The 107147-nt window shown below is 40.3% G+C and overlaps 1 protein-coding gene across 1 annotated transcript; it reads left to right on the top strand.

Moving 5' to 3' along the window:
* Positions 1 to 29627: 29627 nt before the first annotated feature.
* On the top strand, positions 29628 to 88290 carry LOC116826651 (gamma-aminobutyric acid receptor subunit pi-like). The gene is made up of 9 exons (XM_032783526.1): positions 29628 to 29680; positions 36225 to 36328; positions 57287 to 57354; positions 58834 to 59051; positions 61445 to 61527; positions 66021 to 66158; positions 81288 to 81440; positions 82458 to 82651; positions 87979 to 88290. The coding sequence occupies exons 1-9, from the start codon at positions 29628 to 29630 to the stop codon at positions 88288 to 88290; spliced, it is 1323 nt and encodes a 440-aa protein (XP_032639417.1).
* Positions 88291 to 107147: the final 18857 nt, after the last annotated feature.

The raw sequence follows: 107147 nt of genomic DNA, 5'->3' as shown, positions 1-107147 counted from the left end.
ATTTCCGTCCACACTAACCGTAATCCGATATGTTAATATCGAATTTAGCGCTACTCCTCTCGTCGGGGTGGAGTACAGAAATCGATTTAAAGAGCCCTTTATATCAACATAAAGGGCATTGTAGTGTGGACGGGTACAGCGTTAAATCGATTTAACGCTCTTTAAATCGATTTAAACGCGTAATGTAGACCAGGCCTTAGTTAAATTAGAAGTGCTATTGTAGACTAATTTTAATTGGCATCTGAAGTTTTAGGGTAACGGTGGAAGGAAAATGTCCAGCCTCTGGGATTTTGATCTATGTCCAAAAGCCTGAAAAAGATGAATTCAAGACCAACAGACACTGCAATCATCTCTGATATTTGCTAAATAAAGTACTGCTCTTGGAAGAACTGCAGAGTTTTAAGGTAATATTCTTGCATTATAGGCTGTTCACAATTTATATATTTTAAAAGTCAGGCATTTATAAATAAAATTTAACATTTAAAATTCATATTTTAAATGACTTTTAAATGCTCAATAATCTCAAGTAATGACTCTCCATGCCTAATTACAAGTGGAAGCATAACAAATGCTCATTAGAAGCAGAGGTTTTTTCCATTTTTCATAAGTGACTTTTAAAAATTAAACACCGCGAATCACAGCACCTCAGATTTACACAGCTGTGAGACAGACATTGTAAATATAATAAATAAGTTGTCTTCCATGTATATATTGTTTCATTTTAAACAACTTTAAAATGTCCTTTATGCATGAATAATAAACAATAATGAGCCGTATGTAAACGGTAAAGCTTTAATTTAATAATAAATATGAAAATAGAAAATGCTACATAATGTGTGTGGTACCCTGGCCAAATATGTGAGTCATATTTACTTTTATAATCTCTTTAATATATTTTACAAACACTTAGGACTGCACTAATACTAGATTTTCTTTGTAGCTGTTTGTTTTGTGTTTTCCATGGTTTTGTTTAAAATTTGGTGTTGTTTTATTGAGTAGAACTAAAAAGAAAGAAAAAGAAACACTTTGGGTTGAGGAGATTACAAAGGTTCTCGAAACCAAAACTTGTATAAAGGCTCAGCGTACAATTGGGACACAAAGCTGCCTCTACATGGAAGAATGGATGGAAGCAGAACTTTCTAGCCAAGTTTGTCCAAGCTTGCCTCATATACATTATTGTGGCAGATCTGGAGCTATCAAATCTACAAATTTGACCATACAATACCAGAAAAGGGAGCTGATATACCAATTCTTCATTCAATCTGAAACTCAGGTGGGGTCTGTGGGGTCATATCTAACAGCCATAAAAATGTCTGGTTTAACAAAAAGGCGATATGTAAATTTTCCACATTGGAAAAATTAAATCCACAGATATGAGGGTACCTATAATTTGTTCAGAGCCAGTCTAAGTTGCTTATCTGCTCTCCAAACGAATGTTCTGAAAATAACTTTGATGAATTGAAATAGGGTGATCCCTCTTCAGCTAAATATAGTTTTTAATAAAACTTGAGAAATTATTAATAGCTGTGGTATATATATAATTTACTGCTATTATCGTGAGTAGCAGCAATCTTATTTGTTAGCCTTTGCTTAAGTCTATAGGCCAGCAGGTTGCCAGCTCTCTCACCAGATTCCCAGTAGTTTTGTTTCAAACAGAATAAAGCAAACTCAGCTTTTTGGAGCAGAAGTTTGTTGATTTCATATCTTAGATAGATGAGGGTTCTGCGTTTCTCTGGAGCAGGGACTGAAGCATCATCTGTATCCAAGATCTTAATTTCCTTTTCAAGGATATCAATTTTATGTTCTCTTAATTTCTTTTTAAAGGGGGCATAACAGATTATATGGCCTCTGATGAAGGCTTTAAAGGCTTCCCGGAATGTGGCAGCCAATGAAGCAGTAGCGGCATTTGTTTTTAAAAAAATGTTCTAAGTGCTACTGAATAGAGTTAACAAATGTTGTATTAAAACAGAAGAGAGGTATTTAATCTCCACATTTTAGCTGGGGGTGCTACTCGGGAAGTCAAAAAGACATAGGTATTGGAGTATAGTCATATATAACAATAGCACCATTGCCACAATCAGTGACAGAATTGATCAACTCTTGTGACAATAAGAAATAGTCCAATCTTGAATATGTTGAATGAGCTGCAGAACCACACAACAAAAAAAAAAACCCTATAGTCTCTGGGGGCCAAAGCATTACCCAATCTCCATGCATCTTGTAAAACAAAGTCAACCATGTATATATGAAGTACCTGAAAAGTATTAGTGTTTTTATATGGAGATGGAGAAGACTTATCAAGGACTGGGTATATAGTTTCATTAAAATCTCCAGCTACAACAACAGGATAGTAGCCCATGTCATTTATACTCAGGAAAAAAAAAACTATGAAAAAAATTAGGATAATCCTTGGCCTGTAGAGATTGGCAAAGATGATTGCAGAATTGCCAACTTCAGCCATGAGGATAGTAAATCTGCCCTCACTGTCAGACCTTGTGTTCAGAATATTAACATTCAACTTTTTATGTATTTATAAAGCAACACCCTTTGCTTTAGAATTAAAACAACTGGGTAGGCCTCTCAATTTCTAATGTCTAGTAAGTTTACAGTTTTCAAATTCTGTCAATTGTGTCTCCTGCAGCATGGAAATGTCAACATTCTCTTTTTTTAAGCGCTGAGTATATATTTTTTCTTTGAATGGGGTTCATAAAACTGTTTATAATCCAGGAGACATATTTAATTATCAGAGTTGTCATTGTTAAAATATACCAGATAAGAGATAAAGTTTCTTTGTGAATAAGAAGCTAGTGATTTCATTCAATGAATGTCACCCAGGCCATATATGATCCAGATAAAGAAACCATCTGGTGTGCTGCCTCCTGAGGGACAAGGGAAGAGACATGACAAGAAGGTAGATATTAATCCTCAGGATCTTTGAGCCAGCTTTTTAAAAGTGTATGTTAATCATTTTCCACTTACATAATTTTTCAGATAGTTGCTGAAAAATGTAGTCCTCAAGTCACTGAATATTGTAATAATCCTTTAAATGCAACTAGCCATGCAGTCTATACTAGGTATAAGTATGTGGATTCTTCATGGATGAACATTCACATTTGAATGTAAACCTTGTTAGGTATTGGAACACTGACTCATCCTCTACTTCTCATGTAATTTATAGTCATAATCAGAAAAATATACTCGTTCTTCCAAATTCTAAAAATACACTATATTTTTAAAGTGTTTTTTCCTTGTTCCATTCTATTTACTTAGACACTGGACTGCATAGTGAAGTGCATTTTAATTAATAATTTAAAATGGATACTATTAATAAATGATTTTTTAAAATCCTTAACTGTTATTAATAATTACATTATTAAGACAGAATGACTTTTAACTTTATATTTCAGCTGTTATTACAGTTTTTACTTTTTGCCTTTCATTCAGCTTAGCCATGAAAATATACAACAGGGGTCGGCAACCTTTCAGAAGTGCTGTGCTGAGTCTTCATTTATTCACTCTAATTTAAGGGTTCGCGTGCAAGTAATACATTTTAACGTTTTTAGAAGGTCTCTTTCTATAAGTCTATAATACATAACTAACCTATTTTTGTATGCAAAATAAATAAGGTTTTTAAAATGTTTAAGAAGCTTAATTTAAAATTAAATTAAAATACAGAGCCCCCCTGGACCTGGGCCAGGACCCGGGTAGCGTGAGTGCCACTGAAAATCAGCTCGCGTGCCACCTTCTGCACACGTGCCATAGGTTGCCTACCCCTGATATACAAGTCTCATTTTCAGACTCTTAGTCAGTAGCACATTTCTGCAAGATTTGGATTGTAAATACTCAAGTAAATATTTAAATCCATATCAAAATCTTTGCAGTAATTAAAAAAATGATTAAATATATATTATTCATATTAGGTTATATAAAATAAAACAAACAACTACAGTTTAGCCTACAATATGTGAAATGTCCTTTTAAATATTTTATATATTAATATATTGAGTATATTTTAATTGGTAACACACAAATAGCCTTAGAGACTAAAACAGCATATCCACCCTGTCCAGCTGACCTTGATAACTCTCCAGAATGTCCATTTACTCACAGCTGAAGGTTCACCATGTTTTCCATCAGTCTCAATTTGCCAGCCACTAACAGTTGTATTCTAGGACAGACATATAACACTAGTAGTAATCAGCACTGCAGATGTGTGATCTAGACTTTAAAGGTAGTTATTTGTGAAAAAAGTCTTCTCAGAATCAAATTATCAAAGATGGCCTTGAATGCAGTATAAATACTTGAGAAATCTTATGCCTCAAGATATCCTTACACTTCAAGTCATTTCTATTCAGCAAAAAAAACCTATGTAAACTGATCTTTACAGCAACACATCCACATTTATAGATTCTATGAAACTATGGTCAGATGGGAGCCATACATTTTTACTTTCCAAGTGTAATAGCTGTTTTGCTCCTGTCCTGTCATTTTGAGTACTAAGCGCATTAGCATCTCTTGACAGCAGTAGCAACAGAAATTATGAACCAACCAATATGAACTTGGGGTTTAAGTTATACGAGAGGAAAGAGTCAATAGAGCCCATGGTAATAAATTGGGGACTGAGAAGTCTGACTTTTTTGATGATTACAAAATTTCATGTGTGATAAAATGAGAAATCCCCCACAGAAGTATTTCTCTTGCTGAAATCAGAAGATGGTTTCTTTTATTTTGAGATAAAACAACAAATTTACTAGAATATTTGTACAAAAGCAAATAAAGAATTCAGAGCCCTCAAGCATAATGTATAACTAGTTTGAAATGTGACTACCTACAAGGGAAATATTCTGCAACTGTGGAATATATTAAGTTTTATGACATTTTTCCACTTTTATTGGCTGGAAACAGGACAGAAATTTATGGGATGATTTATTCCCTTTCTAATTGAAACTAGTAATTTGATTAATTGCCTTTAACACTGATATTATTAGCATTAATTTCCATTCATGAAAAAACATATCACTTGCATGATAAGAATCAGACATTATATGAAACCTGTTGAAAGTATCATGATTAACTTATCCAGGTACTCTGAGGGTATGTCTACACTACGAAATTAGGTCAAATTAATAGAAGTTGAGTTTTTTAGAAATCAATTTGATACAGTCTTTTGTGTGTGTCCCCACTATACACATTAAGTCAGCAGTTTGTGTCCATAGTACCGAGGCTAGCATAGACTTTCAGAGCGTTGCACTGTGGTAGCTATCCCACAGTTCCTGCAGTCTCCGCCGCCCACTGGAATTCTGAGTTGAGCTCCCAATGCCTGATGGGGCAAAAATATTGTCGCAGGTGGTTCTGGGTACATGTCATCAGGCACTACTCCCTGCCTCCATAAAAGCAATGGCAAAAAATCATTTCTTGTCTTTTTTCCTGGGTTACCTGTCCAGACGACATACCGCGGCAAGCAAGGAGCCCGCTCAGCTCACTGTCATCGTATGTCTCCTGGGTGCTGATGGCAAACACGGTACTGCAGTGCTACATAGCAGCATCCCCTTGCCTTGCCTTGCGAATGGCAGACAGTGCACTATGACTGCTAACTGTCGTCGTTGTCCCATGGGTGCTCCTGGCTGACCTTGGTTAGGTTAGTCGGGGGTGCCTGGGCAGACATAGGTGCTCCTGGCCAGCCTCAGTGAGGTCAATCAGGGGCGCCTGAACAAAAATGGGAATGACTCCAGGTCATTCTCTTTAAGTTTCATGTAATGGAGATTCAGTCCTGCCTGGAATATCATGCAAGCTGGAGGCTTCTGCACCAGCCTACCCCTTGTTCCCATGGCTCATGAAATCTGGACAGTAGTAAGGAGCAGTTCAACTATAGGCTGAGCAAGTGCATAACGGTGGTAGAATGTGCCTTTGGACATTTAAAAGCTCGCTGGTGCAGTTTACTGACTCAGTTAGACCTCAGCGAAACCAATATTCACATCATTATTACTGCTTGCTATATCCTTCACAATATCTGTGAGAGTAGGGGGGTGATGTTTATGGTGGGGCCAGACACCAGGGCGGTTAGAAGAGCACAGTAGGGTGTGCTGTGCATCAGAGAAGCTTTGAAAACCAGTTTAATGACTGTCCAGGCTACAGTGTGAAAGTTCTGTTTGTTTCTTCTTGATGAAAGCCTACCCCCTTGGTCCACTCTACTTCCCTGTAAGCCAACCGCTCTGCCCTCCCCCCTTTGATCTCCGCTGCAGAGGCAATAAAGTCATTGTTGTTTCAAATTCATACATTCTTTATTAATTCATCACACAAATGGGGGGATAACTGCCAAGGTAGCCCGGGAGGGGTGGGGGAGGAGGAAAGCACAGGGGTGGGGTAGTTGTAGAGGCAATTAATAATTTATAACAGTATTTCATTAGCTATGATTTATATGTTTTGACTATAACTCTATTAGGGTGACCAGATAGTAAGTATGAAAAATCAGGACAGGGGGTAATAGGCATCTATATAAGACAAAGGTTTAATATCGGGACTGTCCCTATAAAATTAGGACATCTGGTCGACCTAAACTCTGTGCATATAGTATTATAGAGGTTAATGGCTCAATAGTTAAGTTGGAGATGGGACTTGCATTTAAAGCAGGCATTAAACCTCCCCAAATTTAACACTCTTGGCCTGACTTGCCATTGCTCTGCAGCTTGTATATTCACATACACAAATGGCAAAACAACTGTAAAATGCTACCATTCTGATTTGGTAGCTGTTTACACACACTTTGCACTGATGTGACTATACAGGTACATGGCTGTAGACGTGCAGACTCAGCCCTGCAGTGCTTCCTGCTGGTGACTTCTGGGAATTAGCTCTTTTCCAGCCAGGAGTGCCCTCTGCAGGCCGGTGATCCACCTGTCCTCTGGCCCCGTGTCCCTCCCTGGACCCCGGTGCCTCTTTAACTGGGGTGCTGCCCCCTGGCAGTATATCACCAATCTGGGTATCCCCTCCCTGGGGAACCCCCAACCCACTATCCCCACTTTGCCTCAGTATATGGCTACTGCCCACTCTCCACCTAGCCCCCATTCACTGGGGCAGACTCCAGTATCAGCCACTCATCACAGGCAAAGGGGTTTGGACCTGCTGCCTTTGCCTACCCCAGGCTGCCCCCTGCAACCCCCAGTACCTCTTGGCCTTATGCTAGGCCACAGCCTGGAACTTTCTAGGCAGGAGCTCCCCAGCTGCTCTGCCTTTCCCCGACCCCGCTTCACCTTGGTACCCTCTGTCTAGCTCCCTGCAGCCAAGCCCTTCTCCCTCTACAACCAGTAGGAGACTCCTTGGGTGTCTAGCTCACTGCCTCTTATAGGGGCCAGCTGGGCCTGATTGGGACCTGGCCCAGCTGTGGCTGCTTCCCCAATCAGCCCAGATTTTAGAGCTTCAGCTTTCAAGCTCTCCCAGGCCACTTTTTAAACCCCTCAAGGCAGGAGCGGGTAACCACCCTGCTACAATAGCAATGGAGGATCAACTACTCAGAATGGCCCTCGGGTTCTATTCAAACTTTGCAGGCTGCAAATAGTCACAAGGACTTGAAACTGCAGCAGAGGATCAGCATGGTGCAGGCATATCCCAGCAATATACCATTTCCTTGGCTGTATCTCTTTTAACTTGCTACACTGTGAGGAAGAAAAATAAGTGGTAGTTCCTACATCAGCTTCTAACCACCGGAGGATCCCTTTTACACTGTAGTAATTCTCCCTGAGCTGGCTAAGGTGACTTTAGTGCCATATTCCACATCTGATACAGCACAAAACGGTCATGGAGCACCATAGAATCTGATACAGTACATTTAATCCTTGTTTTACAACAAATGTTCTATATCAAAGATTCTCTTTTGCTAGACAGTGTTTGAACCAATCCCAACATTCTTTGTCAGCCTGGGGAGGGAGTCATCTGATTTTCCCATTCTACAAATTGTTCCACAGATGGTTGAAACTTTGAACTAGCAATTGACCCTGCCAGTAGCCTCATCAACCACAAAACAATGATTTGAAAGGAAGCATGGGCCTTAGCACCAATTATTCTGTCACTAGCAGAAAATTACTAGGGACATATGAGTCAATAAATTTCCAGTGTCCATCTACATTTTGTATTTCTATAGATTGTGACAAAGGGTTTTTTTCAGCTGAAATATGAATACTAAACATCTATTCTGAAATATATATAATGCTTATTCATTATCAGGAAATATATAGCAAAGTTGTTGTATAATTATGCTTAAACTATATAGCCACAAACATATGTTCATAATTTAAAATAAATCTCCTGGATTTAGATTAAGGATAAAAATGAGATTAAATATATGAGAGTAGACAAGAATGTGTCCTAAGAAGCCGGAATAAATAATATCTATGTAATATCTTACTCCACAAGAAGTCCCATTGACTTAGTTAGACACAACTGAAAATGAATGTGTACTGCAATCAAGCCCAATATCAATAAAATTAAATATATCTTGTTCTAGACAGATTCTGGTCCCACAAAATAATCTCAATGGGAACCGAGGGCACCTTGTAGAGTTGACATGTCTGTGACTTGGAACACAGATGTTAATGGAGAATTTGACCCTATGTGGGCTGCAAGCCCAAATCACAATAAAAATGAATAGCGTTAGAGAGAGGAAGAACTTTCATTTACATTAATCTGTTTTATTGGCAAACTTAATAGCTTAATGTGCACTAACTGAGTTTAATTCTAATATTGTTTATTTTATCTGCAGGGCTCTGATTGACACTGGCATATTCATTATTGTAAAGATGTCATTTCAGGAAATTCTGATTCAGGCTAAAGGCTACTATCATTCAGTATTGCTATAGTGATATAAGTGCTATAGCTGCCCAAGATGGCTAGTGGCGTTCTATTATTTTCTTTGGTGGGCCTGTCTTGTAGTAGGTGACTTCTCGGTACCCTTCTGACTCTGTCAATCTGTTTCTTTGTCTCTTCCATTGTCTACAGCCAAGCTCTAAGATACAACCGCATTTGCTCTGATCCCTCAGACAGAGACAAACACCTACAGAATCTCCATCAAGCATTCTTAAAACTGCAGTACTCACCTGGTGAAGTGAAGAAACAGATTGACAGAGCCAGAAGGGTACTACAAGATAGGCCCAACAAAGAATGTAACAGAATGCCACTAGTCGTCACCTACAGCCCCCACTAAAACCTTTTCAGCGCATCACCAAGGATCTACAGCCTATCTTGAAGAACGATCCCTCACTCTCACAGACCTTGGGAGGCAGGCCAGTCCTCCCCTAAAGACAGCCTCCCAACCTGAAGCAAATACTCACCAGCAACCACACACCACACAACAAAAACACCAACCCAGGAACCAAACCCTGCTACAAACGCTGGTGCCAACTCTGTCCACATATATATATTCAAGGGACATCATCATAGGAACTAACCACATCAGCCACACCATCTGGGGATCATTCACCTGCATATCCACCAATGTGATATATGCCATCATGTGCCAGCAATGTCCCTCTGCCATGTACATTGGCCAAACCGGATAGTCTCTACGCAAAAGAATAAATGGATACAAATCTGACATCAGGAATCATAACATTCAAAAACCAGTAGGAGAACACTTCAGTCTCTCTGGTCACTCAATAACAGACCTAAAAGTGGCAATTCTTCAAAAACAAACAAACAAACAACCTTCAAAAACAGACTCCAACATGAAGCTGCAGAACTGGAATTAATTTGCAAACTGGATACCATCAGATTAGGCCTGAATAAAGACTGGGAATGGTTGGGTCATTACAAAACCTAAACTTAATTTCCCCAATACTAATTTCCCCCTACTGTTACTCACACCTTGTCAACTGTCTGTAATGGGCCACTCTCTTACCCCTTCAAAAGTTATTTTTCCTTCCTTGTTATCCTGCTGTTAATCGATTTATCTTGTTAGACTGACTTCACACTTGGTAAAGCAACCCCTATCCTTTCAAGTACTTATACCTGCTCCTATATTTTTCACTTCATGCATCCGATGATCTGGGTTCTAAGCCCATGACAGCTTATGCCCAAATAAATGTGTTCGTCTCTAAGGTGCCAAAAGGACCCCTTGTTGTTTTTGCTGATACAGACTAACACGATTACGCCCCTGAAACGAATAAGAATAAACACTTTAGAAAATCTTGGCCAGATTCTTTTTCACACTAAATTCCTGTGTGACTTACAGTCAGAGGGAAACCAGAAACATTGACAGACCCAGGTAATATGAACTCTCTAAAACAATAATCCTTGAAACGAAGTCGGACCTTCAGTGTTTCCCATTAGCTTTCCAAAATCCTACAATAATCTCAGAATAGAAAAGAGCACACTGGTAATGGTATAATCTCTTAAACTGTTTTCTTAATTGAATTTTATAAAACACTACATGGGATTGAAATACGTTGTCTCCCTCAGTGGCAGCTGTTCTGTGGTGAAAACAACCAGGGGTTTTGTGCATTTCAGTGTGTTTTAAGGCTTCCTTTCTGCTTGTTTGATGAATGAAAAATAAATGGTGTACATGGAACAGAGCTAGAGAGAGTATGTCCCAATTATGAAGATAGCAAGGGTACCTCAGTGCAGGCATAGCTCAGCGTACAATCAGATCAAGCTTCAACATTTGCAGTATATGTATGTTTTTACATTTCTTTAATTTAAAAACAGCTTTAGGCAATGTCATAAACAGATGATTAAGGGTTAATGTCTCTTTTACCTGTAAAGAGTTCAGAAGCTCTGTGAACCTGGCTGACACCTGACCAGAGGACCAATACGGGGACAAGATACTTTCAAATCTTTTGTTTGTGCTGTTTGTTTTGTTCATTGTTTGCTCTTGGGGCTAAGAGGGACCAGACGTGCAACCAGGTCTTTCTCCAATTTTTCTAAAACAGTCTCTCACGTTCAAAATAGTAAGTACTAGCTAGAAAAGGCGGATTAGTCATGTTTGTTTTCTTAACTTGTGAATGTGTATTTTGCTGGAAGGACTTTTACCTCAGTTTGCTGTAACTTGAATCTCAGGCTAAGGGTGTGGGGGGGGAGTCCCTCTAGTCTATATGAGCTGAATACCCTGTAAACATTTTCCATCCTGATTTTACAGAGATAGTTTTTACTTTTTTCTTTCTTTAATTAAAAGCTTTCTTTTTTAAGAACCCAATTTATTTTTTCCCCCTTGTCTAAGACCCAAGGGGATTGGGTCTGAACTCACCCCAGGACTGGTGGGGGAAAGGAGAGGGGGAAGGTTAATTCCTCTGTTTTTAAGATCCAAGGATTTAATCGTGTTAGCCTCTCAGGTTAACCCAGGACGGAAAGGATGGGGATGGTTTATTCTCCCTGTTTTAAGACTCAAGGTTTGGGTCATTGGTTCCCGGGAAGGTTGGGATGAACAGAAAGTGTGCCAAACACTATATTTTGGCTGGCAGCACGTATTCGATCTACGTAGGAATAAGCTTAGAAGTGTCCATGCAGGTCCCCCACTTTTGGAATGTAATATTCAACTGGGGACGAAATATTTGAAGGCAATAACAGTCCAATAACAGATAAAGCCTAGGAGCAAAAAATCTGATCAGTTTTGCTGGTTGAGAGCTCTGGAAGTGGGAGTGTTCTTTCCTCCTACTTTTAACTTTAACACTATGCTGTTGTGTTCTGTAGCTGGGAAAAAAAACAAGGAGTTGCAGCACCTTAAAGACTAACGATTTATTTGGGCATACTTTTGGGGTAAAAACCTCACTTTTCAGATCATGGAATAAAGTACGGATGCAGGACATTATATACAATGAACAATGAAGACGAAGGCGTACTCACAAGTGGAAAACCAGTGCTGACAGGCGCAATTCGTCAGGTGGATGTACGTCATTCGTAATATTAGATGAGGAGTGTCAATTTCCAGGAGAGTCAAAGCTACTTTTTTAAAGACCAGCCCACCCATCACCTATTCAAGCCAAAATTAATGGTGTTAAATGTGCAAATGAATTTTAGTTCTGCTGTTTCTCTTTGAAGTCTGTTTCTGAAGTTTTTTTGTTCAAGAATAGTTACTTTTAAATCTGTTATAGAATGTCCAGGGAGATTGAAATATGCACCTACTAGCTTTCGTATGTTACCATTCCTGATGTTCAATTTGTGTCCATTTATTCTTTTATGTAGGGACTGTCCAGTTTGGCCAATGTACATGGCAAAAGGGCATTGCTAGCACATGATGGCATATATCACATTAGTAGATGTGCAGGTGAATGAGCCCTTGATGGTGTGACTTATGTGGTTCGGTCCTCTGATGATATTGCTAGAGTAGATATGGGGAAAGAGTAGGCAACGAGGTTTGCTACAGGAATTGGTTCCTGGGTTGGTGTTTCTGGGGTGTGGTGTGTAGTTGCTGGTTAGTATTTGCTTCAGGTTGCGGGGTTGTCTGTAAGCAAGAACTGGCCTGCCTCCCAAGGTCTGTGAGAGTGAGGGATCGTTTTCCAGGATAAGTTGTATATAGCTGATAATGCGCTGGGGAGGTTTTAGCTGGGGGCTGTAGGTAATGGCTAGTGGTGTTCTGTTACTTTCTTTGTTGGGCCTGTCTTGTAGTAGGTGATTTCTGGGTACCCATTTCACTCTGTCAGTCTGTTTCCTCACTTCCTTGCATCTGAAGAAATAAGGTTTTTTACCCATGAAAGCTGTTTTTGTGGATACAGACTAACATGGCTACCACCTGATACTTGTAGCTGGAGAGTTCTTCACGGCATGCACAGTCAGAATCACCCTCATTATCAGAATTTCCTATCGGTAACAACACTGGCAACAACTACCTATCATTTTTTCTACCATAATAAAACATGCTTCCATCTCCTCCCTGGGCCACTTGTACCAAAATCTAGTGGGTGACAATGAGCCTTTCAGAATTCGCTGACCTGAACTGTTGTCATCATCTTGGCCCACTGGTAGCAATTTCTAAGAGTTGAGAATGAACAGTCAGGATTTTCTCTCTCACCTTATCTTGTCATCTTGGTTCAAAGGTAGTAAATTCTGAGAGGTCAGAATGAGCCCTGTCAAAAAATGCTTCCCTAACCTTTCCGTATCCCCTGGACCAACTATAGCACATTCTGATAGATGGTGGCGATCCTGTCAGAAATTGCTTCCCTCCACCTTTCCTTAGCCCCAGTTTCTGATAGCTGACTTTAAACCCTGTCAGAAATTGCTTATGCTTTTCTGTCCTTAGTCCTGGTCCAGTGGATGAAATTTCTGATGGAAAAAAAGAAAAACTCCAGAAATGGTTCCCTGATTTGACTTTCCTCATTCTGTAGCGAGCAGTGCTCACAGGCAGCAAGCAGTACGCCAATATATTTGTAAGGGTTATAGAAACATTTTTTTTTTATTGGCAAAACAACCTTTTCCCCTAATTTAATTCTCAGAAACATTGAATGATTTTAACTGAAATTTTCCAGAAAACTGTAGCCTGAGGCAGAGGGCATGCATGGAAAGTTTCAGCCCAGGAGGACCTGGCTTGAAAAAATAGAGCATGACTGAAAATAGGGGCTCTTAACAGAAAATGTTAGGCAAACAATTTTAGGGCCTGCTACTGTTCCCCGCCCCCATGGTAATAGAAGCTTTTGAAATGTATTCTTCTTTGGAAGAAATTCTTTCTGCTTTTCGTGTGAGCAGAACATAATTTCCATGAAAGCCATGATAAAGCTTACAGCGTTGTTGTAGCTGTGTTGGTCCCAGGATAATAGAGACAAAGTGGGTGAGGTAACATCTTTTGGTGGCCCAACTTCTGTTGGTGAAAGAGGCAAGCTTTGGAGTGAAGAAGAGCTCTGTGTCTCTTTCACCAGCAGAAGTTGGGCCAATAAAAGATATTACCTCATTATAAAATTCAAATAGACATTTATTAATTCAAACTGAAGGAACATTTCTGAAGAAAAATATCTCCCCCCCCCCCCCCCCCCCCCCAAAAAAATTAAATTTCATGGACCACACAGGGTGCATGTGGCTAAAGCCATGAACAAGGAATAGTCACTTTGCTCAGATTAACTGAACTCTTATTGATGGCTCTAGCTGTGCATAGATGTGGCACACACACAGAGTGTAAAAGGGGCTGTTGGTCAGGGAGGGACTTAGTGCTCAATTGCAGAAACGCCCCCTCCTCCCGCCCCCACCCTTCTGCCAGTGCTTTCAACCGGACAATTAGGACTCTCCCAAGTCCCAACCCCCGTCCCTGCCACCGCAGGGAACTCCTTTAATCACCACAAGCATGTCTCCGAGTGCTTAGCCGGGCTCAGGGCGTAGTGGCAAGTCAATGAATCAAGTCTCCCTCCGGCCGCGGGCAGCAGCTTCACTGGATCACTTCTCAGTAGGAGGCAGGGAGGACAATCCGACGGGGAGGAGAATCTAGCACTGCACGCGCAATTTTATCCCGAGCCAGGATTTCCCTTCTCCAGCCATTCACACCGCTCCTCTCCTGTGTGCTCAGACCATGAGCCCCCGCCCCCTCTCCCATGCCTTTTCCGTAGCCATCTCCATCTCCCTCTCTCTCTCCAAACACGCTCAGTAACGCTCTCGTGAGTCAGGCTCTCCCACACACTAACCCGATGCACTACTCCAGCAAAGAAGAGCATCCCTGATCTCTGAACTGATCCTAGGGCTGCAAAGCGGGATTAGAGGTAACCAGCAGGCAGCATTATCTTCTCTCCTTCCAACACAAAGGAAGAACTATGTGCAAAATCTTTTTCACATAGGTAAGTTTGGAGCCTTTCTGTAAAGGCACAACTTTATTTCCAGAAGCTTTACAAGATACTCAAGTACCTGGATCCGGAAGTGCCCTGGCTCCTTTTCTTTTTCAGATAAATTAAACATGGTTAATATTTCTATTTACTCATCTTTTATGTTAGTTTTTCCCTGGGGAATTATTATTTATGAAGATATGAAAAAGTCAAATTAGAGGAAGCTCTTTTTAAAAAGTAAAATTTGCTTATGAAAACTGAACTGATAGCATACAGCACACTGCTCCAAGAAAGATATTTAGAAAGCCAACCTCCTATCCCCCCCAAATCTGTCATTTTGAAAATTTACTTTAAACATACATATGTAAATTATCTGTGACTTTGAAAAATATATAATATAATTGGTTAAAATATGCAGCATTCAGTGAGAACATTGGAAGGTATTTATTAAAAGAACTGTTGCACTTTTAGACACTGGAAACTTATGGAAGAAAATGTAAATATCCATATTTTTATTTCCCTAGCAATCCTTTTCTACTTATGTTATTTATTCCTATTTTAAAGGTCAACTCTAACTTTGTATACAAATTGCTGAGGCTGCCTTTTCCATCATTACAGAACTGTAGCCGATTCTAATGAATCACCCAAAATGTAAAGATCACAGTCACATTGTTATAAAACTTAAAATACTAAAATCCTGGAACATGCTACCACACTGATCAGAATTAAAGCAAACTAATGTTTTCTATAATAATGAAAAAGATGAAATATTCATTTTACTGCATAAAAACTACATGCACTTTCATAGCTCTGTGTTGCAGTCCTCACTCAGACAAAATTCCCAATGATTTTATTAAGAGCTCAATTCTGCATTCCTTAATAATGTGAGTAGCCATTTTGGCTTCAATTGGACTGACTAGTCATGTCAGCTGGACATGTAAAACTGAGCCCCCGTGCAGAGGTTCTATCTAAACTTTCTTTTTCAGAATGTTCAAGTTTCTATGTCTGAATATAATCAGGAATATGTCTTCAAGAATTGTATCTCAATATGACTTGCTTAAAGTACACTAATGTATATTACTGACTTGGATGCTATACATTACATGCATTTGTATCTGTAAATTTGTTCAGGATGCAAGAACTGATTTTACAATGAAAGTGACTCTGAGCTCTTTTATTATAGAACCAGTTTATGAACCCTGATTTCACACTTTTTTTAAATGTAAAAGCCTTTGCATTGCTTACAAGGAGCTATTTTATGCTAATTTTTCTGGCTAAAGCATAAATTTTAAGAGACCTGTCACAGAGTATGGACTCAGGCAAAACTCTCACTGAAGTGAACAGAAATTTTGGTTAATCCAGGAATGTAGGCTGGATGCTCAATAAGTTAATTTTGGACAGACAGGAAGTTATTTATTAACACTAAAGTTCCAAGCAGAGTCATGCTTTTTCTGTGCAGACTTAAATTATTGTTTCTCATATATGCTAACTGAAAGAATCTATTGATCCAGTTCACAATTAATGATAGATGAAATGATACAAAATCTTTAAAATTCAAAGTAAAATAATTTCTGCCTAAATTAACAAAACAGTTTTATGCTGTGACTCTGGGAAGCACACACCAGAGTACACAACCCAGTGGGAGGAAAGACAGAGGTGGCTTTAAACCTTCTCTGCTCAGTATGGACTTTTGGTCAGTTGGTGGTGGTGGGGGGGGGACTGGTGTGGTCCCTGACATAAATTACAGCAGCCATGGGGGAGCTCTAATATATGGCAGCCTCCCAAAACTCATTATGAAGCATGGAGCAGCCTAGAATTGCTATAGCACTGCAGTAAAATAAATAAATACCCTTTATGCCCTGTCTCCATCACTAGCGAGGGCAGCATTGAACTGATTAAACCGACCCTACATTGCTTCTGCAGTGGGGGAATTTTTCCCAGCCACATGCAGTGTCTTTATGGCCCATATATGCTGCTGACTGGCATATGGACTGGCATGTGGAGGAAGACTCTTTCCCCAAGATTATGAACTATACTTCTGTTAATTTCCATGGGAAACAATGGTTGACACTTGCACCTGAAAGGCATGATTTTGCTTGTAATAGCAAATCTAATAATTACCCTCTTGTCAGCCTGAACCAGCAAACATTCTGATCATTTTTGCAGGCTGGCCTTTCAACCATTTATTATTTATTATTAATTAATTCTTGTTTGATAGTGCTCAGATGCCCCAGTCAGGATTTTGGTCCTATTGTGCTATGTGCTGTAGAAGCATTGAAAGCCACAGTCAATGGCCCAAAGAGATTTCCATCTAAAGGCCAATCCTGCAGTTTGTAAGGGTGGACCCTTCCACCAGCACAGAAGTCACATAGGGGTCCAACTGTACAGATAGCAGAACTGGGTCTTAAAGAACAACAGGCAGGATGGAGATTAGGGATATAATTAAAACATGTAAAATATCTATTTATGCTAGTGTGGAAGAATGCATTAAATACATATTTAAATACACTATATTTAAAAACAAACAAAAATAACTAAATGAAAATCAACTAAATATAAGTGATCCAACCAACCCTTAATGAAATGGATAATTACCAGTAGGCATAATGGGGAAAATGGGTCTTGAGGACTATGATTCTATGTATTGGACTTTTGGGTGAATAATTAATGTGAATCTATTCTGTGAATAACAATCTACCACTGCATATTATTAGAAAGCAGTTCATTGTGAACTTTTGGTGTTCACATGTGGAGTTATTCTGAAAGGACCTGTGTCATCTGACATTTTTCTGTCCCTAATTTCATAAGAGTAACTCTTTTTGGGTTTCCATCTCAAGTACTTGTGATTACAAATGTGAAATTCACTTTCCATGAATGTCCTAAAATATTTGATTGAAATTTGCTGTTCCAGCAAACATTCTGCCGGTAAACTTATTTCCTGAACTATCCCTGGAAGGTAAACACAAAAGGTGCCTGAATCCATCTAAAATTAAAAATGAATATTTGAGAAAAATGTGTACCGTATTCAGCCAGCTCTGATTCTGAATTAAATTTAATGTGTCACCTTCACCTTTACTGATTTTTGGAAGAAGAAGAAAAAAAAAGAACAATGGAGTGTACAAGGGAAAAATATACAGGGCTAAAATCTATTTTTAGTGTGTGTCTATACTGCAATCACATGGTGTCAAGAAGACATTACTAGATTAAAGTTTGGGTATCTCTGTCTCGGAGAAGTGAAGTTGCAGCACATGCACTCCAACATATAAGTCCCTGGAACTCTTAGAAATTACTTGCAGTGGCTAGCTCACACTGAAGCATGTGTTGCTGTGGCTAGTTTAAAACTGATTAGTTTAAAGTCAGGCATGGGCAACTGCTATTGATTTCCATGGAAGTTGGCTGTGGGCAGAATTTAGCGCACACTATTTAGAATATGACAACACTGAATTACTCCATTTCGCTATTTACAACAATCCTCCCTCTCTCATTATCATGGATATAAACTGTATACATGCACATAATACAATACAAGTAAGGAGGTTGGAATCCCATATATTACTTCCTAGAAATATCGTCTCTAAGACTTAATGTATCCAGAAAATAAATCATTGCATTGGCCAATCAGTTATGAAATACATTAGAATATTGCAACCTGTCAACTTGCTATGGACCAAATGCGTTGGATTTGTTTTTACACTTTCAGATAAAGACTCAAAATAGAAAAGCATAATAACAAATACAGGAGAAAATATCCCATAGTATGGGGTAAGATTAATTAATTTTACATATTTTAGAACCTTAGCATTTATGAAGTTAACAATGTGCAGTATGCAGTGACATAACACCAGATGATTTAAGTGTGAATCAAATGTGAACCTGGGTTCAAAATATGTGATGTATTTAGTAATTAGATAGAAATGAAATGCATGAACATCTTACTCCTTTCTGTACTACTTGATAAATTTATGGAGGGGATGGTATGATGAGACTGCCCACAATGGCATGTAGCTGATCTGCAACTGCTAGCAGCAAATATCTCCAATGGCTGGTGACAGGAGACCAGATGGGGAGAACTCTGAGTTACTACAGATAATTCTTTCCCAGGTGTCTGGTTGTGGGTCTTGGCCATGTGCTCAGAGTCTAACTGAATGTCATATTTGGGATCCGGAAGAAATTTTCCCCCAGGTCAGATTGACAGAAACCCTGGGGTTTTTTTTGCTTTCCTCTGCAGCATGGGGCATGGGTCACTTGCAGGTTTAAACTAGTATAAATGGTGGATTCTCTGTAACTTGAAGTCTTTAAATCATGACAGGAGGACTTCAATAACTTAGCCAAAGGTTAGGAGTCTATTACAGGTGGGGTGCCGGAATGTGGGGGGGGGGGCATTTGGCCATGCCCCCCCCCACTTTTTAACCAGCCATAAGGATGAGCGATGGGGAAGAGGCAGGGGTCCTGGAGGGAATGGAAGGCATGGGGCGGGAGGAGGGGTGGTGCAGAGGGTGGGGCCATGGTTAGTTCGGGCACCGGTGGCCTCCCCACTGATAGGAAGCTTCTGCTGACCCTGATTACAGGAATGGGTAGGTGAGGTTTTATGACCTGCAATGTGCAGGAGGTCATTCTAGATGATCATGATAGACTTTAAGGTCAGAAGGAACTATGAGTCTACTTTTGAGGATAGCACTGGAAGGTTTGGCATAATCCAAAATGACAATGATAATCATTTCTGTGAGGCTGGGAAGTCCAAATGTTTCACCTAGGTTCAAGCCACCAAATATCTGTTTTGGAGGTACAGGGATGAGGCGTGTTATCTGTTTATCCATGGGCAGGGGCGGCTCTAGGCATTTTGCCGCCCCAAGCAGGGCAGGCAGGCTGCCTTCGACTTGCCTGCGGAGGGTCCACTGGTCCCGTGGCTTTGGAGGACCTCCCGCAGGAATATGTTAGTATGAGTCACTGTTACCAGGGTGAACTCCTGGCCGCATTTGGCAAAACAGCTTTGACCTCAGTAGGGCCAGATTTCAGTCACAAAATTGAAATACTGTTTTTTTTTATTATCCAAATGTATTTACATTTCAATTTAAAATAGCATAATGTTTAAAAAACATAAGCCTAAAGGGCCAACAGGATTTCAAAATTTGTTGATACTAGTGCCCAAGACTATTCATATTGTGGAAGAAATTTCATTTCACTCCCTGGAAATGAAAAAAAGCTGCTTTTCATAAATCTTTCATATTACATAACTCCACAATCCCGTCAACACTGCCTCTTTAGTTTCAAACACTTTGCAGCCTGAAGCAGAGCCATGTCAAATTCAAGCACTCTGTTCATAATCAGAACTATCATTCATGATATACAAAAGTCACCAAGAGACTATTTAGTCTAATATATTAAAGTCTATAGTCTTTAAAGGATATCTAAAATAAACGGAAAAGTTAAGAGTTATATAAGTATTTTAGGGTAGCTTAAAAAAACCCCTAAATATTAAGATAAAGCCACCCAACCAAGCTAAGTTAAGGAAATATTTAGGCTGCTTGATTAAGAAATCAAAAGTCAGGAATGCCAATATTAGGGTTGCACCCAAACAAACCTTATGTATTATAATACAGTCTTCACTCCTTCCCCAACTATGCAGCTAAGGTGAAGTTCTGGCATGGCATCTTTCTAGAAATTTTCCAAAGTGCACCGTAGCTCTTCCTAACCCCTTTCTACCTCAAAAGGTCTGCAGGGATCAAGCCTAGTGCCCCAGTGGAGTCTACTTCTGTCTAAGTGCACATCATTACTCTCTTGAGCACTAAATTAGCCACGTTTGAATGTCTATCTCACCTTCTTAAAATACATGCTTTGTGTATTAGCAAAAATAAGCACCGTGCGATCATCAGTGTCAGAACAAAAACAAGTTTGCCAAAACAGTTGAAGACATAAATACAGTTGTTTCCTTGTTAATTTTCAAATTTCTAATCCCAACTGAAGGAGTGTTCAAAACAGGTAACTAGAGGTTTTTATAATCAGAAACGTATATTCTTTTCCATTCCCACTATATGCAAAAATGACTGAATTATTTCTGCTCAGTCTTTTCAAAAAAGTTCATCTTTAGACAGACTCCAAGCTTGGAAAATTTCATTCTGAAAAATGAAAATTTCAGAGTTATGAGCAACTATAACCAGGGCATCGGGATAGAAAACATTATGTAGTTAAACTAAAGCTAACAGCATCTCTCCCATGATAATGCACAGATGGACATTTAAAAAGTGTTTTAAAGCTTGCAATTTTTATGTGAGATAAGGTTATTGCAGTATTTGCTAATAGCACCCTGTACTGAAGGCCTCATGTACTGTGTGGCAAGATTCCTGAATTCTGCAGCAACCTGGTGAATCATGGATGCGCTAGGCCCAGCCTATATTCTTCACTATGGGTAAAATTCATCCCAGTATGGAAAATCAACACAAGGGGCCATGCACCACTTAAGTCTCATGTAGGGACTATGTTGATCTCCATACCTAGAGGTAAAATATATGGAAAAATCATAGGAAATACCTTGAATACTACAAATACTGAGGTATCTAACTGCAGATACTTATTTATTCAATGCAATTGGTGATTTTAAGGATGCAGTTATACATTATATATATATATATATATACACACCTATACCACATTCTTAGCACTTACATGTAATGTTCCAACTTAATACACATAAATAGATTTTATGGTGTTGCCTGGTAGTGACACCATATTTAGGGTTGTGTTATAAAATGGACCTTAAATAATGGATGTATTCCTGTTTTTTCTCTAAAATTGGGTGGCCTATCAATGTGAAATTTCACAATGACCTTTGAATTTTCTATTAAGTTTTTGCTGGTTTCTCTTTATAAGTTTTTAATAAGAAGTCTTTGAAACTCTTGCAATTTTTGTTCTTGGCAGTCTGACCTTTCATTTTTGACTGATATCTTTTAAAAAACATTGTTTCTCTGCACAACAGGTGAGACACCAGTGTATCTTGTGTAGATCTGATGTAACATATAGGGTGTTTTGGGGGGAAAATGGATCTCATTTTTATCTGTTATTCATCATAGCTGAAAGTTTATGCACCAGCAGCTGCTGTACTTTTCTGTCAGATGTTATACTACAGAGGTTTGGTGTGCAATACCTGGCATAACCTACCACCCTTGTTTAATCATTAAAAAAAACAACTAGCAAATTAATATACAAAAAAAATTTTGCTGTGAAGAAGTTATGGTTGCTAGATACACAACATACCTGACATAATCCCATAAAATCAAGGGCATGAAAAGTTAAGCCACCTACTAGTAGATATCCTCTTCTCCTCAATCCATAGGCACACCGCCTAACTGTACAATATACTGCAGATGGCACACCTTGACCTTTCCTCTGGCCCCTAAGTATCCAGCCTTCCATCACTACCTTTAACAAATCAAACTCTCCTATCCTACCACACCAAACATCCACAATTAATTTTATTGGGAGAAGTTAGTTTGGTAAATGGGTGTGTGTACAACAGCAGGTTAAGGGGAACAAAAATAAGGTTGAGATGTCTGGTCTGTGCTATATGGCAGTTGTGATAATGTTAAGGATTGTCTGTGGCTAGATGAGCAGAGCATAATACGGTTTAACCTTTCATTGCCCTGCTTTTGTGAGGTTGTGTTAGACAAGCTATGCTTATGGCGACCCTAAGTCTGCATCATAGCAAAGCTTTTTAAATATCTAGAATATTTTTGAGGAAAACAGTAGTAAAATATTTACCAGCTGCATAAAAAGGTTTCTACAATTGTAACAGGAAGATGTTCTATGAGAAGGGCATATATATATATATATATATATATATATATATATATATAAAAGTAATTTTTAAATAAATTCAAATAGAAAATTTGTAAAATTTGGTTGGAGTTTTCTGCAATGTCATACATGCAATGTTAGATTTTTTTTAAATAGAAAAGTGCATCTGAGTGTATGTAGTAATCAGTTGCTTGATTTTGTAAACTAATGCCAGATATTTTAAAGAACAGAACTTACTCAGCTAATGGTATTAGTCTAATTCCTAAAAAATATCACTACCATTGGCACCTTGTTGGCAGTCTCAGTAGAGAGGGTAAGCATCAGCTTTTTTCTCTGGACTTCGGAGTACTAGTATTTAGCTCTTATATAGCACTTTTCTGTGTGCCCCAGCAGCCTTTGCATGGCACATGTCTTTTACAGACAAGAATCACAAATGCTGCCAGTGCTTAGAAGTAGCCTGAGTGACATGCCGAGAACTAACCTGTTAGCCAAATGAAGGAATAAGCTGCGACTCATAACAGAATGTAGACATGTTTTGGTCCACTTTCATCAAATTGCTTGTATTCAGAGACTGAATCAGTCAATCAGACTTGGAGTATAGCTGCCTGCCAGGGTTTCTCCTTTCTTCTCCCCTATTTGCCCCACTCAAAAAAAAATAAAAAATAAAAATCCTCACAGTGACAAGAGGATTTGCTGGTTTTCATTCTAGCCCTTCCTATCTGCAGTGTTAGCTGGACTGAGTTCATGGAAAACACATTTAATTATCTGCCCTCCATTTCCCCCCTTTCATCTTCCTTCTGGATCCTAGGGGTTCGCAAACAAGTGAAGGAACTGGGGAGGTTTCAGGAAGTCATGTTAGAAGGTAGCTATTTAATTATATTGCATAATTATATAAAAACGAGTGAAATATACATCAGTGAGTATGGGTTGCATAGTGGTCTAATTTTGTGCAGCTTCATGTGAGACCTTTCTTGATAATGAGCAAAAGTCACTGATTTTTCACTTCAGGGTCTCCCTGTGCAGTAGCAGTAAGTATAGAGGAGTCAGGAAGCTATCTTTCACACAACTCAGAAGCAAGGGCAACCAGAGGCACCCCAGGGTTCTAGAGAAGCCAATGGGGAGGTTAATGAAGGGAAGCAGGAGCTGCTGAGAGGGGGCTTAGTATGGCAATAGGGATTGGGCAGGAAGGCTGAGAGACTGGAGGATTGTTGGTGGAGGAGTGGAATCCCGGGGACTGCAGGGTTGCTGGAAATATGAGGGAATCTGTTGCAGCTTTCCTTATTCTGCCCCACTCTTCATTAGCCTCCCCAGTCCTGACCCTGATTTTGTCCCCTGCACTCTGCTATTCCTTCACCCCTCCCACACACACATTTTTACTACCAGGTACTGCTGCTGGCACTACTTCCTCCTCCCCGGATCTGATACCAGCTGGGGGGGAGAGTGAGGAGAGACAGAGATCACTTGATAGCAAAAATCTGATTCCAGAGCACATCCCATCATCTGGGAAGAGGGACTGCTAATGCCTAGTTGAATGCATGAGATGGCAGCTGAGATGCAGACAGGTGCGATAGGACTTGTGACAGTGTGACTGTCACACACAATATCTGATGCTTGGCATCCCTTTGCGTTGTTCATTGGGGATTGGGCAGTCACAGAAAGAGGTGAAAGCTGGAGAGGAACCCATTCATCTTACTGTACATAGGGCTTCACAAAATGTGGGGCTAGTCATGTTTCCTTGGCTTCTTGGCTGAATTTCTAGCTGCTCAAGCCTACTTAGAAAATCTGGATGCAGGAGTCAAATAAATGCAATTGTAATTTTCATAGTAATGCAAGCCCAGTTTATGCCATGTACAGAACAGTGAATGTAGTAGCCTGTGGGTAACATCACTTGTAGTTTCAGAGATCATTATAATAGCCACTGAAATTGTGGCATATTGATCACTATTATATGACAGGGATACTGACTTTTGCCTGCTAATTTGCAGTCCCCTTCATGCTCCCACTGGAATTTCTTGTAGGCCTCCAATACAGCTGGTCAAGCCACTTGTAGCAGTGTGGAGAATTTCCACCCTCTCTGATTTCTCTGCATTACCACTTGCTTCCGGGAAAATTCAGAAATGCTGCAACCATCTCCTCCAGTTCTCTGCCTGGTTCCCTTTTATATTCAGGGGTTTGGGAGTTTATCTTACTCCATTTCTGTGAAAGATTCAGTTTTCTTCTGATACCATATAATAAATCAGGAGTGCTGGTAAGCAATTGGACTTTATTTCCCGGCCCCAATCACAATCAGAGTGACACAGATCAATGTCTCTGTCACATGGCAGAGATCAGACGCTATTGACTCCTGTGGAAACCATTACAGAAACCACAATTTACAACTATCTTATGAAATCTTTAAAAACACTGAGACAGGCAAATACAGGAACAATACACCAGCCCAGACTTTAACTCCAGTCGAACTGAAATGGCCAGTCATGTAACGGATATGTTAAATATTTTACAAAAAGAGAATTCATAGAAAGAGAATTTCCATCAGAATCTGTAAGCAAACTATTAACAAGATTCTGCCTAAGGCATTTTAAATACTATGGCTGGAGTGAAATCTACACTTAAGAGGGAAATCCTCCTATTAGTGTGCAGCACCTGGCAAAGAAGTGCAGGAAGAAGGGAGATGTACATGTGCAGGAGCCATCCTGCTGGCACAGGGTAAAATGGCTCAGGATAAGCCCCTTACATTATTTTTAATTAAAAAAAAAAAAAGAAGAAGCTGTGTGTTGTTCTGGCTAACACACGCTACCCAAAGCCACTTACATTCTGAATGGCTAGCCAATACTATTCCCCACCTGGCAGACTATAGCCCTTTCCAGGTATGGTGCACCAGCCTATTGGTAGCCAGTCCTTATCACTAGTGCTTAGGACAGAATTTTATGGCTGGCTGCTTTGCGGGGGGTATGGTATGCCTTCTTCTCCCACTAACACACCTGCCTAGCACAAGGCAGGATTTAACCCTAAATTTTTGCACAGAAAACATGATGAGCTAAATGAGCTCCACGATGGGTGTGACACTTCCCAGGAGTACTCAGGGTTGTGAGGCACCTTGCTATCACTGGCTCTTAGTGTGAGAAATTACCAGACCTGCAGTTCCTGAAGGAACAGTGCTCTGCAGCTTACTAGTTATACCTTAGAACACAGCTCCACTTATTCTTAATACATAACGCTTAGATTTATTTATGGAGAAATAAAATATAAATTTATTTAACAAAGAATAGAGATTCATATGAGAGCAAACAGAAATACTGGAAACAAACAGTTACATATAAAATAAAATTCTAACGTGCATTCTAGAGCCTAAACACAAATCACAAGATGCTCTCTTGCCTAGTAAGGTACTGCAGTCCTTCCTAGAGAACTTTTTAACCAGGGTGGCTAAGACTCTTCTTTCATGGCATCAAGTCTGATGGTAATTTGTCTCCCTCAGTGAAGGATGCCAAAGCATCTTTCTGAACCCCAGGATATATCAGACCAGTCCTTTGTTCTTCATCTCTAAAACAGGGCCCTACCCCACTTGTTTTACTTCTTAATTTTCCTTCTGAAGTCCCCACAATCTGTTCATTAGAATTTGATTCAGTATGTAAATAGATCCCCATTGAAGATACACAATACACAATGCTCAGCCAGGGATATAAATGTATCCCATCTCCTGTATGGTGTAACTTCACTGAAGGCATGCTACCTCTGGATGACCTGCCTTTAACTACAAGGCCCTAGGAACATAAATTTCCAATATATACATTTCTCTTTACATATTATATGCACATACATTTCACAAACATTATGGTGATCAGTCTGACACAAGCTTTCAGCAGAAACCATACATGACCCTCTTTAGAGAATTAGAATGTAAATACCAGATCCAGGGGATCTCTGTAATGATTACATATCCCTGTACCCTCCGTCAGTTGGCATCAAGAGATCCTTTGGTCACAATAAGTTTAAATTATCTTTTCAACCTTAAAGTTTTATGTTAGAAATTCAGTAATATCTGTAGGTAAAGATGATTACTTTAGAAAAGATCAGCAACCGATTCAAATGCTAATGGACATGATCCAAGGACAGAAATACACAGTCACAGAAATGTTTGCAAACTCCCTTATTCCACTTGCGTGCTTCCTAAAACATGTTCACAAGCCCATAGCAACAACACAAAGGCTACATTTAAAAGAAGGCTTGTGACCCTGTTATAAAGACAATAAACAATTTCCTGGGAACGAAAGATCAAAATAAAAATAAGGGAGGCATTCCTCTCGTATATGAGGAAAGTGTGTTCAAAGGATGAACCATGGAGAATCAGAAAGCATTCATCCAAAAGAAGAATGAAAAATATCACCACAACACTGATACTGTGACTTTAAGTAGGAGTGAAACTGAATCAAAGTTCAGAGGGAAATGTTCTGATAACACCATTTGCTCATTTGCACTAAGCCAGATTCCCCTAACACAGGTCATCATAATGTCTTATTCTCATTTTTCCACTGAGGACAATGTGTGGAAGTACATAATTTATCTAGACATCAATATCTCCTACCATATTCTATGACTAAAGTTAATGAATTCTTGAATTGTTTTAAAGGAGATACTGAAATAGTTTTCCCTTTTCATTGGAGACAGTAATAACCATTACCTTTACTCCTGTCACTTCACTGCTTCTTTAATATGGTAAATGAAGTAACATCCCTTTCAGATTCTGGTAATTCAACAAATAACAATACAATCATACTTCTTTAATCACACACACACACACACACACACACACACACACCCACCCACCCCCCGTAGGTAAAATAAGCTGCTAGCAGTTCTAAGCTGCTAGCAGTTCACACTCTGCTCAGTTGAAGAATGGGGACAAACCTGTGCAAAGCCTGAACAAATTCTTTGTTGCCACTACATTTTCCATGAACCTGCAAAATGCAAGAGGCTGTGCTCTTGCAAAATACATGCTGAAAGCTGAAAATCATGTCAGATATGATATTTTGTTCATAGAATTTAACATGGATTCTGTATTAAAACTGTCTTTTAGCCATCCACATCCAAGATAAATCATTTGTTCAGAATTTTAGTTAATATTTCTCTGGTACATATTTTCTTAATATTTTAAAGCATGTCTGCAAAACTATTTCTATCAGGGACTTGATGATCAATGGTTAATTTCAGATCTGTTGTGTGGTTTTGCACAAAATCATTTTGAATGATATACTCTCTATCTTAAAGTCAGGAAATGGATTATAGATCTTACAAACTGTTTTAAAATTATCATTATGGTTGTGAATCAATCTGACAAAAGCAAGAACTTTCCATATTAAAACTAAAACACCTGCCCCTAACCAGACACATTTTGATGAATGTGAATGTTTTTATTATTCAGTTCAAGGATTATTTACAGCTAGAGGTAGAAAAACAGTTTCATTTTTTTCAACTGCCATCTAAACTTTTGTCCATTAATAAAAATGTTGCTACGGATGTGTAACAAATATAGCTACAGCATATATAGCATGAATTTTATTCTTAGATGGCAATGGGTCCTAAAACTGCTACGTGAGAAAAATACAGTCAAAAGAAATTACAGATTAGTCACCTGTGGGTTGTGGGCATGAGTGTGGGTGTGTATGTGGTGATACTATAGGCTAAAACTGTCTTGAACTTTTTGTTGTTTACAATTTACCAAAAGTATGCAGTTTTTTAAAAGTATAATGCCACTTTTCCAAACACTAATAAAATCTAAATGTTAAAACATTAAAAACACAAATCTCCATGCTGATGACTCACGGAACTACTTCTCTATTTCAGACCTGTTTTCCTCTGTCCAAATTACAATCTCAGCCTGTCTCTCTGACATGTTCTTGTGGATGTGTAGCCATTAGCTCAAAATAAACATGGGTGAAACAGAGCTCCTAAGTCCTTCCTCACCAAGCCCTCTCAGCTACTTCCTTTCTTGATGACTGTGGACAACACCATCATCTTACCTGCCACTCAGGCCCGTAATCTGGGTGTCATCTTTGACTCAGATCTCTCTCTCAGGCATCACATCCAGGCCATATCTCATTATAACATCTCTAAGATACAGCCTCTCTTATCCATCCACACAGCTAAAATGCCCATCCAAGCTTTCATCACCTCTTATCTTGATAAAGGCAACATCCTTTTCTCTGGCCTTGACAAATGCAGTCTTGCCCCACTCATATGCATTCAGAATGCTGCTGCTAATTTTCCTAGCCCATCTGGTGATGTTATCCCCCTCTTTGAATCCCTCTCCTAGCTCCCCGTTCTCTATTACATCAAATGTAAGATACTTTTATTCACTTTCAAGGCCCTTCATGGTCAGTCTCACCCTATTTTCCCTATCAAGTTATTGGTGCTCACTTCAGATCAACTCATGATGCCAGCCTCCTGCATCCTTTCTCCATTGCTCCCCACATGCTTGGGAGTTTCTCCCCAGGAGCATCTGCAAAGCTACCTCATTATCCAACTTCAAATCCCACCTCAGAACTCTTCTTTGCCATGAGACACTCAAAGTTAGGATGCTGGTGTACAGTGACAACAGCCTATCATACTGACCAATATTGTCTCACTATTTCCTTGTACTCTTCTGTAGTCCACTGGGGCAGAGACTGTCATTTTGTTCTGTATTTTTATAGTACCTAGCACAGTGGGGTCTTGGTCCATGACTAGGACTCCTAGGTGCTACACTAATACAAATTAAATAAATAAATAAATAAACAATTAGTCCTCAAAAAGGACACACAGAGCTTGAATTCGCTAGAGAGCGAATCTATTACTGAGTTAAATAAAATACTGCTGCCCTTTCAAAACTGTAATTAAAAACAATCTGGGTCTTTTTACTTGTTTTAAATATTTTCTAATAAATGTGGCAACACTTGTTCAGGATAAATTAGCATGGCTTTACTGTATACCATTGCCATATAAAAAGCTTCATGGGATTTGAAGTTTGATCTACTATAGCCTTTTGTAGAATAACTATTTATCATTATACTACTATTAAACCTTTCCCATATTTGCTTTTAGGAAATACAAGAACTCTTGAAGCCACCTCTGACAATGTGCACTCTTTTTGGGTGTTCCAAAGCCCTGTTTCTATTGATGTTTTTTAGGTAAGGAAGCTTAGCTGTTGTTATCCCTTCAATACGTGTGCATAATATTGTTGGGTATCATCAAACCGATTCTAGTTAGAACATTATTTTTGCCAAGTAACTAACATACCTGAGAGTCTGTAAGGAAAAAGTTTAAAGGAACACATTTACCTGCTGAATCTTGCCTCACTATTACAGAAATAAGCCCTCTTCAGCTAAAAGCAGCAGAAATAGAGCTGAACTCACCCCTGGCGTAACTTCATTGTTTTCAGTGATCCATAATATTTTATACTAAATATACTGTTGATCAGTCAAACTTGTCCAGAAATAAAGTGGACATGAACTTTGCCAAGTGATATTATTTGATTACTGTTATTATTTATGGAGAGTGAACACTGTGCTAGGTGGTATACGAATATGAAATATATATGCCCACACGGTCCCTGCCTGAAGCGTATTACAGTTTATTTCAGACAGAGCAGTTCAGCCACACATAATACAACAGGTGATGGTATAAGCTTAAGGTACGATTAGAAGTACTGGGTGCAGGCGGTTCTAGGCCTGTCCATGACTAAAGGCCCTCTCCCACAACTAAGGGGGTGGAACCACTAAGTGCAGGCTCCATTTGATTACAGGATACAAAGGAGAACACAGGCACAGGAGTGAGGACAAAAGAATCAGTGGACATTGCCCAGAGGAACTCTGCCTGGAGATTTGAGTGGAGAAGGGACCAAAAATAGCTCCCATAGTTGCAGAGCACCCCCTCAAGTTTCCTCCTCCTGGTGTGATGGATGACCATCTTGGCCAGTGCCAGGAAAAGAGATTGATGAGGAGGTCCCGTGACTTTGGGGGAGATGGATGGGGTGTGTACAGATCATCTTGATCTGATCATCACTGAAAGGCTTTAGGGAAGGGAAGGAGTTGTTTGAAAACATTTTTTTTCTGCGTTAGAATATGTTTGTGAAATCCAGTTCTCTTTGTAACTCCCTTAACTAATGGGCCAAATTCTGACCTTTTAAACATGAATGTAGTTCTGCTGAAATCAACAGGGTTGCAGGGATGTAACTTTTTAAAAACAAAGACAAAAAGCACACTTTAAAGAACATTAAAGAACAAAATAATTTTGAAGAGGTCTGTGACAGATTACCCCCCCACCCCTTCTGGGGTGCCACCTGATGTACTGGGACATGACTTAGCCTGCCTGGGTTTCCTTACCTGTCTTGCTAAGCCACGCCCTCAAACCTCCTCTAGCACACACACAGGTAGGGACACATCCAGCTGCACTGTAAATAAACAAAAACTGCAAACTGAGCTTAACACACTAGATAGGCAGGATATAAATTAGCAAATTCCCACTTTGAATGTTAAACGGGCTGGTAGACTCTTAAGGCACAAGTTGCTTTGGCTTTCCCAGGTTTTCATACCACAGGCTAAAGATCCTTCTAGCCTGGGACCATCACTTCCCACTGTTCAGTCCTTGCCCCTCAGGTGTTTCCAGGTGTGTTGTTGCAAGGTAAGGTTCCCTGATGATGTCTTTGTCCCACTTGTATATCTTCTTTCCACTTGCTGGAAAGCTCTTTTGCTGTGGCCTGTGTCAAACAGTTCCCATTATGCAGTGCTATATCTGAGAGGTGTTTATTGTACACAGTTCCTGTGGTAATCCTTGTGCTTGTGTGCATTTCCTCAATAAGCCATTAACATTGTTTGGCCTTTTTACTGTTGTACCTGAAAGGCTGCTTGTGGGTTCTTTTAACCTCACAACATGTTTCAGTAACTCATACATAGCCAAACTTCATAATGTCACATTCGAAAATAACACGAACAATTCAACAAGATGTTAATGTCTAACAGATCGAGACCTTTGGAATGATACCTCACAAGACATACTTTGTACAAAACATATCCTAATTACAGAACAGTGGTAAATATTGGGAGTTCAGGGTGTCACAAAGTCTATGCAACATATCTTTCCCTTATGAAAAGATAAAATAGGAGGGAAAAGTTTACATATGTTGTGACAAGATGTATAGACCTCACACTGATGAGGAAGGGGCAGAGATGCATGGGTGGAAGGCCTAGCCCCACCCCTCTGGCCCTATCAATCATGCATTATAGGGAGGAGGCCTTTAAAAGGAAGGAAACTGCTGCCAGTCGTGGGAGTACGCATGCACCCACCACCACTAGGGTTGCCCTAAGCAGCAGACTGCAGAGCAAATTGTGAAGGGCACTCCTAGGCAGGGGACCTTCACCCTGGCCCTGAGGAGAGTACAGCAGGCTCCCAGTCCCAGCTAACACAGGCAGGTTGAGTCTGACCCAGCCACAGCATTAAACCCATTATGCTGGGACTGGATTCTTGGCAGCACTAGACTTGCCACTCCCATATCCCCCTTTTGCTGAAACTCCAGGGAGAGAATATCCTTGAAGGCATGATGATTTGTGAATTTCATTTTTATTACCTAGCCAGAGAACCATAAGGAAGCCCAAAAAGGGCAGAACTGCCCCCCCTTCAAACAGTAGGAAAGTGAGGCTGATGTTGTGACCACCAGTGGAGATAATTGGGTGTGATCAGGCTCCCCCATCCTCTGGGGGAGGAACCACCAAGGATTCTGTTACGTACATTTCTCCAAACTATTTAAAATATATGAACTGTTACTTAGGATTTCCTGACCTGTTTGGAAACCTGCCCTTTGTTAATCTTCCAAAACCCTGTCTGCCTCCTTAGCAGAAACGTGTGTGGCAACAGTCACTTTCAACTCACTTTAATTTATAGAAAATAAATTTCAAGTGTTGAGAAAATCCCAATTTAGCTTTGATAATATAAATTTGGTTAAAAGTAGCCAAAAGGGCTACAGACTGCTGCTGAAATAGGAGTTTAGCAATCTGGTAGAAAAGGGGAGTTTAAAACTCTCAGGTTTTCTCCTTCAGCCCTTCACACATACAGCTCCCCCAAACACATCCCTGTCGGTATCACATCCCACTTTTCCTTTTGGAGGGAATCAAGTAGAGGAAGAGTGAAGGAGATGTTGTCTATAGGAAGGAATCCAGTTAGTCCCTTCTGGGACAGAGGAATCCACGGGGAATGACCTAGACTGTGGGTAAGGCCCGAGCGGGTGGGTGGTCAGGGGGCTTTGGGGACTGTTTCTGTGGCCTGCTGCCTATGCTTGCTGGCCCCTAAGTGAACTTCACTGTACAGAATCTTGATTATTTTGGAGTCAGTTGCATGGACAATTTTACCCATACTGTTTAATTGCTTAATTATGCCTACTATTTTATTATCAAATATTTTCGCTGAGATTAATATGTTGTGGAGCTTAATCAAGAACTCCTTTCTATTTGCCTTTTTATTTCATAATACCATGAATTTATGGATAAGATCTCTCTAAGAAATTGGGAGATGAATTGATTATCCTGATAGACTCCTACCCTTACACTCTTTTGCAAATGGATAGGGTATAAATCTGAGAATAAATTGGCCATTGAGTTTATTCTGTTGATTGTTGGCTCAAAGTATCTTACAATAAATAAATCTGTCTTCTGAGAGGGATGGACTAGCAACAACCTCTTCATCCTACCATGTATATTCTCTGAATTGTGTTTTCTTCACTTATTTACTTGCAAATAATGTTGGACCTGGACAACTGGTGAAGAGTTATTTTCAATATATCTTATTTCAATATCTAAAAATGACATTTCTCATTTCATTTCTGGGACTTGGCATTATTTTATATTACAGGCACAACACAAAGCATAGCTTACTCACATTGAAATCAATGGACAACCTGTATAGCCAGTTTCAAGGAAGCAATTTTTATGTAAAGAAAAATCAAATAAAACATTGAATAAAAGTATTCAGTACCAAAGTTACAGGAGTATAGTGGAGTATTTGTAACCATTAACTTTAGAATGAATGCAAGGTCAATAGAATATGCAGCAAAATGACAAAATCCATTATTTTATCTTACAGTTCTTCATGTTAAATTTAATTATTGTATAATTTTCCAGTGGAATAAAATATATAGAAAATGGTTTAAAGTATGTATCATGTATGTAGGAATCAGATTAGATAGATATATTGGGCCTGATCGTGTGGGTTTTGTTCAGGAAATATCCCATTGTTTTCAATGAGAGTTTTATAAGATTAAGAAAGGATTGTTGGCTTGGGTTTTCAGGGATTGATCCTGAGAGGTTCCATCCACCTTTTGTGAAATATTAACAGCCTTCACTCAGATTTGAGGGCATTTACCATATTTCATCATTGGGTTTTAAAAAGGAAAGAATTAACATACATATTAAATTCTTGATAGATTGAAGTGACTATCAGAGAGTTTCATTTCAATTGCTGATGTATTTCAAAGTATTATTGTTTTGCTGTGTAGAAGCCACTATAGTTTGTTAAATATAGAATGTTTTAAAATATGCATTATACACATGACAGACCAGAACAAATAGGCATTCCAGTCTATTGGATAAATACATATTCATAATTTTTCTAAAACACATTCTCTAGACAGTAGCCTGAGACAGCTGTTTCAAAGTAATTTTGTATTAGGATGAGTGCTAATGCATCTTCGATAAATTCCTTAAGAAAATTTAGGAACAAAACTTACTTTAGAAGTGTAGATGTGTTTAAAAATTAAGTACCAAGGCAAAGGAAGCTCTGGTACATACATGGCAGAGATGTGTAAGGGAAAAGGAAAAGTTCTTGGCTTTTTTCAGTTCCCTTTGTTACAACTGTACAAGATGCCCTATTGCAGTAGTTATCCCTGCTCCTTTTGAGGTGGGGTAAAGAATGGAGTACACAGCATCCAATTACAGAATAGGACTACTTGGTAGGCTCAGATTTTTGGCCCCAAAGGCAACATGGTACTTAAAGCAAGGAGTCTAATTTTAAACGCATAGGTTGGACGGTTAGCTAAATGCTTAAATATCTTGCTGAATCAGGGCCTTATTTAATTGTGTTTTGGAAACTCAAGAGTTAGTGCTACTCTGCTTATGGAAGAGGTGTAATGTACCCTTCTCCAGCCACCTGAATACAATGGGTTGTCCTAATGCCTAAATGATTATGAGGGCTTGTGGACTGAATGTGACCCTTAGTTATAATTTAATCAAAAACAAGAGGAATGAGGCTGCACATTAGACGCTCATTACATAAATCCAGAATTATCTTGGCATAGCATGGAGCTGGGTGATAATTAAAGTGATTGAAAGAAATTGTTTCCAAACACCAGTTACTTAATGGACATACCCACCATGCAACAGCTTATGTAAATTATAGCAAAGTTGACACTCCAGACCAATGGAACACAAGCTGTAATCATATATTGATCAGAAAAACAATGTTGTGTGATGTGATGAAAAAGAATGTTGTCTGGCAATTTTCCCTATGTTTTTTAGAACGACATGAAATATATTCATCCACAGTCCATTAAAACTATGTGGTTAAATTCATGCAACTCACTGACTGTTTAGCTGTAATTATGTGTTACTGTGTGAGAGACAGAAAAACTGCAGCAAGTATGGTGTCCATGTAACAGATTAAAAGGTGATACTTATACAGCAATTAATTATACCTACATTTTATTAATATTTAAAATATATACTTGATTTAAAGGTTCTTTCTTCTTTAGAAGAGCATAAATCTTATAGTGAACAGATTAATTGTGGCCAAGTATGGTTAAAAGAAAATTGAGTAAATCAATGAAATACCTCCGCCTAATAAATCAGTTTCCAGAGACAGGATAATTCATATAGTTTATGTGATTCTAGAAGAAAGAACTTTACAACTGACAATGAAATACAGCTACCTCCCAGCAAAGATTGTGAGAGGAAACACACTTGCCCAGTGTCACACAGTAGCAGAGTGGGGAATAAAACACCAGTCTCCTATTTCCAGTCCTGTATCCTATCCACAGAACTCCCACCTCCATCTCTACATAAACCTCTACTATTGGGTCACTGGAATAATCTTGTTATACCATTAGTTTTGTTTGTTTTACTTTCCTATATTGTACTCATAGCAAGTTTCTATACATAGGAGCTGTCCACTGTAATTCTACTTGATTTACTCAACATGTTTATTTCTCTCTTTTAAAACGTGGTGCAATAAAAACAGGATTTTGAGAGATTTAGTGTATAAAAATATTCCTTTTTTTTTAAACTGTCTTTTTTCCCTGGGGACTTTAAGTGGATTTCACTGTATAAAAACAAGCATTGTTATAAATGAGGAAACAAAAAACAAACAAACCAGAAGAGATATATGGTACTGTATGTTTTACACATTCAATGCTAGAGAAACCTGAGTTGTTTCCACAAGCTGTTCAGTTATTAGAACAGTTTTAAAAAATATTTAAGGCTAAAAATGGTAGTTTCTGCAAATTAGGGATTGAACAAGCTTCATGAAATCTGACATTCTTTAGGATATTATTTTTCTACAAAAGCACAGACATTTCACTTTATGTAAATCTAATGGCAAGCAGTCATTTATGGCCCTGACACAAGTAGCAGTTTCAGGAAACTCAATTTTGTCTCTATGAAACTCTTCCTCCATGTTCTTCTTTTCCTTTAGGTTAATGAAAATGTCCACAGCTGAAGGAAAAGGTGAAATTCTTCCTCCAACTATACAGAAAATAATGAAGGGATACAACAAGTACCTACGTCCATTTTTTGATAGTAAGTATATAAGTTGTTTTGGACAAGTTTACACCATAACATAGGCACTGACTTTTGTTTTTGCTGGTGGGTGATTTTGAAGACGTGTGTGTGTTTGGGGGCGGGGGAGGAGAGGCTCTGCCAGTTTTGGGGGGGAGGCTATTTTTAGCATATTTATACACTTCTTTCATATTCTAGTTATTGAATACGTTTCTGTCATTGGTATCTTTACTATTTTAATAATGATTTAATTGTTATGAACTACTAATTAATTGATAATTACATCATGGATAATATGTTAACATACTATATAAATAGTATATCAACAGCATTGCAGTCACCTACAAGCTGTCTTCACTAATGTCCCAGGTTAAAGACATTAGGTATCTCACTGTAGCTTTTGGGATAACTGTCAGCAATCTTATTTACATCTAGTTCCCTGGTATGGTCTTGATGCGTATTAAGGACAGCTACATTATTCAGTGGCATCTGTCCCACTGATGACTGGAGATGATTTTTAAGTGTTCTGAAGCTGGAGAATGAGTGTTCCGCAGTTCAGGATGGTACAAGCACAGTGAGAAAGATGTATAAATTTGCAGTACTCTGAAAGCATAGTGCTTTCAGAATACTGCAAATGACTCCAAGATCTCTTTCTTGATGGGTAACAGCTAATTTAGACACCATCATTTCGTATAGATAGTTGGGATTATATTTTGGCAATAGCATTACTTTGCATTTAACATTGAATTTCATCTGCCATTCTGTTGCCAAGTTACCCAGGCCTGGTCTACACTACGCGTTTAAACCGATTTTAGCAGCGTTAAACCGATTTAACGCTGTACCCGTCCACACTATGAGGCCCTTTATATTGATATAAAGGGCTCTTTAAATCAGTTTCTGTACTCCTCCCTGATGAGAGGAGTACGGCACAACAGGATACTATACCCCGAGAAGGGTGAGTGGTGCCTAAAAATCGAGTATGTATAAAGGCCTCGCGGCAGTCACTCCACCTTGCACACACTGGTGACACCCGAGCAGCTGAGAAAGACAGTCTGACTCGAGACAGTGGCCAAGTAAACAGAAAGAAGCCTGCGCGAATATAGATTTATCAGAAGCAGTATGCACCAGCAGAGTAGGAAGATCGTGATACAAAGACACGAGAGATGGGCGAAATGCGTCCCCAAATACCAAAAAAAGAGCTCCAGCCCCGGACCAGGGAACAGGGAAGATACGGAGTCTGATCGCGTTATTTGGGGGAGAATCAAATCTGTTCTAGATCGGAAGCGTGCCGTACAGGAAAACGGGAGAGGTCCAAACGTTGAAAAGAGGGAAAATCGCCAAGCGACACAGGGGGCTGGGCATGACGAACGGGAAGGAGGGAATCCAGAGGACTCAAAGTGAATCTGCAGTTCCGCGCAGCCCGGTGGCGAGGGCGGACTGAGGACCCAGCGACCACAAAGTCCCCACCAGCTCGAAAAGTAGTTGCATGCGTGGCTGAGCGCCAGCTGCGCTGTAGCCAAACACATTGTCGGCGTGTGCAGGGAAGCTCGTCAATTCAACGTCCCGCCCCACGGTGAAAGAAAAGGGAAAGAAATCATTCTTGACGTCTCAATGGCACGCTATGTCACTGAGATCGCCGTAAAGAGCGCAGCGCAGCAGTGAAGAGGAGTATCCACTCCTCTCCCCTGCCCGGTGGCAGATGGTGCAGTAGGACTGGTAGCCGTCCTTGTCATCAGCCCGTGAGTGCTCCTGGCTGGCTTCAGGTGAGGCTGGCGGGGGGTGCCTGGGTGAAAATAGGAATGATTCTCGGTCATTCCCAGTAGATGGTGCAGAATGGCTGGTAACCGTCCTCATCATAGCAACTGGGGACTGAGCTCCATCAGTACCCCCAGTTTTGTGAGATCCCTTTGTAACATTTTGCAGTCAGCTTTGGACTTACCTTTGTTGAGTAAATTTGTATCATCTGTACATTTTGCCACCTCACTGTTTACCCCAGTACAGGTCCCTGCATGGATCAGCATATTGTATAAAATCTGTCTTCCTTGACTAACATGCAGACTCTGAAAATGAAGTTCTCTAGTTTTAAATTTTAAAACATATGCAAGTCATGTATGGCACTGTAAAATAAATTAATCGAAGGGAAAGAAGGCAGTCATTCTAAAGTTAGGAGTTCAGAAGCTTAATTCTGACAAAATTATTTCCTTTTATGTAATCACTTAGAGTCATTGGCTGAGGAGGTTCTTAGATCATGCAGTTATGTTTGAACACATACGGTGAGACTAATCATCAGTTTACGAGCCAGAGCACATCACACCACATGTAATTTTTAGAGCAATTTTATAAAATATGAATAGCCATTACTATATTGTATTTAAAAGTGCATAAAATATCTACATCTGTTTCTCTCTTTTTTTAAGTGTTCCAACTGCTGACACAGCTGCTTTTGTTTATGTAGTATGTTGTTAGCAAATAACAAACAATGTTAGGCTATGGCTATACTTTCAGATGTAGAGCGCCAGAAGTTAAACCAGCCCCTGGAGACAGCAGCAGGGAAAGTGCTGCCGTGTTTTCACACTGTCAGCTGCAAGCACAATGGCGTGGCCACACTGGCAGCTCTTGCAATGCCACAGAGAGCAGTGCATTGTGGTAGCTATCCCAGTGTGCAAGTGGCTGCAGCATGCTTTTCAAATGGTGGGGGTGGAGTGTGACAGGGAGTGTGTTGTGTGTATGTGGAGGAAGCGACAGTGTTTTGGGGAGCAGAGAGTGGGTCAGCATGCTGTCTTGTAAGTTCAGACAGCAGCAGGGGGAAGGGGGAAACCCCGTCATAGGCCCCACCCCTTGCCCCCCCCCCTCTCTCTCTCTCTCACACTCACACACATGCACAAATGCCTGTCTCTGCAGCAGCAGCATTCCACAATGATGGTTTGCTTTGCGTCCCGGAGCAGATAAGCATGCTGGCTGTCAGAAATGGAGCTTTGAAAGGGGATATCCACATGCCTGCAGCCGAGTTCAAAACAATGACCAGAGTGGCCACTTGACATCAAGGGATTATGGGACATTTCCAGAGGCCAATCACAGCACAGTAATGCAACACGTCATCCACACTGACACCCCGGCATTTCAGCCAGGGTGGAGCAAGCTCTATGTTTCTCATGGAGGTGGATTACCAGGAGCACTCCAGCTGCAGAGTCCAGGCGCTTTAAGTGCCTTGCCAGTGTGGACACCTCAGGAGTCAGGGCGCCCGGGGCTGATTTAATGTGCCCTAACTTGCAAGTGTAGCCAAGGCCTTAGTAAATATGGAGTGCTAAGTACATTCCATCTAATTCAGGACAATACACAATGAGACAGTAGTTACCATTAGGATTTCCGCTTTTTAGGTATAAGAATTGCTGGGGCCACTACATACATATGTGGCTGGATCAGCGGAAAATGACTTTAGTTCTAGTCTGCTACTAGTATACATTTGTTAATGTGCCTTGGTTGAGTGAGACTCAATACAGAGACAGACACAGAGCAGTAGCAAATCACATCTGTTGAGGTCCAATACTAAAGCACCTCAGCAAAATCACTTTAGTTAAGACCTAACACATGAGCACATTTTAGCAATGGCTCTCAGCCTCTGGAGTTTGGCCAGAGCTTCTTACCTCTCAGTTGTGCTATAGTAAGTCTGCTGAAGAGGTGGGGTGAGACCACAGGAAATGCATTTTACAGGTAGCAATTTTTACAACAGGATTATTAATCATGATGGGAGAGAGAAGAAATTTAACAGGGAGTAATGTAGGTGACCGTGGCATTAATGTTTTAGCACCATGTAAATGTTTGTATATTTTTGTGAGAATAACCTATGGGCATCAGTGGCACCTAATGATGATGTTTAGTAAGGAAGTTATTGAAGCAGCATAGCTCTCTAATGTAGACACAGCCTACAGTGACAAAGACATTTTTTCTGTAAATGCAGGAATAGCACTTCCCTGAATAACATTAGCTATGTCAACAGAAGCCCTCTTCCATTGACATAGGTGCATCTACATGAGTTTTTTTCCCAGCACAGCTTAGTGGGTTTTGTTATTGTTGTTTTTCCCCACACTCACGACCAATGTACCTATGCTGACTTACCTTTTAAGTATAGACCAAGCTAAAGTATAACAGACTTTATTCAGAGCTGCAACTACGTCCACAGCCCCTGAATGCAGGGTTAAGCCACTGGATCCGTGCAGTCACATAAACCTCTCCTAGAGTCTTATTATTATGGGTACCTCAACTTTTTTTTTCTTGTTTATTTGTTTAATAATTGTATACAGAAATGACAAAGGGCTGACCAAGTGCAGATGGATGTTTTGCTGTAAATGGGTGTAGCTTCACTGAAGTCAATCAAGCTATGTAGATTTATACCACCTGAGGATCTGGTCCTAAGTACAATTTAGATACCAACATACATATGCACATAAGCATATATGTACACTGGCATGAGTCCAAAGTGTGCCTGTACAATCCCTGAAGCACAAGCAAGTATTTGTACATATGTATGTTGGATACGCATTAGAGTGTGCTTGCGAATTTGAAAATCTGGGCCATAATGCTGCTTACATTACTCAGGAGACTCTGCAAATTGTATAATCCACTTTATCAAGGAGTTCATAGATTTGATAAAATCATCTCGTAACTATTTTCATTAATTTTCTTGTACAAACAGACATTGGAATGCAACACACTCAGATTTCAGTGTGCATTTTCTTGTTTGTATCTGCTCTCCATTTGATCTGCTATTAATTATCAGTAAAGATGATTACAGAAAAAATATGCTCCCAAAAGGGAATTAGTTTGTCATTTGACTAGATCTTGTTTAGATGAGCTGATTGCTGGCATCAACAATGATTAGAGTTCAGTATTAACTAGGTATAAAGGGATCTAGTAATATGATTTAATCTAGTGAAAAAATGGAACAGATTTTATTCTGAATTTTGAAACCTAATGGAGGGGGGCAGGAGATGAAGTTTTTTAGAGTGATCTTTGCATACTAGTATCACTCTGTCAGAAAAACCTGACACTAAATTCTCTTTAATATTTAGCAAATGGATTTCTACCCTCAAAAAGAGAACATCATTTATTAATAGATTGGCATCAGACCATGTGGATTCCCCATTGCTGTTGCCAAGAGGGAGAGACAAGTACCATTGTCATTAATTAATGATACATTTTAAGAAGGCATATTTTTTTCTTTTAGGAAAACCTCCATCTTGCCAGTTCCTTTTCATGTGTCATTTATTCTGAGGTAGACAGATGATTGGAAATTATTTTCAATTAAAAAAAATCAAGCTAGAATCACCATTGAAGAGACTATGAAGATATTTATTCTAGTGAATACAGTGAACCTGGATACATTCTTCTATAGCAATAGAAAAATGGTAATTTATCCCTCTTGTATAGTGCAGTATCCATGTAGTTAATAGAGTCTAATCTCTCAGCTTTTTGCAGATGTAAAATTGATCAAGGGGTTTTAGGTTTGTCTATATCTGTTTAAGTACGTATCCACTCCTCTCATTTACTAGAGGTTTGTAGAGTACTTAACACACAACAGGGCACCAGCCTTGTTGCTAAAAGGTGTGTAATGGCCCCTTGCTCTCCCGCTCAGAGGGAGGCCACTCAGGCTGGTCCTCAGGACAGCCAAGAGCCCACAATAGGGCTGGGCGATCAATAGTCACTGTCAGGCTTTAGCCTGGGTTTGGGTGGTTCAAACTGTCAGCCCTTAAACAGAGTCTATCAGGGCTGGCTGTGGCCTGGGTGGAGCTTAGGCAGCCAGCAAACAACTAGTTTATCAGTGGGCTGAGGCCTGGGCTTGAAGAGGCTCAGGCACCCAGCAAGCAACAGTCTTTTGGCTGGCTTTAGCCTGGGCGGGGCTCAGGCAGCCAGCAAAGAGCTGTCTGTGGGTGAGTTGGTAAAGAAGGCTCCTTCCTCAGGGCTAGAGCTTCCTTGCACAGTGTAGGGAGTCAGCCACCCGGGGTGGGGTGGCAGGGGGACGCAGGCCTACCCTACTCCACTGCATCCCAGCCCAGTGCCCTGGCAGGGGCAGGATTGGCTGCCCCTGCATCAGTGGGAATCCAGCTGCAACTCACCAACTGAGCCATGCCTGGCTCTGCAGCCGGCTGCTCCGTGGCTGCCCCTGGGCCACTTCCTGCCTCCCTGGGGTTTGGTACCTGTAGCCTCCAGGCTTCCTCTGGCTCCTCAGAGTACACAGTGGCAGGCACTCCGGACCGGTACTCGTCAGCATCTGGGGATCAGGAACAGCCAGGTATAGGATTCCCTCTGGGCCACAGCAGAAAGGGAGGAGCGTCCTTCTCCTCCGCAGGCTCTGTCCCAACTGTGCTGCAGGGCCTGCCTTTTATATTTCCAGACCTGCCCTGGTGCTTCTGGTGAGAGGGGCAGGGCAACCTCCAAGGCCATTCAGCGTCACTACAAGGTGCTACTGTAATATCATTTAAAATTATTAACAATAACAATAATGTTCACATTTCCCAACAATGCTCCTTCAATGTCTTTCTTTTGCATCAGTTCATCAGTCAAGTCAGCATGAATTCAAAGGATGGGAGTGAGGTGATAATATTACAGAAAAATCAAATTCCCTAATGTAGAGTGACTCTTCTGTGTATCTTACTTTTCATGATTAATGACTGTGAATTCTCCTCTCCTTCCCCTGCTCCCTTCTGAGTTAATTTCTGTCTAGTTGGCTTATATTGTAAACTTGTCAGGGCAGGGACCTTGTCTCTTAACTTGTTTAATGTACATTGATTGCCTGGTATACAAATAAAAGTATACATACAATATATTTTCTTGAAGACTAGCCAATCAATTAGTTCACCTTTTCCCCAACAGGTGGCATTAGCATGTATTCAAGTGACTGATCAAGACTTAAGTAGGCTAGCTAACAGATGGCACCATGATGCAATCAAAAAGGTAGGCTGCCACCTACATCAGGGCATTCTTGTTGGACTATTTGATGATAAACTGACTTCTTGCCAACCCTTGTATTTATATTTACAGCATCCCTGTGAGGTACTGAAGTATTATCTCCATTTTATGGATGAGGAACTGAGGAACAGAGTGACTTGCCTGAGGTCCAACAGGATGTCTATGAAATAGTAGGGAATTAAACTAGGGTCTCCCAAGTTCTAGGCTCGTGCCCTAACAACTAGATTATCCTTCCCCAAGAACATGATGGCTACCTCCAGATGAGAAAGAAAAAGCCCATGCTGAAAGGCCACTCTCAACCTTAAAACCATATTTTTTGTGAAATTATCATTTTCTTTAGCTTTGTAACTAACTAGGAGACACTTTACTAAAGTCTGTGTCAGCTGGTGCACATGCTCCAACAAAGCAACTTTGGGTAAAAAGCCCTAAGTGATTTAGAAGCCTAAATTCCATTAAGTTTCAATGAGACACACTCCTAATAGGGGGATTTCCAAAAATACCTACCTCCTATTAAAAGTCAATAGGAGCTAGGCATCTAACCTGCTTAGGCACTTTTGAAAGACCTGTGCTAAGTGCATTTGAAAATGGGCCTTAGACTACCAAATCACATTGGGGCTTTTGAAAATTTTAACCTTCATTACCCATCTGCATGGTTTTTCCTGTAGTTCTTAAAGGAACTGGACACCAAGAAGTCAAATTAGTATGTTCCCCAGACCTTAAGAAAAGCTCAGAAGCTTGCCTTTCTCACCAACAGAAGTCAGTCCAATAAAACATATTACCTCACCCACCTTGTCTGTCTAATAGCCTGGGACCAACAGCGTTACAACAACACTTCAAATTACCACTATGTTTCATGTGAATCTGAATATTCTTTTTTTCTAATTATTTGGGCTCTCAGGTGATTAAAACAATTAATTGTGATTAATCCCACCATTAATAAAAATTAATGACAAATTTACAAATGTAGAATTATGTACAAAAATAACTGCATTCAAAAATAAAATAATATAAAACTTTGGAGCCTAGAAAGTCATAGACTATCAGGGTTGGGAAGGATTTCAGGAGGTCATGTAGTCCAACCTGCTGCTCAAAGCAATCCCCAGACAGATTTTTGCCCCAGATCCCTAAATGGCCCCCCTCAAGGACTGAACTCACAATGTTAGGTTTAGCAGGCCAATGCTCAAATCACTGAGCTATCCCTTCCCTACTTCTCATACAGCCAGTTGCTCAGACAAACAAGTTTGTTTACATTTGCAGGAGCTAATACTGCCCATTTCCTGTTTCTAGTGTCATCTCAAAGTGAAAACAGGCATTTGTATGGCACTGTAATAGCTGGCGTCGCAACATGTTTACATGCCAGATGCACTAAAGATTCATATGTCCCTTCATGCTTCAACCACCATTCCAGAGGACTTGCATCCATGCTGATGATGGCTTCTGCTAGATAATGATCCAAAGCAGTGCAGACTGATGCATGTTCATTTTTATCATCTGTGTCAGATGCCACCAGCAGAAGGTTGATTTTCTTTTTTGGTGGTTTGGGTTCTGTAGTTTCTCCATCAGAGTGTTGCGTTTTTCAGATTTCTGAAAGCATTCTCCATGCCTCATCACTCTCAGATTTTGGAAGGCACATCAGATTCTTAAACCTTGAGTCGAGTGCTGTAGCTATCTTTACCGGCATTGGTACCTTCGTTGCATATTGTCAAATCTGCAGTGAAAGTTTTCTTAAAACAAACAACGTGCTGGGTCATCATCCGGGTCTGCTATGACATGATATATATGGCAGAATGTGGGTAAAACAGCAGGAAACAATTCTCCCCCAAGGAGTTCAGTCATAAATTTAATTAATGCATTATTTTTTTAAGGAGTGTTGTTAGCATGGAAGCATGCCTTCTAGTATCTGGCATGTAAATGCCTTGCAATGCCAGCTACAAAAGTGCCATGCAAATGCCTGTTCTCACTTTCAGGTGACATTGTAAATAAGAAGCAGACAGCATTATCTCCCATAAATGTAAACAAACTTATTTCTCTTAGCTATTGGCTGAACAAGAAGTAGGACTGAGTGGACATGTAGGCTCTAAAGTTTTACATTGTTTTGTTTTCAATGCAGTTAAGTAACAAAAAAAAAATCTACATTTGTAAGTTGCACTTTCACTATAAAGAGATTGCACTAGAGTACTTTTATAAGGTGAATTGAAAGATACTATTTCTTTTATCATTTTACAGTGCAAATATTTGTAATAAAAATAACAATATAAAGTGAGCACTGTACACCTTGTATTGTTTTGTAATTGAAATAAATATATTTGAAAATGTAGAAAAATATCCAAAATATTTAACACATTTTATTAAGTATTTTATTGTTTAACAGTGCGATTAAAACTGCGATTAATCATGATTAATTTTTTAATTGTGATTCATTTTTCGAGTTAATCACATAAATTAACTGTGATTAATTGACAGCCCTACTAATTATGCTAATTTGAGTGCTAATACAATTATTTTTTAAAAAACACTGCATTTCCTATTTAACATGTTTAACAATTTTACACTAAATTCAACCTCTTACATCCCTCTTCTCCTCCAGTCACCAGTATTCCAGACAGGCAGACAGCCCAAAATCCCATGCCCACTTTCCAATTCAACTTGATACAGACCTATGTGTCCCCCAAACCCTCAAGTCTGGGGTAAAAGTTGGGACTCCCAAATCTCTGTGTTGAAGTTAGCCACATTCTAAACTAGGATGAGCATTTTATCCCCTCTTCCTACAAAGAGATGTTTTAAAAATATTTTTAGGCAGGGATAGTCTCACAATCAAAATTTTTCATAAATCTATCCTAAGTGAGCGGAGTCTCAAAAAACTTTCTGTTTAGTTCATCATCTGATTTCTTTCCACTTCCTCTTGTCTGTCCTCTTTCCAAAGAAAAGCCAAATATGCAACTTATTTACATTATAATAAAGTAGATATAAAAAATTTAAGACAGGTGCTCCTTCAGAATTGTTTGTGTTTGTCACCACAATCCAATTAGCCTTCTTGGGCTAGAGAGCAACACTATCTACATGCAGATGTCAATAACATGTAATGTTCCTCAATTAGAAACTCTTTAGATATAATTCTATTGTGCATTTATATATTCTAATTTCTCTAATATACACAATCCTGAAGCTTTCAAAGTGCTTATTCACTCTGCCTTTGGCTAGTAAAAGTTTTATACATGAGAAATAACTATTGTTTCCTTGTGGACAGTTACTTTTATTGCATAAGTCCATCCTCTGTTCAAAGTAAGAATGGCTAATCACAGTAATAATCAGTTTATATTTATATTTCTGGATCGTGCATTTTATGCAAAAATGTAGCAAAAGTAATGATTGTTAATGAGAAATCTGGCTTTATTAGTGTAGTGTAGCTGAGAGAGAGAAAGCATGAAGTGCTAAGAGCCAAAAAGCATTCCTTGAGCCATCCTGCTTGCACAGTGCAACAATGTACTCTGCAGTCCTCGGTGATGCTCTGCAAGGATCAATGTGCATTTCCTCATAATGCAATGACAATAGCAGGAAGAGGATAGGGGGCCCAGAGGCCTGCTCCTTTATGTTCATGGGACATTGAGTGCACCATTAGCCAAGAACACCCCCCATACTCCTAGCTTTCAAGAGAGCACGAGGTTCATATTCTGTGCTGGCTATGTACGTGTGCCTTAGAAACAGGGGGAATAGGAAGAAGCACCAAGTGCCCTCATCTTTTCCCCCAACAAACAAGCCTATGAAAATCAGGGCAGAATTTTGCCCTAAAAATTAGATAAGGTGAAAATGTATCTTCTGTCGGCAAATATAGAATTACATCAGGCTAAATGCAATCTCACTAAACAAGATGCCTGTATTGCTGAAGCATGGTGTGTGCACTATATCATCATAACATCATGGCTGGATGTATCAGCTGAAACACTGACCATAATTAGAACTTTTACAAAAGTGTCCTGAGGGATAAATTTTTAACAGTTATTGAAAGTTAGATGCAAAAATAACAATGCATGTTAACTAGATTTGTGCACAAATCACCACAGTTGGGACACTCACTCTGTGGCATTTTTTTGCTGTATTTACCACATTTTATCAGGGGCTATGAATAAATTCCCGGCAATAGCTATTGCAGTAGTGAAGAATAGAATATGTGACTTTACTAACGTAAATTATTTTGAGCTGGGGTTGTACACATACAGTAACTCTTCACTTAAAGTCGTCCCACTCAACATTGTTTCCTTGTTACGTTGCTGATCAATTAGGGAACACACTCATTTAAAGTTGTGCAATGCTCCACTCTTTTGTTGTTTGGCTGCTTACTTTCTCCACAGCTGGCATCCTCCCTATACACACACACCCCCCGCCCAGGACCTCCCGCTTGCCGGCAGTGCCCGCGGATCAGTGTCTTCCCCCTTCTCCCACCGCAGCAATCAGCTGGCTTGCAGCATTTTGGAGGCAGGAGGGAGGGGGGAGGAGTGAGGACTAGGTGTGCCGGCTCCCCCTCCCTCCCCTGCCTCCTGAACGCTGCAAGACAGCTGATTGCCGTGGGCAGGCGGGAGGGGGGAGGAAAGAGGCGCCTGAGCCAAGTCCTCACTCCTCCTCCCTCCTTCCTAAACATCGCAAGCCAGCTGATTATACCAGGGAGACGGAAGGGGGGAGGACGAGGACTTGCTGCACCTCCCCCCTCCCTCCTGCCCTTTGCAATCAGTTGGCTTGTGGCGTTTAAGAGGCAGGAGGGAGCGGGGAGGAGCGAGGATTCGGCCTGCAGGCTATCCCTCCCTCTCCTGCCTCCCAAACACTGCAGGTTAGCTTATTGCCCCGGGCAGGGGGCTGTGGGGGGGGGGCGGGAGAAGGAGCCTTTGCCAAGTCCTCGCTCCTACCCCATCCCTCCTGCCTCCTAAACCCTGCCAGCCAGCTGATTGCCCTGGGCAGGAGGGAGGAGCGAGGACTTGGTGCACCTACTCCCTCCCTCCTGAATGTGGCAATCAGCTGGCTTGCGGCGTTTAGAAGGGGGGAGGAGCCAGGATGCAGCATGTGAAGTAAAGGGGTAGGAGGTGGGGAGGCGAAGAGGCAGGTCACAGGTGAGGGTTTGGGGTAAGGGGTGGAGTGGGCGGGCTGCGGGTTGAGCCCCCTGTCCCTGGTGCTTGCAGAGTAGGGGAAGCTGCCCTGGAACCTAACCCCCACTGTTTACATGAATTATTATGGGGAAATTGGATTCGCTTAACATTGTTTCACTTAAAGTCACATTTTTTAGGCACATAACTACAACATTAAGTGAGTTACTGTATTTGCTAATGCTGCTTGCAAAGCACATAAGAACATAGGAATCTGCCATATCATATCAGTCCAGCATTCCATTTAATCCAGTGTCCTGTCTCAGATAGTGCTAATAAAAGATGCTTCAGAAGAAAGTTAGAGGAACTCTTTAGTGCATATTTATGGAATAACTTTCTTGTAGAAATTTTGTCCTAACCTCTGTCAGTTATTTTCTAAGGACTGATGATTTATAGCCTCCCTCCCCGAACATACAACATTCTATATGCAACTGTGAATATTCTCATCAATATAAATATTCATTCCTTTTTTTAATCCTACAAAGCTCTTAATCTCAGTGATACCTTGGAGCAATGAGTCCCACACATAAATTATATTTTCTATAAAAATATCTGCTTATATCAGTTGGAAATTTGCTGTCAATATAATTGAATAATTCCTATGTATCCTTTCTCATAATGCGAAAACAAGGAATGCATAATTTATCCTCTTTATACCATTCATTATTTTGTATAATTCTAACATATCCCTCTTATTCATCCTGTTTCTAAATGAAACAGTATTATTTTTTTCAGTTTTTCTTTATTTATGGAAATATTTCCATGCCTCTGTTCATTTTCACTCTTCCTGCTCTGAACCCTCACTATTTCTGCTCTATCTTTTTTGAGAAAGACAGACCAGAATTTAATACCACATTCCAGTTGAAGTTATAGGATTGATTTATATAATAGCATTGTATTATTTCCAGTATTATCATCTATCCCATTCCTTATTCATCACAGCAATTTTGTTGCTGTTGCTGTGTTAGTATAGCACTACACATTGAACAGGGATTCCTTTGGGCATCACTTGTGTTTGTCAGCTCTGAATTTAATCTGCCATTGTTCTGCCCATTCACTCATTTTTGTTAAATCCCTTGAAAGGTCTGATTTTTTGAGTCTTGACTAACCTGAATAATTGTGTGTCATCTGCAAATTTACTATCCCACTTTTAATCCTTTCCCAAATCATTACTAAATATAATAAACACTGGTCCTAATGGAACCTTGCCACATGCCACAGTTAACCTTTTGCAATGCTGAAAATGGACAACTTATTTGGCAACTTATTCATCTTTTTGAAAATCCAAATTATGTCAAACACATTCATCTTCGTCCATTCTTTTGTTGACATTCGCAGAGAACTTTAATAATTTAGAGAGTCACAGTTCTCTTCTACAGAAGCTGTGCCGGTTTGTCCCAATTGTGTTATTCACCTAGCTGTTTTATATTTCTGTTTTTAATTTGTTCAGCCAATTCACCTGGTACTAGAGTAAATCTTACTGGTCTGTAATTTCCAGGATCATCCTAGCACCTTTTAAAAACAGGTTTAACATTTTCTGCAATCTTGGACAATAGCCAATATTAACTAGAAATGGCATATTTTTACAGGAGACTCAGCCCTTTCATTCTTAAGTTCCTTATACATTCATAGACTCTAGGACTGGAAGGGACCTCGAGAGGTCATCGAGTCCAATCCCCTGCCCTCATGGCAGGACCAAATACTGTCTAGAGCATCCCTGAAACTCATTTATCTAACCTACTCTTAAATATCTCCAGAGATGGAGATTCCACAACCTCACTAGGCAATTTATTCCAGTGTTTAACTACCCTGACAGTTAGGAACTTTTTCCTAATGTCCAACCTAAATCTCCCTTTGCTGTAGTTTAACCCATTGCTTTCTTGTTCTATCATTACTAGGCTAAGTGAACAAGTTTCTCTCCCTCCTCCTGATGACACCCTTTTAGATACCTGAAAACTGCTGTCATTCCGCTCTCAGCTCTTTCTTTTCCAACTAAACAAACCCAGTTCTTTCAGCCTTCTTCATAGCTCATTGCTCCAAGACCTTTAATCATCTTGTTGCTCTTCTCTGGACCCTCTCCATTCTCCACATCTTTCTGAATGCGGTGCCCAGACTGGACAATACTCAGCTGAGGCCTAACCAGCGCAGAGTAGAGCGGAAGAATGACTTCTCGTGTCTTGTTTACACACACTGTAAGCATGCCAGTCAATCAGAATCACTCTGCTTTTTTTGCAACAGTATCACACTGTTGACTCATATTTAGCTTGTGGTCCACTAGACCCTAGATGTCTTTCTGCCTACTCCTTCCTAGACAGTCTCTTCCCATTCTGTATCGTGTCGAACACTGATTGTTTTCTTCCTAAGTGAGCACTTTGCGTTTGTCTTTATTGAACTTCATCTGGTTTATTTCAGACCATTTTCCTCAATTTGTCCAGATCATTTTGAATTTTGACCTCTGTCCTTCACAACTCTGGATGTGTACCATCCTATCATAGTAACTCTGTTGTTTTAATTTATCAGTTTGTTCCATATTTATTTTTTTTATGCTGCCAGTCTGTTAGCTACCTCAATTACCAAAAACAGTAGATCCACAGTAGTATCCCACTAATATCCTCTATGGTATACTCTGAGCAAGCAATCATTAACTTTCTCAATATCCATATCTCCGCCTTAATGGCTTCCTTTACATGCCTAGTATTGGTGCCCCGTGTCCTCTCACGCGGAACCTTCTTCCACGACTCTCAAATTTTCCCTTCGCTCCAAGGGGCTTTGAGAGGCATCTGGGTCTGGGATCTTGTGTGTGGTGGTGTATGACTTGCACCCGGGTGGGGTTCTTTGGGCAGTTGCCTTTATATGTCCCAGTCCTTACACTTAAAAAGCACTCTCACTGACTGGTCACTGGTCGAGGTGAGTTACTGGAGACTCGTGAGCGAGAGAATAGCGGCTGTCCTGTGGCTTCCTGGGTTTAGGGTGGGGTCTTGGGTTGCCGCGCTGTAGGGTTTATGTTGGTGTGCTCCTGGGCTATTCATTCCCCTTGACAGTAGGTTTCTTGCTCTTTCGCCACTTCCCATCCACTGGCTCCAATCCTCCCCTCGGTGAGATTTGGGTTTCCAATCTTGTATGTACCGTGATGTTATGTCTCAGGAACACCATCCAAGAACTGCTCCATTTGTATGAGGAGGTGCAGTTCGTCCAGGATTAACATTGGTTCCTGATATCCAGGCTCATAATTCTTTCCAACGTAGTAGTGTGTCTTGGAAATGACACCTCTGATTTCCACTTTGGTTCTGAAACGCCGACAGGCATGATCCGGGGTTATCCCCGTTCTGAATCTGGCCTTGGTTTGAATAGTTTATAACGTTCATTCTGTCCTTTGGCATTTCAGCCACCACACCTCTGCTAAGGGTCCACTGAGGTGTACCTAAGCTCTACCATGTACTGGTCTTCAGAGTGCTGTACCCAGGCAGGCTCTTTCAAAATTTCTGAGAAGGCCTCAGTGTCATCACCTGCCTTGTAGTGGGAAATTTCTTGTGCTGTGGAATCATATTGGCGAAGGGTTGTAGGATGGCTGGTTCTGTCGCTTAGCCTGTTCTACTTCCAGTTCATGCTTTCTCTGTTTTTCCCTCTCGTCAACTCTTGTTGGTGTTCTCCCTCTGGAGTTCTATCTGTCTTCTGTGGGCTGCATCTTCTCTTTCTTGTTTTCTTCTGTGGGCCACCTCTTTTCTTGTTGTTTTCTTTGGTGAGCTGCATTTTTGGCTTGTTTCTCTTTTATGGGCTGCCTGTTTCATTTGTTGTTCTTTTTCTTTCAGCTCCATCTCTTTTGTTTTATTTCTAGTCTTGTAGTTTCTTTTCCATGTTTCGCTTGTTGGTCTGCGGTTTGTGATTTGTTTCTTTGTTGGAAGTCATGGTTCCTGTTTTCTTTGTTGGGGTGCCCTCTGGTGTTATTGTCTGAACTGCTGGCTCTCTTGTTGTCTCCTGGGTTGCCTAGCAACAGTGCCTTTTTTCCTCCTAGCTAATCTTTTACATGTCAATTAACCAGTAAAACCACTTTATTTGCATGTGTGTCTGCTGGGTACTGATTCCAATCAGAGTTATATTGTTAACAAAGACCCTTTGTCAACCTTAATGGTTCCTTGCTTAATAGTGCAAGCCAACTGGCATACTGAGAGAACAGAAAATTTTTTTTTCTCTCTGTCTCCTTTTAAAACCAAACCTTTCTCTCTGTTCAAAGCCCTAGCAGAGAAAAAGAAAAATAATATTCCTACTGGCTTCTGGATTCTTATCTATCCCACCTCGCCACCATTTCATGCTTTCCTACTCAGACTCTGAACCTTAGAGTCAGAAACTAAGATGCTAGCATGAAACCTCCAAGCTTAATTATCAGCTTGGATCTGATAGCGCTGCCACCAGACAGGAATCAGTGCCTGCCTCACTCTGGTCCCCCAAAACCTTCCCTGGGGACCCCAAGACTCAGATCTCTGAGCTCACAACAAAGGGAAATAACCCCACTTCCCTTCCTGCTCTTACCTCCTCCCAGATTTTCCTGCTTCAAATTCCTTGAAACACAAACCCAGAGAGATAAGTGTCTCTCCCCCTCACCAGAGGCTATGCAGATTCAAACCTAGTCAATCAACACAGGAGATTTCCCCCTCCCTTCATCCTTAGCCTTAACACGAGAAAAACTCAAACAGGTTTTAAACAAGAAAGCTTTATATAGAAAAGAAAAAAGACATAAAAATGGTCTCTGTATCAAGGTGACATATACAGGGTCAATTGCTTAAAAGAAAAATAAATAACAGCCTTATTCAAAAAGAATACAATTAAACATTCCAGCAATTACACACATGTAAATACAAAAAAAACATATAAGCCTATTGTCTTTCTACTTTGTACTTACACTTGGAAACAGAAGATTAAAACCTGGAGATTAGAGATCACTCTCATAGCTGAGAGAGCACAGACACAAGACACAGACAAAGGACACACACCCCAAAAATTCCCTCCCTGAGCTTTGAAAAATCCGGTTTCTTGATTGGTCCTCTGGTCAGGTGTTTGGTTCCCTTTGTTAACCCTTTACAGGTAAAAGAAACATTAACCCTTAGCTATCTGTTTATGACACCTACAGATACTCTTGCAGGTTTCCCACTTCTGATATATTTAAAAAAGTACTTGTTTGTTTTATATCTTAAGGCTATTACTCTTCAAAATTCCTCTTCATGCATCTAATTTTCATTTTATATTTTAACCACATAGTTTATATTCTTTTGGTTGGCATCATTGGTCTTCACTTGCCATGATGATGTCAACTTATGGAACCTGCAAACACAGACAGTGCAAGATAGCTTATCCTATTCTGGATGTGTTAGTATACATTTATCCAGAGGGTACCAAAGGGATTACGTTTGAACTGTTTCAGCTAACTCTATGATCATTAACAAATTTATGTTCTTTTACAATATGGTACCAGATTGAAACTAGGGATGGGAAAACTTAATTATGTCATTAAATAAGAATAAATTATATTTTAAAGTATCCTTCATGAATGTGTTACATATAAAAATAATAAATTGTTAAAACAAAACATTACTTTGGGGGATTGGAGGTTTTTAAGAATTGGTTAGATAAACATCTGCCAGGGATGGTCTCAATATACTTACTCCTGCCACAGCAAGAGGAATGGGATAAATTAACTCTTGAGGCCCCTTCCAACCATATATTTCTATGATATTAAAAGGCTTTCAGGATAGACAGAGTGCTTTGTAGTATAAGGGTTTGATGTACAAAACAGCTGTTAAAAGACAAGTCTTTATTTCCTGTCCTTTTCACCATCGAAGAGGAAGTGGTCTGTGCTGTAGATTACAAACTTGTGGATTCAAACCCAGCTATTAACCCATGTAAGGATGGATCCTGGAGAAACTCTAGATTGCAAACCATAGCATTTGTGTGTGAACTTGGATGTTGTGCTAGTATTGTTTTTACTACTGCATTTTTAGTGTTTGTAGTTGGGTTTATCAGCGCAGCCCTTTAAGAACAGGATGTGACTGACAGAGTCTGTTTGAGTTGGAGTGTTTGTCCTCACTGCAGTTAGCTCAAGTGATGTACACTTGAATTAACTTCTGTTGAGTTAGCTTGATCACACTGAAAAGCACTTAAACTGCAGAGTGATTGGATCAGCAGTACAGAGTAGCTGTGTCCTACTGTATTACTAGCTTAAGCATCAGCATTGCTTGAGTTTCAACCCATACCCCCTGATGGGCCAGCTAGCTCAAATTTAAATAATCACTTGAGCTAGAGATTTGGGTGTGCGGATGGGAGTGAGGTTAGGGGGAATACTTGAGTTATACATTGAGGTAACACTGCAATTAAGACAAGCCCTTCACGCCAGGTGTGGAAGATTATGCCTGCATTCCCAGAAAGCAGAAGATTCTGCCTGTGTAAACTAAAATAAACAACCCACCCACCCATATACTAATCATTCCAGAAAATCAACTTAGTTCTCGAATGTGTAACACTAGCATTTATCAGGACTGGCTGTCTCAGGATGTTGCTAATAAGCTATAAAGCCTTTCACCTGTAGGTCACTCATCTGAATCCTGTTTAGCTTTGTAGGGATTAGATGTTGTTTCATATAATGGAAGTTTCATGACTCCTATGAGGTAAGTTTGGTACGCCTCAGTTCCAGCTCTCACATTACACACTCACAATTTAATGCAAAGCATAGGTGTAAGCTCTTCAGGACACTGACTTGTGTTTGTACAGTGCCTAGCACAATGGTACCCCAAACTCATTTGGGGCCTCGAGTGAGAGATCCAGCTGCAGGGAGAGAGCAAAATCACTACACTCATTCTAAATTTGTGAAAGCTGGCAACACTGTTAAATTGTCACACACACATTGGGATGCAGGCAGGGATTCAGAAAGCAGAAGAGATCAAAAAAGCATGATTTAATTTTTTGTTTTTAAAAAAATCATGATTTGCAAGGACTGATTCATGATTTTTTAACTTTTGAGGTTGACAGTACTGTAACTGCCATATTGCTCTGCCACCTGAATGGTCAGTGTCCGCTAATTTCTGTAGGCACTGTTGCATCCTGGATGGAAAGGGATTGAATTTCATGAAAGTCCAGATTTTGAAGCAGCAGCAAAGACAACTCGGTTGCCAGATCCCATAACTAGACCTTGCAGATTCTGGTTTGTATAAATTACCATGCAGGGTTTGTTCAATGTTAATAATGAAAACCATTTTCACGACAATTTACACGAGAAAAGAATGGGAAATGGTATAAACATGAACAATTCTTGTGGCAAATTTTACATAGTAAAAACTTACCCTCTTTCTGGCTTGTCATGAGCTGAAGATGATAGAAATTAATATAGAAACCAGGAAGATAAGACATCAGTGATGTATCTGAGAACTCTTCAATCAAGTAATTTAGTTCCAGAATTTGCTTGGATCCTCAAAAGTTTAATTTGAGTAATGGAACAATTCCTCCATCTCTAAATATAGTGTACAATGTACAGGGAAACAATGTTACACTGATAGACCAGTGTGCTACTTTAAACTGCAGCATTGTATTAAAAATTTTGACAGAATCCCAAGCTAACCACCGCTGGAGTGTCTTCCAAGAGCATCAGTCTTGGCCATGATCATACCCTATTCAACAGAGCTATGTCTCCTTTCACTTCTTCAGCAGAGTTCCAGCTCTTCAAAGTACAGGATGCTGGAAAATAGAACCCTGCCATTCCATCCAGATCTTACTCCAAGAAAACATTTACAATTGTACTAACATATATTGTAACTTTAAGTGCTACACAAAAGATTTGATACTCTGTGGGACTTCTTCCAGACCCTATATGTCACTTTGGTAGCATATACAAGATATTAATGCACTGCAAAGAGCTGAAGGAGCATCATAGGGCCACTGTAAACTAGTTACATTTTATCTAAACCTTCCTTTATTGCTGGGTGAAATATACTCAACTTCTAATAATTACTTAAAATAAGTTGTGCATATATTCAATGATGGTTTCCTAGTAGATGCTCTTTTTTTTAATCATTATGCACACATTCAGCCAGGACAATTATGTACTATGCTGTCATGGCAGCCATTCATCATTCTGAATACTTCAATTCACAACTGGTCACCATCTCTCCACACTATGTAAATCTCTGCTCCTTTGGGGCATCAGAAGCCTAGCCTTACAAACATCACTATGAAACAATGACAATACTGTATCTCTGTCTAACTAATATATTTCTAAGGTACTTAATCACATTGTTATATAAGGGTTCTTGATGTGCAGGCTCTCACTAAAGCTGTAGTATTTTTAGGGGAAGAATGGAATGACCAACTAGCTTTCTACCATAATTATACACAACTATGCAAATGATTCATTGCTAATAATCAAAAAGTAATTAGTGATGTCAAGATACAGTGACACAGAATAGACAGTAATCTCTTAAATAGACACTATATAAGGTAGATCATATAGTCATCTGCAGATTAATCATGTGACAGACCCAGAAGCAACTCCATAGCTGACTAACATCTGAGGAACCAGCTGCTGTAACTGGAAGAATTCTTTCCATGGCTGTGCATCTGGAAGCAAAAGCAGTGGGAATAGTATCCTCAGCACCTTATTGCATCATGTATTCCCTACAGCTTTCATTGAAATGTAAAAAAATATAGTATTTTATAAAGCTTTGGAAATAAAGATCTAAAGAACAAAAGTTGTGATCTAAATATATTAAATCATTGTATCATTAAATAATTAAAATATAGATCTAAGTTACTATATTTTTGTAGTCTATTGTAAATGATGAAAACTGAATATTTAAATACAATTACTTTAAACAATGTTCTGATTTTCAATTTTTTTCAGACGGTCCTGTCTCAGTAGGAATGAGTATGGAGATAGCAAGCATTGATACAATATCAGAAATAAACATGGTATAGTAGCTTTGTAATATTTTTTATGTTATCTAAGTTAATGCCTGTTGTTTTACAGACCGCAGTAGTTTAGTTTTGAGATGGCTTTCCTTCTTGTTCAACCAACACCATGCCTTGGATATTAGGAAATGGAGCCTTATATTTAAAGGACATGAAGTAGTTACCTTATGATAAAATTGTGCCTTCTGTAAGTACAAGTGCAAATCAGGTCCCCCATAGATCAACAGCAGTTAGATGTGCACTTTACACAATATTCTGCCATTCCAATGAATGACATACAAAGCAGTTATCTCCTGAATGAGACATTTCAGTCTCTGTGCATTTGAGAAAAATAGCCATATATGACCATTAGAAACCAATCTCCTTCTATTTAACCATAGCAGAAATCATACTATTATTCTTACCATGTGTCTCAACCATTCATTCTAGCTGTATTTCATTATAAAAAACCCACGAACGTTGAAAAAAAGGAGACAAGTAGAGTATACCTTTTTACTTTATATATTTATTAAAAGTCTAATCCTGCTCCCCTTGAAGTAAATGGCAAAACTCCAATTTCAAAAGCAGTTAGTCTGGGTCCAAAGTTAGGATCTTACTAGTTTTTTCAATATCAGAATTAAAATTAAATATACCTTTTTAACTAATTTAACCATTAGAGATTTGAATCTGTCTGAAAAATAAATATCAACCCTTTCTGTATTACTACATACTTCCTTACATGTATCAGAATGTCAAAAGAGTTAGAAACAATGCAAAGATAATGTAATATAATGGCAAAAGCATTCACTTTGTTAAAATCAAGCATTGATTTTAAAAGTGGCTTATGAATGGCATGACTGATATACAAAATAAAAAGTCATATTTGAATCAGGGCAAAAGGCAAGCTGAGCATTTGATGAAATGCAAAGCCTTGATGTCTTTGGCATTATTAAGTTACCCTTGTCATTCTGAAGGTGGAAATTGTGCTATTGATTGGTTGAGTTCCCTTGACTTCCAATTACCTTTTCTTCCTTGACCCTTACACATTTGAATGTGCACAACTATATTAAAATAAATGTCTTTAGTAGTTTACATGAGCAAAGAGATGTTTGTAGTATTTACATAAATTACCCTGAAGGTCATAGATTTACAAAGCCAGCTATGTCTGTGGAGAGTTTGGCTGACAATGTTTGCTATTAGAGTCTATTCAGTCATAAGGGACTAAATCCATTAGAGACAACACTTATTCATTGTCAGCCTCACATCAAATGACAAGAATTCTCAAATGCTGGAAAATTTAACAGCAAGCAAGCTAGTAAAACTGCTTACTTTAATGCCAATAATTAAGAATTAGAGTCACAGTCTGTTATGAGTGACCCACAGCTCTATTTCCATGTATTGAGGAGAGGAGAAAAAAGGACAAAATTTCTCTCAAATTACTTATGAAAAACGGAAGAATAATGGTTTATTCATTGTAGCATTTTCTGTATCTCCTTTCAGGATTACACAGCTACCATATTTCTTAGACAACGATGGACTGATGAACGACTTTGTTTTGAGGGTAATACGAGTTTAAGTTTAGATGGTCGTCTTGTAGAAATGCCTTGGGTACCAGACACCTTCATAGTAGACTCAAAGAAATCTTTTCTTCATGATATCACTGTTGAAAATCGTCTAATAAGAATATATCCCAATGGAACAGTCCTTTATGCCATACGGTATGTATACTTCATAAGCCATGTTTACACATAACTTCTATTTACATTTTAAATTATTCAGATTAGCACAATTTGCTCTTAATCTGGTCCCAGTTTAGAAATTTTTCTGCTTGTAGATATCTACTGTATATATATTTTTGCAGTTCTCTATAAATGCAGGTATTGTCTGGCTATACTGAAAGAAGGACAGGAGACATTTGACATGGGTTTAATCAGGCTGCAACTTTATTATTAGATGTCTGGGACTACCTGGCAGATAAAAGTGTACAGTGCAGGTAACATGTTTATTCTATGTAATTACCCAGGGGGCTTTTACCAGCTCCCTCTTTTTCCATCCAGCTCAGGAGTCATTAGGGGTCACCAAATGAAATTAATAGGCAGCAGGTTTAAAGCAAACAAAAGGAAGTATTTTTTCACACAACACACAGTCAACCTGTGGAACTCCTTGCCAGAGGATGTTGTGAAGACCAAGACTATAACAGGGTTCAAAAAAGAACTAGATAAATTCATGGAGGATAGGTCCATCAATGGCTATTAGCCAGGATGGGCAGGGATGGTGCCCCTAGCCTCTGTTTGCCAGAAGCTGGGAATGGGCGACAGGATGGATCACTTGATGATTACCGTTCTGTTCATTTCCTCTGGCGAATTGGCCACTATCGGAAGACAGGATATTGAGCTAGATGGACCTTTGGTCTAATCCAGTATGGCCATTCTTATGTCCCTCCAGCAAATCCATTGCTGGGACCTGACCATACCCAGGGGGGCTTCCACCAGCTCCCCTTCTTTTTCCATCCAGGTCCCTCCAGCAAATCCAGTGCCTGGGACCTTACCATCTACCCCCCTCATGGGAGGGTTAAGGTGGGCTATAAGAATGGGGAATTGGCTCCCTGCCTTACCAAGCACAGGAGTCCCCAGCAACCCTCCATTTGTTCCTTTAATGAACACCTCTTTTTATGTCCTTTTCCTAGCCCTTTATCCAGTCACTGTATTCCTTCCCCATGGAGTACCTGCACTGGACATCCGCCACAAGGAGGAGCCAGCAATTAGTTTGGCTGCCTCCCACCCAAATCCAGTCAGAGTCCCAGACATCTCTCACTGCTCTCTTTTATTTCAGCCAAAACAAATGGGCTCTAAAGCTTTAGAGAGAAATCCCATCCTCTCTGAATAATTTGCTGCCCCACTATGCCCAAATTGCTGAGCCTTTTATGACCCCAAGGGATTTGGCCATCCCCCCGTTAGCATCTGTCGTGCCTTGTCCACGCAGGTGACATTCCACGGCTTCCAGCCAAACCCTGTGTTAATGCATGTCTTGCAACACAGATGTGCATCAAGTCCCTTCTTGTTCTGGGCTATAATTGAACCCCTTTACACATTCCCAAATAGTGTTTTCCAAGGTGTGCCACATCATGTCGGTGACTGCTGACTGGCCTCTATGGTACACAGCAGTAGCATCAGCTGGTCCAATAACATGCTTCTCCTTCCATGTCAATGCAGGTTGACCCCATCACTGGACCCCAGTTGCCAGCCAGCCTGCTCTATGTAAAAGGGAAGCTTCGGACACAGAGCTGCCCCTTTTAAAACCTGCATTCCCAGGGGATGAGTCAGCAACCATGCTGATTCTTTTGCAGAAGTTTTCATCTCTCTCCACCAACCATAAAATGCTGTTCCCTTTATTTGGCCAGTCAGCCAAATATTCCTCCTCCCCTGCCCCCCGCAGCATAAAGGTGCAGGGCGGTCATTGGTACTAGCCGCTTGTAGATATTAATATCAGTATTAATTCTTTGACATTGCAGGGGCCTTGAGCTTTGGTGCACCTTGGTCCCTCCTGTTCTTTGCCAGTGGTGCACAGTAGTTTAGTCTCCTGTGGATTATAGTACTTTGGTCTAATTGCAGTTGATGGAGTTAGTGCAGGGATGGCTCAGTGATGTTGGTGACCTATGTTATACAAGAGATCAGCCTATATTATCTGATGGTCACTTCTGGCCTCTGATTCTATGAAAATAAAAGCCAGTGCAATTAACATATTAACTAATTGATTTCTAAGAAGATCAGCTTGCTTAGATGTAGAGACTAAATACAGCAATTAACCTTAGGCAACTCCAATCACTGCACATCACAAATGATCACAGGATATGGCCCATTACTATTAGTTGTTGTTATTTTGCTATAGATACTTAGAAAGCAGAGATTTACATAACAAGTGCAAGATATTTTATTTATAGTTTGAACCTAAACTCAATTGTTCCTTGTTTACATAAAGCATCAGTTACCTTTTCCTAGGCATATATATTTGCCCATAAATATTATTTGAAGAAAGTAGGACAACCCATTTCTAATTATAGGACATGCAATATTATGTACAGTTAATAACCATTTGCTTTTGTTTTTTAAAGGATAACTGCAACTGTTGCATGTAGTATGGATTTGACCAAATACCCTATGGACAAGCAGACATGTACCTTGCAACTGGAAAGCTGTAAGAGATTATATTAGTGCTACTTTTATGTAGTTAGGACAATATTTGTGATCTATTTTAAGGGCTGCTACATAATGTATAACATTATCAAAGAGGGCTGGGATTTACAAAGACTAGTGAGAATTGGGTGACCAACTGCTACTGAATTTCAATGGGATCTGGGTGCTTCTCTATTTTAGGATAATTTGAAAATCCATCCCCAGAACACTGAAACACTAAGGGCTTGTCTTCACTATGGGCTAAATCAGCACTGCTGTGATCAATGCAGAGGTGTCAAGTTAGCGAGTCTGGTGAAGATGTGATAAGTCGATGAGAGAGAGTCTCTTCTCAATAAAGCATGGTGTGGACACCGCTGTAAATCGAGCTAAGCTATGTCAGTTTAAGTTACATAATTTATGTAACCTAGCTATCATAACTTAGATTGAATTATCTTCTCAGTTTAGACAAGGTCTAAGAATAAAGAGAAACATAAAAGGCTATGAGCCTGATCCTCCATTCCACCACATGCAGAACTCCATAGACTTAGTTCTGCAAGCAGATGATCTTTTTAGTAGAGCTGAGCAAAGGATCTGCAGTCACTATTTCATCAGTTTAGTTGCTTCTTTTTTTCTTTGCTACAGCCATCCTATAGTTCCGTTCCCACATCAAATTTATCTGTGTGAACTGATCATGAGTAGTTTGTTGCAACTATTCAAGAATTGATATTCCAAACTCAATCTATTTTGATTAGCTAAGATTGGTCACATATGTAACATGCTATTATTTCCGTTCCCTGATCAGATGAGTGTAACTCTTGTAATCAGTAAAAGCAGCAGAGAATCCTGTGGCACCTTATAGACTAACAGACGTTTTGGAGCGTGAGCTTTCGTGGGTGAATACCCACTTCGTCAGACGCAGATCACCTGCGCAGATCGTCAGATCACCTGCGTCTGATGAAGTGGGTATTCACCCACGGAAGCTCACGCTCCAAAACGTCTGTTAGTCTATAAGGTGCCACAGGATTCTCTGCTGCTTTTACAGATCCAGACTAACACGGCTACCCCTCTGATTCTTGTAATCAGAAGGATGATTTGAAACCTCTGGGGGTCTTGAATTTCTCAGGGAGAAGTAGCAGATAATCAGTCAGGGAATTTTAAATATTTAGGCATACAAGACATCCCTGAAGCATCACTCATGGAAAAAAATAGGTTAGTATTAAGCTTATTGGCTAGGACAGAGTTCAAATTTAATTTTCTCTCACATTAAAGCAAAGTAATTGCATCTACAGTTCTATCAGTAAAGGCTGTGGACAGATCCTTGTGTGACTTCTTTAATGGTCTCCATGCCAGAGCCGTGGGGATGGAGAGAGAGTCATCAATGGAAAGACTAAGATCTAAATGTTCAGTGCTTTGTATGAAGCAGTGTCCTAGACTACATTAAAATATACCACTTTACATGTGAGTACTTGCACAAGTGTAATACGTAATATCCATGAGTACTTGACTATGCAAGATTAAAACTAGTTTTCTACCACTATTCATGCAAGTAAAACTCAATTGAACAATTGTTCATTGAAAGTGAACGCAAAAAGGGGCAAGAGCACAACTGAATCAAAGACTTTCAAATTTGAGGAAATACTTGTGGAATTTTTTTGCAGTATTTTCATATTTTTACCACTTCTTTTCTGCAAAACAACAGCACACTCCGTATTCATTTTGCAAACTATTCTACAGGTAATTTCCATCAAGAAGATGCTGTCAAATTAATATTATGTTGCCATTTAAGGGTTTTATCCTGCAAGGCTTACTCACACAAGACTCCCACTAAGGTCAGTGGCAGTATTATGGAGGCCACAATCAGAATTACTAGTTAGCAGAGATTTTTTCGAAAAAAATAAAACAGAGAGAAAACATATTGTTAAGTCAAAAACAGAATGATGTATTTACATCAACGCCATTCGCTAATGAGTCGTTCAGCAGTTTCTGTAGTTCCCTCAAGAACTTAAAATGTATTTGACAAGGGGGAAAATAGAGGAATTCCCTGTCTAATTGAAAACTCAGATTTTTAGAATGATTCCATCTGTTCTGTTAGACAACCCACAAGTATCTCCTGACTAAAGGGAAAACACAGTAATATAATCTAAACTGCTCCCATGACATTCTTCTTTAGTTTCTGAAAAAATAGCCAAGAACACAGATTGCAGAATGAAAAAGATTATTAACAGCCTTTAGCAGTGGCAGTCACTTTTTTGTTAAAAGCACTTTAAAAAAATTGGGGGGGGGGTGGGCGCTACAGTTCAATAGTGTTAGTTTTCCTATTGGATAAGCAACACTGACTTGCAGAAGAATAATATTTTACTTCTCTAGATATTGTTCACCTGTAAATATGGTTGCTGGGTATTATACACATATATAACATTTATAGTATAAAGCAAATATTTGAACTAAAATAAGATGTTAGGAATTTTGGTTAAACTATTATGAATATAAACACTTAACACTACAAGATAATGATTATATGAGGACATTGCTATAGTGGCTTATGTAATGAAACACCTTACCTTCATTTGTAATATTGCTATTTAATTATAGAAGCCAATTGAAAAATGGTAACAAAAATATCAACAAGAACTGTTGTTTTTTTTTTTATGGGTAAAAATCAAATACTTTCAACCAGTTTTAATAATTCCACAATGAGAAATTTCTCAGTCACTTATCTCCCAGAAAATCAAGTTTCAATTGACTATGAAATTATTAATTATTATTAATATTACTGCAGCATCTAGAAGCATCAACCCCAATTGAGGCCTTGTTGTGCTACACATTGTACAGGCACATAGTAAGAGATAGACCTTGCCCCAAAGAGTTTACAATTTCAATCCTTATCGACACTGCAAGTATCCAATCACATTACTATGTTTCCACACAGGCCTCTATCTCACTTGCAAATAGTTATTCATCTTTTAGACCTACCTTTGAACAGTTATTCCCTTTTGGAATTTGCTCTGCAACTTCTGTTCAGTGAAGGTCCTGCACTTATTCTTGAGAATCAGGGAAAAAAAACAGACTCTGAGGAGAAAAGAAATCTACTTACGAGATTCTGAAAACCTTTAGGCCAGGAAAAGTTCCTGGAAAGACCTACTCATGTGATTAACTTTATGCATTGTGAGTATCCTATTAACTTCTTTGGGACTACTTACAGCGCATAAAGAACATGAGAAGTCTGCAGGATTGAGGTATTAGTATGGATGTAAAAGTTAGCTCCTCCCACTCAATGTCATTTAAAGAGACAAGAGAATTAAAGGAAAATAATATGGTTTTGTTCCTATCAGTTTCAAAGCTTTTGTCAATACAAACTTTCTCTAACATGTTGTGATATACATAACTCATGCCCCTACCCTAAGAATAATGTTAGAGTGGGGAAACAATGTAATATTTATATGCAAAATGCAATTTGCCTGATACTCATGAAGAGCCCCACGAAACTTTTTATTAGTAGTAATGGATAAGATTAATATTTTGAATATATTTTGATACCAAAATATGCTCTAAATCTGTGAATTGCTCAGATAGAACTATTTGCCTTTCCAAAAAATGGAGACTATTAAAGAAAATAAAAGCCTCCTTTCTGTAGTGTGCTTGCTCACAACTTTCTCAGGCTTCAAGAATTGTTTTTATCCACTGCTAGTTCATAAAGTTAGATGAAACCTGGAATAATGAACATCTGCATTTTTTGAAGTGACTGAAAGCTATTTTGGACATCAGTATGAACATCACTTTACAGTGAACTCAATATGCACTTTGAGTTGCAGTATTCCATAAGGCAGCAGAGTGAGCAACAATGAGACTGAGGGTCAGGCAAATGCAGATATGATTGATCTGTGTAAACAAAAATAGATATTGAAATGCTTGCTCTTAATACCTAGGTGTACATCAATATATTCTCAACTGGACCATATATATGAATGTACAAACTGCCCACTCTCTAATTTAATGTAAAATACACTTCAAAGGTGTTTTATCAATGTATAAGCCATGTACTAATTAATGTATACACAGCACAGTTGAGGTCTGTTATATGATACTTCTCCCACCTTGGGTGCCAATCATTTATGCCGGTTAAGAGAAGCCTTCCCTAAAGCATGCACAACCGGTAGCCTGCAAAGAAGTCTTCGTGTTATAGCATATGTAGTTTATAAGCTCTGCATTTCCAAGCTCCAACAATTTTCCCTCTTCCTGTCGGACTTGATGGGCTTTGCCTTTAAATGTCCTATACAACTCATCCTTTTATTTGTCAGTTTACACCAGCTTTTATTTTTCTACACCACCTTTAGTATTTCTTTTGAGACCGGGCACTCAAATTAAATTTTCAAATTTTGTCATACAATGGCATTATTTATAATCCAATTTTACTTTTTTTACAAATGGCAAAGGATCATAGACAAACATGTTCTACATAAACTATTTATTATATTTAACAAAAACGTTCACTGGTTGGTTTCTCTATAATTACAGGGGGCTATAATATCAATGATGTCCAGTTTTACTGGACCAGAGGAAATGATTCAGTTCGAGGCTTGGAGACACTCCGGTTGGCACAATATACAGTAGAAGATCATTTTACTTCAGTATCTGAAGCAGTCTATGAAACAGGTAGGAACTCCCTTTGAGAACTTTCCTCTTGAAGTTCAGAATGTGGGGATGAAAGTAGAACGGTGTGAAGGAACCAACCAATTTGCCTTTCTTTTAGTATTTGCAAAAATGAAAAATCTCATCCAATTTCATTCATGTAAGCTATATGGCTTGTATGATATTCTTTAGGGAATTTGTAGCCTCTTAGAAAATGCACTCAACTGTTCAAATGTTTACAGTTATTGGACCTCTGTGGTAACGTCTCGGAAAGTCACATACAATCTGAAGAAGCTGATTTCAAGCAAAGTTCTGCTCATGCAGCTCTTAGCTGAAGCTTATGTTGTATGCTATATGGAATATGGGGAAGAGAGAGGAGGAGGAAAAAAGCGAAACATTCACATGACAGGGAATTCTGAAAGATATGCATCTAAATTTTCAAAAGTAACTAGTGATTTTGGCCTCTGAAAATCAGATATCTTTCAGGTTTCTTTAACAAGTGAAAAAAAATCACTAGTCATTTCTGAAAACATAAACCAATATTTATCTCACAGTGTTAAAGTCTTGTACAACTTACAAGAAATGCAGACTTTGCCACTAGGGCTTGTAAGTTAAACAACAGCTATTTGGTTTTGCCAGTTTCAGTCAAACTTTGATAGGCAGAACCCTGAATAAGCAAAACTGAGAGTTACTCTACCTAAGATATTTAAGCTATTATAATCATCATTTAAGAAATTCCATAGGCAGGGCCAGTGCAACCATTTAGGCGACCTAGGTGGTTGCCTAGGGTACTAGGATTTGGGGGGACCATTTTCTTCGGCCTCCCTGGTCGCTACCAGCATTTAGGCGGGGGAGCTGGGTCAGGGGAGCATGAGGAAGGCCGCCTGCAGCAAGTAAGGGGGGGCGGTACGCAGGGGAACTCTTGTTAAGGTATGAACCCCCACTCTGAACCTTAGCGTCCAAAAGATGGGGTAGCAGCATGAACCCCCCTAAGCTTAATTACTAGCTTAGAAATGGTAGAGCTGCCACAACCCAAAAATATAGTGTTTTGGGGCACTTTCTGGCCCCCAAACCCTTCCCTGGGGACCCCCAAGACCCAAAGCCCCTTGGGTCTCAAAACAAAGGGAAAAACCATTCCCCTCTTCTCTTCCTCCCAGATCCTCCCTTCCATAGGTTACACTAGGAGATCGCTGTGATTCAACTCCTTGAATCTTACAGAGGGGAAATCCACCTTCCCCACTCCCCCTCCCAGACTCTCCCTGAGAGAGAGACAGTGATACTAACACAGAGAGAAATCAGGTTTTTCCTCTCCCCCTTCTCTCCTTTCTCCCACCAATTCCCTGGTGAGTGCAGACTCGTCCCCTTGGGTCTCTCACAAAAAAAAAAATCAGGTTCTTAAAAAGAAAAACTTTTAATAAAAGAAAAAATGAAAAATTGTCTCTGTAAAATCAAGATGGAAAATGTTACAGGGTCTTTCAGCTTATAGACACTAGAGAGAATCGTCCCCCCAGCACAAATACAAGTTGCAGCAAACAGCGATACAATCCTTCCAGCAAAATACACATTTGCAAAATAAGAAAACACTTAAAAGACTAAACCGCCTTTCTAACTGGTACTTAACTAAATTGAACAGAAGAGGCTGTTTCAGAAACTTGGAGATATCTGCTTACATGTCTGGTCCCTCTCAGAACCCAGAGAGAAAAAGAAAAAAAACCCAGAAAGCACAAACAAAGGCTTCCCTCCACCGAGATTTGAAAGTATCTTGTCTCCTGATTGGTCCTCCGGTCAGGTGTTCCAAGTTTACTGCTAGTTAACCCTTTACAGGAAAAAGACATTAACCCTGAACCATCTGTTTATGACAACTCCCCGCCCCAGCTCACCCCTGCCCTGCCTCCTCCCCTAGCATGCTGTGGCTGCTTCACTTCTCCTGCCTCCCAGGCTTGCGGCACCAATCAGCTTGGACATTGCAAGCCTGGGAGGCGGGAGAAGTGAAGTGGGCACGGCGTGCTTGGGGTGCTCGTGCGCGGATCAGGGGTGAGCTGGGGCGGAGGGGGTGCCTCAGGGCAGAGGGTGGGGAGCTTCCGCAAGGGGAGCGCCTCAGGGTGGACAGGGGGAACTGCTGCGGGGGGGCACCTCAGGGCAAGGGTGCGGGGTGCGCAAGGTGGAAGTTTCGCCTAGGGGCGCGAAACATCCTTGCACCGGCCCTGTCCATAGGACTTCTGCAACTCTCATTCATCATAGAACAAAACTGTGGAAATATTTCTTTAGCTATACAGACTTTTTGACTGTATAAGTTATGGTGGCTGTTCTGGAGATGCCAAAGGATCTTTCAAAGGGAAGAAGAGCTATCAAACATGCTTTATCCTCCTTGAGTTATTCGTTGACTCTTCTTTGTTCCTGTTTTATGAAACATATTAAATACTATTTGTCTTATGCACAACCTACCATGCCAACCATAAGGATTTTCTTTATGCAATGACTCCTAATGCACCCATTTACATTGTAATTCGGGACTCTGGCGTAGGCTTTCCTAACCCTCAGTTGCACACAAATTGCAACTTCTTTCCTCTGCTGCATTATTTGGATTTTATTGTTGAATAACACAGCACAGAAGGAAACACCATGATCTAACCTGAAACATTAACTCAGGTTAAAGCATCAAAGTCCTCTAAATGGATATAAAATACAGATGAAACACAGAATAGCAGGCTTCATGATCACAAAGAGTCTTGCTACTTATATAACTGGCATCTGTTTCCCTTCCTCCCTTCCACAGCCCCTAGCTAAATCGCATCAGGCTCAGTCAAAGGAGAATAATCCTTTAGTGCTGTTCTGCCCAGAAGTGAACCAGGACCTGCTCACCATTCCAAAAAAAAAAAAGAAATCTGTTTAATACTTACCACCTTCCTCTATCACATGTAGGGAGGGTCCAAAATGTATCAGAAGAGCAAAATGGATTCCATTGTTTTTCCGCAAATGGAATAAGGGCAGTTTCCCATTTAAGTGAAATGCAACTAGAGGCACAGTCACATGGACAGACGTGTTCTTTTCCCTTAGTATCTCTTGTGGACCCTCTCCCCTTGGTTTCAGTGTTAGCTGTGGAACATTAAACATATCGCAAAGTCAAAGTCTATTTTACTGTACTTTAACAAATACAGCTTATATTTATTAGAATTTCTCATACCTAATTGTACTTGGGATTCTTCTGTTTAAGAACACAGCAATATGAAGTGCTATGCAGTACATTTCTAACAGCAAAGCTTATGAAATAATACCATAACCCTCTTAATTCTCTTTTAAACTTTTATGAATATGGTGTTAAATACAGAGGCTGTTCAGTTTTCCTACAATGTTTCATGGAAGCATTGCAATGTATTCTCTATCCTCTGTTAAAAAAATTAGAGGCAAAAAGAATGATTGTAGATGCATATATACAGTATTAATAAAAAGAGCATACAGAAACCAAAGGTAATAATTATTTTGCTTTTTATAAACATATATTTGAAAGTATCTTATAAATATTATTTGTGCCTTAAAAGCTTCTGTGAGACTAGGCAAAAAGCAGTGTATAATTCTTCTTACAAATGATAAACTGAGACAGTCATTGGCAAAGCTGAGATTAGAATCTTGCAGTTAAGGAGGAGATCAATCTATAAGCCTGTCACACAAAAAGCTTTCCCCAAGAGAAGGAAAAAAGGTGGCAAAATATGAAGTGTTGGAAAACAATTTGTAAATCAAGCAACAAAAGCAAATTACATAAACCAGTCCAAGAGCACATTAATAGCATTGCCGCTTACTTTTCATTTTTGTCTGAATAGAGTGTAGCTTCATTCTGGAAACAGGAAAATTCTGAGCTACAGTCACTTACTAGATTTTTGGTCAATACTTCTTAGCTAAAGTCCCAAATCTGCAAACACACACGTTTACCTTTAAGGATGTAAATAGGCTCACTGAGTTCTATGAGCATTGTCACGTGAGTAAAGTTATGCACGTGTGGAAATGTTTGCCAGATCAGACCTGAAGGGTGGATTTATATTTTTAGCCTTTTTGACATAATCTGGTTTTATTATTCTAATTTAGATAGTATATTCTTTTAACTGACTAGAGACATCTCTTACATTCACAGAATAACAAACAAAGGCATCGAAGAGAATGCTTGTTTGATGCCTACTGTATCCATTTACCAGCTGTCCTTTCATCTAGAAGACACAAGGAATGAAATTGTAAAATGTAAAATTGTTTAAAACTAGAGTAGAAATCGTTGAAGCTGGTGAAGAAATCCAATTCTGCTTTAAAATGTTAAAGATAGGTACATTTGAAATTTCACATAAGTTCCATGTTCAGCTATCATTAGCTGGTTTGGGTGGGGAGATGTTGAGGGTTAGGACGAACAAGCACGTGTTTAATAAAATATTCACACAGATCTACATCAGTTACGGATTACAGCTGGTTGCACCTACAGAATCAGCCCCGGAGTCTTGTACCTGGTCCTGCAGTCCTAACATCCAATGCCTCACATATAAACAGGGCAGAAGGCAAAGCTGAGGCATTGGTGGCCACAGGGGAAGCAACAGTTTTTAGGTCTCTCCACTGAATGAGCTAGATGTGTGCTCTCTCCCACTGCTCTGTGGCTGTTTTCCTTTTGACTAAGAGTGGATGCTTTTGTTGCTCTGTTGGAGATACAGGCCTACATCACTGCTGTGAAGAGGATGATGTCTTTCAGCTGGCAGCATAGGGGTCTCGGGTTGCCCAAGAGGAGAAAGTCAACGTGGGAAAGTCAGGCTCTTTTTAACCTTGACCTTAGTGTTTCCACACCATACTGCTTCTTATGATCCAGTAGACTGGCTACCAAAAAAAGAACTTGTAAAAGATCCATGCAGATCTCAACAACAGCACAGTTAACTAAGTGTGAAAGCATGTTGCAACCATACCTCAACATAGCCAAACTACATGTGTAATGATGTGTGGGGGGAAAGTCAAAGGCCTCCACTTTCCATTTTCCATTAACTTAGGGTGGCTTCAACATTGACTGCTCGGCCTGAGATACATAGGGCCTAACTTTACAGATGGGCTGACCATCTACAATTCCAATGGGCTTCAACAGGAAATATAGATGCTGAGCACCTCTGAAAAGCAGACCCTGCATGTCTCAGACATCCAAAGTGAGTGAACATGTTTGAAAATATAGGCCACAGTGTATTCAGTATTCTTCTTAAAACAGAACTGCAAAGTAACAATGTCTAGATAAACAGGAGCTGTATTTCTCTACAACTATGTTCTTTGGTTTGGAATGAAAATCATCATTGATTCTACTTGGGGCAGAGAGGCAGTACAAAACTTTTGGTAGGTTCTATTTAAGGCCAGAGAGGGTCTCTGGGGAACCATGGATAGAATGGCAGTGGATGGCATAGGCGGAGGGAAGTCTCTGGACTTATTGCATGCCTTGCATGGGGAAAGTACAGCAAACACACACTCACTATTAAATGAGAGGCTCGAGAGCAGATCCATGTATTATGCACATCAAAAGGACCAGAAACTCTGCATAGGAGATACAGAGCAGTAGTGATAGCTATTCTGGACAATAGCTGGAACAACAGCACTGCAGTCCCACAACCCAATAGCCAGGAAGAGGAATGGAGAAACTACTCCTTCTCCAATTTCATTTATTCAAGAAGGGTGACCTTCATCCTAAACAGCAATAGCACATTTTGCTCACATACTGCAAGGTATAATTTTCTGTAGTCAGCTATGTTTGAGGCACCCTTTCAAATGTTATTTAACTCTTCTCCTTGTGCCCTCATTTAAGAAAAAGCCCCACTTTATAAGGCACAAGAGGAGAAGCAAGGGATGCATGGCTAAACCATATTAATGCCTTTGTGCAGGATGTACACCATACATCTTAACTGGCACCCAAGGGGTTTGTATACATATTTCATGGGGGACAGCAGATTGTGCTCTTTGTGCCTGAATGCACACTTTGTGGAATTGCATGGGATAACAAAAGTGCATCTTTAGATAAAGTGCTACACAGAGCTCTTTATATGAGTAAATTTCACCAGAAAGAATACAGGAAATAGCCATGGGCCAGATGCTCCCCTCCACTTACACTGAGCAGAAATGAGAAAGGGAATGCAGAAAGCTGAAAGCAGCATCCCTGCAGAATGGTTCCCTCTACAAGCTTCTCCCACTGCCACTGATTGTTGGGGGCAGAGATGAGGACATGCACATAGAACAACTTCTCCCACATCAGCCAGAAGTACGCACAATAAGGATTTCAGTTATAGACCAGAACTTTATTATACAATTGGATATACAGGATGATTATCAACTACCAAAGAGAAATGTTATAGCTTGAGAAGGAAACCTGTTTATTTAATCTCAGGTATATTTCTCATGTGGTGCAGTGACATTCCATACTGATCAAACCATGGTTATGATAGTGATGTCTCTGAAGAATCAGAATCACTGTTGGAGACTAGTGTATAGCTTTGGACTCCAAAAGCCAAATTCAGACACAAATTATAAAGTGGGGTAAGCCGAATCTCCTTATACTCAGACTTCCTTAGACTTTATGCTGCTTTACCATTGCATAGGGGAGTCTATATTGGTATATGCCACTGAGCCAGAAAAGGGATATGCTATGTTGAGTGAGAACCATTTTTACTTACACCTTCTGCTCCTCACTGTGTATGTTACACCTTTTTATTTTCATGCAACAATATTATGAATGTAAGTATATGCAGGGTATCTAAATAAGCATGGAGATTCAAACAGTGTAAGGTTGAGTGATTCATACTTGAATTATTCCTCTCGAGTTAGCCTGGCTTGAGTGAGAGCCACTGCAAAATAACACTTGATTTGCACAGAGTGATTGCAATCAGCTGACAAATTGTGCTACCTTAAGCATTAGCTTCTACCCCCTCTCAGGCCAGACAATTCAAGTTAAAAGTACCACAACTCTTGAGTTATGGGTTTGTGGGTATGGACAGAACTCAAGTTAGGGACAACACTCAGATAGCTCAAGGTAACTCTGCTGTGAAAACAACACTGCCACTATATCTCATATCTCCTTTCAGTTACACAGGAGAGCAGTGTTATTAGATTGCCCAATACTGTAGTTTCCATTATAGAAGATTCTTCTGACCCTTTTTGTAAAGTTGTGTCACCTCCATTGTTTCCTTGTATGCAGCAGGTCTTTGAAATTTTGCAGGGAAAAAGCCCTAAGATTAGAAGAGTGCCTTTTCTTGGTGCCATGAAATTCCATGCAGGTTAACTGAGGGTACGTCTACATAGTGAGTGGCAATGAGTCTCAGAGCCCAGGATGACACACTCAGGCTTGTTCTGCAGCACTAAAAATAGCAGTTTAGACATGCAGCTCAGGCTGGGGCTTGGGTTCTGAAGCCCAGGGATGGAGTGGGTCTTCAGAGCCTGAGCCACAATTGTCTACCCAGCTATTTTTAGTGCAGCAGCAGAAGCCCAAGTCTGTTGACCTGGGTACTGAGGCTTGCTATGTAGACTATTTTGAGTTATAAACTGTTTAAAAACTCTCCACTTTCCCTTTTAAAACAAAACAAAACAGAATTTGTGTTTAGCTTTTTCCTTTTAAAAAAAACCTAGGAAATTGCATGCAAAACATTGCTTAGATGAATATTATATAGGTTGCAAAATCAACTTAGAAAATGCCAAATTTACAGTTACCTGCACAACTGTAATGTTTTATGTTACAGTCTGTCATTACATGATCGCACAGGATTTTCTCCCAGCACCTTTGCCTCGTTTAATGCACAACATGGATGAAGAAAGGGGGCAGAATTAGTGTTGCACAGAAAACTGTAAATTTGACATTTTTAAACTTTTGAATGCTTGACTTCGGCCTGATCTACACTGGAATAACTCTTTTGGTAAAGGACGTGTTTTTTAAAGATATGTAGTTATATTGGCAAAAACCCTAGTATAAGTGCAGTTATATTGGTATAAAGAAGATTTATGTCAGTATAATTTTCTTTTCCCTGTGAGAATAGCTACTACCTGTATAAATCTCCAATTGTGCTATATAACTGATCCCAATAAGGAGGCTGAACTCTCAACTATCCTGGCATAATTAAAGCATTACAACTTTCTAATGTAGCTGTCATAAGTAGATAGGTAAGGTAAGGGTTAATTTTCTTTTACCTGTAAAGGGTGAACAAAGGGAACCAAACACCTGACCAGAGGACCAATCAGAGAACTGGATTTTTTAAAAGTCAGGGGCGGGAATTGTGTACTCTGGGTCTTTTGTTTCTCCCGGCTATGGAGGAAACAGCTTTCCTGCTAACTCCTATTTCTTTCTAACATTCTCCTACAAAGTGTGAGTACAAAGGCAACAAGGCAAATAGGCTGTGATATGCTTTGTGTTGTATTTACATGTGTGTTGTACTGTGCTGGACTGGTTTAATTGGGCTATCTTTTAAATCAGACGGTTTATTCATATTTTCTTATAAGCAAGAGCCTGTATTGAGTTTCTTAATGCAGTATTATTGTTCTGTATTTTCTTTCTTTTTTATATAAAGTTTTCTTTTTAAAACCTGGTTGAGGTTTTTGGTTTTTCTCTGGTGAGGCTACAGGAAAGGGGAGTAGAAAATCTCTTTATATTAGCTTTACTAGATTTGAAGGCATCGCCTCAGGGGGAGGGTGATTTCCCTCTTTGTTTTGCCTTCAAGGAGTTAAGTACTGCATCGCCCAGGCTCACCCAGGGAGGGAAGCGGGGGGAGCAGATAACGAGGAGACAAGGGGGAGGAACTTGTTTTCCCGTTTGAGATAGGGAGACCCAGGGGTCTGGGTCTTGGGGGTCCTCCCAGGGAAAGTGGGGGAGGCCAGAGAGGGGGTTCCCCCCAAGGAATTTGGGGAACCCAGGCTGATAAGAGCCTAAATCTTATCTGGTGGCAGCGAAGTAAGATCCAAGCTGGGTATAAGCTTAGGGGAGGTTCCCAGTAAACACTCAGATGTTGAACTCTAAGTCCAGATTTGAGACAGACGTTTACTACAGTAGCCAAGCTCTTTGTAACCTTAATAACTTTCTTTAGACTAGTTTTATGTATGTAATTTTAAAAACATTGTAAATATTTAAATGTGAGCAGCCATATTCTAGTCTGGTAACAATAAGACAGACCTGTGTGTGCATTCATAAGCTGTTGTTGCACTTCACGCTGTTAAAAAGTCCTCTCAACCTCATACCTCACAATGCACCTGAGGGATGCACAAATAGCCTATTAATGCAGATACTGCTGTTGTGGCTTACCACTAAAGTGCATCCATATTTATAAAGCCTAGTCATGACTCATGGCACACAATATGAGAAACAAGCATATAACTTCACTTAGTCAAATAAAAAGAGCTCAGGCCAACTGACTACAGTGAATACCTGAATTTCACCCTCACAGAGTTTGGAAAAAATTGAATTTTTAAAAAAGTTAGAGATCATCATTTTGTAATCTTCAAAATAAAGTATGTACTGAACATTAATTGTAGATCCAGTTATGTTAATAAAAATCAGATTGTTTCTTTATTTTCATGCATTATAGCCTAGCAGGAACATAAGGTAAAAGCAAATTCACATCCTGAACTTTAATTGCACAGACATACAAAAACTCACTTAGGAATCTGGGACTATGAAGGACCAAATTCAGACTTAGCATAAGTGTGTGTAATTCCACTACTTTTTCCAAGTCTTCATTTGGCTCCAAGGTTCAGATCCTTGTGCAAGTCACAGAAACAGGACTGGAAGGGACCGCAAGAGCTCTTCTAGTGCAGTCCCCTGCACTCAGTGCAGGACTAAGCATTATCTAGACCAACCCTGACAGGTGTTTGTCTAACCTGCTCTAAAAAATCTCCAATGATGGAGATTCCACAACCTCCCTAAGCAATTTATACCAGTGCTTAACCACCCTGACAGGAAGTTTTTCCTAATGCCTTTGCTGCAATTTTAGCCCATTACTTCTTGTCCTGTTCTCAGAGGTTAAAGAGAACAATTTTTCTCCCTCCTTGTAACAACCTTTATATACTTCAAAACGGTTATCATGTCCCCCCTCATTCTTCTCTTCTCCAGATTAGACAAATCCAATTTTTTCAATGTTCCTTCACGGGTCATGTTTTCTAGATCTTTAATAATTTTTGTGGCTCTTCTCTGGACTTTCTCCATTTGCCCACATCTTTCCTGAAATGTGGCACCCAAAACGAGACACAATACTTCAGTTGAGGCCTAATCAGTGCAGAGTAGAGCTAAGGAATTATTTCGTGTCTTGCTTACAACACTCCTGCTAATACATCCCAGAATGATGTTTGCTTTTTTTGCAACAGTGTTACACTGCTGACTCAGATGTAAATTGTGATCCATTATAACCCCCAGATCCCTTTCCACAGTACTCCTTCGTAGGCAGTTTTTTCCCAGTTTGTATGCACGCAACTGATTGTTCCTTCCTAAGTGGAATATTTCAAAATATTTACTTCAGACCATTTCTCCACTTTGTCCAGATCATTCTGAATTTTAATCCTATCCTCCAAAGGACTTGCGACTCCTCCCATCTTGGGGGGTTTATAAGTGTACTTTGTATGCCATTGTCTAAATCATTGATGAAGATATTGAACAGAACTGGACCCAGAACTGATCTGTGGGCCTTCTCTTGATATGCCCTTCCAGCTTGACCATGGACCACTGATAACTACTCTCTGGGAATGGTTTTCCAACCAGTAATGCACCCACCTTATAGTAGCTCCATCTAGGTTGTATTTCCCTAGTTCGTTTATGAGAAGGTCATGCGAGACAGTATCAAAAGCCTTACTAAAGTAGAGATATACCACATCTTCTGCTCCACTTCCCCATCCACAAGATTTGTTACTCTGTCAAAAAAGAGTTATTAGGTTGGGTTGACATGATTTATTCTTGACAAATACATGCTGACTGTTATTTATCACCTTATTATCTTCCAGATGTCTGGAAATGGATTGCTTAATTATTTGCTCCATTATCTTTTCAGGTACTGAAGTTCAGCTGACTGGTCTGTAATTCCCTGGGTTGTCCTTATTCAATTTTTTATAGATGGTCACTATATTTACCCTTTTCCAGTCCCCTGGAATTTTACCATCTTCCATGACTTTTCAAAATAATTGCTAATGGCTCAGGTATCTCCTCAGTCTTCTGTCTGCCTCCTCTCCAATGAGAGCCACAGATCTAACAACCACTCCTGTAACAAACCCCTACTAGTCCCTCTGAGTTATTTGAGTCCATCAATCGTAGTTTCAAGACCTCCAAAGATGAAGAGAAGGATCCTCAGAGTAATAGACCCATGCCCCACGACCTGCAGGGAGGCGAAAACCTCCAGGGCCTGCTGCCAATCCCTGGAGGAAAATCCCTTCCTGACCCCAAATATGGTGATCAGTTAAAACCCTGAACATGGAGCGCAGACTTACAGAGAGCACCCAGGAAGACTTCTCTGTAGAACTCAGTCCTACCCATCTACATCCCATCATAACAGACTTGTGCTATTTACCTCCTAATAATCACAGATCAATTTATAGGCAAAATTAGGCCATACCCCTCATAACCATCCCTCCATGATTATCAGTTAGTTGAAGCCAATACTGTCTTTTGCCCCCACTCCTCCTTGAAGCGCCCTGTTCCAGAACTTCACTCCTATTAATTGGTTAGAAACCTGCTTTACTTCCAAGTCTAAGTTCCTCAGTGTCACAGTTTATACTCCATTTGTTCTTGTCGGTCACATTTGGTACTAGCTTAAATATTCCTCTCCCTCCCTGATATTTATCCCTCTGACAATTTTTAAGAGCAATCATATTCTCCCTCAGCTCTCTTTGATCTAGGTTAACAACTCAAGCTTTCAGTCTCTTTCATAAGACAGTTTCCATTCTCGGTTCTCCTACGTAGCCTTCCTCTTGTACCTGTTCAGTTTTGAATTTCATCCTTCTTAACCATGGGAGACCAGAACTGCACACAGTTTCCGATGAGGTCTCACCAGTGCCTTGTATAACGGTAACTACACCTCCTCTTCTCTACTAGAATACCTCATACCTGATGATCCTAATTGATTAGCTTTTTTTAAAGGCCGATTTACGGTTGGGGCTCATAGTGCATTCTGTGATCAAACCAGTACTCCCCCTCTCTTCTCTTCCTCTCGTTACTTCCATGATGCGTCCCCCTTTTAACTAAATTCTCGTATTAATCCCTAATAATGCTGCAGTTGCTCCTTCAACTATTAATGTCATCCTCTTACTATTTACTCAGTATAAAGGTTATCCAGCGATTTCCGGTCGATATCCAGATCCTTCTCTTGTATTAGCTGACCTACCTCAGCTTTGTGTCCTCCCAACTATATTAGCCACTTCCCACTTTTTTGCCAATGTCAGTGTAAGGACGGTTAGACTCACCCACTTGTGCCTCCTGCTTAGTAACCTGGGGAATTAGCTCGCTTCCATGGAGCGGCCCCCTCCTGGTGGAGTTCCCATCAGTTTTTCTCTGCCTGGCCTGGCGTCTCGTGGACCTACGTTAACTCCTTGTTCGCAAGGTGGCGTCTCTCTTCAGGCCTGGCCCCGTCCATGTGTGCCCGCTTAGTCCATCCTGGCCCCCTTCCAGGGATCGATAATCAGCAGTCTCCATCCAGCCATTATGTGCATCACAACGTTCCTCAAAGGTCTAATCTCTTCGGGGGAAGATCTAGGCGTGGTCTATAATGGCCTGTCCCTACGAGCCCCATGGACTCGGGATGTACCGCAAGGAGCAGGGGGGGACCCAGCCCGCCTCTACTCTGCGGTCCAGCCATGGACCTCTCGGTTCAGCCTCTTCTGTCCTCTTTCCTTCCCCTCTCCAGTCTGTTTCCCTGGGCCGCTTCCCCTACGGCCCCTTGCACCCGCTAGGCCCTTCCCCTCAGGTGCCTGCAGCCTGAGCGGTCTAGGGCAGGCCTTCTGCTCCCTGAGCCTGCCCCAGCAGATGCGTGTCCATGGTGCTACATCTCCCTTATGAGACTGACCTTCCCCCTTTCAAAGGCCGCTGGGACAGACAGATGCTCATGCTCGCTGGCAGCCTTTATATTACACTCTGGAGTGGGCCCTGATTGTCTGTCTAACAGTCTGGTGCCCTGATTGGTCCCATAAGCCCTTTTCTATTGGGCTCCCTGTCTGCGCCGCCCCCAGTCTGCCACAGCCGATTTTCCAGGAGCGGTGGCAGTCCGCCCCACACAGTACGTAATAAAGACTTACATAAGATTGGCGTCTCCAAAACTGATCCCTGAGAACTCCAACTAGTAACTCCTTCGAGCTTTCAGTATGACCCTCTTGTAGTTCTCGTTTAACCAGTTCCTTATCCACCTTTCAATTTTTATATTGATTCCCATCTTTTCCAATTTAACTAATAATTCCCCTTGTGGAACCGTATCAATGCCTTACTGAAATCGAGGTAAATTAGATCCACTGCGTTTCCTTTGTCTAAAAAAATCTGTTACCTTCTCAAAGAAAAAGGAGATCAGATTGGTTTGGCATGAGCTACCTTTTGTAAAACCATGTTGTATTTTGTCCCAATTACCATTGACCTCAATATCCTTAACTACTTTCTCCTTCAAAATTTTTTCCAAGACCTTGCATACTACAGATGTCAAACTGACAGGCCCATAGTTACTTGGATCACTTTTTTTCCCTTTCTTAAAAATAGGAACTATGTTAACAATTCTCCAGTCGTACAGTACAGCCCCTGAGTTTACAGATTCATTAAAAATTCTTGCAGTCCCAGAAGATTAAAAGGCTCTCCTCCCTATCAGCTGAGGAGGGGTGACTACAGGTCAATCAGATTCAGCTGAGAAGGGGTTACCAGAGATCAATTAGGATCAGCTCAGAGGGAGTTACCCGAGGTCAATTAGGATCAGCTGATTCCAACTAAGGGCTGCCGGAAACCTTTTAAATCCCTCCCCTGTTTGGGAGAGAGAGAAAGAAAAATTCATGATGCCAGTAGGCTAGGAGCAGCAAGACTTACCAGGAGGGGAAGCTGCATTCCTTTCCATAAGGGAGAAAAACAAGCCCAAAAGACTGAGAGAAGGAATGGACTGCCCCTGTGCAGCCAAGGAGGACTGTTTTTACCCAAGCCCACCTCAGCAAGGCCAAAAACAGCTAAGGCTGGTGAGACCGAGAAGGTGCCTTGCCACGCTACATTTAAATATGTTTCCAAAAGTCAAATTCTTAAGGTTCCCTTGAGATAAAGTAGATTGATTTAGTCAGAGGTGAAAGTAAGCCAAAACGGCGTACCAGCCATGCTGGACTGGACCAGCTTTTCTGGTGGTGATTTAAAGGCCGTTGTGGGGAGCCCCGGGCCCCTTAAATCACCGCCAGAGCCCTACCACCACTACCCCGCAGCAGCTAGAGCCCAGGCCCTTTAAATCACCATTGGAGCCCTGCTGCCTTGGGGTAGTGGCGGCAGGGCTCCCCCCGTGATTTAAAGGGCCCGGAGCTCCATGGCAGCTGGAGCCCGGGGCCCTTTAGTTTGCCTCTGAGCCCCAGGGCTCCCAGCTGCCTCTGCAGCTGGCAGCTCCGGGGTGATTTAAAGGCCCTGGGGCTCCCAGCCACAGCCAGAGCCCCAGGGCCTTTAAATCCTGAAAGGCCCCACCTCTTCCAGTTGAGGCCACGCCTCTTCTGGTTGAGGCCATGCCCCCGCTCAGGACTGTTAAATCCTTTAAGTTACTTTCACCCCTGGATTTAGTTAATTGGTTTCCTCATAGATTAAGAGTTTTGTTCCCTTCTCCTACTCCACTTACCCCAATTTAATACCTGGCACAAAACCTATTTGTTCAGGTTTAGTGTATAGAATGGGTGAATCTCACATATATTGAGTATAGGTTTACTTTAAGAAAGGCTCTCCTCTCTATACTGGAATTTTAGCAAAACAAAATTGACAAGAATTACAATATTTGTTTACCAATTTGGACCTAATTAGAGCTTTTACTTCCAAAGTATCAGAAATGGAAAGTTAACAGATTTGTTGGGAAGTGTTCAAGACAAACTTACATTTTTAATGTTTAAAAATTGACCTTTACAAGAAATTGTGGTAAGTGGCACCATCTAACATTACCTTATACCACGTAATTGTTTGTTTCGAAAGGTTGTTTGTTCCTCTTTTCACAGGACGCTATCCAAAGTTAGTATTCCATTTTGAGCTCAAGAGGAACATCTTGTATTTCATACTAGAGACATATGTACCATCCATCTTGCTAGTTGTACTCTCCTGGGTATCATTCTGGATAAGCCAATCATCAGTTCCAGCCAGAATCTGCATAGGTGAATAACTGAAAAAACAAAACAGAGGTTGAAACAATAAAAAGTGTTCTTTGTTGCATGGTACATAGCATTCATTTCCAGAAGTTGCAAAGACTTCTGTATTTTAGGCAATTACTTCTTCGGTTTGCCATGCATCATGTAGATTCCCCTTGGATTTTTATTTCTGTGTATTATCTAACAACGAAAATATCCTAGGAAGCCATAGGGAGTCTAGATGGCAGAAAAGCACAAAGAACATTCAGTTATTCCTTAACTCACTTCAAAGCATTCAAGTACAACGTGTTGCACACAAGAAAGAATTATGAGGTATTTGTGAGGATGAACAATACATACTAATTTAACACAAGGATAAAGGAAGAAAAAGTACTGTAAGAGATTAAAATAACTCATTTTAAATGAGAGAGAGAGGTGTGGAGCTGGGAAGAAGAAGAAGAAACAGTTGCCACAAGACTGAAATGTTCGGAGCAGAGGAGAAACGTTACAAGATATATAGCTTCATGCTTCTGGATTTGTAAGAAGGAAAGGTGTCCATACAGAGTGAACACAGTTGAACAGATTGGTGTTGGCACTGTGTGTGTAAATGCATAGAAATGCTCACTGTACCTACTTTCATGTGAATGCTACGCAGCAGAGATGCAAGATAATTACATTGTGGTTATAAAAAATCATTGTGAACCATCTTTGTAGTCAGGGAATATCCAGACCATTTGCATAGTACCATAATAATCACAAGTGTACAGCATGAGTCATTTAAGTTCTGCTCATTTTAGTTTACAGACTCTCTGGATTATTAACCTTGTTTCTATTTTTTTTTAAACAAGTGGATTCAAAATCTTAAATATATTTAAAAGTCTTAATTCCAGAACATCCAGCCGTAAATGAGGAAATGTGGTTGCACACACTGAACAGCTCACATTAACCATAAAGCTCAGAAAACACTAGTTTGCAGCTATTCCAAATGCTGCATAGAATGCCATAACTAACACCACTTTTTACCTCATTCCTTGTGTTCCGCAGGTGTCACAACAGTCCTTACCATGACAACTCTCATGATGGGAGCCAGGACTTCACTTCCTAATGCTAATTGCTTCATAAAGGCAATTGATGTATACCTTGGTATTTGTTTTAGTTTCATCTTTGGGGCTTTGTTGGAGTATGCTGTGGCTCATTTCTGCACTCTTCATCGTTCCAATCTGAGGGTATTCACAAAGGTATTTAAATTTTTAAATATTTGAGTAGAAAGAATACCTAGGGAACTCCTTGTCAGGAGAGTACATTACCTGCATTAGCATTAATGGGAATTATAAAGACATTTAATGGAAATATTTCTTACAATAAGGACACTAAAAGGCACTATGAGTCTGACAAAAACTAAGGAATTAAGCACCCTGGAACTCCAGCTCTGAATTTTGCAGCTCAGGCCCTCTTTCCTAGAGGATACTTTATGTCTCTCAATTATATCCACACAAAGTAACAAAGAATAGTTCATGAATCACTGAAGTCTTTGGCACTATTATTGTGGCATTGATGTTGCAGCTATATGTAGGAGAAGGCATGGAATTGTCTACCCCAGGAGGAGAAAAGGCAGAGTTTGGGGCTGTTCCATGCACACAAGGGGGTAAGCAATCTGCCATATCCATTAAGAAGGAGAAAACTACTTCCCCAGATGAATACTCCTTGCTCTGCAGAGTGGCGTGGAGTGAGTGGGGCAGGGCCATAGCTCTGACTCTGCCTTACCCCATTTTAAATGCAGGGACTGCTACTTCAGGAGGCCCTTACATAACTACACAAGAGTTGGGCAATCATCTGAGCTATCTGTACAAAGGCTACTCGCAATCTGACTCTTGCCATGACCATAACTCTCAGTGCTGTTTATATGTAACTGAGGGCAGCATATTTGGGTCAGAACCATTTACTAGCATTTCCTCTAACAGCTTAGGAAATTATTTTTTGTAACTTTTTGTCTTCCACCTTGCTTGCCCAGGTATTAAGCTACTCCCTCCCTTGAACCTGCCAGGGGCACATGGTGTCTGTTTCCGATATAACCCCATTCTTAGCAGCAGTTACAATCACTACATTCACAACTCAATGCCCCACACTGTTGGTTACATCAGTGGAAGTGCTCCTGGTGAAGACATGCACCACCAAGAGAAAAAGCTAACGTGGACATGAAAAATCACAGTAACTATTATGGTGGCATTATGTCGACCTAACTTAGGTCAACTTAATTTTGTAGTGTAGACAAGGCCTGCGCAAGGCTAAGCCATGTAGTCTGAGGGTATTCTCTGGGAATGGTTGCAAATGCAGAGGCTAAGGATTTGTTTGGCAAGCTGGGTGTGGGTGAGAGAGAGGCATAAAGCCAAGAGAGAGCCATCTGAAAGTGAGAGAAGCAGTAGTGAGCATGGAGCAGAGATAGAGCTCCTTGGTCACAGAAATGACCAGAGGACCAGACTTAGAAATTGTGAGCAAGGAAACTGCCTGCTGCTGTTTGTTCCCATTGTTTTCAGGGAAACAGGGCTTTGTGCACAAATCTGATTTTGAGTATAGAAATTGTGCATACAAAATTGCAGAATCAAAAGACGACAATTGAACTCATTTTGTAATTGTAGCCTTAAACAATGAATAAGAATGATCTGTGTTGTACTCTGTTTTAGTATTTAAATAAGATCCAGCATTGGTTAAATTGGCACATTTTAGTCGTTTGGATGTGCTGGAGATTTACGGCTTAGAATATGAACTGTGAAATAGCTAGCCGTATACAGACACCTGCAGTAGCAAGCTCTATGTGAGCCATGACCAGCACAGATAACATCAAAGTCAATGATAAAAACTGATGAATCACCTGCTGTATGGAAATTCAAGCATGATGTCCCATTCATTTCAATACAGTTAGCCCACTGCATAACAGTCTGAATAAACCAACAGGTTACCTTTCAAAGGCCTTACACCTTGCTTTCTTGTGTATGAAGGACAGAACCTACCTTTATGACTAAAGAAACCCTTTTGACTCTTTCCCCTGTGTCATAAATAGATAGTTAAGGGTTAATGTTTCTGTTACCTGCAAAGGGAACCAAACACCTGACCAGAGGACCTATCAGGAAACGGGATTTTTTAAAAGCAGGGGTGGGAACCTCTGGAGGTTTTTGGCTTTGTTCTCTGTCTTTTTGTTTTCCTCGGCTGTGAGTAAACAAGCTTTTCTTCTATCTCCAATCTTCTTTCTACACTTCTACTACCCATTTGTGAGTACAAAGGTAGCAAAGCAATAGGCTGTTGTATGCTTTGTTTTGTATTTACATGTGTGAGTGTGCTGGACTGGTTTAAATTGGCTATTTTTTTGAATCAGACTGTTTATTCCTATTTTCTTATAAGCAATATCCCTGTATTGATCTCTTAATGCAGTGTTTAGTTTATCTGTAATTTCTTTCTTTTTTATATAAAGTTTTCTTTTTAAAACTGGTTGGAGTTTCTTTTCCTAGTTAGGCAAGGGGATAGAAATTTCTGTGCCAGGGGTACTGTCTCTCTTAAGGACAGGCAGGGGGGAGGAAAAGCCTCCGCTCTGTGTTTACCTCTCCTATGGTCCCAGGGCGGGAAAAAGCTACGGGGGAAGAGAGAAAGAATTAGCTCGGTTCCCTTGTATTGAGGTTGGTCTCTTTGTAGAAAAGGAGACAGGTTTTCTTGGTATTGTGATGTAAAGAGATTACATCAACTCTCTCAGGTTGCCCAGAGAGGAACCTCTGAGAGGGAGGAGGAAGGGAAGGGAGGTATTTCCCTTGCCGGTAAGACTCAGACTTCTGGGTCTTGGGGGTCTCTCCAGGGGAAGTTTGGGGAGACCAGAGAGGGGGTCCCCCCAAGGAAAGGTTTGGGGAACCCCGAGAGGGGGCCAAAACCCTGGAAAAACTTTGGATGGTGGCAGCGAGATTAGATCCAAGCTGGTAGTAAGCTTGGAGGTTTCATGTTAGCCCTCAGATTTTGGACGCTAAGGTCCAGATTTGGGACAGAGGCTTTATTACACCCTGTGTAAAAGAAAGGGTTCCTCATCTAGCCTTATTTTTTTTTATTGACCTTTGGATAGAAACAAGCCTGGAAACTCATCCTGAAAGAGGAAAATGCCACAAATTGAAAATTGGGTAATAGTGGAAACAGTCTTATATCTACTGGTCACACCTGCTGCAGCTACAATGCACAGCATCACGTTGCCTTTACAAACATTTTAAAATTGGCTTGGCAAAGGAATCTCTAGGTACACCAGATGCCATGACACTCTTGGATGAAACACTTAATCTTGAAAATCTATAATATTCAGCAGAAGTGACATCTTTCCTCCTGTCAGCTGTTGGATGTCAAACACTTCAGTTAATATAAACAGCAACAGCAGATAACATATACAGTACTTTTCAGCTCTCATACAGTACCTTTTCATGGATGCTGCTGATTTTTGTATTCAAACAAATCCCTTCATAGTGCCATCTGCTATTCTCTCATTAAGAGCTGGGAGTGAGAGAAGAATAAATGGTATCACATTTAAAAAATACAGCTGCAGTTGAACTCTCTCGAAATGCAAGGTTTCCATAATGTAAAACAGCATAATTATTCTTCTCACACAGTACCCCAAAGCCCCTCTTTTTCAGCAGTCCCCCAACATCCCTGATTTGTAAGGCAGATACCTATTTGTAGTTCTGTTGTAGAGTCTCTTCTTTTCACAGGTGCAATATGATAATCAAGCTGGTGCTGTAAATGCATCTTTTTATGTTCTGTGAAAAGAGAGTGTTTTGGAACCAGCAACAGGAGTGAGACATGCACCATGCCATAGGCAGCATTTTCCACTCAAGTTTTAAGGGCTTCCTAGGGAAAAGAAATAAATTAAGAATAGCCTATTATAGCAAAAGCCACCTGTGAATCGTTCACGTGCAGCTGCGTGAAAAGAAAAATGGCACATGGGCAGTGTCCTTTCCCGCTGTGCAATAAAACTGTAATTCTGTACAAGTTTTATTTGACTTTACGTGGGTGAGAAATAAAACTTTAAACTGAACAATGCATTAACTCCCACCATTTAAAAAACCCAGATGTTGTTCTGCTCCTTTTCTCTTTCTAATAAATGAGAACCTGGGAACAGTAAGGTTTCTTCTGAGAGGTTTCTTGATTTTAACAACTTTTGAAGTGCCAGTTACAATCATTATGACTCAGCCTTGGTGCTTTGTTTAAAGTGTCGGAGACACTGCTGTGAAGGATTTTCTCTGGCATCATGAGAACGATGTTGTGCTGAGTACCGTTTTTAAAGTAGAATAGCTAAGAAATTGAAATGTGTAGTAGAGATAGGTTCAAAGTAAAACTCCATATCTAGCATTTCCTCAGGCAGTGTTTAAAATCCAGACTGGAATTTTATGGCTTAATCTTATCTGTGGTTTATAAACATATTTTTAATCTCAGTTTTTTATTTCAAATTACTGACATTGCTGCAAGAAGCTATACTGCAAATGAAAGGAATATTTGCCATCAGGTGCATTTTCTGGGAAAACCCACTGTGTTGTGCATGGTTTATCTCTGTCAGATGAAAGATACTAGATTTTTCTGGCAAACTGAAAAACAAAAATGATAGTGATGATAATTTTTCCAGTTCCTTCTATTCTGCTTCACTGACTCACTGCATTTTACTTCTAAATCTGAGGTAGAATCCTGACCTTACTGAAGTCAACAGCAGAACTCCCATAGATTTCAAAGGATCAGGGCTTCAGCCACAAACTGTCTAGCTCAATGCTCTCTCCAATCAAAGCAAAGGAAAACCCCTTGAAATATTTGTGTAGGGCTCAACAAAGTGCTGCCCTGTTTCAGCAAAGCTCTTAAGCACGTGCTTAACTTTAACCCACTGAACTTTAAGCATGTGTTTCAAGTGCTTTGCTGAATCAGAAACTGAAATAAGGGATTATGAAATACTGAAATATTCATTTACTTGTGAGGTTCATTCCTCTTCCTTATCCTTGTCAGTGCTTTATTATTTTTTAAAATAGATCAACCTGCATCATGAGCCTAAGAGGCTGAAGAATAGTCAGCCTACTGTGCAAAGAGTAAGATTCTCTCAAATTCTGAGGTGCTTGAACTAGCTAGCTAGATCTAAGGGTAGCTGCAGCTCCACTGATCTTCTGCTAAAATAATGATATACTCCTAAACAATTCCTAGCTGCTGACAGTTAACTTGATCTTTCCAACAAAAAGATTGTTTATCCCCTTTGATACATTCAACAGATTTCATGCTCACTTTAATGTTTGATGGAACATTTTTGTACAAATCTAGTTTTCCTTTACACTCAGATTTGAACTTTTGCCAAAAGCTGCCATGTAAGTCATTGTGTTGTCCCTGTATTTGGAGACTTTGAAAACTGACAGTAGCTGCTTCCATATATGTGTATACCCTCTAAAATCAGGTGTGCACTACAAAAAGAGAGTCACAGGGAAACCTAATCATTCAGTTCAGTGTAAATGTAAATATATGTGATGAAACGTATGCTTAAGTGCCTCTATCCTGCTGTTTTATTTCCTGTCAGGATGAGGAAGAAGAGGTTGAAGAAGAGATTAATGGAGTACTGGCAACAATTGCAAACAGTTGTAATGTCTCTGACAAGATTAACAAGGTTGATTCAGAGAAAAACATCAATACTAGCAGTAACAGAAAAGACGAGAAAAGTAAACACAGTGGGTGTAGTTCACCAATGACAGTGATGAAAAGACTCTTCTGTATCTCTGACTGTTTCTATGTTAAAAACCTATACCACATAGACAACTATGCCAGACTCTCTTTCCCATTATCATTTATCATAATAAATGTATTTTACTGGGTGTATTATTTGTATTTCTAAGTATTTTAAGCTATAAAATTGTCATGTAAATTAAGGTAAGACATAATGAATACAGTTGGGAAAGTTGCATTGGTTTTGTCAGAGTAACATTTTTATTTTACAATGCAGTATGGCTAGGGCCCTACCAAATTCATGGCTGTGAAAAATGCATCACAGACCATGAACTCTGATCTCCTCCATGAAATCTGGCTATTGTAGGAGAGGAACAGAGCTGAGGGCACCCCAAGTTGGGGGCTCCTACCATGTGCTGGGCTCCAGCTGCTAGTCCTGGGGCTGGGGAGGGACGGACTGGACTTCTTCCCCTGTCAGGGGTTGCCCCTGGAGGCAAGTCACATCCATCTCTGGCAATGTCCCCCAGCTGCAGGAAGCGCCATAGCTGCTGGCTGTGAGCCTAGCTCTGAAGGCAGCGCAGAAGGGAGAATGGCTCTCAGCCCCTGACCCAGGCGGAGAGGCTGGGGCCCCTGCTGTCAGCCCCAGACCTGGGCAGAGAAGCTGCTAAGAAAACCAAAACATATAGTAACCAACTCTCCATATCCTGCAACCCTCACTTCTGCGCTGCTGTTGGTGGCCGCATTGGCTTTAGAGCTGGGCACCTGGCCAGCAACTGCAGCTCTCTGGCTACCCAGCTCTGGTTGGGTAAGCAGTAAGGGTGGCAATCCCACAACCGCCCTACAATAGCCTTGTGACTCCTTCATGACCACCTTTTGGGTCAACACTGTGAAATTTCAGATGTAAACATTTGAAACCCTGAAACTGACTATTTTTAAAAATACTATGACTGTGAAATTGACCAAAATGGACGGTGCATTTGGTAGGGCTCAGATTATAGTAAAAACTTGCCATTTTATCAAGTAGTACTTCTATTGAGTTTCAGGTTAAATTACTGTTCATCTGTTAAATTACTGTAGTATAAGATCTGTTACTGTAAGTTACTATAGTCCAAAACTGACCTAATTTAGCATGCCTATCCCTCTGTGTACTATTTATCAAAAGCCGAGTTCTGTTTTTAAATGTTACATTTTGTAACATGAGAGAGTTATATAACACCATTTTCTGCACTGCATTGAATATATTTGAAAATGAGATCAGTAAAGTTATTTTTCTGTTATGTTTCCATCATTATATTCCCTCTGGCTTTGTCAATAATGCATACATCTCCAAGAATATTATGTAACAACACTTATCACTGGAGATTAAATTTTTTTTGCTTAACAGCAAATAAGTGGTTTGAGGGATTGAACTATTAACACAAGCCAAAACCATATGTAAGACTTTGCAAGATCACAAATAATTAGCAACACTGACCCATAAAGACACATAGAACTCCCAACGCCAAAGAGCTTGGATCCAGATCTGTACTCTTCCCAACTGAAGAGATGTTTAGATGTGGTGTTTAGGTGTGGGCCAGTCTCTAATCAAACATGGCCATTTACACCCTCCCAGATAACCATTACGCCAGAGCTAAACCTGATGTGCTTCATTTAAAGGGACAACTTCCCTTTCAATCTATCAATCTCCATGGACTATTTCACCTTTATTTAGCATAACTCAAAAATTCTAACCAATCTTAGTTTTCACATACAGTAATTTTCCAATTGCAAACTGATAGTCTTACACAGCTAAAATTGTGACCTGGCTAACAGAATAGTTGATGATAAATCTTATAAATCATTTTAAATAGTAATTCACAGCAGTGGTAATATTATGGAAATTATTGGGTATATGACCCATTTTTATATTGCTACACAAAAGTTCAGAAATACTGTGTCTTGTCAGCTACCTAGAATTCACTGAGCAGCTCACGTGTGTGTATACTGTATATCATGGAAAGTGCAGTGATCTGACAAGTATTTTATATTATAATGCACACATATGTACTGGTGCAGAATATTTACACCAATGGGTTCATATCCACCCATCAGTCTTCTGCTTGTGAGGGAAGACATCAATACATGTTATGGAAGAAAATTCCATGTTCTTAATATTGCACTGGTTTTCCGCACCCCTATTAAGTCAATGGGACTGATACCATCAGTTCAATAGAAGCAGGTGTAAGCCATTATTTAGAACATATTTGATATAGTCCCATATATAACAGTTGAGTGTTTTTAAAAACAAGCCAATGAAAAAAGACAATCAGTTGGGCCCCTAAGTACCTTTAAGGATCTTGGCCTTGGTGCCTGATTTCTAAGGCCTCACAGGCTTTTGTGTCAACAGGTACTGCAGAAGGGTAACTCCAGATTCTCCTCCTATAACCATTTTGAAGGAATAGGGAGAGACTATCTCTGGTCTGAGGGTTTCTGAGTTCAGCATGACCTCTCCTGCCATTCATATAAAAGAATGTGGAAATGATAAACCAAGGTAAGAGCACTTGTATGAAGAACAAGAAAAATACGACCTCTAATTCATATTCTGGGATGTCTATCAGTAGAATAGTCTCAATAATTGTATATTATAACAATGTCAAAGTGAACAATTTTTCATTTAACATACTGAATTTATGGACCTGACCCTCCAGTCTTTATTCATGCAATGGATTCCAAGAGAGCTGCGCTTGAGCATAAGCTGTGGGACTGGGCTTTTTTTTGGGATCCACTTCCAGGTTTGTTTCCCTTCTGTTATTTCAGCAGAAAGTATAAAATAAAGCTCTGTATTTGGATTTCCAAATCTATAGCTTAAATTCATCTTATATCTTTTTGAATAGCCATTTGTATTTGGCAAATTGGTTACATTAACATAGTAAATTGGAGGAGGAGATTATTTTTGCTAGAAGCACAAGGTTATCCCTTTGGGTAATATAACTTTAAATTAATTTAAAGACAATTCGCAGTAAATGTACTTTTTGAAAACTGTCTTCAGGTCAAAGTGACTTTATTTGAAGTGCAAAATCCTGTAATGCAATCTGCTTTCCCACTGATGTGCTAATAGTAACAGGAGTTAGACATGGAAATTTTCCATGCATTCATGAAAGAATAAACTGAAAAGCCATCCTATGTATAATTATAATTTACATAATTCTGTATTAATGACAAATTCATAAAAACAAAACTTGATTTGGCATGAGTGCATCTTAAGTAGAAGCAGCTGTAATCTTCTGGGACAGGAGAATGGATTTCAGTGCATTGCATGAAGAATTAGCAGCAAAACTTGTATGATCCCTCTCAGACACAGCATTTATCCCAGAGTGGCAAGTGACCATCTCCAGGCTCCTGGGTAACTGGCTGCAATAGATACTCTAAATATATGAAATTTATGGAAGAGGTTTTGAAGATAAGATATGAGAGCTAGAGCAGAGGTGAGTAAGCCTTGGCTGGTACTAAGACCAGAGGCCGCAATACAAGCTCAGATGTCTAAGGCAGAGAAAAAAAAAAGGTCTGATTTTCACAGGTGTTGGCATGTAACTGAGAAAGGCTCTATCTTGATATATCGCTAACATCACCTGAGATATTTTGCTCGGATGTCTGTCTGCTTATTGTGGTCTTGTTTATCTTGATTGTAATCTCTTCAGGACAGACTGTTTCTTACTATGTATTTGGAAAGCACCTAGCATATTTGGGGAGCTACTGTACTTCAGATGAATAAATAACGAGGGACACCAAATGTGCAAAATTATACATAATGGTAGCACTGCTACCTGCTATATACATTCATATGGCAAAATCTGCATATGTAGTTACTCACAACTCCGACTGATTTCTATGGGAGCTGACCATGAATTTCATGAGGGTAGCATTTAGTGCAATAAAGATGACTCCACACACATACATACAATTTGAAAGATATTGAGCCACAAATCCTTTTCTCTGGTGTATCAAGCTCCCTACAGTTGCTTAATCACATACATTAGATACACAACTCTGACATTAACAAGGTACCATTCCTGGATACTAGTAAAAATACTCTAACTGCCAGGTCATCTTTACATTTCATCATAACAATGAATTTCTCTGTGTATGTCAGGCATTTGGGATATTAGTTCTTTTTCTGCTAGTTTTCCATATTACCTGCTCTGTTGCTGCCATTCAACTGACATTCACTGGTATAGCAGAGGTGTTCTGTTAGATATACCTGGAATATTCAGAAGAATTCAGAAAGGTAGTACTAAGGAGGAAGGAGTCTTAGAACAGGCATTCATTATCTCTCTAATAAATCAGAGTGTATATTTACAATCAATATGAGGAGATATATAAGGAGACTTATTTTCAAGTGTGATTACTGCAATTGAATCAGTTGCCAAAATCCACATTTGGATGTTCAAATTGGCACATATTATAAGTGTATAACCCAGGCATCTATTAACTTAGGAGTTGGTGTGAGTACCCAAATGCAGCATTTGGGTGTCTAGTTATAGCCCATTTATATTCAGAACTAGAGCTGGTGCGTGGAAATGTTTTGATGAAATGATTTTTTACTTGAAAATACCAATTAGTCAAAGCCTTCTCAAGTCTAGGATAGAAATTTTTGGTCAGAGAGACACTGACACTCCAGAATATCCAATAGCTGATTCAGAGTATGTCCTGATCCTTGATTTCTCACAGCCCAGCTGAGTGCCACCAGCCTATGGAGTGAGTCAATCTTGCTGTCTTTCTGTGGCCCAATGACTATTTAATGATCTATACAAAGTGGAACAGCTGCAAGAGGAGAGATTGAGAGAGTCACTCCCCAAATAATCTGTAGCCTGGTGGTTGGCATATCCTAGGTGAGGGCCACAACTTCCAGGCTAATGGCTATTCTAGGGTGAGTCACTCTCTTGGTCTTGTTTTTTCTTGAAAAATTCCAGAATTTTATTTTTGCTCCGATGCAGAAGGAAAACAAATTTTAAAACCTCAACATTTTTCATGAAATGGAATGGTTGGGCCAGTTTCATTCACGACACTAGTAGCTTGAGGATCTCATTTATCTTTGTTCTTCTGTACACTGTTCCCAAGAATTACTACTGAAGCACCATCTTCGCTCTCAAACTAGGGGAAAAGCAACCCAAAGAAAAGCCAAGAAAACACAAACTTCACCCAAAAACTCAAAACAAGCAATCAAAAAAGCCACACACAGAGGAAAAGATACATTATACAAGCCTAAAGGGATTATAAGAAACAGAAGACTAATTAAACTATCCCCTTTCTTTTTCCCACTAAAATATTTTGCCAGTTGAATGGTGAAGCAAGGAGCCCTAGAATTACAGTGAAGAGAGCAATCCAAGGAGACCACTAAAGAACTTACTACTATTGGTACAGTTCACTTCATGCAGCAGTAGATGGAGCTAATTAACTACTCTTCATGACTGGGTGAGCAGATATAAATGTCAAATCTTAGTTATGGATGTCTCTAGGGGAAGGCTGTTGCAAGCTGACATCTGTACTATGGCAATTAGGTCATGTTTGCAGTGACAGATTAATTAAAAGCAAACAAAGCAACATTGTCAGGTGAACTACTGGGGGCTCTTGTTTTCTATTCCAAGTTCAGATGTTTTGGTCCTCCTTCCAAATCCAGACTACTTTACCTAGCTATGGATTGTTTAAAGCACCTATATGCTCACCACTATTTGCCTGAGTATAAACTGACATCATAACCATAACACCTGGTGATTTACTGACGTGAACATGACATTTTCTTTATCCCTATCAATCTGAACATGGCTAATTCTTCCCATGGGTTGTCAATATGCATCCACTTATTATAGCCTTTCCAGTTCAGTTTGACAGCTGCACTATAGACTGATTGAGGACTATACTGTTTTTCCTAAAAAGATTTAATAATCCTGAATAAACTTTTTCAAGTATTTCACTGCATTACTGCTAACAATTCACACTACTGGGATCAACATAATTTTAAAAGACAACACAATTTTTTTTGGAAAAGTTTCCCTACTTAGAAGAGCTTGCTGAAACATTGGGAGTCTGAACAGCAGGATTCTATTAGGCTGATTAAACTGATCACTGCATGAACAAATTATCCCAACCTGGCTAATGGACACTAGAAGGAACTCTGCTGTAAATTCTTGCAAGTACTGATGTTAGCTGCCTCTAAATTGTTATCAGCAAAGACATTAAAGAATTTTTACAAGGAAAAAGCACCAACAGTTTTGGTACTCATATCTGATTCAAGAGGTTCTCTTTTCCATCTGATCAATCCCACATTGCCAGATAGGCTTGATACTGAATCTGAAGCCCCTTTAAGACATTTACCATTACTTGTTCTTGTTTTTATAATTAAGAAACAGGTTCCACTTTAATATTACTATCAAATTCAACTTTTCATCTGTTTCTCTCTGAAGTCATCTTTTTTCCCCCCAACTCCCACTGTGCAGACTATCTTTCCAACTGGTGACAGCTTGGCGGGAGGGCTATTTGTTAGTATTTGAATCCCTGGATGAGAACCTGCTCCTAATTTGGGTTCTGTGCCAGATTTCAGACTGGAAGGGGTCTATTGACACCATTCAGTTCAAATATAGCCAAACAAAAATAATCATGAGATTTTAGCATAATCATATTTGAACACAAACCATAGCCCTTATTCAGTATCAAGTGCTAGTCTCAAATGAAACAATCCAAATTTACCTTTTCAGCCTATACTCATCCATAACAATATTTTTAAATCATGGGCATTCAATTGGTATAGCTTCTTTGACGGGAGATGGAACGGTCTGAATTCTAATAGGAGTCCAAAGCAAAGAGTCCAGTGTGACTTCTTCATCTTGGAAGGGAGCCAAAGCACAAGCTGACATAGCACTGACCTCTAATTTGGTTTGGTAACCCTGACACTTGCACCAGTTGGGGGAAAAAAATAGAAAACACAACATAATGAATCTATGAGATTTATTTACAGCCAGAAATGCACATTAATGTCATTTCCTGCACACATGTCCCAAGCCTCTCATTTTGTATTAATAATTTTATTACTATCCGCATGAATTGTGTTTTAGAAATAGCAACAAACTTGCAAGAAAATATGCCAGAGTGGAGATGGCTGATCCTGTACTCATTGTCATTTTGGACAACCTGACTCAGACTTGTCTATGTCACACTTCTCCCCGTGCACATTACAGTAGGCCCTCAGACTCATCTCTCCTTTTGTCCCAGACACCTCAGGAAGAGAGAAAAGATGCCAGGAATGTGGTCTAACTGGGCCCAACTCTGTGAGAACTACTAGGCAATAACTTTAAACCTCTGTATTTGTATAAGTTCCCACAGAATTTGCCCTCATTGAAAGGCACATTGTTGCTTGCAAACACCAGGTCTCCAGCTTGACTGCTCTGCCTGCTATCATGGCTTCACTGTCACACACAGAGATAATGTCTATATATTTCCCTTTTAGTATTATCTCTATTGGCTTTGAGAAGGTGCACTATGATTGGAGCAGCCAATCCTGCTTAAGTCTGCCTTGCTGAAAGAAAGATTGGGACTGATAGCTGTAGTGGCACTCACCACATGGTATGTCTCACCTTTTGCCACACACAGAGTGGGAGCCTCTCAATGGCCTTAACTTCTGTCCCTACATGCCCTCTCCAAGCTGGATTCCCATGTTCTGATGACTGCCGCCACTCCCCAGTCCTGCCCCTTTATATCATCTGCAAGGGGCCAACCACCAGATTCCACCACACTGGGGTGCTTTACCTACACCCTAATGTATGAACACTGAGACCCAGGCAATCCACAGACCCATCCTAGTCTGACAGCTCAGCTGCTGGCAACATGTGAAGACTATATGCCAGGCCACTGCTATCACCTGGAGAATCTGGGGTAAAGCCCAAATGTCATGTAAAGGAGCCCCCAACCCCACAGGGAAACCTTATGGGCATCTCAGCTATAGGCCTACCCCTAAGTTTCCTGAGAATGACCAGGTGGGAGGGAGAAAGCCCAATTATTTCAGCCCATGGGAAAATTCCTGATTTCTTTCCCATTACTCCTTCCTGCCTCTCGCTGCTGGGGGCATGAGTGGGCAGGCAGGTGTAAGGGAGGTGGAGAGCCAACCACTCTGCCCCTCCAGACTCACTCCCAGCTAAGGAGAGATCTCCACCAAGGGAAACCATCTGCACTTGCTGCCATCCTCCTGGGGCAAGCGGGGTTTGTGTCACCTCACAAAGGAAAAAGCTCTGGGTTCTGCTGTGTGTGTGAGGGGCACAGCCCCTGGCCTGCCCCAGCTGCTACCTCCTATGGACCTGGCTGCACCCCTGGAGGGTGATTTCTAGCCAGTCCTACTAGAACCCTGATGGGCCCCCTTATGCTTCTTGGGATTCCATCAACTGCTCCAGGTTGCGCAACCATGCGTAACTGCAGCAGGCTACTCTGCTGCATGCCTCCCTGTCCCTTCTCTTCACAACACAGATTGGTGGCCCTAGACTGGAGGAAGAGCTTATAAACCTCCCCCTTAGTTGTACAGGAGCTAACAAGCTTTGCTATACCCTTTCAACCAGCCAGGCATAGGGACCCTGTCTTCAAGCCCAAGAGGAGGCTGAGTGCCTACAAGGAGCGGAGAGTGGTGCAGTTCTTAAAGAGTCTAAGGGACCGGGTTTTCTTTCCCCTGCTGGCCCAGGCAAAGCCTCCCCACCTCTCAGGTGGTGGGAAAGAAGCATTTTTTGTTGAATTCTGAATCCCAGAGCAGGCCAGCCCACTTTTAGCTTTATTTATGTGAGCAATGGTTACCACCTAAAATGATTGAGTTATACAAGTTCAGTTTCATTTTTGAAAGAGGCTTTTTTCAGTTAAAAAATCAGTGTGAAAATTTCTAACCAGCCCTCATAACAAACTCTCATTTAAGACACTCTCTGTTCCAAATTCGTGGTCAGCTAAGGCCATGCTCACACTAAAGAACTGAGCTGTTGCTGAATGAAGTGGTTATTCAGCATCGCTGTAAGCACCAACAGGGCAGTGTGCTCTCACGAGCCAGGCTGTTGTGGGTTCAGGCCCTTTACAGGTTTTCCCTACAGTCACATTCACACTGTACTACACCGCTGCTCTTACACAGCTCTCTGGATACTTATGTAATAGGTATCTGGAACAGATTCTTAGAGATTTCAAAAGTCCTTGGGGATTACGTTATAGAGCACAGGTATATTGTAGAAGTACAGATCAATCTCCCATAGCATCCTAGAAAATTTTCACAGTTTCCTAAAAGAAATTAAGTGATGTCATTTCTAAGTAGTTATTTTAAATGACTGTTCTGTTTGCTTCTCTTGTTTAGCAAGGAAGGTTTTTCTGCCAGAGCTTTTAAAAAGGCAGTTGCAGTGAGGAGATGGAGGATGACAGAGAACAATGCTCATGAGATCAGTCACCTACCACTGCTGCATTTGGGACTTTTCTGCTTCAGAAGCACAGAACTGGGACACGAGCTAGAGGAGAACCTCCATTTGAGCTTATTAATATAAGGCCTATGACACACAGTTAAGTTATTCTATTAAAACTAGTTCCATCATGGCATTATTCATCTTAATTCTCTCTTATTCCTTATCTCTTTTCCCTATCTCTGTGCTAGGCAATTACTATTGTAATGGGCTTTAGAAGCATAATTATTGTTTTTCACCAGCAGGGGACACAGCTGCTGCAGCTTTGAACTGAAAGAGTGACATACTGATGGAACCAAATTCTACCCTGAATCAGCTAAACAGATTGTTTCCAAGAAGATGTAGGAGAGTATTAGCAGTTGCCTAGTTCAGAGAGAGATCCCAGGAATACAACCTGGAAAGGGAAGATCAGAGTAAAGTGTGCATGAAGCAGCCTTTCACTCTGCGAGGCTAGGAAGAGCAGAATAAAATGGAGAAATCACAGGAAAGTCTCTGGGTGCCAGAGTTCTTAGCTAGAAGGGCAATATTTTGCAAGAATAATAAGCATCACCACTGATCACAGGTAAAATAAAGAGTCTCTACCTAGAAGTGATTGGAAAAGGCTTCCTCCTTCTTATAAAAAATTAAAGCCTAAATTTACATGGCTGGGGAGGGGGGATTTGCAATGGAAATGAAATTACTACATTCTCCTTCCAAGCAGTTTGTCTCTCTGAATTGCGCCATGACAAGGATTACAATGAGACTAAGGATTTTGCAGTACTTTCAATAGAGGTTTTAGTCAGTTTTATCTAGCAATCAGAAGAGGGTGCTGTCAGCTCAAATGTTATTTGGATGTTTTGATCATTTTGGTGTTTTTTAATCAGTTGGGATTAATAAAATGTTTATTATGAAAGAATTCATTAAGAGTTTTTATCATCATAGGTATTTCATTCCCCACACAGTACTGTAGAGACAATTAGATTTGACTATTACAAGTGGCTCAATTCTCGAGCTTTGTAAATATTAAACATTTTCCCTCTCTGTATACTCATGTGTTATCTTATAAGGTATTTGCTCTGGTTATACTTACATCCTTTTTTTTTTTTAAACACATGTTTACTTTCCAGGCACATTCATTCATGTTTTATTTCCATGAGTATCTGTGAGAAGTGAATTCCAAAGATCCATGAATAAGTGTTTTTGGAAAAGAAATTTAAAATTTGCATGAGCCCATATTAATACCAGTAATGACTGCGTGTTTATCTTATCATGCAACAGAAACCAAAACATGTTATTTAGAGGGCTAGTAGCCAAGACATAACTATCTCACACACAACTGATTAATTGAATTGTACAGATAAATAAACCAGATTAACTTCATGAAGAGCCAGGGCTATCAGTAAATAAATGTTGTTTTGGTTCTATTTTGAGCCCTGATTCAGTAAAGCATTTAAGCACTGGTTTAATGTTAAAGAGTACAGCTAGTGATATTAAAACAAATAAAAATCGGGTATTTTCATAAAATATAGTTTCAAATATTAATGAGAGAACAAAACCTGCTAAAAGGTTCTCTAATGTATATGGCTCCTTCAAATTTTTGGAGGTACCAGTGTTCCAAGATAATCAAATTCTGTTTATTGGCACCACCAGAACACACATGCAATAGTAAGGCAGCCTCCAAGTTCAGATTGTGCATTGTTGATTTTCATGTTTTCAATACTCAGTGTATATATATGTGTATGTGTGCACACACACACACTTCCCTACTTATGTGCACACAGTTTTGGAAACACATGCCTGGGTGCGCTTTGAAGGAGCCTGCTTTTCTTATTTGCATACTATCCCAATAGCAGCATCAGTGCAGGAAGGAACACACACCAATATGAAATAGAAGGAGCCACCACACGCATAATGCTTCATACCTTTGCACTGGGTGCAGTCACTTAAGCGGTACAAAGCAGATGTAGAACACCATTAAATTAGAACAGTAGAATTTTAGACTCACTTTGTGAAAGTAAAAATGACTACACAAGGTGTAAGGCAGGGGAGAATCAGAGCTCATGTCTTCTATTTGTCTGCACAGTGCCTTGCACACTGTAAGTGTGATGACTCACCAGTGGTGCTTCCTGCTGGTCATCCAGGCCCTCTTTAGGCCAGTGTCCCATCTTGCCAGTGGCCCCCCATGTCCCTCCTAGACCCCAGTGCCCCTCTACATCAAGGTTTCTGCACTCACTGGGTCTCCCCTCCCCAGGGAACCTCCAACCACCTCACCTCAGTCTTTGGCTACTGCCAGTCACTGTCTAGCTCCCACTCACTGGGGAAGACTGCAGTATAATTGCCACTCATCATCAGCAAGGAGGGTTTGGACCTGTTGCCTCTGCCTACCCTTTGTTGCCCTCTTTGCAACCCCAGTACCCTTCTTGGCCTTTAACAAGGCCTGCAGCCTGGAGCTCCCCAGCTCCTCTTGCCTTCCCCCAGCCCTGCTCCACTCTAGGCACTCTGTTCAGCTCCCCACAGCCAAATCCATCCCTCTCAGCAGCTGGAGAGAGACTCTATGGGCTCAGCTTCTGGCCCCAGCCGTCTTATAAGGGCCAGCTGCCCCCCCTCCTCCCCATTAGGTGGCCCACAGCTGTGGCTGCTTTTCTAATCAGCCTAGCTGTCTCCACTGCAGCCCCCTCTAGGGCTGCTTTTACCCTTCCAGGGCTGGAGTGGGGTGATCACCCCGTGCCACACACACCTATTTTGTGCTGAATACATAATAAAGTATAGATACTGATGTTTATTATTGCACTTAAGAAAAACACAATTGAGCATAATAAAGATCACAAAATACATAGACTGGGCTGCTACCACCAGTTCTCTTCAACCCTTGGCAGTGGTGCTGGAACATTTTTAGTAGTGAGGGTGCTGAAAGCCAGCCTCCTTATCCTGTCCATGCCCCCCCACCCAGCTGAGGCTGGAAGCAGGGGGAGGGGGAGATCTGAACAGGGGTAAGGGGGCCAAGGCTGTGGCCACAGCTGAGGGCAGGCATGGGGCCAAAAGTGGAGCCCTGGGCAGGGGCCAGCAGCTCGGACCCCATGTGCGGGGCCAGGATCAGAGCCCCAACCATGGGAGTGGATGCGGGGCCCTGGGAGCGGAGCCCTGGGAGCAAGGGGTGATGTCAGGGCCCCAGGAGCAGAGCCACAGGCACGGGGTTCAGGGCCAGCCAGGGAGCGTGGCTGGTTGCTGGGACCTGAACCCCAGGTGCCAAGAGGGGGAGCGGAGTCCTGGGCATGGGACTAGTTCCCAGGGAGTGGGGCCAGTGACCGGGACCCAAGCCCTGGGTGCACGGCCATGGAGCAGAGTCCTGGGCAGAGGGCCAGGATCAGGGCCCCAGGCGTGGAGGAAGCAGATGGGGAGAAGGATGTGGGGCTGTCCCCTGGGACCCGAGCCAGGGAGTGGAGCCGCAGGCCCGGCAGCCTCACATAAAACCTGGGGGTACTGCAGCGCCCCCCTCACCTTTACTTCCCGTGCCTATAACCCTTGGATGGATTTTCTCCTATAGTTAAGTTCCTCTACCTCAGACTTCACTTTGGACATCTTTGGACATTTGGCTAAGCTGCAAATAAAGACGTGCCGCAGCAAGTCTCATAGCCTGGGTCAACTGACTTGGGCTTGCGCTAAAAATAGCAGTGTAGACATTCCTGCTTGGGCTCAAGACACCCCCACCTCTCCCTGCCTGGTTTCAAAGCCTAAGTGGGAACATCTACACTGCTATTTTTAGCCCATAGGGTAAGCCCAAGTCAGTTGACCCAGGCTCTGAGACTTGCTGCCGTGGGTATTTCTTGGTGGTGTTTTTTTGCAATGTAGACGTACCCTTTGAGGCCTGGGAAAGAAAGTTTCTGTCTCAGTAGCACTCTCTCCGTGACCCTGAATGTGATCATCTGGATTTTTATAGCCCTATTCATTCCCAGAGGACTTTGCAGCTTTCCTCTCCTAAGGATTTGCCTCTGCATTTTGTATATTCTGCATTTTATGTCAAGCTTTTTTAAACAACTACACTGAAGTTACTTTGTTAAAGCTTCTCCAGAACCAACCACTGTGAAATTTTCCTCCTTCCTTTCCCCAGCTGCTCTTTTGCAGCTGTGGTTTTTTAATCACCATTAAAATGTGTACATTTACTATTGTCAAGCACCTGTGTGGAGCTCTCACATTTGCTGTAGTTCTTCATGGGATTAGGGAACTCAAGAGCTCAGAACAGAGGACCCATTATTTTTTCCATTGCTGTTACAATATAGCCCATATATGCTTGATTGCTTACATCTACTTACACCTCCCCAAAACTGTTCTCCATTAAACCATGAGTAACTAAAATGAAGATTTTTAGGCTAGTATTTTTATTCTTCTAATATTGTCGGGCCTGATAAAATGCCACCCACAATTTTACTCTGAAGTTTACATTTGTGTTCAATCTTAGCTTTATTGGTTATTTTTGAGAGGTAAAGAAAAATTCACATTCACATGCAATTGCATCTGCTTTGAAAGTTACATGAGTGTCAAATCCTAAATATATGCATATACAGAATTTATGGATTTTGCATGCAAAATGCAGTATGCAGTGTTTGAATCTAATCTAGCGTTTGGATGAAATGCAGTAAAATCTCAGTTTATGGGCAAAAGAGACTCTAAGCACACACACTAGACTCTAAACACACACACTACACTCTACTCGCCCCAAGCTAGATTTCTTGAATCACTTGGGAAAAAGGCACTGCTTTTTGGGCTTCCTTGTATTCAATAACAGTGATTGAAATGCATCTTAACAGGGTATATTCTTGCTCTCTCTATACACACTACTTGAAAAATATGGTTTTATGGACTAGCATTCCAACTGGTAGATTTTTCAACAGTTAAGAGAGTGCTTTTCAATTACCAGCATCAACAGTCAGGGCAGAAGTCAAACCAAGTAATATACAGAATTCCTGGGTGTCAACGTGCTGAGAGAGGCTACTCCATAGAGTAGTCTTTAGGGAAAGAGTTAAGAAAGCATGAGAAGGAAAATATAGCAACCTTGCTCCACCGAGTCTGTTTACACTAATAGGGAAATGGCTGATATTGGACAGGGCTCTGCTGTGAGGAGAATCTGTCTATAGCCATTTCAGATTCAGGCTCACGGCATGTAGTGTTGCTAAGAAAAATGCAGAAAAATGAAAAACAGCAATTGTAGAGAAGGAAAATAAAAACATTTTTGTCTTTCCTGTGAAGTTTTTCTTTTGACAAACTGAATACAGCAGATAAGAAGCTCACCCCCACTATTGTGGTTTAGGACAATTTTTCTTTTCTGATCCACATTATAGAACCTGCTGTGCTAACTCCCTACACACACACGCTGAGGCTCTGCTATGTAGTCTGCATCTTTTCTGAGTGAGGTTCGCCCAAGAGCCCAGCAACTACACAAGGCCTTAGCTCTGCCTGAGCCCTGTTAAAGGTGATGAGACAAGGGCAAAGTAGCCATGTAGAAGGGCATCAGCACCCCATCCCTGCAAGCTGGAGAGAATCTCAACATCAGTCCTCAAGGGGGACTTTAGTGGATTGAAGAGGGAAATCTTGCCCTGAACAAGTATTACAAATACAAACGCATGCTTGGCATGATCTGAGAGCTAGTAATACACTGTTTCAGATGTTGCCTAGCAAATTCAATCAGATTCATCTAAGGGATTATAATAATGTAAGCAAGAATCACTCCGTTTCCATGTGCCTGGAAGAAACTGGCACAGGTGTAATGAGAACACCGCAAGATGACATTAATGAATTGCCATTTTTCTATTATTATTATTATAGTGACTGCTGTGTTTCTCTGGCAACACACACAATGCCAGACTTTGAGTGATTACTCCCGAAACTACTCATTAGGAATTGGATTTACTGGAACTCACAGCAGAATGTTGGGGAGAATATGAGCATGTATCAGTCATTTCCAGTATATGCCCCCACCCCCAATTTAGACATGTTGTGATAGAGATGGCTGAAATACATCCGGTCCCACAAGACTCTAAGGGTTTTAATTCTTTCCTTCACACTAATGCCCATTTAATAAGTAGAGGCTGGACAAAAAGTGCACATTTTGGGCCAGATTTTCAGAAGACCTCAACTCAACCAATGTAAAAGGACAGATTTTTAACAGAACTCCGCATATCAGGTGACCCAGGCCCAGGTTGGACCCAGCTTTTAGGTTAGGCTGGTGAAAGTTATTTCTGTGTTTGCAGATATTCTCTCTATGAATTATCTTGTTTGGTGTTTTAATTTTCACTCTTGAATCTACAGAGATCACTGTGTGGTGTATCCATAAATCCAGAGAAAAGAGCTGTTGCTTATCTCTCTCTTAACCATCAGTGAAGGCAGCATAATACCCATTGCAGCACTCTTCTAGATAAATGTTAGTACAAACATATCATGCTGGATGTACCCATTTATGTTTGGATTAACTTCTCAGTGGAAAGAGTTTTAATAATCTAGAAACCAGGCAAATGAATGTGTAGCTATGCAATTTATTTATTACAAAACCTGACCTGTTTATTTGAATGTGATACGCTACCAAAGCTGAGAACATGTACAATATGTCTAGCTGCAAACCACTTTGCTTTCAAATAGAACATAAGAACAGCCATCCTGGCTCAGACCAAAGGTCCATCTAGTCCAGTCCCCTGTCTTCCAACAGTGGCCAATGCCATGTGCCTCAGAGGGAATGAACAGAACAGGTAATCATCAAGTGATCCATCCCCTGTTGCCCATTCCCAGCTTCTGACAAACAGAGACTAGGGACACCATCCCTGCCTGTCCTGGCTAATAGCCATTGATGGACATATCCTCCATGAATGTATCTAGTTCTTTTTTGAACCCTGTTATAGTCTTGGCCTTCAAAACATCCTCTGGCAAAGAGTTTCACAGACTGACTCTGTGTTATGTTAAGAAATACTTTGTTTTGTTTGTTTTAAATCTGCTGCCTATTAATTTCATTTGGTGACCCCTAGTTCTGGTATTATGAGACGGAGTAAACAACACTTCTTTATTTACTGTCTCCACACAAGTCATGATTTTATAGACCTCAATCATATTCCTCCCCCCCCCCAGTTTCTTTTCCAACCTGAAAAGTCCCAGTTTTGTTAATCTCTCTTCATATGAAAGCTATTCCATACCCCTAATCATTTATGTCGCTCTTTTCTAAACCTTTTCCGATTCCAATATATCATTTTTGAGATGGAGAGACCACATCTGCACATAGTATTCAAGATGTGGGTGTACCATGGATTGATATAGAGGCAATATGATATTTTGTCTTATCTATCTCATTCCCTTTCTTAATAATTCCCAACATTCTGTGAGCTTTTTTGACTGCTGCTGCACACTGAGCGGATGTTTTCAGAGAACTATCCACAGTGACTCCAAGATCTCTTTCTTGAGTGGTAACGACTAATTTAGACCCCATCGTTTTATATATATATATATATTTTTTTTTCTGTGAGTTTAGTAAAAATGTAACAATTTTTAATGATGGCTATTATACTGGGTGTAAGCCAGCAGTAACTTGACATGAATAAAATAAGGGTTTAACTAATATCTTATATGTTGTTGGTCCCAAGATACCTGTTATCAACCTGGCAAATTTTTGAAATGTTCACTTTTAGAGATTTGAGATGATAAAGAAATTTGGTTTTCAAAATGTGTGACTTTTTGACTTGTGTCCCTTGTAGAATTATAGTAAAATAAGTAAAACAAGTCTTTTACATATATTGCAAATTTAAGTAAAATATTTCAAACTTTTTATAACTCTGTGAGAAGGGATTGTTTTCTCAACAGAAATCTTACAAACATCTGCTCTGTTCGGTGCCTCACTCTGCAAAGAATGGATAGCTGAACTACTTCATTATTGAAAGTGTCCAGGAGCTGTGTTCTGTTTCATAGGTCCCAAAGAGAATTTACATTGAATATTTGTGCCTTGGGTAGCTTCAACCTCTACTACCACTGGAAGTAAACGAGCTGTGACTAGCTGCTTCTCTGGCCCTAATATGAGAGGGAGCAACAGGCCCTAAGTTGTTAAGGCTTTGCATGTTCTCAAACAATGATATTTGCCCTTCGTATTGTTGTTAAAGCTGGTCCTCAAAGCCTGACTTGATTATACGTATAAGAGCAGAGCTCTGTGTATTGCCTAATGTGATTTAGCTAATGATTTAAGCCCCACATTCTTCTTTTTTGTGTAGCTTATATTGTTTGCTAATAAATATTTCCCTTCTCATAAAAATCTGAAAGTAAGGCTGACTTACTTCTATTAGTCACCAACTTTTCTACATAAAATATCACCAGTACATTTATTTCAGTGCTGCCTGCTACTTCAGGAAGCCTTCTGATTGTGGAAACACTATTTATTCTAATTATTACACAAATACAAACATTGGTCAACCTGCCAGGTTAAAGCCCTGCATTTAATTCTTACTTTCCATCGTAACTGCATCAACAGTAGCTCAGAGCTCTTGAGTGACATCCATCCTATGCTCATTGACTTAGGAATGCAGTTGGAGGGAAGTATCCAGCTTCCTTTGGCCAGAGTCTGGATCACCAAGATATGGGACCATTGAAGGCACAGGAGAAGTACAGGGGAGAAAAATGGAGGAATCCTAGAAGACATCTCAGATTTAAAAACTCACATCACATAGAATTCTGTAATAAATCTAGCACAAAAGATATAGGACCGTATCCTTTGCTCAACCAACTCTGCCAGTGAAGTCAATGGGAATTTGACAGCCTGATTAAATGCTGCAGGAACCAGCTTTTTTTTACCAGAAAAAAACAGAGGTTTACAAACAGTGCCCAGTTCACATTGCAGATGGATTTTGACTTAAAATATGCAATTGTTCCCATTTCCTTTTCTCCAAGAATCATAAAAAGTACAATGAAAATGGTATAGTTAAAAGTTATGTGTAAAGAGCCACAAAGTTACTTCCTCATCACTAGTGTAATTGTATTGCTTCAAATACGCCACAGACATGACCCCGTAGAATAGAGGACCATACAGTGCCATGTAAATGCTGTCTGTTTCAGAATGATCACAGCTGGCAGATAAACTAAATGATTGAATGTCAGTTTGCAAAACCCTGACGCACACCAACAGTGATTTCAGCCATCTACGGGGCTACGTTTGGAGAGTCTCTTCATCATGTAATATAGCTAACTTCTAAAGACTTTTCACCCTCACTGTTTTCAAGGGCACAATCTGCTTTTCTTGTACTTTTAAGATACTATTTAAGGGATGTGGCTTCAATATTAAGTTACCAGTGACTTAATGTAGATTGACACTCCTTGAGAGTTTTGCTGGAGTAGGGAATTCAGGGTTGGTCCCTATATTTAGACACTTTTGTCATAAGTAGATAGGTAAGGTAAGGGTTAATTTTCTTTTACTGTAAAGGGTTTACAAAGGGAACCAAACACCTGACCAGAGGACCAATCAGGAAACAGGATTTTCAAAAGTAAGGGTGGGAACCTCTGGAGGTTTTTGGCTTTGTTCTGGGTCTTTTTGTTTTCCTCGGCTGTGAGTAAACAAGCTTTTCTTCTAACTCCATCTTCTTTC

Source organism: Chelonoidis abingdonii, chromosome 15 (assembly GCF_003597395.2).
Source record: "Chelonoidis abingdonii isolate Lonesome George chromosome 15, CheloAbing_2.0, whole genome shotgun sequence".
Classification (NCBI taxonomy): Eukaryota; Metazoa; Chordata; order Testudines; family Testudinidae; genus Chelonoidis; species Chelonoidis abingdonii.
Note: the sequence above shows the minus strand (reverse complement) of the source record. Positions and strands in the feature narration are given on the sequence as shown.

Bases quoted from the DNA above. Each gene is read 5' to 3' on its own strand.
- LOC116826651 (XM_032783526.1), top strand. From the start codon at position 29,628: ATGTGCACTCTTTTTGGGTGTTCCAAAGCCCTGTTTCTATTGATGTTT. The intron at 81,441-82,457 runs GTGAATAACTGA...TGTGTTCCGCAG, and splicing joins TCCAGCCAGAATCTGCATAG to GTGTCACAACAGTCCTTACC. The intron at 82,652-87,978 runs GTATTTAAATTT...ATTTCCTGTCAG, and splicing joins ATCTGAGGGTATTCACAAAG to GATGAGGAAGAAGAGGTTGA.